Below are 142,889 nucleotides of genomic sequence, written 5' to 3' on the forward strand. Positions count from 1 at the left end.
GCTTCCTAATTAGAGGCAAACTCACTTTATCCCAGTACCTTGTGGAATCCTGTTTGATGAGCCCAGGTTAGCCTGGATTTGACTGTCGCAAACCAAACCCTGTCCCCATCTTTCCCTTTCTCCTGCCCTTACCCCCAAGTGGCCTCAGTAGAAAGCAGAGGCGTGGCACGTGTGGCCTCCTAGTGCAGAGTCGGAGCAGGTGAATTCATGAGGGAGGGTGTGCTGGGTGGGGATAGGGGGTGCTGCCGGATTGGACTGTCTGGGTGGGCTGGTGTTCGCTCACCCTGTCCCCGGATTTTAGGTATAAATCCTAGAATGGCAGTTGGACTGCTTGCTCTCAGAATGGCTTTGCACTTGTAAACTTCACCTAGAACCCAAAGAGCTTTTGCTTATGTGATTCTATTGACTGATGCTCACTTACCATGTTAGAAATTAAGACTGGGAAATTTTATTTTATTTTATTTTTTAGGGCCACACCCGTGGCACATGGAGATTCCCAGGCTAGGGGTTGAATCAGAGCTGCAGCTGCCGGCCTACACCAGAGCCACAGCCACGCCAGATCTGAGCCCTGTCTGTGACACCACAACTTATGGCAATGCCGGATCCTTAACCCACTGAGCGAGACCAGGGATCAAACCTGAGTCCTCAAGGATACTAGTCAGGTTCATTACCGCTGAGCCACAATGGGAACTCCGAGACTGAAAACTTTTAACCATATTTCTCGATTCATTAAAAACGATAAACCCATTACACCTTAATATAAATCATGTCTATGAAAAAGAAACATATTTTTAAAAATTCCATTCTGTTTGAAGATGGCACTGTTTTAGGTTTTTGCACATCTCTTAAACAGTCGGCTTAAAAGCAGACTGCCAGAGTCTCCTCTCTGATTCCGAATTCGGTCTGTCGTTTGGTGAAAGCATATGAAGCAATTCTGGCCACACACAGGCCTGTATATGGAAAGGGGGACGAGTTCAGAGCCTGGAACAGATACTTGTGAATATTCTTCTTTCACGTGACACCAAAACCCGACAAGGGGTCTTTTCTTAACAGTCACTCGCCACGTGGAATCTGGAGGCAAAATGAATGCACTTTCCTTACTCTGTTACATTAACTGTTGGCGTCTCTTACGTCCAAATCAACTGACTCTCGCCTGTGCTAGATCTGAGACCACGATGCGTTACCCAGTAGGAAACTCAGCTTGTTGAATTGGGCAGATCTTCCAAATGTTGACATGGTTCATTCTACAGAATCAAAAAATCACGTGCAGTAATATCTCCACTGATAGCATCAAAAAATCTTTACATATTGGGAAGCTGTCAAGCTCATACTATTTACCCAAGTTTTCCAAACTTCTAATTTTTGCTGGAAAGCTTCAATTTCATTGCCAGTAACGTGACACTGTCCATCGTTTTTCTGGAAGCGGTGGCCTCCCTCTGTTCATTGGCAAAGAACGGTCCATAAAATGCCCAACCCCAGAAAACCATGGTTGGTAGTCATCCCTACGAATAAATGCTGTCAACCGTGTTAATCACACGATGCTTTTCTTTGAGACAAACACTCTAGCTGATGGGCAGCAGTGGGTTCACGAAGGCTTCCCACCTCGAGACACAGAGCATGTAAACGACACACATGAGTGCAACAAAGCGACAAATTAGTAGTATTTCCTGCCTCATCCATCCTCAAGTGATTTCGTTACTAAGTGAATTCACAAATTACTTCATTGAGACCAGATTTTTTGGGGGGAGGGTTCTTTTTAGGGCCGCACCCCTGGTATAAGGAGGCTCCCAGGCTAGGGGTTGAATTGGAGCTGAGCTGTGGCTGCTAGCCTACACCACAACCACGGCAACGCGGGATCCAAGCCACGTCTGCCACCTACACCATAGCTCACGGCAAGGCCGGATCCTTAACCTGCTGAGCAAGGCTGGGGATTGAACCTGTGCCCTCATGGGTGCTAGTCAGATTCATTTCCAGTGAGCCACGACGGGAACTCCGAGATCAGATTTTTTTCTTCCTCCCTCCCTCTCTCCTTCCTTCTTTTTCTTTCCTCCCTCCCTTCCTTCCCTGCACCTGCCTGGCAACACAGCGCTGGAGGGGTTGGTCCCACGGCCTCCACTGGTGCTGAGGCACCACCAGTTTTGACACCAATGTTTGGCATCATGTTAATATCACACGGCACCATAGGCAAATAGTGTCTTGGATTATTATGAACATGTTTGGTCTTGTGGCGTCTCTGATAGGGCCAGAGATGCCCACGAACCAAGCTGAAACCTGTTCCAGGGATTTTTTTTCTTTCTTAAAATTTATTTATTTATTCATTCATTCATTCTTTTTATGGCTGCATCCATGGCATATAGAATTTCCCGGGCTAGGGGTTGAACTGGAGCTGCAGCTGCAGGCCTACACCACAGCCGTGGAAACAGTGGATTCAAGCTGCAGCTTGTGGCAAAGCCACCTTAACTCACTGAGCAGGGCTGGGGATCAAATCCACGTCCTCATGGACTCTAGGTCAGGTTCTCAACCCGCCGAGCCACGCCAGGAACTCCTGCAGGGAAAATTTCAAGGTGCAGGTGGATGTTCAGAACCACAGCATCTTTTTTTTCTTCTAGATAATAGCAAATTACTGGAAATAATCTAAATGGCCATCACTAGGCGAACGATAAACTGCCCTTTATTCCTAGAGTGACGTGCTCGGTGGCAGTAAAAATGAAGGAAGTAGGATGTCAACACAGGCACACGATTAAGCTGTGCACGCGCGTGCGTGCGCGCGCGCGCACACACACACACACACACACACACACACACACACACAGTATTTTGTGTTGGTTTGACACCTGCCGGAGGGCTTACCTCTTTCTATTGCAACAGTACATGTTTCGTTATTGTTACCGTTTTTGAGAGGGGGAAATTATTGAGATAAAAATTATAAATAAATAATTCTGGAGTTCCCGTTGTGGTGCAGTGGTTAACGAATCCGACTAAGAACCATGAGGTTGCGGGTTTGGTCCCTGCCCCTGCTCAGTGGGTTAACGATCCGGCGTTGCCATGAGCTGAGGTGTAGGTTGCAGACGCGGCTCGGATCCCGTGTTGCTGTGGCTCTGGCGTAGGCCAGTGGCTACAGCTCCGATTCGACCCCTAGCCCGGGAACCTCCATATGCCACGGGAGCGGCCCAAAGAAATAGCAAAAAGACAAAAATAAAAATTAAAAAATAAAATAAATAATTCTCAGCATAAAGCATTATGTAAATATGAAGTACCAAGTTCTATTATTTTATTGATTACTGGATGATAAAGTCTAAAAATTAGGGGAAAATAAAAAAAGCAAAGAGAGCCCACGCAAATCCTACCACCAGTTAACATTTGGCGCTATGTTGCGGTGTACATATAAATACGGTTGTGCTTTTCCTGATGGGACAGTTTGAGTTCCCACTTACTGTGTTCTGCTAACGTAACTGTCCCATTTTAGAGTTTTAAGGGTCCCTTCCATTGGTAACACCGCATCAGAGTTCTCTGGTTAGTTCTCTGGTCACAGAATGGAAGTGGTGATTATGAATTGAGATGTCAAGAACAAGAAATTATGGTTATCAAAATCGAATGCAGTTCCCTTTATCCTCTTTCTAATTTTAGAAGATTGGTGTGACTTCAGGCAGTTTCTATCTGCCTACTAATTAACCTCATCTGTATTCTTAAGGTCAATGTTGTCAGGGGCTTCCAACAAGAAAACGATGCTCCTACTAACCACACAAAGGTGGGGACTGGAATTCAGTTTCTCAGGCGACCAGGTGAGAATATACTTTACTCAGAGGCTGGATTGCAATTTTGAATTTTTTTGAGCCCTGTCAATATTTGGTTGGCACAAAATACATTAGTAGGGAGACGTGGCCTTTTAGAGTCTTGAAAGACTGCGGAGAATTGCAGACGATGTTTTATGTGTACTCAGAACACGAATCTGTGGACATCGCCAATCGAGCGTGCGGAGCTGGCCCACAGATTTGCACACGATTTTCTTCTTCAGGGAATTCCAAACAGCGGACTTGTCATTTCGGGTGTATGAGCACAGGGCAGCCGAGGGGAGGCAGTCACACACCCACAGCCATTGCAAGGTTTGGCAGCCCCCAGTGAGCCTTTCTTTCCTGTAATTCTTGTGATCAATTCACTAATTGATTTTTTTTTTTCTTTTTAGGGCCCCACATGTGGCATATGGAAATTCTCAGGCTAGGGGTTGAATGGGAGCTGCAGCTCCCAGCCTATTCCACAGCCACAGCCACACCAGATCTGAGCCATATCTGTGACCTACACTACAGCCACAGCAATGCTGGATCCTTAACTCACTGAGCAAGGCCAGGGATTGAACCTGCATCCTCATGGATACGAGTTGGGTTCGTTACTGCTGAGCCACAACGGGAACTCCATAATGAATGTTTTTAAAACACATTTCCTGAATAGAAACGAACATGGCCAGAAACCAGCCATACTTATAATAAATAGGTGCTAACTGTAAAATACACACAAACGAAACCACACTTTAAGCCCTATCCGTATTCCCTTGTCTGAGAATCTCTGCCCCTGAGATCTGCGTCTCTGTCTCTGTTACGAGGGAGATGAGCAGACAAAGAGGCATCAAAGACCCAACTGCGCCAGATGGAGCCTTTCTCACCAGCGATTTCAGCATGATGGAGGCAGAGAGAGGTGCTAACGTCCTCGGGGATTTGACAACTATGGGCGTGTCTGCAGAGCAGGTGCTGGCACACGATAGGCAACGATCTTTAGTGCTGTGTCTTCATAGGCTCCGAAATCATCTCATGAGCCACATGAAAGTGTAAAATCCTTGGGTATCCCCTGCCCCACGGTTCAGAACCGACTCTGCAGTTATTACGAGATTGGGCACTAAGCACTGGAGGCTGTTGTGAGGATGAGGAAGAGAAGGCACGTCACGTGCTGTCCCCGTCCCCCAGCATGGCCAGCACCCTCCTCCTCGGGGCGGTCACTGTGAGTTCCAGGGAGAGCGCCAGGCTCTCCAGCGATGCAGGAGGTGATGGGTCGTTACCACCTTGGAGCTGGAGGAGGAAGACCCAGGACCCCTCCCCGAACTTGTGGTGAGGCAGGGCAGCTGCTCCAAGGAAAGGCCCCCATCGCCCCCTCTGATTACGCACGTCCCTTCCGGCAGGAGGCTCCCGAGGCCAGGGCGGAAGTGGTACCAGGAACACTGGTCTGGGAGTCAGGACAGCTGGGTTCTGGAACCCACCCCACCTCTACCTGAGTCTGACTTCAGGCAAATCACTTTGCTGTGTGAGTGTGAGCTGAGAAAGTCAGAATCCCCTCTGGCAACAGGCTGGTTAATTCCAGCCCCCAGGCCTGCTGTGGCCCATATAGAGGCTTAAAAAAAAATTATTATTTAGGAGTTCCCGACATGGCTCAGTGGTTAATGAATCCGACTAGGAACCATGAGCTTGCGGGTTCCATCCCTGGCCTTGCTCAGTGGGTTGAGGATCCGGTGTTGCCGTGAGCTGTGGTGTAGGTTGCAGATGTGGCTCGGATCCTGCGTTGCTGTGGCTCTGGCATAGGCTGGTGGCTACAGCTCCGATTAGATCCCTAGCCTGGGAACCTCCATGTGCCACAGGAGCGGCCCAAGAAATGGAAAAAAAAAAAAAAAAGACAAAAAAAGTTATTATTTAAAAATAATAATAAGAGGATGGTTACCAGAGGCTGAGGTGGGGAAAAATGGAGAGAAAATAAGATAAGATAAAGTGAAACAGTGGTTGCCAGGGGCTGGAGGGGATAGGGGGTCATGGGGAGTTACTGTTTAATGGGTATGAGTTTCAGTTCTGCAAGATGGCAGTTTTGCAGACGGGTGGTGTTGACAGTTGCAGAACAATATGAATGCACTTCACATCACTGAATTGTGCACTTAAAAATGGTTAAGATAGTAAATTTTATGTTACATGTATGGTACCATGACTTTTAAAATTGGGGAAAAATAGGGTGATTATATTAAATATTCTGCACTTCTAGAGGCTTTTTAAGCATTGGAAAATCTGACTACATGGAATGTACATTCCCACATAGTAATAAGTAGTTGGGGCTTGAGTCACCCGGATGTCACAGTCCCCACCAGGCCCTATTGTCTCCAGGTCACAGTCCCCACCAGGCCCTATTGTCTCCAGGTCACAGTCCCTGCCACGCCCTGTGGTCTCCATGTCACAGTCCCCACCACGCCCTATGGTCTCCATGTCACATTCCCCGCCATGCCCTGTTGTCTCTGTCACAGTCCCCACCAGGCCCTATTGTCTCCCTCACTCTGAGGTTGAGTATCAGCTGATGTGCCAAAGATGTCCCACGGTGATGTTGCCAGGATTTTAACACTTGGCCCATGTATTTCATTTCCACCACCTTCTTGAACTTCATGGGTCTTTGAGTTACATACTAAGTCACCTACAGCACTGCCATCCTCTGATTCATAGAAAAAAAGTTTAAATAGTTCATATTTTTGCAGTGTTTACAATAACAGTACATACCTACTGGAAAAACTCATCTACAGACAGTTTTCAAGGCTCAGCAGTTAATGATAAACATTCTCAAGCGTCAGGGGCTTCAGTGGGTTCGCACTCCAGGCATCCCACATCCTCACAAACGCGCTATCCTTTTTTGTTCCTCATCTGTACAGTGGGGTCAACGATAGAGCCTACATATAGGGTTGCTTTAAAGATGAAGCAGGTGAGGGCAAACAAGACGTACATAAGCTCCTTGCAAATGTCAGCTGTATGACCTCACCCTTCTTTCCCTGGAGGAATCATCACTGTTGACAGATTGGTATGTGTCCTTTCAGAGCCTCCTCTATGGATTTACTAATATGAATCTGTACTAGCAAAGTGGGGTCAGATGTGGGTATTACTCAGGTTGCCTTTTCTGTTTTACAACATGTCACGCCTCTCATTGTGGGTCAGGGCAGGTACACTCTGAAAATTGCAGAGCCCTATGCCCTGTGAGGGCTGCACCATTACATGACTCTTCCATAGGGGTGGATACTTATGTTTTTCCAATGTTTCACTATTACAAACCCAACTGCTGCCTGTTCCTTATTCCTGTATCTTTACATATCTGCTTATTTCTTCAGGACAGATTCTCAGATCTGTAATTGCTGGGTATGGTTCTTTAAAAACGCATTTGACTCTTAGCCTAGCTACTTGCTATGCACAGTGGTTTATTTTCACCCTCTTTTTCCCGTCATTTTTCTCCTTCTGGCTGTTCAACAATATGTCTGATACACGACATTAATGTATTTAATCAGTGGACCTGGTGTGGATGGATACCCAGAGATTGGTTCTTTCCTTTTTTTTAAAAGATTTTTATTTTTTCTATTATAATTGATTTATAATGTTCTGTCAATTTCTACTGTACAGAAAATTGACCCATTCATATATATGTATATGTATATATATTTTTTCTTTTTTCCACATGATCCTCCATCATGTTCCACCACAAGTGACTGGAGCTAGTTCCCTGTGCTGTACAGAAGGATCACATTGCTTATCCACTCCAAATGCAATAGTTTGCGTCTACTAACCCCAGACTCCCAGTCTATCCCACTCCCTTCCCATTCTCCTTGGCAACCACAAGTCTGTTCTCCAAGTCCATGAGTTTCTTTTTTTGTGGAAAGGTTCATTTGTGCCATATATTAGATTCCAGATATAGGTCAAATCATATGGTGTTTTTCTTTCTCTTTCTGACTTACTTCACTTAGTATGGGAATCTCTAGTTCCATCCACGTTGCTGCAAATTTTGTTCTTTTTTATGGCTGAGTAGTATTCCATTGTGTATACATACCACATTCTAATCCAATCATCCGTTGATGGACATTTAGGTTGTTTCCATGTCTTGGCTATTGTGAATAGTGCTGCAATGAACATGCAGGTGCATGTGTCTTTTTCAAGGAAAGTTTTGTCCAGATATACACCCAAGAGTGGGATTGCTGGGTCATATGGTAGTTCTATATATAGTTTTCTAAGTTACCTCCATACTGTTTTCCATAGTGGTGGTACAAAATTACATTCCCACCAACAGTGCCAGAGGGTTCCCTTTTCTCCATACCCCCTCCAGCATTTGTTTGTTGATTTGTTATTGATGGCCATTCTGACAGGTGTGAGGTGGTACCTCATTGTAGTTTTGATTTGCATTTCTCTAGTAATTAGTGATGTTGAGCATTTTCTCATATGCCTGTTGGCCATCTGTATATTTTCTTTGGAGAAATGTCTATTCAGGTCTTCTACCCATTTTTCAATTGGGTTGTTGGTTTTTTTGCTGTTGAGTTGTATAAAGTTTTTTGTATAGAGATTAACCCCTTGTCAGTTGCATCATTTGAAACTATTTTCTCCCATTCCATAGGGTTTCTCTCTTTTTTTTTTTTTTAACAGTTTCCTTTGCTGTGCAAAACTTGTAAGTTTGATTAGGTCCCATTGGTTTATTTGTTTTTATTTGGTTTGTTTTCTATGGAAGATCATGAGAGTAGAAAAATACACATTCACCACCCTGTCGATTGAGAGAAAACACCATCTTTTATGGTGCCTAAAATTTGCTACATTCTAAGCTGGAGTCTACTGTAAAGATCTTGCAGGAATATTATATTCCATAAGCATTATTAAAGAGGACTGTGTACCAGCTTCTGGGAGATGGACATCCTATACACTGTGGCTTTAGAAGTGTGCCTGGAACACAGAGCATAATTTTTTATCATCTTTTTTGGAGACTTTGGCTTGGTAATCATTTTTGCAATCTATGAGCTGCTATAGATCTTTCTTCTAATGACCAGTGTGCTGGAATGATCAGGGTATCTTGAAAGCATTTAGCTAGAGACGTACAGAATGTTTATAAAACGGGCTGGTTTTGTTTTTGATGAGTCATCATTGAAATCTATGGAGAGAAGCTACCAACAGCCTCTGTGGGTTGTGTCATAAGTGGTGGAGGAGGAATTGCAGCCCTGGTGATGGTTTCTTATTGTGAGTCTAGGTGTTCCTTAGGATTTTATCACCCCAGGACCATGGTCTGCCAGGAAGCTGAAATTCAAATTCTAAACTGCAAAGGAAATTAGAAAGAAAAATGCCCCAGACCACATGGCAGTATCTCATGCTACCAACTGAAGCTTACAGGGGTTCTTAGGAAGTTGCTGGCCTTTGCCCTGGCTCACCTCCTGCTGGAAACCGGGTGTGGTTCTCAGGCCTCCTTGTCTAGAGGTTGTCTCCTTCAGGAGAAAATGTTCTTTTTTTTTTAAGATTTTTTTTATTATAGTTGATTTACAATGTCTGTCAATTTCTGCTGTACAGCAAAGTGACCCAGTCATCCATAAATATATCCACATTATTTTTCTCACCCTATCCTCCATTAAGCTCCATCACAAGTGACTAGACTCAGTTCCCTGTGCTATACAATAAGGTCTCATCACTCAACCACTCCCAATGCAGCAGTCTGGATCCACTAACCCCAAACTCCCAGTCCATCCCACTCCCTCTCCCTCCCCCTTGGCCACCACACGTCTTCTTAACATTAACATCGGAAAGAAGTACTTCCTGTAGCTTTTTTTCCAGGGACTCAAAATATTTATACACACAGTGAACTGCAGACCCTTAACCCACTGATGGGTTTGGTCTCTCTAATTTTTAATAGGCAGAAATTCTCCCAAACTCCAAAAGACCTGCAAAGATGACTGTCCAGGCTCTCTCTCCATATAAACCCTCACCCCCTCTCCACAAAATGTGCAGGGTTTTGTTACAAAGAAGAGACACAGAGTGTTCACAAGGGGGACCTGGGGCAACGGTCTCAATCATTAGTGTGCAAACCAATCACCTGGGAATCTGGTTAAAATGCAGGTTCTGTGTCAGTAGGAGGGGCAGGGCCTGCATCCCTGAATCTCTCACTCATCACCATCCCGCTGGCTTGCAGGAGGTGGTGAGCTGGTCCACAGGCCTCTGCAGGTGGACCACGGATGACCCAGAACACAGAGGTTAACAGGCTAAAAGGCAAGACCTGTGCGAGGATGAAACAGAACATGCAGTGCCTGGGGCTTTTTTTTTTTTTTTTTGGTGGTGGTTTGATTGCTTTTAACATCTTTAATAACGTATTAAAGCTGGCATCCACAATGTTTAATCTGAGGCTTTGTGCCTGGGAGCTGATAATGCTGAAGCCATATCCCTAAGAATGTTTTCTGAAACTTGAGGTCAAGATGGAACAGCTCGGCTGGTCACAGATAGGTCCAGGGACCATTTAGGGTCCTGGAAAAACATGTGGGGGAAATAAATGCATCCTGTTGTGTCAGGATCCAAGGCCCTGTGCTTGGAACGCCTGGGCTGGATCGAATCCATGTTCCTACGCCCAAAGCATTCTCACAGTTATCCCGTTACCCGGATTTCTGCAATTACTTACCACTTGGTCCCCTCTGACTGTAAACTTCCATGAAGGAAGGTTCCAGGTGGGGATTCCGGGGCCTGCCCTCAGCGACACCCGCCCCGGGATCTCTGTCCTATCACCTGCTTTACTTTCTCCTTTCATTACCTGAAATGCATACCTTTATGTCTGATGCTCTACTGGTGGCCAATCTCCCAATTAGAATGGAAGTTCTAAGAGGGGAGAGACCCTGCCTTTTCACTGTTCTCACCACAGAGTCGAGAATAGGCCCCTGCACATAGTAGGCTCTCAATTAATTATGTTGGATGAATGAATGAGAACAGCAGAATACAGGGTCTGGCTGGCAGGGTTACACCGTGTCTTCCAAAAAAGACCTGCTCAGCTCCTAACCCCCGGCACCTGAGACTGTGACCTTATTCGGGTACAGAGTCTTTGCAGGTGTGACCAGTTAAGATGAGGTTATGCAGGATGCGAGGGTGGGGCTTAGTCCAGTGACAGCATCCATGTAAGGGGAGGGAAGTTTGGACACAGAGAAAGACACAGAAGAGGGCTTGTGAAGCTGGACACAGAGATCGAGTGATGGGTCCACAAGCCAAGAAACCTCAGGGACGGCTGACACCCCCAGAAGGAGGGAGAGGGGCCTGGACCAGACCCTCCCCCAGAAGGACTCAGCCCTGCAGACACCTTGACTTTGGTCCCGGCCTCCAGAGCTGCAAGAGAATACATTCCTTTGTTTGTTTGTTTGGCCATGCCATGGCATGTGGAAGTTCCCAGGCCAGGGATCAAACCCAAGCCGCAGCCGTGACAATACCGAATCCTTAACCACTAGGCTACCAGGGAACTCTAAGAGAATGCATTTCTGTTGTAGGCATCCAGTTTGTTGCAGCCGTCACAGGCAACTAACTCACAGGGATTAACACACTAGTTAGAAGATGTGAAACAGGCCGATGGGCCTTACCAGCCATGAAAAGTGCGAGAAGCTAAGTGTCACAGGCCCGCTGCCCACACCCAGCGTTCTAGTGCAGCCGTCTAGTTCTGTAAGGATGCTCATTATTGCCATGTGGCTGTCCATAAGGACAGGATGTTATTCAAAAGTAATATATTGGCAAAAAGACATGTCCACTAGCACGTTTCACTCTTGAAGAGTCACTACAACTGGCTACAACATTTAAAAACGTGTATTCAGTAGGTGGCAGGGGTCAGAGGAGCTAAGTTTCTTGTGAATCCTCTCGACCTCCAAGAAAGCAGTCACACAGGCTGAGAACTGCTATAAGACTTAAGGCAGATTTGGAGAGGGAAACTCTTTTTTCCGTGTAGGAATCCTATCTATCTATGTCAAAATATGCTTGATTTCCTAGGATACAAAACCATCTTTTTACATTCCTTGTAACAGCTATTTAGTGATCTTCATCCCAACAGTCATCTTTGCTTACTTAGAACCTAAGCATCGAAGTGCTCTCGCATCGCATTGTGTGTGGTTGGCATTTAAGATGTTTCCATATGCTCATTTGTGTCTGAGCGTACAGCTCTTGTGCATGTAATTTCAAATAGCCATATGCCCATCCATCACGTCAATTCACTGCGGTGTGTCTATCTAAGGATATAAATCTCAAGGCTGCAACAAAAGGCTGAAAACCCTCCTCACGTGCAGAAAATATCCGTGACATTTCCTCTCTCTATTGTGACTCTCAGGCCCCCGGAAGTTCTTAGCATCTTTCCAAAGAGTAAATAGCACTCATGCCTCTCAGGCATCTTACACAACTAAAGGTCTCAGATGTAGCTTTTAGGATAATAAATGGAATATACAATAATAAACATAAAGCAAACATGTGGTTCTTGTTTTTAAGTGGAAGGACTACAGTTGGCACTGTTTTAGAGCCAGAAGTCGGGGTGATTAAGGAGCAGAGCGTTGCCAACACAGTCATAAATTATGGAGAAGCATGGAGAAACAGTGCTGGAGAAAACCAATTTGCTTGCACAAAAATTTAAAAATGCATGTTGGAGTCCCTGAGGCAGATGAGTTGAGTGCTGGTAGCCTTGCAGCATCTTTGTCTTGCAGGGAGAGAGGGGAGGGCAGAAATGGGTCCACCTGGGGCCCAGGCCAGCATCTTGTGATGCAGGTGCAGCCTCCATGGCGGATGCTGATGAGCGAGCAGTGAATCTGCTGTGAAAGAGAGCCAAGGGGGAAGCAGCGGAGACCATGTGGGCTCGGAGGAAAAGGGGGACAGGGGTGGCTGCCTGGAGCTGTTAAGACCCTAAGACCAGCTGTCTGGTGAAGCAGCCTGCTCTGGACTCGGTGGCCACAGAGGGGAGAGATGAGGAGCTGGCTGGGGGCAAGGTCAAGGCTGTAGCCCCCTGGACTTGAATCTGGGTTCCTCTGCCTCCAGGAGGAGAGCCTGACAGCCAGGGGGCCTCTCAAACGCTACAGAGCAGACAGGGGGCTTCCTCCAGGATTTGTGAAAGAAGAAAGGAGGTGACGAGCGCAAGGGTTCCGCCGCTACCACTGAGTCCTCCCTGGGCCTCGCTGAAGCTTCTCCGTGAATAAACCTGCGCTTGCTCAGCATCCCTGAGCAGCTCTGTGCCTGGCAACCGGAGGCCCCTTGAGACCAAATTCCCACCGTAGGGCCCCTGAGAGCTGCTCTCCGTAATATTTCATTCTTTCCCCTCTCCTTTCTCCTGCAGCTCTGAATTCTGCCTCTCTGCTGACTGCCCGCAACCTTTTCAGCCTTCAGTAAATAAAGTCACTGTTTCTCCTAAAGCAGTGAGAGACTCAGTAGCAAGTCCAGGTGACTCAAGTATACACAGTTGGTCCCACTTTATTTTACCTCTTTTGGCCATGTCCACGGCATGCAGAAGTTACTAGGTCAGGAACCGAACCTGTGCCACAGCAGCAACCCTGAGCCACTGCAGTAACGATGCCAGATCCTTAACCTGCTGCACCACAAGGGAACTCCTATTTCACCCTTTAAAAAAAATTAGTAGATTTTATTCCTTAGAGCCATTTTACAGTTGCAGAAAATAGGCTGGCAAGTTCAGAGTCCCTTCACACACCCCCTCACTTTCCCACTCATCCGTTTCCTCTGTTATTAACTTCCGGCCTTACTATAGCACTAAAATCGATGAGCCGATCGCATACATTTTTATGATCTAAAGCCCATAGTTTACATGAGGACTCACTCTCTGTGCTGCATGGGTCTTGACGATCTGTAGTGAGATGTAGCCTCCCTCCTCGGGTCAGAGTTTCACTGCCCCGAAGTTGGCCTGTGCTCCATCTCTTCATCCTCGCCTGCCCTCTGAGCCCTTGGCAACCACCGATGCTTCTGCTGTCTGCAGAGTTTTGCCTTTTACAGAATGTCACACGGCTGGAACCTCAGACTGTAGGCTGTTCAAGATTGTCCTCTCACTTAGCGGTGGACATTGAGGGTCCCTCTGTGTCTTCTCATTGGTAAGTACTTTTCCACTGTGGAATAGCATGGATGTGCCATCGTAGGGTCACCCATTCATCGACTGAAGGGCATCTTGGCTGCTTCCAAGGTCTTTTTTTTTGTTTTTTGTTTTTGTTTTTTTTTTTTTTTTACTTTTTAGGGCCGCACCCGTGGCATATGGAGGTTCCCAGGCTAGGGGTTGAATCGGAGCTACAGCTGCCAGCCTGCACCACAGCCACAGCAACACAGGATCCGAGCTGCATCTGCAACCTACACCACAGCTCACGGCAACACCAGATCCTTAACCCAATGAGCAAGGCAAGGGATCGAACCTGCGTCCTCATGGATGCCAGTCAGATTTGGTAACTGCTGAGCCACGGCGGGAACTGCATCAAGTTCTGATGATGGTGATTAAGGCTGCTTTAAGCGTCTGTGTGCAAGGTTTTGTGTGGACGTAAATTTTCAACTTCTTTGCATAAATGCCATGGAGCACGACTGTTGTTGGACCATCTGGTAAAGAGTATGTTCAGTTTTGTGAGAAACTGCCAAACTGTCTTCCAAAGTGGCCACACCACTTTGCTTTCCCACTAGTGATGAAGGAGAATTCCTGTTGCCTATCTAACGTTTTAGATGTAAAATTAATAAAAGCTTCTTTCAGAATTTTAAACAAAACAAGCTCTATGAAATAGTCATTAAAAAACCTCTTTGGACTCCCCGCTGTGGTGCAATGGGATCAACAGCGTCTCTGCAGCCCCAGGACACAGGTTCGATCCCAGGCCTGGCACTGTGGGTTAAAGGATCCACTGTTGCCGCAGCTGTGGTCCGGGCCTCAGCTGCAGCTTGGACCTGATCCCTGGCCTGCGAACTCCATGTGCCCCGGGGACAGCCAAAAAAGAAAAAACAAACTAACAAAAAACCTCTTCCTCACCCCTCAATTTCCCCTCTGGTCTGATTTCACAGGGGTGACCACCTGACACATACGTCCCTCCAAGCATTTTTGCTATGTTTCCAAAATTCATAGGCTCGACGTTTATTCTAATTTTATGAACATTAAGTATTCAAGGTAAACATTCTGACTCGTGCAGGAATGACATTTCTCTGCACAGACAGACTGTCAACTTCCCTCTGTGCCACCATGCCCGGTGCATTTGTGATGCTGGTGAACCGCTCGGTCCTGGAGGGGCAGGGCCATTTTCAGTTCCCCAATGTGGTCACTGAGTGATTTCGCTGTTTCTTCTTCTCTAAAAGTAAGTGACTAAGACAATGGTGCTTCTTCCCTTAAAACTCCGGTCTTGAGGAGCCAATCGCTGGCGCTGACGCAATCTCATGGGAACGTCCCGCCACTGGGAGAAGGTGCTCTCTGAATACATTCAGAAGTAGACTTATGACGGTTGCCTTTGCTTTACATTTTTACATCTCATATTTTGTGTGTCCTTACAGCTTCAGGTATCATTTGCAAAAAGATATGGTAATAACGACGTAGAGTTGGCTTTCAAGGAGACAAAATGTCCCGAAGTTTCCCATTAGCATCCCAGCTTTCATTGTACACACGCACACACGCTGGTTTTAGCGTCTGCTCCGTGCAGAATGATCTATGCAGCAGGGATCACGTGAGAAACACTTGTTCTCTCAAGATGCTTCATTTGGTGTGGCTGCATCTTCAGCAGTTCCAGAGAACGCCCTCTTTCCTGCCGGCAGTCGTTAGTCAGTGCTAGGCGGTATTGTTATGCGCGAGAAACAGAATCAAAATTTTTGTGGTGGTCCAGGCATACTTTTTGTTTGTTTTCACATGTAATAGCTGTTTTGTATAAGCAGTTGATAATGCAGTTCCTGAGTCTCTTAGAGGCATGTTCTGGCTGAAGCGCAATGACGGATAAGGCACGGGATCTTGCTGCTTTGGGCAGTCACTCTGTGATGGTGCTCGAGAGAGGGACGTCAAGCCTCATGGGATCATTTTCCTGTCAGTGGAGCCATCACCATGTTGGTTCCTTTGTCATTGGCAAATGTGTGGCTTACTTCCTTCTTGCTTTTTCACTCCACAAATACTTCTTCAATCTGATCCACTATGAGGTAAGTTTTGCAAGACTCCAAATCTCCCAGAAGGCAGAAACTTTTACACCATCACACTGCCAGACTTGCAAAGACTTCGGGTTATTGCCTCACACCCAAGCCTCGGATGCATAAAAAAGCATCACACATTTATTTATATTACCAAGCATTTTGTGTAAGAATAATATAATTCAGGAGTTCCTGTCGTGGCACAGTGGTTAACGAATCCGACTAGGAACCATGAGGTCTCAGGTTCGATCCCTTGCCTCGCTTAGTGGGTTAAGGATCCAGCATTGCCGTGAGCTATGGTGGAGGTTGCAGACGCGGCTCGGATCCCTCATTGCTGTGGCTCTGACATAGGCCGGTGGCTACAGTTCCGATTAGACCCCTAGCCTGGGAATCTCCATATGCCATGGGAGTGGCACTAGAAAAGGCAAAAAAAAAAAAAAAAAAAAAAAAAAGACAAAAAAAGAATAATATAATTCAGGCAAAAAAGTTTTGGTAACATGTTTTCAACAAGGAACTTGAGACCTAAAAGTCATAGCTTGGGCAAATCTCAAAAATCCCTTATTACCAAATACAAAAATGGTTGGGTATCTGTAAATAATTATTTCACAAGCTTTAATTGACCTGTTAGCCTCTATAGAATGAAAACATGCATATATGATATAGAATTCGTCATATATGATACACTGATGTTTGAATGATGAGAGGAGAATGCATTTTGTTTTATTGTGTTTTCCATTCCATTCACTTAAAAATATCTTCTGATTTCCCTTATGATTTCTTCTTTGACCCATGAGTTATCTAGAAATGTTTTAACTTCCAACATTCGGAGTTGTGATTTATCTTTTTTTTTCTTTTTTTAAATTGAAGCTTGGTTAATTTACAATGTTGCATTAGTTTTAGGTGTACAGCAAAGTGATTCAGTCATATATACATATGTATCTATTTTTTTCAGATCCTTTTCCCTTATGGGTTACTGCAGAATATTAAGTATAGTTCTCCATGCTATACAGTAGGTCCTTGTTAATTTTATATATATATATACATATATACATATATATATATATATATATATATATACATATTTTTTTTTTTCCCTTTTTGCCATATGGAAGTTCCTAGGTGAGGGGTCAAATTGGAGCCACAGCTGCCAGCCTATACCACAGCCACAGCAACTTGGGATCCGAGCTGTGTCTGTGACCTACACCACAGCTCACAGCAATGCCAGATCCTGGACCCTCTAAGCAAGGCCAGGGATCGAACCCAAAGCCTCAAGGATACTAGTCGGATTTGTTTCTGCTGTGTCACAATATATAGTACTGTGTATGTGTTAATCCCAAACTCCTACTTTACCCCGCCCCCATTAATTATCTTTATTAATGGTTTCTAGCTTAACATATTCCATATGATTGTAATTTTTTGAAATTTGTCAAAACTTGCTTTATATCCTAGCATATGATCAATTTTGGTAAAAGGTCAATGTACATACCACAGTGTTGGGTACACTGTTCTATTTATAGAAATAATCACTTCAAATCAGTTAGTTATGTTGTTTAAATATTTGATATTCTTACTGATTACCTGTTTTTTAAAAAAAATCTGCTTGTTCTATCAGTTTCTGAGAGAAATGTGTTAAAATCCCTGCTTCCCATTTTAGTTTTGCTAGTCTCAGATTTGCGTATCTTGAGGCTGTGTTATCAGGTAAATATGCAAATTTAGAGTTTCTATATCATATTTCCCTCGTAGATGGAGCCTTTTCTGATTTTTAAATGTCCCCATTTATGACTAATAAGACCTCTTGCCTTAAAGTTTGGTATTTGTAGCCAAATAACTAGATGAACTTTTTTGGTTGGTTAGTCTTTGGAAATCTATCTCTCTATCTTCAAAGACTAACTGAAAAATATAGAGAAGATCATATATAGAGGGGAGATATACATGATATACATATATATCCTTTTACTTTCAACCTTTTCATATTCTTATATTTAAGGTGAACTTTCCTATAAACAGCACATAGCTATGTTTTGTCTAATTTGGTTTTTTAATTAGAACATTTAGTGTTTTCCATTTACTGTATTAAGCTACAGAATAGTTCCATCACCCCAAATATTTCCTTATGCTTTTCCTTTATAGTCAAATCCTCCCCTAGCCTTTAACCCTGGAAGCCACTGGTCTGTTCTCTGTCCCTGCATTTTTACCATGTTTAGAATGTCATATAAATGGAAGCACATGGAATGCCACTTTTTAAGTCTAGATTTCTCACTTAGCATAATGCATCTGATATCCAGGCATGTTGTTGCATATGCAGCAATAGTCTTTGTTGTTGTCATTGTTGAGTAGTGTTCCATTTTACAGATGTATCACAACTTACTGACTTTTGGCAACCACGAAGCTGCTGAAGTCATACTCATTTTTATGTAAACATAAACTTTTATTTATTTTGAGTAAATATCTGGGAGTGGGCTGATTGGGTCATAGGAAATGCATGTGTGAACTTTATCAGAAACTCCTATTTTTCATAGTGACTGAATTTTGCATTCTCATTAGCCCTATATAAGAATTACATGTACTCTCCATCTTTGTCAGGTTTTTTTTATTTTAACAATTCTAATAGGCATGTAGAAGTATCTCATTAGGGTCTTAAATCTAAATAATGCATTATTTGCCATTTGGAAAAGGGTCTCTTCAAGTCTTTTGCTTATTTTTAACATTGGAAAATCAATTTTAGCAAGGCCACAAAAAGTAAAGTTACTATATAAAATTAATTGTAGTTCTATATATTAGCCATGAATAATTGGAAATCAATATTTTAAAAACAAGTGTCACTCACAATGTCATCAAGCAAATGAAGTGTTTAAGTATAAATTTAAAATATTTAGATAAAAATCTAAAATATACACAGAATGTGTTTGAAAACTTTTATAAAATATCAATGAAAGACATCAAAGGCAACTTAACTGAATGGAAAGATGTACTACCGTCTTTGTGGATTGCAAGGTTGAATATTAAGATGACAATTCTTCCCAAATTTATCTATAAATCCAGTGCAAGCCTATTCAACAGATTAGCAGAATTTTTAGATATGAATAAGCTGATTCCAAAATTTATATGGGAAGGCAATCCACCTTTTGCTTTCATTGGTCTTACTATTTTTACTGTTTTCAGTTTTATCGATATATACTTTTATCTTTGTTACTTCCTGTTTTCTGTTTGCAATTAATTTGCTCCTTTTAAAAAGGTTCCTTAAGAAACTAGTAATAGAATCTTAAATTATTGAGTTGAGATCTTTTGAAAGACTTTTCACCTGCATGTGTGAGATGAACTGACCTTCCTTACTCAAATACACAAGTTAGAGAAGTGACCGTCTAAGAACCGCCCCCAACTCAACAGCTGTCCTCATTTTAAATGTTCACGCTCCCACAACCTTTTGAGCATCTGGTCTACATCCCGTTCCTCAGTATTCACGCGTTGTGTTCGTTTCTCATCACAGCGGAAAGGGTGAAGGAACTGAGGCTCCCAACAGCTTTGCCTGTGTTGATGTGGGTGGAGAGACAGAGCTGAACCCAATAAGAAAGCATGAACTATTATTTCAAGCCAGCGCACTGATGTGTTCTACAGATGCTTGCTGAGCACCCGGTCTGTGCCAGCACTGTGCTCAACCCCTGGGGTCCAGGGTGAGCGAGAGCACAGGCCCGCAGGAAATTTCAGTCTGCGGAGGAGACGGGGACAGAACACACAGTCACACTGACAGTTGTTGGATTAACGTCACCAAATAAATGGTTCTGTGACATTAATACAGTTCTCTGCTTCCGAGGTTTACTTTTTTTTAAATTATTATTATTTTTTAAATGACTTTTACTTTTTTCATTGTAGGTGGTTTACAGTGGTTCCCTAGGTTTACCTGCATGTTGTGAATTGCTTAAAAGGAAAAATCACGGATAAATCCTTGATTTTTCGATACCAGGATCCGTGATGTGAACGATCTCGCACCCCCGTGCCCTGAGGAGGCGTTTAACACCAGTGCGAAGGAAAACCACGCTGCAGGTGTGCACGGCGGGGCCACGGGCTTCCTGTCCTCTCTGTTCTGTGAAGGTTTTCCTGCTTCCCTATTGACGGGGCCCTTGGTCCTAGCTGTCTTTGGGGAGACAGTTCGCTGTTCAGAAAGGTTGCAGGCCCTGGGTTAGAGCAACATGCCTTGAGGTCTGCAAGCCTCCTTTTTCGTCCTGGCAATGATATGATGTGCCATTTTCAGTTGGAAGAGCTGATACGTAAATATCAATCTAAGAGAAAGTCAAATGAACGAGGGAAGTAACAGAAGCAGGTGATGGGATCCTGAATATCTCTGTGGATTTCTCATCTGTAAAATGCCAGCAAGACGACATCTAAAGTTTCTGACCTAGGATTCCGTGAGTTTTTCAATCCAAACCACCCTTACTGAAATGTGCATCTATTTTATTTTATTATTTTTTATGACCACACCTGTGGCATATGGAAGTTCCCAGGCTAGGGACTGAATCTGAGCTGTAGCTGCAAAACCTGCACCGGCAGCTGTGGCAATGCTGGACCCACAGCACCAGGCTGGGGATTGAACCTATGCCTCCACAGCCACCTGAGCCATTAAGGTCAGACTCTTAACCCAATGCCCTACAGCGGGACCTCCAGGAGCTCTGTGCATCTATTTTAACAACAGAAAAGCCTTATTTATTTTGCAAGACAGTTTGTAGGAAATTTGGAAAATTCCAAGAAACAAAAAGACTGAAATAGAAAGCATCTTTAATACTACCAATTAGAGATAAATCTCACTAATGCTTTAGCTGATACTCGATATTTTTCTTTGCATTTTATATGCATGTGTGTATGTATATACACATTATGTTATATTTACATATGTATGTATTCACAGATTTATATACATAATCACAAATGCATATTTGTATATCTACATTTTTGCCATTATCATAGTATAAAACATATATATGCATATATTATTTATAAATATATGGGTATGCTTTTTTATATGTGCATATTTATGAATTTTCTCTTTAAAAATGTAATTTTACTGTTTATAACCTAACGGTGTTTTCCCGCAGCATCCTGTTGTGTCATATTTTATTTTATGGATGAGCTTTAAGATTTTTAACCAATCTCCTTGTGCTGGACATTGATGTTTCATCGCCACTTCTTGTTATTCTTCTGCAACATGCTTCAGTGAACATATCTGAGTTAAATGTGTGCCCCATTCAAGCATGATTTACTTAGCACAAATGCAGACAGGTAGAATTGTTCCCTCAAACTGCACACACAATTTAAGTGTTGCAATTCATTCGTCTCCCAGCAACACAAAAGAAGGTGTGGTGTACTGTTCATCTCTGATTATTAAATGCTTGAACCTGCAATAGCTTTCTTGGCCACTTCTATTTCTTTTATCCTTTGTTTGTTCTTTTCTTTGTCCATTTCTGTTAGCGTGATTGTCATTTTCTCTCTGATTTTAACCTCCTCTCTCAAGAATGTCTCTCACTTTGCTGTCCACCTCAAACACTGTAAATCAACTAGACTTCAATTTTTTAAGAATTGCAGAGTCCAAAAAATAAAATAAAGTGAGTCTGTTGTAGAAAAAACAAAAGTCCATGTCTCTGCCTGCCAATATGTATTTCAAATACGTGTTCCTGGTTTATCATTTTCTTTTAAATTTTGTTTATGGTGTTTTTTTTTTTTTGCTACACATTTAAAAAATCTGTCTAATCTTTTTTTCCAACATTTGCAATCATGATTAGAAAGTTCCTCTATTGAAATATCCCTCCTTATTTTGTCTAGTATGCCTATAGCTTGACTTCACATTGAAACACTTAATCGGTTCTGGCGTATGCCCCAATGCCATTTAGCCAAGAATCACCCTCCTACTGGTTTGATAGGCTGCCTTTGGCCAATAATAACAAATAGAAAAATTCTTTCTAGGTCAACCTGTTTTTCAGATGTTAACAGTGGATTTGGACCAAGAAAATACTCCAAATTTTCAAGTCCTTTACTTCTTTGTTTCTCAAACACTGTGGCTGAGAGAAAGTGGCTTCCAGACTCACCGTTTAGTGGGGAAATACGCCTGTCAGGATGCTTGGATTATGAGGTTATGTGCCCTTTATTATTTCAACAAAATGAAATGGGTTCTCTCTCTCTCTGAGCTCCAAACTAAGCGTTCATGTTTGCGGCGAGACAGCCTCTGTGGCCGGATTGGCCACTGAAAGTGCTCAAGTGGGACAATTCTGTATTAATCTTTCCCTTTCGTGTGCTCGAAGGGCCTGACTTTCCTTTTCCTGTCCGCAGAGACGGCTCCTCGGTTCCCACTGCTCGTGGGGCGCGGGACTCTGGAGAGCCACGGTCCTGCATGGCCACGGTTCACATGCACCTGCCCAACCACCTGTCCGCCTTCACCAGGACAGGGGAAGACACCTGCGTGGCCTCAGACTCCACGTCCCCAGGCAGATGGCCTCCACGCCCCAGGCTCGGTTCTGCGGAGGGAATTCGCTGTGTCACCCAGGACACGTGCGAGCCTCCAAAGTAACGTCAACCCTGTGGGCAGAGAATGAGTTAATCACAGTCACGAGAGCTGACCATCTCTGCTTCTTGGTGCCAGAAACTGCTCAGAGCGGTTACACGTGTCCTTTGGTTTTGAATAGCTGAGCTGCCGCGAGGACACAGGCCCCGTGACGGTAGAGGAGCCCTGCTCCGTCCGTGTCCGGGTTTCTCTGTCTCCACACTGCTGGCACTTGGGGAGGGAGGAAGCGTGTGGGGTGGGGTGGGGGAGGCTGCCCAGGGAGCTGTAGGATGATGACAGCACCCCTGACCTCTACCCACCAGATGTCAGGGTGCCCCCAGCTGTGACAGCAAACAGGTCTGCAGACCGTGCAGACTCAGCCCCAGGGGAGAAGCCTGAGCTTCATAGGGTGTTCAGGGCTCTGGAACAGGAAAGAGGAGCCGGCCGGCTCTGGCCAGGCCTTTCCCGGCTCACCTTTCGGGGTGGATTTATGTTTCGGGGTTCTACCCAGGGTTTCACAGGCTGCTGGGTCTCCAGGCTTAAAGAAGGTGCTGGCATATCCACTGTTCCCATCAGTTTGGAAACATCAAACCTCTTAAAACGTGAAAGGTTTGCTAAGAAGATAAAACCACCCAGGATCTGCTTTCGATTTCTTCATTCACTGTCATTCTTCCAGGTACACTTCTAAAAGGAAAATGCCCAAGTATTTCTTCCTCTCAAGGAGGCTTTTCCCATTGACCTGGTTAAATCCCCAAAGGGATCCCCCAACACAGACACACTCAGTCCTTGGCCCCCTGGGGATGGGATTGTTGCTGCCTTGTTCCCAGCACCTCAACCAGAATCTAATACATAGTCGCCTTTGTTGAATAAGTAAATGCTTCAAACAATTATTTTTTTAAAGTGTCATTTAAAAAGATTAATTGTATAGATCAAAGTTGACGTGTTTTCAATGAAAGCATCTCTCTGAACAGTATATAATAACTGAAGCGTATTTATTATGTTTGAGCCTTGTTTCAAAATCCCTCTCTGGCTTTTGGTAAAAAGCTGTGCTCTCAAAAGTAGGGCTGTAAAAAAAATACACGCTCTTATTTTGATGTGCTCATCTAGAGAAATTATCTTGTCACCAGAAGTATTGGATAAGAAGCTATTTTAAAAATCTATACTTGTTAGAAAAGTGATTGCCTTAATTGAAATAACCATAAGAGCTCTATTTTAGGAGAGGAATTAGATTTTGTTAGGCAGCATAAACTGTGTATTATTATTTTAAAAATTCTTTAAAAAACAGTGCCTCGCATTGGATTGAAGAATACTTTTAAAGCTATTCAGCGTTTCAATTATTCAAGCACCAAGTAGCAGGGGGACAGGACAAGATGTTTGTTATTGAGGCTTGTTCTGCTGTAACAGGCAGTTTCAGATCCTTAGCGGTCAAGTTCAATCACAGAAGACATGTCCAGGTTGTTACGCCAAAGACCTACATTTGCTCTCTCCCTTTTCTTTTCTTTTGCAATTGCGCTTTTCTCTGCAACATGGAAATAACGACTGCCTCTCTCAGTGTACCATTCAGATTTCAGAAGGCTGAGCCACCCAGAGCGGGTCACGTTTCCGGGTCCGAGACAGTGATTCGCCACTTTCGACGTCGTGGGGAGTGAAATTCGACACATCCAGTGGGAACGACTGATCCGGAGACCAAGGAAGCATCTGAAAGGTCACAGGGTAAAGCCATAGTGGGATCCACACCAGCCAGGTGCTGTGGGCATTGGGGCCCTTCCTGGAGGGTTCCTGGCGGTGAAATAGGAGCCGGGGGCGGCGATGGTTGGTGTGTTCTGAGCAGGTCACATGCTGTGTCACGAACCCCCATGGCCCATGAGGAAAGCCGGGCTGACTTGTGACTTCTGCTGCGGACCCTCGGCCCTGCCCCTGCGGCTCCCCCCCCCGCCAGATCATACATGTCAGTATTAAAGAGTCTTTTTGATGTGACTTTCAATGTGTCAACATTAAAATTTTTTTCTTAGACAAAATGTAATAGATTCACATAGTCCTTAACATGTTCTTCTCTGATGTGATAAAAATATTTAAAGTTTTCTCCCACCCTATGAGTTCATTGTTTTCCTTCCTGGTTTGAAAGAAATTAGAATATTTTCATGGAGCTGTAAAAATATTGTGGGGCCCTGGCACTCTGCCTGCTATGCCTAGTGGAGAGGGGGCCCGGCAGTGAGGTGTTGTTATCTCATTTACTGACGAGGAAACCAAAGCCCAGGGAGGCTGGGTCATTTTCACAGAGTCACACAGCTGGAGTAGGGGGTCTGACTAGGGGGGTCTGACGGCCGTGCCTTTAGTTTTCATTCTTCTCTGTAGACCCTGGAATGATGCGTCAGCTGGGGATCCAGTTTAAAGGCGGACTTGGCTTGGGAGGCTTGGGGTGGGGCCCGAGCTTCTGCCTATCAGTGTAACGAGCTCCCAGATGACGTCGCTGGACCACAGCCACACTGAAGAGCGAGGCGAGGCCCGGGGACCCTCTAAACCAGATGCCTGGGGCTGAATTTCCCAACTACTCTTAGGCTTTCAACCCTTTTAAATCACTGACCACTTTGTGCCTTGAATGACTATGACCATTAATGTCTGTATTTCCCTAAGCTCCCTGATCTTTTTTGCAGTCGCGTTGTCACATTAATGTTTCATTAGGTTATGGTTTTTGTTGCATTTTTCATTACCCTCTGATGGATGGTGGCTCTTTTCAACCAGGAGAGGGGGAAGGAAAAAAAAGAACTCCATAATGATTTGAAAATGGGCCGACGACTGTCTTTTGATCGCTATCAAAGACGAGGTAAATAATAAATGAAGCCGGAGGCCCCGCTCTGGGTGTGCCGTGTGACAGTGCTGAATGGGCTTCCTCCGGCCAGGAGCCTCGGGTGCGCCTCCCCTTCTCCTGAGGCCGCTGCCTTTGGACGGGGAGACTCAGACAGTGTGGAGCCTGGTCAGGGCCCTGAAGAATGAGGGACCGCTCTTTGCCTGCGAGGGGGGGTGGCTGCAGGGGTCAGCGCCACTGTGAGTGTGCGGGCGTCCCACGCCAAGGACCCGCCGGCCTTCCACCCTGGGATCTTTATCATCAGTGAAGTTGATGGTGCCAGGCCTGGAATTTGGCTGGGAATTCTTTTTTTTTTTTTAATTACTCAATGAATTTATTACATTTATAGTTGTACAATGATCATCACAATCCAATTTTATAGGATTTCCAACCCACAACCCCAGCGCATCCCCCTACCCCCCAAACTCTCTCCTTTGGTTGGCTGGGAATTCTTAATGCTACGGATCCAGACAGGACTGCTGGCCAGATAAGGTGGGGAGACAGGAGCGGGCAGGGTGGTGGTTTATTTGGAATGAGCCACATGCCTGAGACGCTCCTTGGTGGAAGCTACTCCTTGCATGTGCTCATGAGGGCGACGCTGTCCCAGTTATGAAAATACCAGAAGCTGCCCCCAGAACCCCTTGCCCAGGTCCAGCACCTTCTCTGTCATGTTCTCTGACCCCGCGGGTGGATCTCACTTGTTCATTTCCTTTGCGCTTAGCACATCATTCTTTTAGAGCCTTGCATTACAGTAATTTGTTATGAATTTCTATTTCTTCTTTACCAAAGGTTGTAAACAGGCAGCCCTCTGGCTTCTAGACAACGAAAGTGTTTTCTTTTTTAATCGTAGGAAAACATACCGCTATGACCATTTTCAAGTGCATCGTTCAGGGCATCAATGCATTCACGTTGTACTTCACCACCGAAATTAAAACGAATTAAAACTAATTTCATCTTCCCAAACTGAAATTCTGCACCTAGTAACCAGTAACCTCCGTCCTCCCCGACCCCAGGGCCTGGCACCACCATGCTACTTTGTCTCTTTGAATGGGACTGTTCTTGGTACTTCACATAAATGGGGTCCTACAGGATTTGCCCTTTTTATGACTGGTGTATTTCACTTAGCATAATGTCCTCAAGTTTCATCCATGCTGTATCATGTGCAAGAGTTCCCCGCCCCCCTTTTTTTAAACGGCTGTACCTGCATATGGAAGTTCTGGGGCCAGGGACTGGATCTAGGCAGCACCTGCCGCAACACCAGATCCTTTAACCAACCGAGCCAGGCTGGGGATTGAACCTACAACTTCACAGTGACACAAGCCACTGCGGTCTGTTTCTTAACCCACTGCGCCAGAGCAGGAACTCCCAGAATATCCTTCCTTTTAAAGGTGAATAATATTCCATTGACGTATATACCACATTTTGGTTATTTATTCATCTGTTGGTGAACTCTTGGGTTCCTTAGTGTTTTGTTTTTAAAGACAAAGTTGCCCAGAAGATGACAGAGTGAGAAGCATCAGGAATCTGTCTCCCTGTCTGGGCAGCAACTGCACTGGCAGAATCCAGAGTACCTATTTTGGAACTCAGGAATCTGTAGACAGCACCTCCAAAAAATTAAAAAAATAATTGCTATATAATCCAGAAATTCCAATTCTGGGTATATACTCAAAAGAACTGAAAACAGAGTCTCTAAAAGGTATTTGTACACTCCTGTTCATGGCAGCTTTATTCACGACAGCTAAAATGTGGAAGCAATCCAAGTGTCCATTGATGGGGGAATGGATAAGCAAAATGTGGTCTATCCATGCAATGGAATATTATTCAGCCTTAAAAAGGAAGGGGATTCTGCCATGTGCAAAAAAATAAATAAATAAGTAAATAAACTTTGAAGACAGCATGCTAAGTGAAATACACCACCGGTCACAGAAAGACAAATTCTGTATGATTCCACTTATAGGAGTACTTAGAGTAGTCAAAAATCATAAAGACAGAAAATAAAATGGTGATTATTAGGGAGGGGAACAGGAGTTATTTATTAGGTATGGACCTCAGTTTTACAAGATGAAAGAGCTCTGGGGATGGATGGTGGTGATGGGTGCTCAGCAATGTAGAGTATTTAATACCACTGCACTGCACGCTTAGAAATGGTGAAGGGGCATATTTGACTGCAACAAACAAGAAAATATAATGAAGCTGCCAACATTTAAAAGTCAAGAGATTATGCTAACAACCAGAATTATCTGGATGTTCTTGAAAAACAGGAAGATTCACTGGGTCTCTGTCCCATGGAGCCATGACCAGCTGGGGCAGCGGGAGGGTCTTACATCTGTGTCCCTTTGGCCTCTTGCTCAGCAGTTGGCCCAGCCCCATCCAGCTGGCTTCGCTCATTTCCCACATCTGCTTGGAAATCCTCCCCCATCCCCCGCCTCTGCAGGCACATGAGTTTGAGATCCTTCCTTAAGAAATGCCTCTCAACAATCGACGAGGACTAACCAGATTTTGCTTCTTTTAATTTCCAGCTCACTGTGGAGTAGTAATTTTATAAGACACTAAAAAAAAATTACAAAAGGCAATTATGTGTTGGGGGGGTGTCAGAGTAATGGCATTGATGATAAAATTTTCCCAAGACTTGCTCTCAGTTTGTACTATTATCTCACTGGGGGAAGCTAACCAAGCCTTCCAGACCTGGCAGGTCCACGCAGGTGCACGTGGAGTTTAAAAGGCCCCTAGGCAGTGGCTGTCAGACAATAGCCTGGATCGGGATTGCCTGCAGGGCATGGTAAAATGCCCTTTGCTGGGCTTCACCCTAGAGGTTTTTGACTTGAGGGCTGGGGTGGGGACTGAGATTTGCATCACTAAGCATTTCCAAGGTGATGCTGATGGTCGCTGGACCTGGCTTTGAGGATACCCATGTAGAGCTGTCTCTGACTCATTGCTGTTTTCCTATCCCCAGAGTGTGGCTGGGTCCCTTTAAAAACCATGACCTGTCAAATACCAGTCACTGGCCTTTCCCAAAGCCTTTACACACAAGGATGGGAAGGCGTGGGAACTCCCTTCCTCCGGCCTTTGGGGGCTGTGCCTGGCGCCCCAGCTTGGCGCTGCTGGCTCTTGGGGAATCCGGAAGGCTTGGCGTGCCCACCTATTAAAATGGCATCAGGTGTGCACAGGTGAGGACATGGAGCCCATGCTGACTGGCTGGATTACCCACGTTTGAGTCCTCTGGGCTCCCAGGGCAATCGAGACCTCAGCTTCTGTTGCAGAAACTGGCTGGCTTGTCACATTAAGCCTGGACCAGCACCTGTAGACCACGGAAGACTGGCTCTTTTTCGGGATGACACATTCTCCCTAGGGTGGACAGAGTCACCTGCGGCCTGACAAGGACAGGGCACTTGGGGTTCAGTGACGATCGATCTGACACTCTCGCCATGTCTTCAGATCCCCGGGCCTTCATCAAATCAGGAACACTCCTAACTCACCGATCTTACAATTCCTCACATTGCTTGCACGGGGACTGTGTCTGCTGGGCTATAGGTGGATGTGTCTTTTGATGTAACCTTTTAATTTAAAAAATTGCATGTGTTGTTCTGCAAGATACAACGTTGAGGACCCGGCAGACGGGGTCAGCGTAGAGGAGTGCTCGGGGCGGTTATCAGCAGGAAGTTGACCGCAAGTCCCCTCATGTAAATGACAGTTTTTACATGGTCATCACCCACGCTGTTGATGATGCTAAGCGGTCACCCCAAATTGGGGGCGAAATGAGTTTTCTTGCTTCCGGAGGGAAAATAACACTGGTGAGAGTCTTTCAGCATCACTGGGAAAAATCTAAAATGAACCTTTTTATCACCGTGCAGCCATACTGGCAATTATTTCTGATAAGTCTTGAAATGGCAGACGAGGCGTTGTGCCACGGAGGGAGGGCAGTGTTCACTCAGAAGAGGCGCTCGACTGATCAGGGAGCGGCGTCCACCCACGTCTTTTCATAACACAGCCCTTCAGCTCTCTGTCAGAGCCGACTGCGCGTGATAAACGTTTAGCACAGTTTTCCTGTACTTGGAATGGCTTATAAGCTCAGATAAATGTGACCATGTGGGACAAATGTGTCATAAACCAGGATCTGTGGGGGTTTTTTTTGGTTGTCATTTGTTTTTTTTAGGGCCGCATCATATGGAGGTTCCCAGGCTAGGGGTCTAATCAGAGCTACAGCTACCAGACTACACCACAACCACAGTAACGCCAGATGGGAGCCGCATCTGCGACCCACACCACAGCTCACGGCAATGCCAGATCCTTAACCCCCTGAGCGACGCCAGGGATCAAACCCGCAACCTCATGGTTCCCAGTCGGATTCGTTTCCGCTGCGCCCTGGTGGGAGCTCCCAGGATCTGTGTTTTATGAGCACTCCTTACCACTTTCCTCTATAATCGCCCAGGCTGAATTTTTAAACCTACCCAAACATAAAGTTAAATAAATAACAATTTTCCTTTTCTAAATATCATGGTGACACCCATGGCATGTGGAAGTTCCGAGGCCAAGAACTGGATCTGAGCCATAGCTGTGACCCAGGCGGCAGCTTCTGCAACACGGGATCCTTTAATCCAGGGCACGGAACCGGGGACTGAACCCACAGCTCCAAAACGACCTAAGCCGCTGCAGTCAGATTCTGTTGTTTTTTTTTCAGGGCCACACCCATGACACATGGAGTTTCCCAGGCTAGGGGTCAAATCAGAGCTGGAGCCACTGGCCTACACCACAGCCACAGCAATGAGGGATCCAAGACATATCTGTGACCTACGCTACAGCTCACAGCAACACCAGATCCCTAACCCACTGAACGGTCAGGGATCGAACCTGTGTCCTCATGGATACTCGTCAGGTTCGTTAACCACTGGGCCACCACAGGAACTCCCATTGCAGACAGAAGGAACTCCTGAATAAGTAAAACATTTCAAATAACTTTAGTGACTATATTTAAGAAACAGTCTCTGTCCCTAATCAGTCTTAAGTGAAGAGGGTTCCATGATTCTGTTACAGATGCTTTCATGGTTGACACTTCCTGGAAAATGAAACTTTTGGAGTTGCCATCATGGCTTAAGGATTTGGCATTGCTGTGCTGTTGTGTAGTTTGTTAGCTGCAGCCCCAATTCAACCCCTAGAGCCTGGGAATTGCCACATGCTGTGGGTAGAGCCGTAAAAAGACAAAAAAAAAAAAAAATTAAACTTTTGAGATCGCTGTAGATTCACATGCATTGTAAGAAACAGTGTAACAGGCTCCCAAGTGCCCACTGCCCAGGGCCCCCCTACCAGTGATGCTCTAGTGCAGGGTCAGGACCAGGATCACAGCGTGGACCAGGCCAGATGCAGAGGTCTCCAACACCAAGTCCGCCCGTCTCCTCCCCTGTCCAGCCTCCTGCCTTGACCCTGGCATGGCTGATGTCTTCCCTTACGTGATGATTCCGCATTCTACCTCAGTCCACAAATGATTCGAGGGGGCAAGTGTGTTGTTAAATTATCCTACCCAGATATTCTGAATTGTCACAAAAGTAGAAAAACAGATAGAGAACCTGCAGGAAAGCTTATGACTTTGAGAGGAAAACGGCCTCAGTATGTCAGAGGCGGAGAGCACTCACTTCCTGGGGGGCTGGGTGTCAAGCAGCCTCTTTAATTAATAACTATCCCCACAAGGGGTCTGCCTCCCCCACCCCCGCCGCAGACTGGTACGGCGACTGTGCTGCTTTTGGTGTCAGACATCAAGGACCATGTGCCCACTGCCCACACCTGGTCTCCACACCTGAGGTCTGTGAGCCTGCAGGGGACAAGCCCCTCCTCACTGAGGTTGAAGACAGTGACCCGTTCACCTTCAAAATGGGCAACACCTGGGAAACATAGGGGACACATGGAAATTGGGGGGAAACTGGGTAGGCGCATTGGCCAGGGATAAAGGATGGAAAAGGACAGAAACTCAACTCAAACAGACTTAGGAAAAAGAGCAGTGTGTTGGCTTCTGTAACTGAAAAATAGGCCATCTACGTCTGTGTCCCAGCAGAGCTGGGTGCTCAGAGGACTTCCTGGAGGAGGTGGCTCCAGACCTTGGCTCTGCTTTTTTCTGGGTCTCTTCATCTTCAGAAAGGCTCTCCTCTGTGGGTGGCAGGGTGGCAGCATGGAGTCCTTGGAACTCATCTTAGCACCTGGCGAGAAGGTCTACACAGTCAATGTTGCCCTGCTCAACATTGTGGGTGGGGGTTGGGAGGGCAGATGTGCTGATGGGCTGGATCTGAGCCCACGCCTAGACTTGGTTGGGATCTGGGCTTAGCCTTTCCTGATCCACATGGGCTGAGAGTTCAGGCAAAGGAAAATTGGGATGCTGTTACCAGGAGGAGGAGCCAGTGGCATCCATTGTGTCTTCTCCTTTGTGCTTCCATTAATGGGTCTGTAGGATGTGACATGTCTTTTAGGTGAAACTGCCCAAGAGTGTGCAGCAAGGTATCAATGTTTACCCCCAAAGAGGTCTGCCTTTGCTGTGGCTTCTGGGAGGCCATCTACAAGCCTGTGGACTGCCCTGACTGATAAAAGTGCCCTTGTTTACCTAGGAGAGGGGGTCTTGTGCCCACTCATGGGAACAACGTGATTTAGGGTGTGGTCTTTCAGTCATGGGAGCATGTGGGTATCTGTTAATCAACCATGTGGGAGGCCAACCAGATTTACAAGACCAAGTTCTGATAAGACCCTGGGCACAGGGCTCGGTGAGCCTCCCTGTTTGGCAATATTCCATGTGCTTTGTCATTCACTGATGCTGGGAAATTGTGGATTCCATGGGCAGAGTGGGAAATTCTGCCTTTGGTACTTTTCTAAACTCTGCCCCATGTGCTTCTTCCCTTGGCTGCTTTTAATTCATATCCTTTCAGTGTAATAAACCACAACCATGAGCATAGAGTTTCCAGTGAGTTCTGAGTCCTTCTAGAAAATCATCACACCTTGCAAGACGGTGGTCTTGCAAATCCCTGCATTTTCAGCTGGTATCTGAATTGAGGGTGGCCTTGGTAAATGTTCCCTCCACCTTCATACTGAGCCTTGGCACATGAGAGGCATTTAGTGTTGAGCAGCTGAGCAAGTGAACAAGTCAATGAAAGTCAGCTTCCTCTCCCTCCACAGGTTGGTCAGTAGAACTTTTAACACTGAGAAGCCTCCAACATGGTAACAACTCAGTGCTGCTTCTCACTGGAGACAGACAGGGACTTTCCCAGAAGCAGATTGTTCATGTGAAGGTCTGTTCCTGTCCTGGTGGATTGATGTGTGTGGAGCCCTCCATGACAGAAGCTGGGCTCCTCCAGGGGGCCCTGGCCCCTCTCTGTGCAGCATTCGTGGCTCTTGTGGGAACATGGCTCCTCTCTCTAGGCTCTAAGCCAGGAGGATGGAGTCCTCAGGGGTGGGGGAGCAGATGATGGCCGCAATCAATGGGGTGTCACTGGAAATGACCCCTAGGCTCATCAGAGTCCCAGACTCAAATCAGAATTTGCCACCCTGGTCATATGTACTGCCTGTCTGGCAAAGGCAGCTTCTATGCAGTAAGCCACAACTTATAGCAATGGAACCCAGAGATGGACACTATCTAAGGATGACCCGATGATTGTTAATAGCCTAGGGCAACGATGCACACATGTCTAAGCTTCTGGGCTTGGCAAAAGCCAGATTTTCAAGGAAACAATAGACTATTACTCATCACATAGTATCAATCAGTTCAACAAATAGTTATCTTGCACCTACTGGTGCCTGAGCTGTGCCAAATGCTGTAGCTGCAAAGATGACTAGGGCACAACTTGCCCTTGTGAGTTCATGGCTGACTTACAAGTCAGCAGCACAGGATCCTGCTGAAAACCTGATATAGATGAACTTGCCCACTTGTTCCCCTGTCTACTCACAGCCACTCTGCTTTTCCTGCTGCTGCGCTACTTTGTGTCTGAGCCAAGAAGCAGGCCTGATCACGTGTAACCAAGAGCATGGAGCTGCTCCTGCCCAGGTAGTGGAGCCGTGCCTTGTGTTTTCATGATGGAGATGCATATAGGCATGGCTGAACCGTCTCCACTCACTGCTGCTCCCATGTCACCATTTCATTCTTATTTGAGTAGAAAATTGGAAAGAAATTCCTATGAAAATTGTCCAGGTCGACGATATTGATTTACGGTTTCAGGGCAGTGGCTCTCAACTGGGGGTGGTTCTGCCCCGACCCCTAAGCCACCTCCACCCCAGGGGACATCAGCAGTGTCAGCCACCCCCACCCCAGGGGACATCGGCATTGTCTGGAGGCACTTTTGGTGGTCGCACCTCAGTGGGAGTTGGGAAGTGATGCTGGCATCTGTTGGGTAGAGGCTGGAGAGGCTGCCACACATCCTGCGGTGCATAGGACCGGCCCCACACAGAGAACTGGCCTGAAGTATCTACAGTGCTGAGGCTGGGAAAGCTGGTTTAGAGGAGAAGTGGTTTTTGCCAGGTGGAGTTTCTCTGAATGAAAAACATTTTTCACTCCCTAATTAAATGCGCCCAAGCTGGCTTCTTAGCTGTGGTGTGGGGTGAAGTGAGGCAGAACCTACTGCTCCAGCATCACCAGCAGAGGTGGAACAGAGAGCTCACTGACCCTGCGGGGACAGCCTGGTTCTTCATGACAGTAGGAATGTCATTTATGCCACATCTTCAATGTGATAAGAAAACCAGCCTCGCACATGGGTGGGGGGGTCAAGGAAGACGACTCCTGCGAAGGCACCTCACACACCCCAAGCACACGCAGAGTCAGGCCACATGGCGACTGTGGGGTTTTCATGCCTGCTGCCTCTGACCCCGCCCCTGCCATGGCTCAGTTGCCCTGCAGCCACCTGGGCTGAGCTGGACCATGAGATGCAAGCACTGTGAGCAGTTCTGACTTCACATGGAACTAAGGCTGGTGGATCTAGAAAGGCCACAAGGGAACTCCACCTTCCACACTCAGAGGATTCACGCTACCCCATCTACTCTTGACTGAGACCCTACCTGTGGTTTTTCTCCTGGAAGGAAGAGACTCTGTGCCAAGTGAGATGTTTTGGGGAAAAGACGGTCCAGTTAACTTTGGCTCCTCGCCTGAATGAATAGGGAGATGTTATAAAGCCTGACAGTGGTTGGAGAAGCTGGTGGTTGACTGAGACTCTAGGATGCCTCCCACATTTTCTCTCCCTGGCTGGCACAAAGGATGGAGAAGAGCGAGCCTTGGGCCACGTTGCAGATGCACAGGCCTGTTAGTCCATGTCCGGCCCTTCCTGATGTGGGGGCGAGAAGGCCCAGGTGTGGTAGAAATCTCTAGATAATGGGATCCCAGAAGGATCCCCTGCCCTCAGCAATGAGAATCGCAGTTAACTGTTTTATTTGTGTAGTTTAAAGACAGAAACCATTCTGGGAAGCAGTGCTTTGTGGAACAGATAGAGTCCCCTGCCTATGGCAGTTCCACTCTGGGGCTCAACCATCCAGGAAAATGGCTCTGAGCCAGAAGCTAGAGGGTGGAGCTGGGGCTGCCCAACTGGGGGGAGACCAGTGGGGAGGCGTCTCCCCAGCACTGGCTGTGGCACAGCCAAAGTGGATAGGTGCTGGTGATGCCTCAGGGGCAGTTCTTATTGCCCAGCTTCCTGGTTGTCTCCTAGGAAGGAGGCAGCAGCTGCAGAAGCACAGCCCTTGAAGGGCTAAGGCCTGGTGCCTGGGCAGGGATCTGGCAGCAAGACAGCTCTGGGCCAGGACGAGCTGTCAGAGGGACAAAAGCGCCCCAGCCAGGACAAGGGGTCTCTGGCCTCCTCTTGTCCCAAGATGATGTCCTTCCTCTGTCTCCTACTCACAGCTCAGGACACACCCCCCTTCCCGCCACAAGGCCTTCAGGGCTCTGAGAACCGGGATCCAGCAAACCTGGGTTTGGATTCCGAAACCGTGTCTTTTCAGACACATGATCTAACTGATCCGTGGCTTTCACGTGTAAAGCAAGGTTAATACCGTTCTCTTCCTCTCTCTCAGGTTTATTACAAAATTTAATCAAATAACACACATACGGTCTTCAGCACAAGCTAGGGCATTGGTGGGCACACCAAGAACAGCGTCTGCCCTACTGGGACTGAGAGTAATTACTTTTTTTTTATTTTAATTTTTTTATTTTCCCACTGTACAGCAAGGGGATCAAGTTATCCTTACATGTATACATTACAATTACATTTTTCCTCACCCTTTGTTCTTTTGCAACATGAATATCTAGACATAGTTCTCAATGCTACTCAGCAGGATTTCCTTGTAAATCTATTCTAAGTTGTGTCTGATAAGCCCAAGCTCCCGATCCCTCCCACTCCCTCCCCCTCCCATCAGGTAGCCACAAGTCTTTTCTCCAAGTCCATGATTTTCTTTTTTAAGGAGATGTTCATTTGTGCTGGATATTAGATTCCAGTTATAAGTGATATCATATGGTATTTGTCTTTGTCTTTCTGGCTCATTTCACTCAGGATGAGATTCTCTAGTTCCATCCATGTTGCTGCAAATGGCATTATGTCTTTCTTTTTTATGGCTGAGTAGTATTCCATTGTGTATATATACCACATCTTCCGAATCCAATCATCTGTCGATGGACATTTGGGTTGTTTCCATGTCCTGGCTATTGTGAATAGTGCTGCAATGAACATGCGGGTGCACGTGTCTCTTTTAAGTAGAGTTTTGTCTGGATATATGCCCAAGAGTGGGATTGTGGGGTCATATGGAAGTTCTATGTATAGATTTCTAAGGTATCTCCAAACTGTTCTCCATAGTGGCTGTACTAGTTTACATCACCAATAGTGCAGGAGGGTTCCCTTTTCTCCACAGCCCCTCCAGCACTTGTTATTTGTGGATTTATTAATGATGGCCATTCTGACTGGTGTGAGGTGGTATCTCATGGTAGTTTTGATTTGCATTTCTCTTATAATTAGCAATGGTGAGCATTTTTTCATGTGTTTGCTGGCCATCTGTATATCTTCTTTGGAGAAATGTCTATTCAGGTCTTTTGCCCATTTTTCCATTGACTGATTGGCTTTTTTGCTGTTGAGTTGTATAAGTTGTTTATATATTCTAGAGGTTAAGCCCTTGTCGGTTGCATCATTTGAAACTATTTTCTCCCATTCTGAAAGTTGTCTTTTTGTTTTCTTTTGGGTTTCCTTTGCTGTGCAAAAGCTTTTCAGTTTGATGAGGTCCCATGGGTTTATTTTTGCTCTAATATCTATTGCTTTAGGAGACTGCCCTGAGAAAATATTCATGATGTTGATGTCAGAGAGTGTTTTGCCTATGTTTTCTTCTAGGAGTTTGATGGTGTCCTGTCGTATATTTAAGTCTTTCAGCCATTTGGAGTTTATTTTTGTGCATGGTGTGAGGGTGTGTTCTAGTTTCATTGCTTTGCATGCAGCTGTCCAGGTTTCCCAGCAATGCTTGCTGAATAGACTTTCTTTTTCCCATTTTATGTTCTTGCCTCCCTTGTCAAAGATTAATTGACCATAGGCGTCAGGGTTTATTTCCGGGTTCTCTATTCTGTTCCATTGGTCTGTCTGTCTGTTTTGACACCAGTCCCACACTGTTTTGATGACTGTGGCTTTGTAGTATTTCTTGAAGTCTGGGAGAGTTATGCCTCCTGCTTGGTTTTTGTTTCTCAGGATTGCTTTGGCGATTCTGGGTCTTTTGTGGTTCCATATAAATGTTTGGATTGTTTGTTGTAGTTCTGTGAAAAATGTCATGGTTAATCTGATAGGGATTGCATTGTATCTGGAGATTGCTTTGGGTAGTATGGCCATTGTTACAATATTGATTTTCCCAATCCAGGAACATGGACTATCTTTCCATTTCTTTACATCTTCTTTGATTTCTTTGATTAAAGTTTTATAGTTCTCAGCATATAGGTCCTTTACCTCCTTGGTCAGGTGTATTCCGAGGTATTTGATTTTGTGAGGTGCAATTTTAAAAGGTATCGTATTTTTGTATTCCTTTTCTAATATTTCATTGCTGGTGTACAGAAATGCAACTGACTTCTGAATGTTAATCTTATATCCTGCTACTTTGCTGAATTTATTAATCAGTTCAAGTAGTTTTTGGGTTGAGTCCTTAGGGTTTTCTATGCATAGTATCATGTCATCTGCATACAGTGACAGTTTGATCTCTTCTCTTCCTATATGGATGCCTTTTATTTCTTTGGTTTGTCTAATTGCTGTGGCTAGGACTTCCAAAACGATGGAAGAACTATGAAGAACAGTGGTGAGAGTGGGCATCCCTGTCTTGTTCCAGATTTGAGTGAGAAGGCTTTCAGTTTTTCCCCATTGAGGATTATATTTGCTGTGGGTTTATCATAAATGGCTTTGATTATGTTCAGGGATGTTCCCTCCATACCCACTTTGGCGAGGGTTTTGATCATGAATGGATGTTGAACTTTGTCAAATGCTTTTTCTGTGTCTATTGAGATGATCATATGATTTTTGACTTTTTTTTTTGTTAATGTGGTGTATGATGTTGATTGATTTGTGTATGTTGAACCATCCTTGTGAACCTGGGATGAACCCTACCTGGTCATGGTGTATAATTTTTTTGATATGTTGTTGGATTCGGTTGGCTAAGATTTTGTTGAGAATTTTTGCATCTATATTCACCAAAGATATTGGCCGATGGTTTTCTTTTTTGGTGTTATCTCTGTCTGGTTTTGGAATGAGGGTGATGGTGGCCTCATAGAATGTCTTTGGGAGTATTCCTTCTTCTTCAGCCTTTTGAAAGAGTTTAAGGAGGATGGGCACCAATTCCTCTTTATATGTTTGATAGAATTCACCTGTGAAGCCATCTGGTCCTGGACTTTTATTTGTAGGGAGTGATTTTATGACCTCTTCAATTTCATTTCTAGTGATCGGTCTGTTCAGTTGGTCTGTTTCTTCTTGATTCAGTTTTGGCTGGCTGTAAGATTCTAGAAAATTGTCCATTTCTTCCAGATTGTCAAACTTGTTGCCGTATAGTTGTTCATAGTATTCTCTTATGGTTTTTTGTATTTCTGCTGTATCCGTTGTGATTTCTCCTTTTTCATTTATAATTTTGGTTATTTGGGTTCTTTCTCTCCTCTTTTTGGTGAGTCTGGCCAGGGGTTTGTCAATTTTGTTTACCTTTTCAAAGAACCAGCTCTTGGTTTTATTAATTTTCTCTATTGTTTTTTGAATCTCTATTTTATTGATTTCTTCTTTGATCTTTATAATTTCCTTCCTTCTGCTGACTTTAGGTCTTTTTTGTTCTTCTTTTTCTAATTCATTTAGGTGGAGGGTTAAGTTGTCAATTTGGGATCTTTCTTCTTTTTTGAGAAAGGCCTGTATTGCTATAAATTTCCCTCTGAGCACTGCTTTCGCAGCATCCCATAGATTTTGAGAGGTTGTGTCTTCATTATCATTTGTTTCAAGGTAGTTTTTAATTTCCTTTTTGATTTCCTCATTCGACCCATTGGTTTTTTAGTAGCATGTTGTTTAGTCTCCATGGAGTAGGTTTTTTCTCTTTCCTTTTCCCATGGTTGATTTCTAATTTCATGGCATTGTGGTCAGAGAAGACACTTGAGATAATTTCTATGCTCCTAAATTTATTGAGGTTAGCTTTGTGGTCGATTCTTGAGAATGTTCCATGAGCATTTGAGAAGAATGTGTATTCTGCTTTTTTTGGATGTAGTGTCCTGAAGATATCAATTAAGTCTAACTTTTCTATTGTTTCCTTTAGGATCTCTGTTGCTTTATTGGTTTTCTGTCTAGAGGATCTGTCCATTGATGTGAGGGGCGTATTAAGGTCTCCTACTATGATTGTATTCCCATCAATATCTCCCTTTATGTCTGTTAATATTTGTTGTATGGGAGTAACTACTAATTACGTCTTTGCAACCCCTGGCAATGAAGGCCATCTGTAAGTGCACACACTTCTCAGTTATCCGTCTTACGTGAATACACCGGGCTACGCTCACACATCGGGGGCACTACGTCTTCAGGGAGATGCCCTTCACCGCAGAAGCCAGCACTGAGTCCACGCAGCTTGTCTTATTCTGATCAAGAGGATCTGCAGCAGGGCGCAGAGGCCTCCCTGCCTGCACAGGAGCTGCTGAGCTCTTAGAAGAGGAATCCAGCCCCGTCAGCATTTGAGTCCCTCCACTGATATTTTTTGAATGAGGAACAGAAAAGACTGCAGACAGCACCACCCTGCCAAGGGACCCTGAGAGCCATAGGTCTTAGCCTTTGAAGAGGAGGAGGGCGGCCACTTAGTTACAGAGGCCATTTTTTTTTCTTTTCTTTTTAGGGCCACATGTGCCACACATGGAGGTTCCCAGGCTATGGGTCGAATCAGAGCTGCAGCTGCCGGCCTGCACCACAGCCACAGCAAGGCCAGATCCCAGCCGCATCTGCAACCTACACAGCAGCTCATGGCCATGCCAGATCCCCGACCCACTGAGTGAGGCAAGGGATCAAACCCACGTCCTCATGGATGCTAGTCAGGCTCATTACTGCTGAGCTACAATGGGAACTCCCTGAGGCCCCACTGAAACAAGTTTTTTGGTTTTACCACCACTTTACATGAAACATTAAACAAGAAAGGACACCTCCTGACCAGCAATTACAAAAGCATACCCCCCCACACACACACCAAATAAGTCCCCTTGCTTTATAGCTAGGGGTGTTTTCTGGAGTCTGGAAGCTTCCGTGATGGCAGAGAACAACGTGTTTGGGGCAGATGCTATTCTTTGCCCTTTGCTTTTATTTCTGCCATCTGTTACTTCAGCCTCAGCTGTATTTCTTTTCCCATGTCCCACAGGGAAGGTCAGATGTCAGGGCTCGGATGCCAGCCCTGGCCATCTACACAGCCGAGGCGGGCGCCAAGCTGGGAGCTAAGGGAAGTGTCCCATTTGCTGCTGAGGTGGAAGCAGAGTGGTGGTTTGCTGATGGCCACCCTGTGGGGGACACCCTGGCCGCTCTGCCCCCTCCCCCATATCCTATGATGACCCCCTGTGTGCCCGCTTGACACCTGCCTCCGCCCCAGCCTCATCGGCACAAGCCCTGTGACTCCGCTCAACCTCACACGCCTTTGCCTCTCAGCTCAGGTGCCAGTTGACTCTGTGCCCCAGTTCCAGTCTGTCCAGTGCCTCCATGACTGTGTCACAAGCACATGAAAAGTTTTTTCTTTAAATGGACTTGCATCCAAATGAAGTAAACGTCTTTAAATAGGAACTTTTAACTTGACTGGAAATGAAAAACCAGTTTTACCTGTAGAAAGAACAGGAGTGGGAAACAGATGCAATAAAACCAGAACCCAGTCCTTGCAGGCGGAAAAAGCTGCCTCCCAAAGGCTCAGGTGTCTCTGTGGGGAAAGAGCGAGAGTGCCAGGCCAGCCTGGCACCTGCACCAGGCTGACAGAGACTTTCTCCTTGATGTCATCAGCCGCATGGACTCAGAAAGGGACGAATTTTCTCACCCTGCAATCCTAGGTCAACTAAAACCCTGTTCCCAAACCAGCAAAAACTCCCCTCCTCTAAGTGGTTGATGATTTCAGCTAAGGAAGCAATGAGTTGACCCAGGGCTGCCATCAGTTATTGAGCAGGTGCCTGGCTGGGGTGAGCAGCGCCAAGTCCAGCAGGTATCTGTCCACCAATCCACGCTCCCGGGGGAAGGGAGCATGGAGAGAGACTCTGGGGGATTGGCGGCGGATGGGGGCTTCCCTCCCTCCTTAACTGGTCTGTAAGCTTCCCGAGGCCAGAGCATTGCTCCTGAACAGCACGGGAAGAGCTCTGATCCACTGACCATGCCCTGGGGTTTAAACACCGCAAGCACAGTCCCAGTGAACTGTCCCCAAACCATGCAGGAAGGTGTCTTGCTGCCCCATTTACAGGGAGGACACCAGGCCTGCAGCTCCTACTTCTTGGCGTGTCTCTGGGTTCCCTTCATGGGTCCTGCAAATAGTAAGTGCACCTGTGGTGACCAGTTAAGTGAACGGCCATTCACATACCTTCCCTAAGTTGTAATTTAGGGCTTACTGGGTAACCTGGTATTTTGAAATCTATGGCAAGGCATCAGCTGTCTCAAAACCTTTGCTAAAGTCCATTGCCTGCCTTATGCCTTTTGAATTTTTATTTCATTATTGAAGGACTTATATCAAAATAATAGAAACCCAGAGCAAAAACTGGCCACAGCCCCTTCCCTAAATCCAAACAGTTTCACTGGTCTGTGTCGCCTTCTAGATCTTGTCCCTATACGAGGCCAAAGTCCAGGTACCTATGGTGTCCTCGACAGAAGGTTAGAATCCACAGCCTCCTGTCACACTGGGTCACAAGGCTCCAGGGCGCCCTTCTCTCCACCTTTCCTTTCCTAACCCCCTTCCTCGCATCATAATGCTAATTTTTAATTTGCATATGAGTGAGTGTGTGTGTGGGGGGAATGTGTTATGTGTTCCAGCTTTGTTTTCTACTGGAGGGAAACTGCCCCGGAAGAAATCAGCATTTCCCCCTAGAAGATAAATGACACGCTACCTTCTCCGCAGACTGCTTCGGACCAAGCACACTTTGTCCTGGGAGCTCGGTGAGGTACGGAGAAGTTCACCCCCTGCTGGGACTGCACTGATGATTGACAGCTGCTTCCCTTGAGAGGCAGCCCTTCTAGAAGGTTCTGTGATCCTGGCAGAACAAACACGTAATCAGTGAAAATCTTCTCATCTAACTGATTGTTAATGAGTTGACAGCCCTCATCGAAGATGACGCTTTTTAGAACCTTCACAAAGAAGCCTCCTTGTGTCCATCTCAGGCACCAGAAGTGATTTGTAAGATCAAGAGCACGTGGCTTCGACCCTGACCCTGACCAAATTCCAGCCCTGCTGCCAAATTGTGCCCTGACACCCCTGCATCCTTCACAAAGAAACCTCCTTGTGTCCATCTCAGGCACCAGAAGTGATTTGTTAAGATCAAGAGCATATGGCTTTGACCCTGACCCTGACCAAATTCCAGCCCAGTGAAGCCACACCTGCTGCCAAATTGTGCCCTGACATCCCTGCACCATGTCCTTAAATATTCCATTATAAATCCTGGAACTACTGCTTTGTTTTTTTTTTGTTTTTTTTTTGGTCTTTTTAGGGCCACACCCTTGGCATATGGAGGTTCTTAGGCTAGGGATTGAATTGGAACTCTAGCCACTGGCCTATACCACAGCCACTTCAATGCCAGATCTGAGCTGCATCTGCGACCTACACCACAGCTCACAGCAATGCTGGATCCTTGACCCACAGAGTGAGGCCAGGGATCGAACCTATGTCGTTATGGATCCCAGTCAGATTCGTTTCTGCTGCCCATTGTTGTGCTTTTTTTTTTTTTTTTTTTTTTTTTTTTGTCTTTTTGCCATTTCTTGGGCCGCTCCAGAGGCATATGGAGGTTCCCAGGCTAGGGGTCTAATCAGAGCTGTAGCTGCTGGCCTACGCCAGGGCCACAGCAACTCGGGATCCGAGCTGCGTCTGCGACCTACACCACAGCTCACGGCAACGCCAGATCCTTAACCCACTGAGCAAGGCCAGGGATGGAACCCGCAACCTCATGGTTCCTAGTCAGATTCGTTAACCACTGCGCCACGACAGGAACTCCTTAACATGACTTTTCTGAAACCATTTCAGACTCACAGGAAATTGTAAAACCCAGAGAGTTTCTGTGCACCCTTCACAGTTTCCCCAAGGATAGCACTTTACATAACTGCGGTTTGTTATTGAAACCAGAAAACTGACTTCGGCCCAACACCGTTAACATGGGTCTCAAATATCTTATGTGGATTTCACTAGTGTAACTTGCTCCGATTTTAACCCAAACATTACTTTTCTGACAAGAACAAAAAGAGGTATTCAAGATCCAAAGACAATTTGTACGATGGAAGGTTTCTAAAACAGAATTCAGGGTCTCTCTCATTCATTCTCTTTCCTCAGCCTGCACTGAAGTTAAGAGAAAGGCTTGGGTGTAGATAGGTGTGTCCCTGGGGTTGTGAGGGCCAGCTCCACGGGCAGGGAACCTGGTCAGTCCCCAGGGCCCACACTCAGAAAGGCCCTGTGCTTGGCTGATGCTCGGTCAATGTGTCTCCATCCTGGAATTTGGACAAGGGGCTCACACTTTCATTTTGCACTGGGTCCTGCATATTATGGGGCCAGTCCTGGGTCCTAGGGGTGGCTGTGCCTTATTCACCAACATTGAGCCCTGCTCATGGCACAAAGTGAGTCTTCCTGGGGTTTTGTGGGCCGAAAATGGGGCTTGAAAATCTTATATTCTCATGCTCCATTTCCACAAAGCTAACCTAAAACTCACTCATGGATTTCCGCTATGCATATAGCTATACCAGCATCACTAGAATTATCATACGTTTCATGCAAAAACCCAAAAGCAATACAATTGCAAGAACTTCTAGTCATGCATTTGCATCCTTGGGTAATTTATATAAAACCAATAAATGCTTCATGCTTTTTACTTTAATTAATTAGCTTTTCTTTCTTTCTTTTTTAATTTAAGGGTTGCAGCGTGCTTTTTGAGCCAAGAGGTATGAGAAACAAATACTCCGCTCCTGAAAGTACAAATGCAAATGTTACCATAAAAACAATAGCTGTGGAAAACCCTGAAAATGGGAAACTGGGAAGGGAAGAGGTGGTAAAAATATACCCAACCAACATCCAAATAAACTCAAAGAAGTGAATGTGGAAAACAGATGGGAAGAAAATAAAATACCTCCATCTAGACTTGAGAGAATCAGACTTTTTCAGTCCCTGGCAAACTTCTTTTGCTGCTGAGAAGCTAAGAATTTGGTCAAGGCCTAAATATTCTTTTGCTTTTGTTCCTTTAGATTTATAGATGCTTTGAGCGAAGGGGGCCATGGAGGCCATCTAAGTCCATTTTTTTCCCCTAAGCCTTTTTAGCAGCAGAATCCTTCATTTCAAATGAGATCTTACGAAAAAATGTCATTATAAATAAAACAGCTGAGTTGGTTTTTATTAGCATCTACCCATTTTAAGTGCGTGGACGTTTATAACACACACCTATCACCAAAACAACAAGTACAAATAGGGATTCTGATGAAAACAACAATAAAAAAGCAGTTGGCTGTTGCAGAGGAAGTCTGCAAGATTCTGTTATCTTAGCACCTAATTTCTTGATGTTGGTTGTTAATGTATCAAGAAAATTCCAATTCATGCCAATAAACAGTTTCAAATATTAAGCTTTTCGGGAGCTCCATTTATCATATCAGGTCCTTTGTGATTCAGCAAAGGAGACGCAAGTCTTCGTTCACGTTTCATAAAAGCAAATTATAAACTTCTTGCTTTTATCAACATGTTGGGAGACTCAAAAAGATATAAACCCTTCTCCTTTGTAGTATAAAAATCACATTAAGCATTATTATTAAAATAATTCTACCTAAATGAAATGAAATCCAAATTCCCTTGTCGAAGTACTTTTGAGGAGTCATAGGGAACACACGGGGCCCAGCCGGGCCCGTGTCTCAGCGCAGAGGCTGGGCGAGGGGAGGTGGTGCTCTCAGCCACGGTGGAGGCATGGGCGGCAAAATGCTGCAAAATGCGGCAAAATGAAGCCTGCAAAAGTTGGCTTGAGGCAAAATCAGCCTGAGTTTCCCTGGAGACTGGCCGGCATCTTCCACCGGCCCCGGCAGGATGTTGGAAAGACCTGTGTCTCCAAGGGTCGCCCTCTGAGAAGCCACGGGAGCCAGAGGACGGCTGACTCCGGACACAGCCTCTCCAGACAGCGGGTCTTTCCAGGGCTGTTTGCAGGGGTCACACCTTGCTCTCTGTGTGGCTAAGTGTGTTTTGTTCAGTTCACAGTGGTGTCATGGGATTGTTTCTCTGTACAGATATGTGTACAGATAAGTGTGTGTGTGTGTGTGTGTGTGTGTGTCCTCATGGGCATGCAAATTACCCCAACTTGACAATTTTCTACACACATCTTCTGGAGCAGTAAGTACCCCTAAACCCAGGGGTGATCAGTCACTTCAGCGGTAAAAGCCGCCAGTGTTAGAAACACAAGGCCCGTCTCGTCGCCCGCGTCCCACTTAACCCTTCCCGAGGCTCACCGCTGCACTTGCGACGGTCTGCCGCCCTGTGGTCTGAGGCCATCTGGCCTCTGCTCCCCTCCGGCCTCCCGCTGTGCTGTCCGCTGCCTGTGGGCCTGGGCTCCCTCCTCTGAGGGCCCCCTGCTCCCGTCTCCCGTTCCTCCTCTTCCCGAGAGGCTCCAGGCGCAGGCCTGGTGAGGTCTTTTTACCTTCCACGCTCCTCACCTGTGTTTCTCTCACCTGGGATGCTGGCCGCGCACCTGTGTGAGCCCGAGAGTGAGGCTGCCTTGCCTTGAGCCCTGGTGCCTCGCTCGCCTCACCCCGTGCGGCCCGACCTACATGATGCCGCTGGGGAATCCGTGGGCTCCTGGGCAGCCCCTCATGCTGCACGCTGAGTCCATTTCCACACTGCTCCCCCCAACTCCTCAGCCAGTACCTGGAGACGCAGGTCCACGAGCACTTGCCAGCGAATGCGTGAAGGGCAGCACGCCTGCCACCACACACCAGGTGTGGCTATTAGCACCCAGGAAGAGCCATGTGGTCTGGGGAGTGTGTGAGTGTGTGTGTGTGTGTGTGTGTGTGTGTGTGTGTGATGAGGCTGCCGGTGGGAATCAACCATTTGCTAAACCACGTTTGTGGAATAGTCCCAAATCCTGCTGGCCAGGCCCGTTCAGCTTCCTTCTTCCCTAGAAGCCAAGGTGTTGCAGGGTCTATCCCTGCCCTCTCTCCCACCACATATGTAGGTGACATCTGATCAAACTGCCCTTGGCCCTCTGTCCTTCCAGGAGAGCTGTGACAGCCCTCTATCTGCCGGTGGCCCCGTCTGGTGCAGCAGAGGCCGTGGCCTTGGGGTAGCCTCTTGCAGCCCCTGGTGTGTTAGGGCCCTGCTCCTTTGCTTGTTAGGTCTGCCTGGGTACCATGGCACCCAGAGGACCTCTGGAGATGAGGGCAGCAGCGATGCCAAAAGTGCTGAATCGGGGGGGAGGGTTTCCCCTTGGCAGTGGGTGGGTCTGCCTCCCCTGTCCCAGGCCAAGCCTGGGGACACTTTCTCCTAATCACTGCATCTGTCAGCTTGGCTGCATAACAAAAGACCTCAAACTGGGCAGCTCAAACAGCAGACTATTTTTCTTGTAGTCTTGGAGGCCGGAGGTCTAAGATCAGGGTGCCGTCATGGCAGGTTCTGGTGGAAGCCTTTCTCCTGGTTCACATATGGCTGCTTTCTTGCTACGTCCTCGTGGCAGGTTCTGGTGGAAGCCTTTCTCCTGGTTCACATATGGCTGCTTTCTTGCTACGTCCTCGTGGCAGGTTCTGGTGGAAGCCTTTCTCCTGGTTCACATATGGCTGCTTTCTTGCTACGTCCTCGTGGCGGAAAGAGACCACGTTCTCCAGTGTCTCTCCTATAAGGGCCCTGATATCATCACAAGGCCCCACCCTCACGACCTCATGGAACCCCAATTTCCTCCCAAAGGTTGCACCTCCAAATACCATCACAGTGGGGCCTAAGGCTTCCACACAGGAGTTTGGGGGGCGCAGTTTAGCCAATAGCAGGGGCTTCCATGCGAATCCTCCTTCAGGGGGTGTTTCTGCAGAACACGGCCTCAGACAGGAGCCAGGGGTCTTTTTCTGCGGAATCATGAAAGAGGTGGGTTGACGAGCTGGAGGGATTTACCGGATGGTAACATTAGGATTATATCTCCTGGGAGGTTCCTCAGTGCAGCCACCCTCTAGGACGAGTCAGACAGCTGATGTGGGAATTGGGGCAAACGCGGGGGTCATGAAATGGAAGGACCCGGAGCAGGTGCTGTGGAGGGACAGGCTCGCAGGGAGGGACACACAAAGAGGCCACAGAGGCTGTTTCTGACTCTAAGGAGCGCCGTATGATGCAGGAAAACTGGGGCTCAGACCTGTGAAATAATATGCGCAAAGGAAAGACCAATGCTTGGGGGGCACCATTCGCCAAGAGTTACTTTACATGGCGACACATGTATAAGAATCTCTGCATACCAGACCCGGTCCTAAGGACGGAAAGGCAGTAATTCAGTTCTCAAATCAACCCACCTGGGCAGGTTCTGTTATCTTCCTCATTATAAAATGAGGAAACTCAGGGACAGAGAAATTAAGTCATTCATTCAAGGCCACAGCCGTGGCAAGTGCTCAAGCTGGGGTTCAAACACAGGCAGTCAGGCTCCAAGTTCCGGGCACTTGGAGACCCCAGCTTTACACGGGAACTTGTTCAAAACATTGATTCCCTGGCCCCAGCTCTGCAGATCCTGCATTCGTAGGTCTGGGTGCTCAGGGGTGCCTCCCGGGGCCCTGTTTGTGAAACCTGTCACCATACCTGGGGACCCCTTCCTTGGCTGTTAGCGTGGACAAAGACAGGGCCATGGGAAGTGAGAACCAGGCAGGCGGGGTCCAGAGTCCCTGCCTGGGGTCTCCCCTGTGTCAGCCCTGTGCTTCCCATCACTGTCCCCAGGGTGTCGCTGTCCCCAAGATGGGAGCCCCCGTCTCTGTGAGGCCCTGAGGCCATGGGGGCCTTGGACCCTCCTGCATGATGGATGATGCCAGGTGGCTCCCTCTGCTGCTGCAATAAAACCTCCAGATGTTTTCCCCAAGGCTAGACGCTCCCCTAAAGCCAAACAACCCAGGCTCCTACAGGAAGGGGCCATGCACCCCGCTCTCCTGCGGGAAGCTTCGTCAGGCTCAACAGCCTGTGAGGAAACATGGAATGAACCAGGCTGTGTCTGCCTGTCTGTCCCTGAGCAGACAGACAGTGGCTTCCTTGAGGACTGGGCTGAGCCATGCCTGACACTTGGTGGCAGGAGAGTGAGTGGACAAACCATTCTTCATTCCAGCCAGACAAGCGAGACAGAGCGGCGCAGAAGCGGAGCCCTGGGGAAGCTGCTGCGAGGATGCAGAGCCGGGGTTGGACACAACCAGTCGCCGGCGGACCTGCCTGCCTGGTGTCTGAGCGGTGTCCCGGGAGTCCCTTCTCGTCCCTGGGCCACAGCTTCCTGTGTGTAAAGGAGTGTGGGAACAGCCCCACTTGTATCAGGGGTGACGCTGGGCATGGGCGGAGCGGCTGCGTGGATACAGGACATGGTTCCTTCACACAGCACTTGCTTACCTGCGCTCACACCTGTGCACCTGCCCCCCCGCCCCACAGCTCTGCTGAGTGGATGGGGAGCAGGTCCCCGTCACGCTGGGCTGGAGGAGGCTGCCTTCCTGCCAAGGACCATCCTCCTTGTCCCCCAGGCAGGCAGGGAGCATTCATTAGTGCAAGCTTGGAGCTGCGCTGATGGCGTGAGAGGAGAAAAAGGCAGATTAGAAGGCTTCTCTTTCCCGCCAGAGCCTTCTAACTTAGTTGGGGGTTTGTGATGAATTATTGATCTTGTGGGGCCTCTAAGACTGCGCGATCAGGGTACAGAAGAAGCTGCTCTGTCATCTGCCTCAGGAATTTTGAGCACAGACGCCCCTGCAGATTCTCGTCGGCTCTGAGCTCACCAGATCCATCACTAGCTGTCTACTCAGCTGCCTGAAGGGACATGGCAGGCCTGGCCACATCCCGGCCAGAGCCCCTGGGTCATCTGTTGGCTGCGTTCCTCCCCAACCTTGTGCCCCGAGGCATATGGCCACACAGCAACCAGAGTCCCTGTGTGAGTGGCCCAGGCCACCTGCAGATGTCAGGATGGGGTTCCACTGCTGTCACCAGTGGGCCCTAAGTCTGAGGCACCCATAGACACCGGGCCGAGAGACTGTGTTTCTGCTAAACAGAGAGCCTGGCGGGGGTCCTATGAGCCAGAGCAACGTGGGGACAGCTGGCTTCCACAGTCGAGGAGAGGGCACAGCTGAGAGTTTGGGGCCGGGGGTGGCCTTCCCTACCTTCCGCCTCCTCGGGCTGTGAGTCATTTGATTCGGAACATCTTCCCGCCCTAGATGAGTGCGTCCTCTCAGGAACCCCCACCAATGACGGCTTCGCAGAGTCGTCTTCAACCTCATCCAACCGTCGTCCGTCCGTCCGTCCGTCCGTCCGTCCATCCATCCATCCAAAATGTAGGGAGCTCCTCAGACTGGAAAAAGCCAGAGAGCTTCTCAAAGAGTGGACTTGGGCCCTGGAGGGTGAAGTGGAGTTTGCTGAGTGGAGGCGGCAGGTGGGGAGGGTCACTCAAGAAGAGGACAGTGGGGACAAGGGCCAGGAGGGGACGCGTCGGGGCCCAGGTGGTGGAGGGGTTACCCCTAAGCAGTGAGTCCACATGAGGCCAGGAGGGGGTGGGAGTCTTCCTCAGGGGTTCCTGTCACCCCACTAGGCCAAGGCTGCCATAATTGTCACAGCTCCTCCCTGGAAAACAGCGGGAAAGTATGGGGGTGTCACTCCCCTCAGTTTGCCGCCCTCCCTGCGTCTGTAGGAGCCTCTGGGCAGCGGAGACGGGCCCACCTGCGGGCACTTACCCTCTGTCCCTGGCCTGCCTGCAGCGGCCCTGGGGCACGAGGTGCCAGAGGAGGAGCCTGGTCACCTGCCTCACGTCTACGCAGGGGAGGCGCGTGTGAGCTGCAGAGAGCCTGGGCTGGCTCGCCTTCTCGGGACAGGAGCTGCCACACGACCTGCTGGACTCTCTGGGCCAAAGGCTGCTCTGCGTGAGGAAATACCTCCTGAGCCAGGCGCTCCTTCCTAAAAAACGAATAATTCATGACGGGACAATCACTATTCTAGAATGTATTTTCCTTACCTTCTTTTAAAAAAATTACCCTCTAGCCCTAGAATGAGGTCAAACTGAGTCTGGATCAAATACTTTGACTTTCTTGGACCAGACATGTTAAACCAAAGCAAAAGATCAGGTTCTTCTTTTTGTTTGTTTACTGTGTCTTTGCTTTTTAGGGCCACACCCGCGGCCTATGGAGGTTCCCAGGCTAGGAGTCGAATCGCAGCTGTTGCCGCTGGCCTACACCACAGCCACAGCCACGCAGGATCTGAGCCACATCTTCGACTTACACCACAGCTCTCGGCAATGCCGGATCCTTAACCCACTGAGCGAGGCCAGGGATGGAACCAGTTCCTCAAGGATGCTAGTCGAGTTTGTTACTGCTGAGCCACAACAGGAACTCCAGCAGGTTATTCTTAGGAATTTTATTTGTCAAACAGATTTTCTAGAGACACTTGAATTTAATTGTTTCATTCCTTGCTCCCATGAGCAGCCCAACTCTGGGGGTAAATGAAACGCAATCCATGGAGGACCCCAGCTATTTTTGGACCAGTAGGTAATGCTGGGGAAAACAGATTTTTTTAAGTGATTATTTACATTTCTATAATTATGAGTCTGCTTCAGTTTAAGTGAAAAATACATAAATAGGGGAATGTTTTCTAGAACATTTGTGATTGGTATTTTTAGTGATTTTTTTTAAAAAGTCACTTTGCTGTACAGTAGAAAATTGACAGAACACTGCAAACCAACTATAATAGAAAAAAATAAAAATCATTACATAAAAAAGTAAATGTCAATCCCTTTTACCTTTTTAAGTAGATAAATACATAAAATATGTTATCATGAAACAAAGGATGATACTTAAAACTTTATGAGCAGTACATACTAAAAAACAGACACAATTTAACTTGCATGTGTTATGTAACTAAATTAGGAGCCTATGAATGACAAAATTCTGATTAGATGTTATCTTTACACAAAACCACAAACTCTGATCTTTCCTTGTCCACTTACTGCCTGTAAATTGTGGGGGAGAGGATGGTCTCCTTTAAAAATCTACAAAAAGTGAAACAAAGTAAATAGTGGGACACGTGCCCTATCAATACTCGGTCTCTTCGTCTGCTTGACATATAATAGACTGGTTAAGCAAAATTTCACTGCTACCGGGACACTTTAATGTAGATGTTAGATATCCAACGGCCTATGGCAAATTCTAAAAAATTTCTATAATTAACGAACATTATCTTTTGTAAGTGCCCTCTCAAACCTCAGGGCTAAATCAGGAGAAACACATGTGCATCGCATCAGGAAATGCTACCTTAAACCTAAGTTTTAGCTGATGCAGGGTTAAAACGTGCCCTTTCTTTCTAAAGAGGCTGTGCAAATATTTACTTGAAAGAGATCTTAAGAATTTGTATTCAGTTACTTCATGCATCACCTAGTGCTTTGGGTAACTGAAAAAGGAAAAAAAAACTATCTCTAAAGCACTGGAACATCTAAAGCCGACTCATAGGCATACAGAACAATGGTACTGATGCTGGATGATTCCCGGAGAGTCTAGGACATTTTCTGGGTAATTCAGAGAAGAGGAATTGTTTAGAACCGTATACTTTTTGAGTCTGAATAGTCGGCAGTGATCAGTAGGTGGTCATTGGACCTTCCTGGATTTGAGGCAAGGGAAAGAAAACTATGGCCGTGGGACAGATCTGGCCCGCCATCTGCTTTATAAATAAAGTTTTATTGGCACCCAGATGTGCTCATATGTTGTTTAAGGGCTGTCCAGGACTGCTTTGTGCTGCCGTAGTAGCCCTAAGCAGTCGAGTCAGAGACCTATGGCTCACAAAGCCTGACACATTTACTTCCTGGCCTTTTAAAGAAAAAAAGCATGCTGACCCCCTTGGTTAAGGCATTCTTTTTGGAAACTCCACATTACATCAAATGCATTCAGACGTATCCACACCCTGTGTTAAAAATAAACACGTTGCCATACAATTTTGAAAGGTTTTAAATAAATTTGCTTTTGACTGTGGTTCATTTACTGGTGGTGAAATCCTGGCAGTTGTTGTGTGTATTTGTGAATTCTTGCATAACAAGGCTCTAAGTGTTTTTGAAAGTAATAAAACACTCATGAAAAATTCATGAATGCCAAATCTAAAAATTAGCGAGAACAAAATGTTAAATTTTGTAGATACTCAGACATTTATTAATTTTGGTTTTGCTGTTTCCTTTGTATATTTTGAAGCATGTGTACATGTATATACATGCTTTCATAGGTGTCAGGCCCTGGGGATTAGTGTCCAGGGGAGAGGCTGGCCCTGCGGGCGTGGTTATGGAGCATACCTGGTGTAGGACACTTTGGCCAGTCTGCATTATACCTTATCACCTGCCCCAACTGACTGCTGCAGGGAACAGCCATGGATGTTGGCTTGTTCCCCCCACAAATTCATTCTCAAGTCTATCTGCATGCTTAAAAACATTTCCATAAGAAACATCAGCACCAGAAGGTTTTAGAAAAAATGTCAGCCTCCAGTGGAATTTATGTACACTTGTGAACTAAATCAAGTCTTATTAATGGCAACGAAGAAGGCAATAAAACAGAAATAGTAAATATTTTCCTAGAAAATGTGATTTTATTAAGAACATTAGCCTCCAAATTACTTAGCAATCCGAAGATAGCTGCCGTCTCGTAAGTTAAATATTTATTTTGCATGTCATCAATTTTGGTTTTCCATTTGCATTAACAGTCTCATTGGCTTTATGGACTTTTTCATCAGAGGAGTTTATTTTGCTTACTTTTATGATTTACTGAACACAGAAGCTGACTTTCCCAAGAAAACCCTAACCTGGGAAGCCTTATTCTATGTTCCCGTGAAGCAGGCAGAGTAGGAGCCCCTCCAAAGATGGGCGTGGGCAGAAGACTGCAAACCTGTGTGGTCCCTGTCGCCTCGGAAACGTGTGTCTCAGAGGCCAAACAAATCTGCCGTCGGGAAGAAGAAGAAGGGACATGGACGCTGGAGCTATAAAAACAGTACAGACTTTGTCCTTTCACCTTTCCCAGCACAAGGACACTGGTCCCGGCAGGTGACATGCATGCAGGCTGCAGTGACTGCTGATGGCTACAATATCTAGTCCCTCTCCTTCCTCAGCAAAAGACCCCTGAATGTGGGGCCACTCAGAACAGGAGTGGCATTTCCCAACCTCGGCTGCAGCCGGCCGTGGCCATGGGACTCAGTGGCCTGTGGAAGGCAACTTCCAGGACGTGTGCTGGGAGGAGGAGAAGTAGCCTCACCTCTCCCCCCCTTCCCTTTGCAGGGGCTGGAATGAGAATGTGATGGCTGGCATGGGCACAGCCATCCTGGCCATGGCCATTAGAGCTGACGCGTGGTGCCCCCACAGGATAGGAGGGGTGAAGGTCACCAGGGAGCCCTACTGGACCCATCCCGGGACCACTTTACTCTGGACTGAAAAGGAGAATTAAATATGTCTTGTTCAAGACACTGCTATTTGGGATTCTCTGTCACTCGCAGCAAAGTGTAATCTTGACTGATTCGAAAGATAGGACCAAGGGACGGGAGCTGCAAGGAGCAGGCCTGAAACTTGGGGCACCAGCTTATGGTGCAGTGGGGAAGGGCTCAGGTAGTACGGCCTCGCAGCCAGGTGACCTCATATTGTGCAGAAACACAGCGACTGCTAACAACCACTGTTTGCTGTTTTTTGAACAGCAGCCCTTGTTCTGAAGGAGGACATGGTAGGAGAAATCCGTAAGGTGGAACTGCATTAGCTACCTCTCACTGCTTTTAGCAAAGCTCCACAAAAGAGCTGGACATAGGCAGCTACTGGCAGGGATGGAGCAGAATGAAAGGTAAGGCAGCTGTGCTAACGGAGACGGTCTCTGCCTGCGGTCTGCAGTCTAAGGTGACCGGGAGCTGGGTAATCTGGAGCCTTGCGGGGTTGAAAAAAGCAGCTGCGGTGCCCTCCAATGCCATCAGTCACTGGAAGGGCGGTGTGCAGAGCGGAGCACTTGGTGGGAAATCAAGCCAGCGCCCGCCTTCCCGAGAGGCGAACGCCACTTAAAGGGCCCTGCCTGCCTTCCCAGGCCTGGTGCCTCGGGTGCTCAAGGTGGGCGGGTGCCCTGGTCCTGAGAGACGGGAGGCACAGGCTGGTGCAGAGGCCAGTTAGGGATGGCCAGATGCTCCAGGGCTATAAACTGTCCTGACAGAGAGCGTGGACTGCAAACAGACCAGACACCTTGACGTTTGGGGAAAAATGGTCTGCCAAACTAACCACAGTCTGAAAAAGCCCGAGCTTGTTCAAGCCCAGAGGAAGCCCTGGAAAAGAAGGAGCAAAGTGTGGAAACCACGCAGGCCACGTGGAAGCACATGTCAGGGAGCCTCCTCCCTCAGCCCGGAGACCAGGAGAGCCCCACTCACCACTCTCTCCCAAGGGAGAAAAATATGCTTGTCTCTACTTACTGGGGGTTTGTGTTCTGTCATTCTCAGCCAAACTTAGTACTAATTATCCCAGGTTATCACCTAAAAAACAAGCCAATGAATAGAAAAACATTGACACAACAAAAAAATGTTATGCTTCAGAGTAATTACCTTGTTTAGTTCATTTTATTCACTGAACAGATTTTTTTCCATTCCGTTCAAATATTTGCACAGAGACTGGTCCCTTCCTGTGCTGTGGGATGGCTTAATAAAGTTCTAAATTCCTTTCCAAAACAGCCATCACTCCCCTGAGGCAGATCCTTTTAAATAGCCTCTTCTCTGGCCACACAGTATCCTTTGGAGTTTGGAAACTGGCAAAAGTCATTCAGGGCCTTGCTGGGTGAGCAGGTGAGGGATCAGCCTGGGCGACAGCGGTGTGGGCTGGGGAGAGGGTGAGGGTGGAGCGATGGGGCTGGGAACCTGCAAGACACCTGCATCGCAGCGCGGCTGGCTCAGGTGGGCCGGCAGCAATCACGGGCCTTCTGCCTTCCCAGCATGTCTATTTGAAAACAATCGACTTCATTCTTTGGTTGCTGCCTTGTGGCTTCACAGGAAGGCCCCAGGGTTCTGGGGCTGAGTGGGTTCACATTCCAGGGGAGGTGATGTTCCCGGGATGTTTATTTTAACCCAGAGGTAACTGCCCCAGGATGCCGTGTCTGGCAGCCGGGAAAGGCCACACGTAAATCAACCCGGGAAGGAGCCTCCACCCGGGAGAGGACGGGGAGCCCTTCCCGGGTTTTAGGAAGAACGTCACCCGAGTCCGCTGTTCGCGGTCTCCAGGCACGGCAGTTTCCGCTTTAATCGTTTACAAAACTAACTGGGAAAAAGAAGAATGATTTTGTTGTGACTCTTGTTCACATCGTCCTAAGGAACCACTGGTGACCGTTCCAATTACTATGCATTTTCCGGTCTCTGTGGGGCGAAGGCCAGCGAAATGAAGTCAGCAGCTGCCAGGAGCTCGAGGAGGCTGAGTTTGAAAGGCTCATTCCACGGGCCAGTGGTTTCCACCCGGGGGACTTTGCTCCCAGGGACCCTGGGCGATGTCGGGAGACACTTTCCCTCCTGGCACATCCCACAGGGCACAGGATGGTCCCTGCAACAGCGAATGACCCGGTCCAGAGGGCCCACAGTGCCGAGGTTGAGAAACCTCGCTTGAGACCCGCCCCGACATACGGCTCAGATGGCAAGGAGCCCTGGACCTCTGTTTGAAAAGAAGTGCCTCTCTCAGATGGGCTGAGAAATACACTATCAAGCAGTGAAGTAAAATGTGCACCTCTGGGCCAGGGCTCCGGCCTCCCACCACTCACCCTGGGTGGACGCTGTCCTGTCTTCAAAGCGCTCTTGAGCCGCTGCGTGCAGGGACTGAAACTAGAATAAAGAGAATTAATCAGGAGTCTCTTGCCCCTGACCAAAATGAACCTGGAACAGACAGAACGAAGATGTCAAATGCTTTCAACCCAGCAAAATGAACTCATCGTGCCAAACACTATGTTCAGCAGGAAGTCTGCATGGAATCTGTAGTGTCTGCAGAGCCCAGAGCCAGGCACGGGCTCCCAGGGGAACATGTGGTCTGAAAAAGGGGCCAGCTCATGGCGACGCGCGGCTCTGCCACCCTCTTCCTGGGGACGTCCCCAGACGGGGCATCAGCACCCATTCGTAAAACTGAGGGTTCCTTCTAATGGATGACTTTCCTACCTGAGGTCCCTAGAGCTTCAGCATTTCAGGGACCTCAGTGTGACCCGGAATCAATTATGGCAGAGGAACTTCAGTCTGTTAGTAGGATAGGTATCGTTTGTCTGTCTTTCCACCAGCGTCTCTTCACCTTTCTTCTGGGAAAGCACATACGGGAATTCCCTTGGGCAGCTCCTCACCTTCACCTCTTGCTCACACGGGCTTAGGTGCTAATCACGAAAGACCTCAACTTTTAGCACCGCTACTGGAACTGGCTCGGGGATGCGCGTGTCATCCAATCTGAGCCAGGGAGAGTCAGTCCCAGAAGTTATACTCAAGTCTTTGCGGAGTGTTGGAACCTGAGTGGGTATAAGTGCAGGGGCAGTTGCAGCCACGCTGCAACCATGAGGGGGACCGGTGGTTCTGCAAGGGTAGAGGGCACCACATTGGGTGGTTCTGCAAGGGTAGAGGGCACCACATTGGGTGGTTCTGCAAGGGTAGAGGGCACCACATCGGGCAGCATGAGAGAATGGAGCCTGGCTCCTAATGACACGGCTTTGGTCCTGCACAAGCTGCAATGCCACAGCTCCCCTTGGACGGTTACCTGTGTGGATATGTTTGCTTGTGTGCTGGATTCAGGTTTTTAGAAACCAGCTTGAGGAAGAAAAAAAAAATCCCTTTCATGAAATAACTTGCTTCAAAAGTTTTACCCAGGGGTCAAACTCTCCCAGAAACCCCTCCAGGTGAGCTGCTTCCCCTGCCCTGGGTGGCTTAACGGGACCACATCGCTGAGACAGGCCACAGCTGGACAGGGACTGCAGCAGAATACTTATGAGGAAATGATGAAACCAAGACTAGAAGAGCCGGTGAAATGAAAACATCAGGCTTTGACCCAAACGCCTCCTTCCAAAAAATGTCTTTATTGTCATCAAGGTTTGAGTCTCTCTATTTGTGTATGTAATAGATTTCTCCTCCTTAAAAAGACTCAGTTATGGATATAAGCTTGAGTGTTAATTAACTGTAAAAACTTCCTGTTTCTTTAGATGAAAGGAGAGTAATATACAGGAAATTCTGTTTGCAATTTCCACATAGTTGATACTCTTCTCTTGCATTTTGGGGCAGCATGGTGAGATATGATGGGAGGTTCTTCAGAAGAAAAGCTGAGGGAGCAGGGAGGGGCGAGGTGAGGAGGCTGCTTATTCCTGCCCTCGGCTTCTCTGGGTGCTTATCATGGGGCCGAGGGCAAGCACTGTCTTTGTATCTTCACTTCTTCAATTGCTTTTTGTTGTTTTTTTTTGTTTTTGTTTTTTTTGAAGCGTTGACCCTCCCACTCCTACTTGGGAAGCATATTAACTTAATCTGTCATGTCATCTGTAAATCAAGAGCAACAGGCAGCGGTCTGCTTCTCTTAGTTTTATTCTCACTGAATATAAGATTTGACTCATTCTATTAGGTCAGTATTTAATATGGAACCAATACCGAGTTGTTCCTCAGAAGCCAAATAGGCTAAGAATAATTTTAAAATAGTGTACCAAAAACAAACAAACAACAAAAAAAAAGGCGTTCCCATCATGGCTCAGTGGTTAACAAACCCAACTAGCATCCATGAGGATGCAGCTTCGCTCAGTGGATTAAGGATCTGGTGTTCCGTGAGCTGTGGTGTAGGTCGCAGACACGGCTCAGATCTGGTGTTGCTGTGGCTGCAGCATAGGCCGGCGCCTATAGCTCTGATTGGACCCCTAGCCTGGGAACCTCCATATGCTGTGGGTATCGCCCTAAAAGCCAAAAAGCCAAAAATGAAATAAAATAGTGTAGCAGTATTACAATTTAATAACTACAATTATTCAAGTGCCACCATCTATGGCCTGAGCTTTGCAATGAATGGGAGAAGCTAGAATGAGAAAGCAACCCTGGAAATTAATCTCTATGTTATCCAGAGAAGTTAATGCAGGTGGCTTTAAGAGGTAAATCCATAAATTGCCTTAACCCAACAAAGATTTCTTTCTCACGCAGGCAGGGGGCCAGTACCTGCACAATTTGGACCTCCAAGTTGGTGGCAGGGAAAAGATGAAGAAGTCACAGGGGCTCTTAAATTCTGTGGCCGGAAGTGGTCCTGCGATGACGGTCTGTCTCCAAGGGAGGCTGGAAGATGCGAAGGAACACCTGCATATGCAAAGTGCACACCTCACCACCCCCACGAGATGGATTTCTGTTCTCGTGCTTGTTAGAAACCGAACTGGAGCCTCCAAGTTAGATGGTGGAATTGCAGAGAACGTGACTTAGCTCTAACATAAGAACCATGTTCCCAGCCCTGGTGTCCCACAGAGGGTCAAAGCACTGGGGACCGCAGCCCTACTGTAGGTGATTAGAAGGCTGCTGTGGTTTGGGAGAAAGCCAGGGCTTGACATCAGCGCTATCATTCACCTCCTGTGTGATTAAGTTTATTTAACATACTGAGCCTCTGTTGTGTGGTCTGTAAATCGAGGGAAAAAATAATCCCTCAGAGGATTTCAGGTCTGGGAGCGTGTATTTTGCTTTTTTGTTTGTCTGTCTTTTTCCCATTTCTGGGGCTGCTCCCTCGGCGTAGGGAGGTTCCCAGGCTAGGGGTCCAATCGGAGCTGTAGCTGCCGGCCTACGCCACAGCCGCAGCAACGCGGGATCCGAGCTGCGTCTGCAACCTACACCACTTGCTCAATGCCGGATCCTTCACCCACTGAGCAAGGCCAGGGATCGAACCTGCAACCTCATGGTTCCTAGTCAGATTCATTAACCACTGAGCCGTGACGGGAACTCCGGGGAGCATGTATTTTGAATGAGGCTGTTACTGGCTTACTGCTTAAGTTGTGGATTACTGCCGAAGTCCTGTCTGTCTGCAGACGGCCTCCACTCCCGCACTTGACTAGTGCGTGCTGAGCACGGATGACGTGCCAGCCCACGTCAAACACGGGCCTCCGCTACCTCACACCTTCTGGTACCACCCCTGGCTCGAGGCCGCGGGAGGAAGGCCTGGAAAACATGAATGAGCCGCTTCCCAAGGCCACACAACTGGGAGTGAACAAGCCGGGATTTTGAGTCAACTCACACTTACCCAAAAGGGGTCTGTTTTCAGCAGCCGACTGAGCACGGTAGGCAGTGAAATAGTCAGCCGCCTCGGCGCTAAGGAGGACGTCAGCAGAGAGCATGTCTGCTCTCGGAGGTTAGGGCCGTGGAAGTGGCTTCCCGGAGGAGGCATTGATAGTCCAGGTGGGCAAGAAGAGTGTGTGTGCGTGTGTGTGTGTGTGTGTGTGTGCGTGTGCGTGTGTGTACTGGGGGGGGGCAGAAGAAACGACGTGTGCAAAGGCCTGGCCATTACTGCTTTTTCCTGCATAGAGCGTGAGGACAGCAGTAAAGTGATGTTTCTGGAGTGTGCCCTGCTCTCCGCTGGTTTCATTCCTGCTCATCAAAGGCACACAGAAGAGCTTCCTTTTCTCCTTCTGCAGATTTTAATGAAGCTCCTATTAGAAAAAAGAGTAGCCAGCATATGCCAAACCCATGACATTACGTATGGTAGTTCTTAGGATGCAGCTAAAGTTAACACGCAGGTTAGGAAAGTGCATCGCTATAAACAGCATCACAGAGTCACGAGGGCGCGGAAACGGGTGACGGCGGGAATTGGGGGAGGGGCGAGATTCAGGGACCCGGGCCGAGGGCATCTCTGTCTGTCCCAGCCTAGAAGCTCTTGTCTTGAAGCTCGTCTGCATGTGAACGGCTCCATTTGCCAGTGAGGCCACATTCTTCCAAGTGGGGCCAAGAGCGTCCCTCTGCTGCTAGTAACAGTTGAGCGATGATGTGTTACAGATTTCAGGACCGATGGGCTGAATTCTGTCCTCGGACTGGTCAGGAAGAGTTTGCCCTCTGGGGGACGGGCCAGAGGGGAGCCATGCAGGTTCTAAAGTAGCCATGGGGACCAGCCCCCCCCCAAGCAGGGACCCCATTTCAAGAATGTCCTCTGGTCACACCCTGATCACAGCCTCTGAGCGTGGCCACCATGAGAGTAGATACATATATGACGGGCCGAGGGCTTACATTTAGAAACTTGCTCTCTGGAGGCAGCCCCGGGAGAGCTGATGTAACTCAGCCACAGGCAGGCAGCCCGGTGCAAATGTCAGCCAGCCCGGGACGCTCACAGCTCCAGCTTCTGCCAGGACGGCCTGAGCGATCAAGCTTCAGTGAAATGCCACTTGCAGCTCCTTTGCTTAAGAGATTTTCAGAGCCCTGCCGCCAAGCTCCCTTTGTTCTGCAATCTTGACAGCAAGATTAGGCTGGGTCATTTAGCAAATGAACACCTCAAATGGAAGAAGCAGGGGTTTAAGCCAACGGCACTTCACAGCTGCTCCAGCCCTGTCTCTGAGCAGCGGCATGAAAATCACTGCTAGTCACTAGTGGAACTCACAGCAACTCGGGTGCCAGCATCAGGCTTTCATGACAGCTTCCGAAGGGGGACAGATGTGGGCAGAAATGAATCACTGCCCTCGGGGAGGGGCTGTGGGCAGGACTTTGGTCCAACTCTTCCTTCTGCCCAGCCTGGTGCTAGGGGCAGGGGGCAGGGGAGCTGATGAATGCCAAAACTCGGAACAAGGAAGACACTCGACTGAGAAAGCACACGGACACACAGGACTGTAATGTAGCTGATCTCCGAGCACATTCCTGGCTCTTCAAGCAGCACAAGGCGTGTCTGGGGCAGAACCTGGTGGAGTGGCTCTTTAAAAGTATTATTCTCAGCAGCTGCTTTAATTGGGCGCTGAGGATGTGCCAAGCACACAGGGCTTCTCCATGTACCACTGTGATAATCCTCCTGGCAAATCACCTGGCTGGACCATCACTGTCTCTGCTCTGCTCACCGGGACCCCAGGGGCTGCTTATGCTGACCTGCTGGTCGGGGGGTGGGGGGGCATAGGGATTTGGTCTGGGGTCCTCTGAGGCTCTGCTGACCTTCCTAGGCTGATGCTCCCCAAGCTGGGCAGGCAGGGAGCCCTTGCTCAGGGCACAGAGTGATCTCATTGGCACCAGTTTCTCATGATCCTCAGGTTGGTTATTTTTGAGGCTGAAATAGAAGCCGCACTTTTGATCCCCTGTTGGGTGTTATCCAGGGCTTCTGGTAACCTTTGTCCTGGATCAGAAGCCTCTGACTCAGACTGGAGCAGTGGCTCTCAAAGTGGTGTGCCTCAGCCCAGCAGCATCGCCCAGGAGTTTAAGTGCACGTCCTCAGATCGACAGACTCAGCAACAGGGGTGGGCCAGTACTCTGTGTATCAGGGAGCGCTCCTGAGGGTCTGAGGCTCGGGATTCTGAGAACTGTGGCCCAGGGAGAAGACAGGCCCCTCACCGCCTTGTCCCTCGTCCCTAAGAACTGCTATGTTGACAGGGTTGAGGTGGGTCCAGGTGAGGGCTCAGATGCTGAGTTGTCCCTCATGTGAAAGGCTGGGCTGGAGGCTGATGTGAGTTCCCTGGGTGCTGGCCCGGCCAGGCCGGTGTTTCAGGATAGGGACCCAGCGAAGGGAAACGGGGTTCCAGTCCCTGAAAGCACAGGGAAACCCCAGCTCAAGGCTAAATGTTAGCCTCCGCTCTGGGCTTTGTTTCCGCTCTGAAGACACACTGTCCAAATAATGCACATTTCAGCTTTGGATGAAATACCCAGCAATTCAGAATCTGCGTTCGTTTGCAAAGTTTACTTGCCCAATAAATCATTCTTTTGCAGAGATGCCATTAACTAATAATTCAGAGCTGGTAACCTTCAATCAACCGTGATTAAAGAACGTTTGCTGAATGGCAGGGGGATAACACGTCTTTCTGAATGCCAGCAGCAAAATCTGCTTACGCCATCCATCTTTACTTTGATAAACTGCCCTTAATAATTCCAGATGGAAGGATTTTAAATCAAGCACGGGGGTTGGCAGGATCAGGGCAAACTCTCAATAACGGTAAAGACTATTTTATTGCAAACTGTCTTCAGATGGGTGATATTCATTTCGATTCTGAGGAGCGGGCGATACTCTGGGCTTCCCAGGCACCCTATGGGATGTGGCGATTCAACTCCCTGTGTAGGAGTGGGTGGCGGGCGCAGCTTTCACAGGCTGTGCTCCTGGATGGCAGACGTGCCCCTCCCGCCTGTCCCTCCCACGCCCTGCCTGGAATCCTATATCCCAGTCACACTGAGATTTGCCTGCCCCCACCCCTCCCCCCTGGGCAGCAGGTGCTAACATCATGGTCCAGGTCAAGTTTCTCCCGGGCCCCCGCGGCTCCTGCCAGCGCCCCCTCAGGTGGCGCTGCGGAAGTGCACCCCCTCGCCGCCTGTTTGCCTTCTGCCTGCTGCAGGCGGGCCTTCTGAGGGTGCGTCTGTGTGGACCCTCCTCTGCGGGTTTTTTTCTCTCTGCTGCGCCTGTCACGAGGTGGCCGCCTCATCACTGCGAGCTGAAGTGACAGATAAGTGGCCAGAGCCCCTTGCTGGTTCACGCTGAGGACGGATGGCTGCAGGATGGGCAGTAACAGTGCCTGAAAGCTCAGCTGCCCTGTGCCAGAATCCCTTGGGGAACTTGTAGCAACACAGATGCGGGGTCCCACCTCCAGAGACTCATTAGGCAGGTCTAGGCTGGGGCCCTGGGAACCTGGATCTGTAACAGGCCTGCCCAAACCCGCATCTGTAACAGGCCTGCCCAAACCCGCATCTGTAACAGGCCTGCCCAAACCCACATCTGTAACAGGCCTGCCCAAACCCGCATCTGTAACGGGCCTGCCCAAACCCGCATCTGTAACGGGCCTGCCCAGACCCGCATCTGTAACAGGCCTGCCCTTGCCTTTCTTTTTTGCCCCTGAAAGTCATGCCTGCAGCCTTTGAGTCACAGGCTCATTTTTCTCCCTAGACTGTGGTGAGGATCCTGGGTCTCTGGTCTCTGAACCCCCACGAGTGAACGACGGGAGCTGTAATGGGGAGCTGGGGGTGCAGATGGCTAAGGGAGGTCAACTCAGGATGAGCTGCTATGAAAACTGCCAGATTACTTGTCCAGTCAGCAAATATTTATCAAGCAGCGGCTCTGAGTATTAGGCAGTGCCTCTCACGACGTATGTGGGAAAGTTTAGGCAAACTATTCAGACTATTGGGCAAACCTTTGTGGGCTTCTCCTCATGTGGGGTTCATGAACCTCTGACACCTGGCTGCTCAAAGTGTGATCTGTGGCCCAGCAGTACCGGCATCACCTGGGAGCTTGTTCGGACTGTAGCATCCTGGCCCCCGCCCCAGACCTGCTGCACCTGTGTCCGCGCTTCAGTGAGACCAGGATCCCAGGTGACACGTGTGCACATGAAAGCCTGAGCCTCACTGGCCCATACCCAGCAACGGGCTAAACACTTTATATTCAGGGACATGCCTGTGACAGAGCCCACGGCTTTCATGCCACTCTCAGGTGGACCTGAGTCCCTAGAGTTTAATCTCAGCCTTGGGAACACCTAGTGGACTGGGTTGATAAGCAGTTGTGCTCCCTTGATGAAGCCCTTTGAGGGATGTGGGATGAGATTTACCGTGGGGCTGGGCCTCCGGCGGGGATGGCGGGGTGGCAGGCGGTGAGCAAGTCTCCAGAAGGCTGATGCCTTCCCATTGGTGGTTGGCCTGAAGTTCCCAGGGGCCAGCCAGGCAGGACCCAAAGCAGGAGGGAGGGGGGAGAAACTAGAGCGAAAGGAATGGACTGGCCTGGAACCTGCCTGTCTCGGACTACCTCTGAACTGGAGACCCATGTGACCTGCAGAAGGAGGCACCCTCACACATCGCTGGTCACCCACCTGGGCCAGGACTCACAGAGCTGGAGGAGCTTCTGGTCCCCTTCCTGCCCCATGACAACCAGGCGCAGTGCCATCAGCAGCAACAAGCAGGAGCTTCCCCAGGGCCCGCCCGTCAGGGCTCACTGCACAGCGTGTCATGTCTGCCTTCCAGACAGCCACAGACTTCTCTCCTGACCACTCCTGACCTGGAACACACAGCAAAGAGAACATGGGGTGTGGTTCTCGCTCAGATGCTCGCGGCAGGGCAAGGCTCTCACGTTCCGCAGTCTCCACGGCCAGGCGGTGCCGGGATAGGCAAAGAGGGGCTGGGTGTGAAGGCCTCCAGAGCTCCCGCCCTCACCAACTGCTGCCCAGAGGGACTGGGCCGGGGGATGCCAGATCTCATTTTTCAGAAGAAATGAGAATTTCGAGATTTTAGGTCATATTTCCTTTTTTAAAATATTAGAAATAAATTTGGCTTTTGAAAACAGTTAACCAAAGAAAAGGCTAGAATTTGATCCTTCTGACTGAGCCCATTTCTCTCATTTTATGGCTGTAGAAACCGTGGCTCTCAGAGGGGATGCAATTGCTCAGCCTCAGAGCAGCAGGTGTGAGCCCGGCTGGGATCCGGGCACACAGCCTCCAGCGAGAGTCTGTGCGGGACCTCCATCTCCTTCCCCAGGTGGAGCATACAGAAGAGGAATAAGAAGTTGCTTCCTTCAGCAGTGCTTCTCAAACTTCAGTGTTCACAGGAATCGCTGGTGAGTTTATTAAAACACAGGCTCTAACACAGCAGGTCGGGTTGGGATTTGGAGATGCTGAATTTCTAACGGCACCCAGGTGCTGCGGATGCTGCAGGTCACAGATCATCTTTGCGGCAGCACCGTCTTTGGGTGTTAACAGTCCTGCGGGGGGGGGGGGAGCTTCCCCAGACAGCGCTGGGCCGCTGAATCACCCAGAGAGATGTAGGGATCTCCTTACCCAGGCTGCACCTTGGCTGGCTGAAATCAGAATACTGGGGGAAGCGGGGGACCCCAGCAGCAGAATGGTTTAAAGGTGATTCCACGGCACAGCCAGCACTGGATTAGAGAAAAGCTGGTCACACGGAGGTCCTGGGGGAAGTGGTTCAGAGCAGGAGGGGGACAGGGAGGGCTTTCTGCAAGAGCAGCATCTGACTTTTCAAAGGGGGTCCTAGAGAGATGGGATTAAGACGGCAGAATAGAAGGACTAGAGCTCAACTTCTCTCTTAAAAACAACAAAATTCACAACTAAAGGCTGAACAATCTTCAACCAAATGGACCAGAAACCTTAAAAAAGCTATCCTACTCCAGAAGACAAAGAGGAAACCACATCAAGAGGTAGGAGGGGCGATTATGCAATATAAACAACCCCATACCTCCCCGGTGGGAAGCCCCACAGACTGGAAACTAACGGGTCCACAGAGACTCACCTACAGGAGTGAGAGTTCTGAGCCCCACATCAAACCCTCACATGCAGGGATCTGGCACTGGGAGAAAGAACCCCTGGAGCATCTGGCATTGAAGGCCAGTGGGGCTTGTGTGCAAGAGCTCCATGGGACTGGGGGAAACGGAGACCCCATTCTTAAAAGGTGCACACAGACTTTCATGTACATTGGGTCCCAGGGCAGAGCGAGGTCTCCATAGGAATCTAGGTCAAACCTGACTGCAGTTCTTGGAGGACATCCTGGGAAAACAAGGGGTGACTGTGGTTCATTGCACAGGAAGGACACTGCAGGCAAAACTCGGAATATTCAGCAGCGTGCCTTTCTATGGAGGTGGCCATTTTGGGAAAATCTGGCCCCACCCATCAGTCAGCCCAGAGAAGCCCCAGGACAAACAACAATCCAGGTGGGGTCACAGCCCCACCCCTCAATAAACAGGCTACCTAAAGACCCCTCAGGCACACAGCTGCCTCTAGTCCCATCCAGAGACTAAGCCCCACCCACCAGAGGGATTAGAATCAGCTCCACCTACCAGAGGGCAGGCATCAGCCCCTCCCATCAGGAAGCCTACAGCAAGCCCCCATACTGACTTCAGCCACAAGGGGAGCAGATGCCAGAAGTAAGACAGGCTACAGCTCTATTATCTGTAAAAAAGGTCACTACACCAAAGACCTATAAAAATGAAAAGAAAGAGGACTATAACTCAGATGAGGGAGAAAGGAAAAACCCCCAGAAAATCAGCTAAGTGATCAGGAGATTCTCAGCCTCCAGGAAAAAGACTTTAGATTGTTGATGCTGAAGATGATGCAAGACATTGGAAATAAACTGGAGGCAAAGATGGATAACTTACAGGAAACACTGAGCAAAGAGATACAAGATATAAAACTTAAACAAGAGAGATGCCAAATATAATAACTGAAATAAAAAACACACTGGAAGCAGCTAACAGCAGAATACAGGAGGCAGAAGAATGAATAAGTGAGGTGGAGGACAGATTAATGAAAATTACGGATGTGGAACAGAAAATAGAAAAAAGATTGAGATGAAGAGAGTCTCAGAGAACTCTGGGACAACGTAAAACGCACCAACATCCATATTATAGGGGTGCCAGAAGGAGAAGAGAGAGAGAAGGGGACAGAAAAAAATATTCCAAGAGATAATAGCCAAAAACTTTCCTAACATGGGAAAGGAACCACTCACTCAAATCCAGGAAGCACACTGAGTACCACATAAAATAAAGCCAAGGAGGATTATGCTGAGACACATATTAATCAAACTGAGCAAAATTAAAGACAAAGAGAAAATATTGAAAGCAGCTAGGGAAAAGAAATAAATAACATACAAGGGAACCCCAATAAGTTTATTGGCAGATTTTTCAGCAGAAACTCTTCAGGCCAGAAGGGAGTGGCATGATATACTTAATGTGATGAAAGGAGAAAACCTCCAACCAAGCTTACTTTACCCAGCAAGTCTCTCATTCAGATTTGAAGGAGAAATCAAAAGCTTCACAGATAAGCAAAAGCTGAGAGAATTCAGCAACACTAAACCAGCCTTACAACAAATAAATACTAAAGGAACTTCTCTAGGCAGAAAAGAAAAGGCAGCAACAGGAAACAAAAATACCACAAATGACAAGGCTCACCAGTAAATACATATATACAGTAAAGATACGAAATCATCTATGCACAATTATACCACCAAATTCAGAAAGCATGAGAAGAGGTGGGTACAAATGCAGGACACTGGAGATGAACTTCCAATTAAGAGAACAACAACTTAAAACAATCTCATATACATATAGACTCATATCAAAACCTCAGAATAACTGCAAACCCAAAATCTACAATTGATACACAAACAAAGAAAAATAAACTCAAATACAACACTAAAGATAGTCATCAAACCAGAAGAGGAGAGAACAAGAGAAGAAGGAAAGAATAAAGAGCAACAAAAACAAATCCAAAGCAATTCATAAAATGGCAATAAGAACATACATATGAGCAATTACTTTAAATGTTAATGGACTAAATGCCCTAACCAAAAGACACAGACTGGCTGAATTAATACAAAAACAAGATCCATATATATGGTGTCTTCAAGAGACCCACTTCACTTCTAGGACACATGCAAATTTAAAGTGAGAGGATGGAACAAAATATTTCATGCAAACAGAGATCAAAAGAAAGCTGGAGTAGCAATACTCATATCAGACAAAATAGACTTTAAAATGAATAATATTTTAAGGGACAAAGAAGGTCATTACATAATGATCAAAGGATCAATCCGAGAAGATACAACAATTTTAAATATCTACGCACCCAACACAGCTTCACCACAATATATAAGGCAACTGCTAACAACCTTAAAAGGAGAAATCGACAATAACACAATAATAGTGGGGGACTTTAACACCCCACTTACAGCAATGGACAGATCATCCAGACAGAAAATCCATAAGGAAACACAGGTCCTGAATGAAGCATTAGACCAGATGGATATTTATAGGACATTCCATCCAAAAGCAATAGAATACACATTCTTTTCACGTGCACATGGAACATTCTCTAAGATTGATCACATCCTGGGCTACAAATCCAACCTCAGTAACTTTAAGAAAATTTAAATCATATCTAGCATCTTTTCCGACCACAACACTATACGACTAGAAATCAACAACAAGAAAAAAATTGCAAAAAACACAAACACGTGGAGACACAACAACATGCTACTAAACAACCAATGAATCACTGAAGAAATCAAAGAGGAAATTAAAAAATACCTAGAAGCAAATGACAACAAAGATACAACACTGCAAAACCTATGGGATGCAGCAAAAGCCATTCTAAGAGGAAAGTTTATGGCAATACAAGCCCACCTCAGGAAACAAGAAAAAGCTCAAATAAACAAGCTAACTTTACATCTAAATCAGCTCGAGAGAGAAGAACAGACAAGACCTGAAACACAAACACGTGGAACAAAAACAAATCCAAAGCAATTCATAAAATGGCAATAAGAACATACATATGAGCAATTACCTTAAATGTTAATGGACTAAATGCCCTAACCAAAAGACATAGACTGGCTGAATTAATACAAAAACAAGATCCAGTTGAAGGAAAGTAGAAGGAAAGAAATCATAACGATAAGAGCAGAAATCAATGAAATAGAAACAAAGAAAACCATAGAAAAAATCAATGAAATGAAAAGCTGGTTCTTTGAAAAGATCAACAAAATTGATAAATCCTTAGCCAGACTTATCACGAAAAAAAGAGAGACAGAGTTGCTGTTGTTGCACAGTGGTTAATGAATCTGACTAGGAACTATGAGGTTGCAGGTTCAATCCCTGGCCTTGCTCAGTGGGCTAAGGATCCGGTGTTGCCGTGAGCTATGGTGTAGGTCGCAGACACGGCTTGGATCTCACATTGCTGTGGCTCTGGTGTAAGCCGATGGCTATAGCTCTGATTAGACCCCTAGCCTGGGAACCTCCATATGCCCCAGGAGCAGCCCTAGAAAAGACAAAAATACAAAAAAAAAAAAGAAGAGGACTCAAATCAATAAAATTAGAAATGAAAAAGAAGTGACAATGGACATCACAGAAATACAAAGGATCATAAGAGACTACTATATGCAACTAAACACTAATAAAATGGAAAACTTGGATGAAATGGACAAATTCTTATAAAAGTACAATCTTCCAAGACTAAACCAAGATGAAATAGAAAAGATGAACTCACCAATCACAAGAACTGAAATTGAAACTGTAATTAAAAAACTTCCAACAAACAAAAGTCCAGGACCAGATGGCTTCACAGGCAAATTCTATCAAACATTTAGAGAAGAGCTAAGACCTCTCCTTCTGAAGCTATTCCAAAAAATTGCAGAGGAAGGGATACTCCCAAACTCATTCAATGAGGCCACCATCACCCTGATACCAAAACCAGACAAAGATACCACAAAAAAAGAAAACTACAGGCCAATTTCACTAATGAACATTGATGCAAAAATCTTCAACAAAATACTAGCAAACCACATCCAACAATACATTAAAAGGATTGTACATCATGATCAAGTGGGATTTATCCCAGGGATGCAAGGGTTCTTCAATATCCACAAATCCATCAGTGTGATACACCACATTAACAAACTGAAGAATAAAAACCATATGATCCTCTCAATATATGTGGAAAAAGCCTTTGACAAAATCCAACACCCATTTCTGATAAAAACCCTTCAGAAAGTGGGCATAGTGGGACCCTACCTCAACATAATAAAGGCCATCTATGAAAACCCACAGAAAACATCATTCTCAATGGTGAAAAGCTGAAAGAATCCCCACTGAGATCAGGAACAAGACAAGGATGTCTGTTCTCACCACTACTCTACAGCAATCAGAGAAGTAAAAGAAATAAAAGGAATCCAAATTGGAAAGGAAGAAGTAAAACTATCGCTATTTGCAGATGACATGATACTACACCTAGAGAATCCTAAAGACTCTACCAAAAAACTGTTAGAGCTCATCCTTGAATTTGGCAAAGTCACAGGATACAAAATTAATACACAGAAATCGACAGCATTTCCATACACTAACAATGAAAGACCAGAAAGAGAAATTAGGGAAGCAATCCCATTTACCACCACGTCCAAAGAATAAAATACCTAGGAGTAAACCTACCTAAAGAGACAAAAGACCTGTACTCTGAAAACTATAAGCCACTGATGAAAGAAATCAAAGATGATACAAATAGATGGAAAGGTATACCATGCTCGTGGATTGGAAGAGTTAATATTATCAAAATGACTATACTACCTAAGGCAATATACAGATGCAATGCAATCCCTATCAAATTATCAAGGACATTTTTCACACCAACTCAAACAAAATATTTTAAAGTTTGTTTGGAAGCACAAAAGACCCAGAATAGCCAAAGACATCATGAAAAAGAAAAATAGAGCTGGAGGAATCAGGCGCCCAGACTTTAGACTATACTACAAAGAAACAATCATCAAAACCATATGGTACTGGCACAAAGGCAGAAATATAGATCGGTGGAACAGGATAGTAAGCCCAGAATTAAACCCATGCACCTACACCCAACTAATCTATGACAAAGGAGGCAAGAATATACAATGGAAAAAGGACAGCTTTTTCAATAAGTGGTGCTGGGAAAACTGGACAGCCACATGGAAAAGAATGAAATTAGAACACTCCCTAACACCATACACAAAAATAAACTCAAAATGGATTAAAGACATATATAAGACTAGACACTATAAAACTCTTAGAGGAAAACATAGGCCAAACACTCTCTGACATAAACGATAGCAACATCTTCTCAGATCCACCTCTTAGAGTAATGACAGTAAAAACAAAAGTAAATGAAGGGGACCTAATCAAACTTAAAAGTTTCTGCACAGCAAAGGAAACCCTAAACAACACAAAAAGACAACCCACAGAATGGGAGAAAATCTTTGCAAATGAATCGACTGACAAGGGATTAATCTCCAAAATTTATAAACACCTCCTACTGCTCAATATCAAAAAAACAAACAACCCCAACCAAAAATGGGCAGAAGATCTAAACAGACAGTTCTCCAAAGAAGACATACAGATGGCCAAAAAACACATGAAAAGATGTTCAACATCACTCATTATTAGAGAAATGCAAATCAAAACCACTCTGAGGTACCACCTCACACCAGCCAGAATGGCCATCATCCAAAAGTCTACAAACAGTAAGTGCTGGAGAGGGTGTGGAGAAAAAGGTACCCTATTACACTGCTGGTGGGAATGTAAATTTGTGCAACCACTGTGGAAAACAGTATGGAGATTCCTCAGGAAACTAAACATAGAACTACCATTTGATCCAGCAATCCCACTCCTGGGCATCTATCCAGAGAAAACCATGACTCGCAAAGACGCACGTACTCCAATGTGTGTCTTTGCAGTACTATTTCCAATAGCCAAGACATGGAAACAACCTCAATGTCCATTGACAGAGGAGTGCATCAAGAAGATGTGGTACATACATACAATGGAGTGTTACTCAGCCATTAAAATGAATGAAATACTGGCATTTTTAGCATCACGGATGGACCTAGAAATTATCATGCTACGTGAAGTCAGCCATACAATGAGACACCAACATCAAATGCTTTCACTGACATGTGGAATCTGAAAAAAGGACAGACTGAACTTCTTTGCAGAACAGGTACTGACTCACAGACATTGAAAAACTTATGGTCTCTGGAGGAGACGGTTTGGGGGGAGGGGGGATGAACTTGGGCTGTGGGATGGAAATCCTGTGAAATCAGATTGTGATGATCATTATACAACTACAGATATGATAAATTCATTTGAGTAATAAACAAACAAACAAACAAAGGGGGTCCTAGAACCACAGAAACCTAGCCACTAGATGTAGGTGGTTTCTGAGCACCGGACGGGAGAGGAGCCGACGAAGCCGCACTGCTGTCAAAACACACGCTTGATTTGAAGACTTAGTGTCAAAGCAGGGAAAAGATTTCACGAGCAGCTTTGTACTGGTCACATGTTAAAATGATATGTTGGAGCTCCATCCCCGGGGACACGGGGGTAAATCGAGCATATCGTAAAATGACTGGGACCATGACCGTTTACATTGTTAAAATGTGGCTTAGAAAACATTTTTGAATTGTAGTAAAATACACAGCTATTAGAAAAGTTTTAATCATGGGGCTCAAATTATATTTCTTAAAATCTAAGAGCTACCGAGCTAGTTCAGAACTGCCGACATGGCTTGCTGTCCATGGCCCCTGGACCAGCAGCATCAGTGTGATCTGAGACACTGTTAGTGATGCAAATTCCAAGGCCCCATCCCCATCCCCACTGAATCGGGAACTCCGGGAGCGGCGCCCAGCAATGAGAACGGTCCCAAGCCCTCCTAGAGGTTCTGATGCATCTGGAAGATGGGGACCTGGGCCGGCAGGTTTCCTGACTCCTCATGGGCGGGGGAAGAGGAGCTTCTAGAGCAGAGGCCCCAGCAACCTGCCACCAGCCTGGGAGGGGTATAGGCGAGCTGTGATTTCCTTAGGAAAATGAAAACTGGAAAGGAACAGGATCGAATCTTCAGAAGCCAAGTCGCTGGAAATGCTGACAGTGACTGCAAAGCTAAGACACCCGACTGACTTGAGTGAGGAAGGGGTTCAGGCAGCACAGTTACAGTTGTCAGAGAGCACCACCATTTCATTTCAGTAATTAAACGAGTAAGGACTCCCCAGGAAGCAGGCTGTTCCCCCATCAGAGGCAGAGCCCAGACCGAGGATGTCTGATTTTAGTCCCCGGATGTACAATGTCTGCAGCCACCCAGAAGGTGACTTTGTGGGATGGGGGGGCGGCGCAGGGGAGGGGACATGGCCTCCGCTCTGGGGAACCTTCTCCTCCAAGGCAGGGGCAGGACAGCCTACTGTTTAATCCCCAGAGTTACTGTCTTTAGCGCTCTCTCTTCTTATGGTAGTGATGTGGTTATGTCAAGGTTATCACCTGATTGGACAAGGACCCACAACTCCCCAGCCACATTTTTCTGGACCCAAAAGCATAACACACACTTGAGTTGTCTCTCTCCTTTGCAGATAGACTTCAAAGTCTTGTTGGAATAGCAGAAGAGAGAGGAAACAAACTACCTCTACTGGTGTCTGAAGAGCTTCTACCAAACCCACAAGGTACTGGAAACCAAAGGGAAAGTGGTTTTAAATCTGAGTTCTTTTTTTTTTTTTTTTTGTCCTTTTAGGACTGCTCCCATGGTGTTTGGAGGTTCCCAGGCTAGGAGTGGAATCAGAGCTACAGCTGCTGGCCTACACCACAGCCACAGCAATGCAGGATCTGAGTCAGGTCTGTGACCTAGACCACAGCTCATGGCAACGCTGGATCCTTAACCCGCTGAGCGAGGCCAGGGATCGAACCTGAATCCTCATGGATACTAGTCGGGTTCATTAACCGCTGAGCCACGACGGGAACTTCCTGAGCACATTTGAATATCTGCCAAGATGGACAATCCAGAAGAGGATGGATTTGTCACCAAGATCAAGGGCATTAGCAGCTGCGTGAATAGCCAACCGACCAAAAAAAAATAAAAGACTGGCCCGAGGATATCCAAAAAGCAGAAAGCCAGGGTGATTTACTCTGAAAGAGAGTAACAGAACTACAAGAAGGACCTGCTTAGAAACTGCACGTAGTCCAAGCTCATTGCAGTGGGAAGTGGAAGGAAAATTCACTGCCTGAGAAAGCTCTTTCCTGGGTTTATTTGTTGCGAGAGGCCAAGTACAGGGTGTTGCCTGGAATGGGGACACCTTGGCCAAGAAAGCCACGCTCTTCTGCATAATAAGATACACATGAGTCCCGCATGTTCCAGTTAGAAGTGGTTTTCACTCTCTGGGACGCAGTGCTCCCCACGGTGGCTTCCACTTCTGGGTCCTCTGAGCAGTGAAGGACCTTCCCTGAGCAGTGGCTCCTTAATGCGATCTTTGGGGCAGGGCACAGGGCACCTGGGAGGGAGGGACCTGGGAAAACGGCCCCTGCGTGGGTGCGGGAGGGCAGAGAGCACTTGGGGGCTCCTGTGATGGGGTGAGCCTGGCTGACCATGCCGGTTTTCTGGCGTCTGGTATTCAGCTGTTTCCTGTTCTGCAGTATCACTTGCCTTTACCGTACTCTTCCCACTCCAAACCATTGTGCAATTTTACACTAACTCTGCATGAGCCTTGGTGAGGTGCTTCACTGAAAGAACAAGAGGCCATGCTCAAGTTGGGGCCCCAGCCAGAACAAAGACAAGACCTGCGGGGTCTGGAACAAAAGCAAGAGGAAAAGTCAGGTGACCATCAAAAAGTATAAGCCCTCCTCCCCAATTCCACAGACCCCTCAGAGAACTCTGGGGAGGTCAGAACTCACCAGAGACATGCGTGATGTTGGGGCTTGGATGATTTAATCTGGATAGTGAAGGACAGGGGGTTCTAGGGCTGGGGGTTGCTGCCCAGGTATCCAGGAAACGTGTGTCTTGCAGTCAGGAAATAGTTCCACCCTAGAAAGCTAAAGCCATAACAAAGAACACCCCCCCAACCTCCACGTTTTGTTCTCAAAAAGATGAGTCCCTAGCTATCCAAAAATTTTGACTTCCTGGATTAACTAAATTTCTGGAGGGTCCCCACAGTTAAAACCTCCTCAAATTTGCCTCTTTAAGTATTTTTACAAATCTTTATTTTCCAACATTCCAAACTGCCCGCCTTTCCCTGAGGGCTGGGGCTGTCTCTTTCTTATCCGTGGATCTCCAGCACCCAGCACAGTGCCTGGCACACATTAGGGCTCAGAGGTATCTTTGCAGGATGAGAGTGAGTGAGTGATTACTTAGGAACAAAGGTCCTTTGAGGATTCCAAGGGCTGCATTTGAGTCCAGGATGCTGCCTGCCTGCCTGGCCAGCAGCCCAGGTGGGCCCATGAACAGGACCACTCCTGGGTAGTATGATGGAGGCCAGGGCTTCACCAATCCATCCACAACTGCCCCATCTGAGCACCTGATAATATCTGCAAAACCGAAGGCTGCAAAGTTGGACACTAATGTTCCTATCAATAAACTGGGGCCACGATGCCTCCCTGGTGGGGTTAAGAAGAGGATTAGGTTGGGAAAGAAAGCTATTTCAAGGTACTTACTGTGCTTCACTGGGAGTAAGTGTCCAAGAAATCTGAATCTCCCCCTCTCCCCTTCTGTCTTCTCTGTCTGCCAAACACCTTTCACTCTGGGAACTTCCCTCCTCTTCTCTCCAGATTTCCGGGGAGGGGACTGTTAATCTGGTTGGCTCCAACCTGGCCAGTTAGAGTACCCCACTGTTCTGGGACCTAGTGATGGGTCCATGCAGGGGTGAGCCTCTGACCCAGGCAAGCCAATGGGAGTCTTCTGAAAGGGTTGATAGAGATGCTGGGTTTTTCTCTTCCCCTGGGTCCCTGGGAAGTGGGGTGATGGAGCTATGGGGTGGGTGGTGGCCAGCCTTGCCCATGGTGCCTACTGGAAATGTGGCAGATTAGAGAGATGGAGAGAGGCTGGGGGCAGACACACTGTTTGGACTCCTGCATCAAGCTTTGCCAGCAGCCAGTACATCTTCTGATTTCTCCATTCCATGAGTCAGCATCCCCCTTCACTTCTTGCTAATCCAATTCTGTCACTTCTAATTAAAAGGATCCTGTTAACACCTTATCTTGTTCTTTCTTTGCTTTTCTCTTCCCTTCTCCCCCTTCCTCTACCCTCCCCCTATGCCTTCTTTTCTCTCACCCAGAGTCTCCGTTTTTTCAGTACATAGCCAGGGCCCCAGTTTTGTCCTTATCTTTCTGTCCATTTATCACACCAATGGTGTCCTCATATAACTGAGATACTGACTCCTGGACATTTAAAACAATCACGACTCACAGCGCACAGCCTCTTTGGAGCTGGGTGGGGGCTGTCATTAGGGATCAGGGGATGGCTATCCTGCAGCCCCCTCCAAGCCACATTTCACACTGCTGGCTGCTACCTCGCTCATTTTTGCTTTCATGTAAATAAAGCCAGTTTGTTTTCATGTATCCCAAGAACCAGCCTGTGTTGATCTCCTATCCAGGTATGTTTTGAATGCTGTCTCTAGCGCCTGCTGGTGGCTCACGTGACACAGGGCTTAGCTGGCAGGGACTGAGCCTGTCAGGTGGGAAGCACCTCCCTGGAGGTGGGCTTGTGCATGAGTGAGCCGTGCTCTCCCATCTCTGGGCCAGGCACCCAGGACTCCACTGGACAATCACAGGCAGAGGATGTCATCTGCCTCCCAGGGTCTCTTGAGAAGTGAGTGGCTTCATCTGCAGTGGGGAGTTTGTGGCTGCTGACGTATTGTTTTTGGACAAGGGGCATGAATTAGCCCGTTAATGAGCCTGTGGGCTAAACCCCAAGGACCATCTGCTTGAGCCCTAAGGGGCACATTTTTGTGGCTGGAGGGAACCCAAGTGGAGAGGTTTGATGACAGCCGCCAGCAGGGGTTGTGTGGAAGCATCACAGAGAGAAGACAATGGACCACCAGGCACAGTGGCCCCAGCCCCCTGTGAAGTTGTCCCCACTGCCCCCCGAGCCAGTCGCTTTTTCCAAAAGATGATGGATGGAACTGGGTTACCACAAGCCGGCTCCTTTGCTCCCACTGGGCCAGCTAACCAGGACTAATGATCATAACAACAACAGCTCTGATTTACAGCGCGCCGACTGTGTCCCTGCTGTGTTACATCCTTTATCTCTGGCCTCCACAACTTCTGCTGTTCAAATACCCCCTTCAAGACCTTTGCTGTCTGTGTAACACGGGTCCAGTTATTTACCTCACTAAAAAAACAAAAACCAAAAACACATCATTTTCCCCTTAAAATAAATATACTTTAACATTAAATTTCCCAAAAGGAAAAATGTCTTCTAAATGGTAAATTAGTAACACTTGCCATGAATGGGAGAAAACCGTAAAAAAATACAATGTAAAAAATATAATTAGAGCCTTCTGGTTTCTAATCCAGCATGGCAGAGGCTGGAAGACACTACTCCATCCTAAGAACAGGTAAAAGGCTTAGCAAACAGAAGAACAACCAGCTCTTCTTCAATATGTCCGAGAAGTAGGGTCACAGGGCAAACTGCTGTCCCCCAAATTGGAGATACAGACAGGCAAGTGCAGAGACACACAACTTACTGGAGCAGAAACTTCTGCAGTGGCCAGTCCTGGGGTCAGGAAACCTGAACCCTGTTGATTTGCTGAAGGATCAGTGTGGACAGGTGTGGAGAGAAAAACTCTAGGAGGACCCAGGCATCAGGGCCCTTTACCTAACAGAGAGTGACCAAGGTTTCATAGTGAACATCAGGAAAAAAAAAAAAAATCCATTCCTGCTTCCGGCAGAGAAGAGGGAAAAGAACCACTTTGAAGTATACCAGAGGGGTTCCTGTTGTGGTGCAGTGGAATCCGACTAGTATCCATGAGGATGAGAGTTTGATCTCTGGCCTCGCTCAGTGGTTGGGGATCCTGTGTTGCCATGAGCTGTGGTGTAGGTTGCAGACGCAGCTCAGATCTGGCATTGCTGCAGCTGTGGCTGAGCTGAAACTCCGATTCAACCCCTAGCTTGGGAACTTCCATATGCTTTAGGTGCGGCCCTAAAAAGCAAACAAAACAAACAAACACCAGAGAGCTCTGTTCCCCTTGATAAGGTCTGCCCTCAGGAGAAGTGAGTTAACCAGAGTCCCACCTCTTGGGGATCTGTCAAACCCTAACTGACAGATCAGTTAGAGAAGGGGAGGTGAAATACCCAACACCAGCTCACAATAGCCATTCTTTAGTGCAGATAAAGGGGGAGGGAAAAAAAAAAAACCAACAGAAAAACATGTGAAGTTCACAGCCCAGAGGCATAGGCTCACTAAAAGCCTGCAACCTAATCACAGGCTATAGAGCCCTTCCCATCCCCCCACTCCTTACCACCACGTTTCTAAAGCCCTACTTACAGTAGTCCTTTAAGCCAGTACATCATGTCTGGCTATCATGAAAAATTATGAGCCACTCTAAAAGGCAAAAACACAATTTGAAAAGATAAGGTATCAGAACCAGATTCAGACATGGCAGGGATACTGGAATTACCAAACCAGGACTTTAAATCAACTATGATTAAGATGCTAAGGGCTCTAATGGATAAAGTAAACAAACAGCATGTAAGATGAAATGGGCAATGTAAGCAGAGAGAGAGAAATTCTAAGAACCAAAGGGAATGCTAGAGATAAAAAACAAGAGGAACACAGACCACCTTTGATGGGCTTATTAGTAGATTGGATATGGCTGAGAAAAGAATCTCAGCTTGATGATGTCTTAACAGAAACCAGCCAAACTTAAAAGCAAAGAGAACAAAAGATTAGAAAAAACAGAACAGAATATCCGAGAACTGTGGGGCAACTACCAAAGATGTAATTCACACATAAGGGAAATTCTAGAAGGAGGCTAAATAGAGAAAAAAAAAAAAAAAACAGAAGAAATATTTAAAACAATGACTGAGAGTTTGTCCCAGTTAATGTCAGACACCAAACTGCAGAAGCAGGAAGCTCAGCAAACACTGAACACATTAAAATGCCCCCAAAACCACACTGAGGCTTCTCATTTTCAAACTATAGAAAAATCAAAGACAAAGACAAAAATCCTGTTAGAAGCCAAAGGAAAAAAACGTAATACCCATAGAGGAGCAAAGATAAGGATTATATCCAACTTCTCAAAAACTATGCAGGCAAGAGAGGGAAGAGAAATGTGTGAAGGGTTGAAAGAAAAAACCCCACCAATCTACAATTCCGTAGCCTGTGAAACTATCTTTCAAAAGTGAAGAGGAAATAAAGACTTCCTCAGTCAAACAAAAATTGAGGCAATTTGTTCCCAGTAGCCCTACCTTCCAAGAAATGTTCAAAGAATTTCTTCAGAGAAAAGGAAAATAATGTAGGTCAGAAACTCAGATCTACATAAAGAAGAGCATCAAAGAAGGCATAGGTGAAGGTAAAATGAAAGCTTTTATTTTTGTTATTCTGTTGATCTAGAAGATAGCAATTTACTTAAAACTAATCTATATATATGGAAGATTACTAATGGGGACCTACTGTACAGCACAGGGAGGTCTACTCAATGCCTGTAATGATCCACATGGGAACAAAGAATAGACATGTGTACATGTCTACCTGATTCGCTTTGCGGTAAATCCAAAGCTAACACAACATTGTAAACCAGCTATACCCCAATAAGGACTTAAAAAATAAAACTAAAAAAATCATATATTCAAGCGCATTTCTCTCTCTCTCTCTCTCTCTCTCTCTATATATATATATATATATATATATATATATATAGTATGCTTATGTATAAGTGAAATGAATGGCAGTGATGATACAAGGGCCAAGAAGAGGAATTAGGATTACTTTGTAATTACAACATACTCACACTACCCATGAAACAGAATAGCGTTATTGGAAAGTGGACTTGAATTAGTTGTAATTGTATACTGCAAACTCTAGGGTAGCTACTGAAAAAAGGTAGAAAAAGGAAGCATAGTTGATATATTAAGAAAAAAGAGAAAACGAGATTACATAAAGCTGCTCAGTTAAAATCACAAAAGGCAGAAAAGAGTGGAAGACAACAACGGACACAAGAACAAGCGCAGCAACAGAAAAGAGTAACAAACACGGTAGGCATCACTTTGACTGTGTCGATAATCACTTGACATGTCGATGCTCTAACTATACCAATTACAAGGCAAAGACTGTTCGAATAGATCAAGAAACACACCCCGACTATATATTGTCTTTAAGACACGACTACACACCTATTAGACTGGCCAAAATCTGGAACACTGAAAACACCAAATGCTGGTGGGGAAGAAACGCATTCATTGCTGGGGGAGGAATGCAAAATGGTACAGCCACTTTGGAAACCTGTTTGGCGGTTTCTTATAAAACTGAACATACTCTCACCATATGATCTAGCAACTGTGATCCTTGGTATTTATCTGAAGGTGCTGAAAACTTATGTGCACATAAAAACCTGAACACGGATGCTTATAGCAGGAATATTCATAGTTGCCAAAACTTGGAAGCAACCAAGATGTCTTTCAGTACATGACTGAAAAAACTGTGGTGCATCCAGACAATGGAATATTATTTAGCACAAAAAGAAATGAACCACCAAACCATGAAAACACATGGACTCATCAACACATATTACTTAGTGGAAGGAGTCAATCTGAAAGGTTTCCAGCCTATGATTCCAACTACATGACATTCTGCAAAAAAAGCAAACCTATGAAGACAATACAAAGATCAGTGGTTGCTAGAGATGAATGGGAAGGCAAGGTGAGTAGATGGAGCACAGAGGATCTTTAGGGCAGTGAAACGACTCTGTACGACACTGTCGTGGTGGGTAGACGTCATCACACATTTGCCAAAATCTGCCGAGAGTGAACCCTGATGTCAGCTGTGGACTCTGAGTGATGACATGTCAATGTACCTTCATCACCTGTAACAAACGTACCGTCTTGTGGGGAAAGTGGATAATGGGGGGGCCGTGTATGGGTTGGGTTCCATTCAATGTTGCTGTGAACTTAAAACTGTTCTAAAAAAACAAAGTCTAAACTATAAATTATATATCTCTCTCTCAATGATATTTATACCATTTTGTAACTATGGTGGTGACGGATGTTAACTGGACTTATCATGGTGGTCATTTTGTAAGGTATACAAACACGAATCACCCTGGTATACACATGAAACCAATATAACCTGATGTCATTACGCTCAATCTTAAAAAGCACAAAATTTATATTGTAATTCTTAGAGAAACTACTTTAGAAATACACAGAGGTAAAACTAAAAGGGTAATAGAGGAATATTGAATACCAAAAACAGAATTCAGAAAAATAGTCAATGACTCCAAAGAAAGCTGGAAAGGAGGGTCAAATAAATAATTAAAAAAAATCCAGATGTGACAAATGGAAAATAAGTTAAAAACCATACTATATATAATTATAGAACTGTAGTTTTATATATGCATATAAAACATAACATATATACATGGTGGTGATGGTGCCTGCCAAGGACTCTGAGTTCCGCCACACTCCCTCTATCTTAGGGGCACCTGGGCAGGCTGGGGGATGTGTAGGCACTGATGGGGCCTTTCTCGCTCCTTGTCCCCAGAGGCACAGGAGGGCCATTCTCCCTGGGCGGCTCTAGCTCACCTCAGTCACCTCCAGTGCTCAGGGGTGTGACCCACGCATCTGGGGGCTGATCTGTCTCACCTGTGCTGGTGCCTCAGCCTCAAGTGCACACTACTGTCTACACTGCAGAGCCGGAGGAGAGGCTTCCCACCGAGGCTGTCCAGGAGTGGGGATTCCGACCCTGGGCCATTGTGATCTGACATCTCGCGGAGTTGGGGAGCCCTGAGGCCCCGTGAGCTTCAGAGACTTGCGGAGCTCACCTGGTGGGAGCGCGTGTCCTCGGGGCACACACATTGCCCTTCGCCATCGTCCATTCGTCGCTCCAGCAGTCAGCCCTGAGCCTCTGCATCATGGGGTGGCAGGCAGCAGACAGGACTCTGAGGAGTGGGGCTGAAAGGGGCTTCACGGGAGGGGCGTGGCTGGGAGCAGGGATTCGGAAAGGAAGCTGCGGAGACAGGATGAGGGAAGCGGACGTGGGAGCCTGAGCCAGGAGCCCTGCACGAATGGGCGGCCACCTGGCCTTTTCTTCCCTCCTGGAGTCTGTCTGTTCCAGGTTGGGCACCTTGAACAAGAGGGTCCTGCTCAGGTCACGTGCCCCCCGGTCAGGGTGGGTCCTTGTTCAGATGGCCCACAGGACTTCACACAATAGAGGGGTTATTCCCCTCCCAGGTGATTAGGGTGCTGTCATCAAAGATGGGAGGCTAACACTAGCCACCTACAGCACCTACTGGGCGCCAGCTTGATGCCAGGAGGGCTGCCCGCCATGCCACCCACGTAACAAGAAGTCCCAGCCTCCAAGAGGTAGATGGCAGTCTGGGCCGGTCCTCTCTGTACCTCAGGCTCCCGGGGAGATGCCTGGGTTGGCTGTATCATTTCTGAGCAGGAAGGGATCTTCCTGAGTGTTTAGCTCAGCTTCCTGAGCCCTTGGTCAGGAGCAGACGGTCTTGGCACCCCTCCCAACGTGACACTGACTTACCCACACACCCTCCATGACCCCAAGCCCACTGCAGCCTCCAAACTGCCATCCATTTCAGCCCATTCACTTCACAGAGGGACCAAGCCTAATTCAAACACCACACAAGGGCAGCCTTATTCCCATCATTTAAGAAACTAGTATCTTGGTATATCTTTCCCAATAATAGGTTTCATTAAATTAAACCCAAGGCATTTACAGTCCTTGGAAACAGCAGACTGATTAACTACGGCAGAAACGTGCTGGAATTTCTTTTAAATCATCATGTTGGCTCCTGAGGTCTGGCCGGTGATCAAGGGCACTGGCTATGGAGTCAGGCTGCTGGGGTTTCCATCGAGGCTCTGCCACCTGCGGCTGTGTGACCATGAGCAAGTCACAGCACATCTCTGGTCTCAGTGCTCCCGTCTGCAGGAAGAGCAGTCCCCACCTCTCAGGCTCATTGTGAGGATGAGATCAATTCACATGAGAATCCACAAGGCTGGCTGTAAACACGTCCACACAGACTCACAAGGTGGTTCTGGTAGGAAAAGGGATGCGGCCAGGAAGCTCACTGAAGGGACACTGGACGGTTTCCGGTGAGCCCCGGAAGATGTGACTGGGAGGAGGAAACCGGAGCAGGAGCGCGCGGAAGTGCTCAGTTCTGTAAGACTGAGAGCAGGAGGAAGCTGCCCTGGACCTCCTCCCCTGCTTGCTCTGTTTTGGCCTCGGAGTAGAGGCGGTGCCTCCTTTCCACTGTTTCTTAATTGAGCAGACTCCGTGACCCTAAACGCAAACACACCCCGGCAGCACAAGCAGGCGGCGCTCTGCGCGCACGGATTCCAAAGGGCGGGATGAGCGGCGGGTCAGCGCACCGAGACACCTCAATGGCTTGGAGCAGCTGCCGAGTTTGGCCACAAGGCCCTGTGGGGTCGGCCCATCTGCTCATCCTTGTCAGATTGCTCGTTCCTTTATTCATTCGTTCATTTAGTGACTCTTTCACTCATGCATTCATTCAAATATTTGGGTTCCTGTCTCATGGGTTCCTTTCTCTCCTGGATTTTGGCTCCACATTGTCTTGCCATCCTGTTAACTCCCTGATACCTTCAAACAGCTATATTATTTTTTTGTCTGGATTTTGTTATTTAAGTGAGAGGATTGGTTCTGAGACCCTAGCCTGCCATTGTCAGAAGTCTCCCCAAATGACATACATGACAACTTGGAAGCACCTTATACCTAAGAATAGGGGTCCATGAAGGTACATCCAGATGAATGGGATAATGCACTATCATTAAAAGTGCCTAAAACTGGGAGTTCCTATTGTGGCTCAGTGGGCCAAGAACCCGACAGTATTCGTGAGGATTTGGGTTTGATCCCTGGCCTCACTCAGTGGGTTAAGGATCCAGCTTTGGCGCAAGTTGTGGCTTGGAACCTGCATGGCTGTGGCTGTGGTGTAGGCCGGCAGCTGCAGCTCAGATTCAACCCCCGGCCTGGGAACTTCCATATGCTGCAGGTACAGCCACAAAAAGAAAAAAAATAAAAATAAAAGTGCTAAAAATTTTATTACGGTGATAAAATACTAATGATAGTTCGAGGGAAAATCTGAATACAATTCTTTTATATTACCCCCATTTTTTGAAAAAACCAAGTATCCATCTGAGCGTAGACAGACGATTAGGAAGAGCATACCCTACAATGGTCGCTGCTCACTGTCCGGGTTTATTCTCTACATGCATCTGTAACTCCTAAGTTTCATGCCTATAGACTATATGACCTCTACAGTCAGGAAAATGAGGACGGAATCTGTAATTTGCTTCAGGCATGGAGAGGCACTGGGTTACTTCTTCCGTTCATGCCCGGTTCCCCTGGGCACACACGTCCACAGGGAGGCCAATGACGCTCCGTGAGGGGCCTCAGCCACCTGATTTTCTCTGAGTTTGGGAGGCGGGCAAGGAGGGCCTTAGATGTGTCTCCTGGATGTTTTGTTTGCTGTCTTACCCCATCTCTGTCTCAGCAATACCTCTTGGTGAACATTTACTGAGTCACTGCACGCTAATCACCAGGCTACATGGACCCAATCAGGAAATATTTGTGCTGGGAGGGAGCTTAGAGATCTTTGAACTAAATGAAGCATTAGGCCTACAAGACACACACCTGCCCCAGGTGGGCTTCTCTAGATGGGTGTGTATGCATGTGCATGTGTGTGTATGTATGTGTACATGCACATGTATATATATATATGCGTAGCTGTGTGCATGTGTGTATTATATGTTTATGTGTATGTGTGCCCATGTGGGTACATGTGCATGTGTGTTCATGTGTGCACGCACAATGTGTTATGCACATGTGCATGTAAGTGTGTGTATGTGTGCACGCATGTGTACGCATGTACGTTAGTGTGCATTCATGTGTATGTATGTGTTGTGCATGTATGTGTGCCCATGTGAGTACGTGTGTGCATGTGGGTTCAGGTGTGCATGCATGTATGTGTGCACCTGTGTGCGCACATGTATATGAGTGTGCGTGTGTTTATGCATGTGCATGCATGCATATGTTTGTGTGTGTGCGTGCATGTGTATATGTGTGTATGCACGTGTGTGCGTGTGTGTTTGGGAGGGATCTCCACCCTCTCCCTGGCAGATGGCTTTGGGGCAGCTTGTGGAGCCCCCATTCTATAAAACACCCTGCAAACACGGATGCCTTGGCCTCTCCCCTGGAGGTGGCGCTCTCACTCCAGCACCGACCAGGCGAGGCCACCATGTTCTCCTGAAAGCATCTGTTTCACAACCCTCCCTGATGTGGCCCCACCACCTCCTCAGCCTGGCACAGGCCACCCTGCCCATGGCCCTGCCCTCTGGGCCTGGTCACTCTGTCTTCAGACACACCCTCCTTTCCAGGCACAGGGCAGCCCTTGTCACAACTTCTTTCCCCCAGGACACCCCTCCCTTTATCTGCTCCGGATACCTGCCCATGAGATGCCGCACTCAGCAAAGTCACCCGTTCCTCCCCAGACCAGCTTGCAAAAGGGCAGCATGACTCACCCGCACAAGTCCTGCCTCCCCTGGCCGGGCTCCTTGTAGCATCCTCTGGGCCTCGTCCTCAGTGCGACGTTGGAAAGTTCCTGGCCTCTCCCTGTCCTGTCCTTCCTTTGTGAAACGGGACAATCCTAACGGGGCACCTCCCAGGGATCTCAGGAGAAGAGTTACTCTGGAAAGTGCTCAGAGGGCTGGCTGGTGGGCTAAAGTGCGTGCAGGTCACCACGGCCTGTCCTGGCTACTGGCGTGGCATCGTCTGCATCCAGGCCTTGTCACTGCTGCTAAAGGCTCAGGCTTCTGGTTCAAGGGCATCACTGCCCTGAGGAGGAGAAGCAGCGCGGTGGCCTCCGTGGCCTGGCCACTTGAACTTGTCCTCCCACTCGCTGGCTCTGCAGACATGCCTCAGATGCCCACTCACTTCCGTTTCTTGACTCCGACCCTGGTCAGAGAGGCTGCTCACCGGTTTCTCCATCCGTTCCTGGGGTGTTGCCTCAGCAGGAAGGAGTGGTTTTCTGTTGGCATCCTGTGTGCTGGGCCTTGTGAAATCCCTGTAGTCAGCACCGCCCAGCCAGGCTGCATATGCCCCAGGGCCGCGCGGTCCAAGTCACCTGTCCTGAGAACAAGACACTCTGAGAAAGGGGTCACCCCGGTGGGTCAGGCCAAACCAGCAGTTGTCACAGCCCCAGAGTCCACTTTGCAGCCATTTGGCTGACGGTAAACTTTCACGACACAGTGCCAAAGCCATTTAGCACCTTTAAAGAAATTGGAAATGGGTGTTTCCTGTGTGGTGGTGCTGAAAATTGAGAATAATGACAGAATTATTAACAACAGGCTTCCCGGGCTTGGACTCTTAATTGCCTGTGGTCCATAACACTGACAATGCGCATTGCAGAATCCAAATGTGAAATATTTCATCTTGGGAGCCTGGAGAATGGCTCCTGGTTCTTTTGTTCATTGGCTATGGGAACTGCTTTGGGATACAGAGAAGTGGTGAAAGCAAGAAAGAGTACAGAGCTCAGAGCACAGAGCTCCTGCTCTGATTCTACTCTTGGTGGGAATTGAGGCCCTCGTCGCTCTGGGAAGCGGTTTAAACCAATGAGGGCAAACGGATTCTGTGGGACAATGGATCTCACAGGGCTCTGCGGTGGTGCTGTAGGCAGCTAGGATAGGGAGAGGCTGAGCTGAAATTGAGCAGGGTACTTCCTGCAGGACTTCTCAGAGCCTTTAATGTCATTATAACAACTGGCGATATTTATTAAGCACTTTCTCTGAGCATCACAGCGCAAAAAGCTTTGCACTTGACCTCATTTTATCTTCCTCAAGAGCGAGGCTTGGAGATCACAACACCTTCCCTCCTATTCACAGAGTTATAGTGGGGGGAAGTGTCTGGTCTTTACCTTGGCTGGGTCTCTCTGCCCAAAGAGCCTGTGCTGACCTCTGTACCTCTGTCCTGTCCAGAACCTGCATGGAACATGGAAAGCCTGTAGTCCAATGCTCCCGTTTTCTAGGTCTGAAGAGGAAGGCTCCAAATACGGAGGCTCCTCTAGACCTCTGAGAGCATGGGCTGCAGGGCTCCTCTCCTCCATCCTCCACTCTGTACACATCCAGCTTTTCTCAGCGCTCCAGTGGGGCCCTGGAGCGGGGGGACCTGGGCCGTGATGGTTGTTGATAGAATGTGCCCTCAGATGCCTTACTGCTTGGCTCCACCGCCTGTGCTATGCAACTCTGAGCAGTTCACGTGACCTCTCTGCGCCTTCACGCCCTCTCTGTAAAAAATGTCCTTGCTCAGTAGGTTTGATCCTGAGTGTTAACAGAGTTACTGTATGTAAAAATGAGGGAAAGTCACAGGATGCAGGGCCAGGTGACTTTCTCCAGCCCACCTGGGGCCTAGAGTCTGCCCTACTCAAGGGATGGGTCATCTAGGCAGCTCCTGCCGAGGGGGTGGGGTGGGGAATAAAATTGGCAAGGAGATCGATCATCCCAGAAGGAAGCAGAAGTATGCAAGAGACTGGACAATAAACCCCCTTTCAATGCATTTCAATGCATGGCCAGCAGATGGCAGAAGCAAGCCAAGAAAGGGAGCCTGCGCCCCGCCCGCCTGGTGGCAGCAGCCTTGGAAAAACCTGTGGTGTTTGCTTGTTGTATTAAGAGATCTCCAGCTTAAGAGTCGTCCTTCATTCTGAGCGCGATTCTAAACAAACCCAGCACTGGCTTTGTGGCCGGCACCAAGGACCCCCAGGCTCCCTCTTGCTCCTACAAGCCGGCCCTTGCAGAGAGGGCTGGCGGTTCCCTCTGCTCCTTGAGCGCAGAGAATGTTTCTGCAGGTGCTCCAAGGCGCGGGCTACAAGCCGTGACAGCCTGATGCTGTCATTAAATGATTCCGCGAGGCCAGTCCTGTTGATGTGGCTAATCACTCCTCATTCAACAAGCATTTATGGAGCCTGGACTGCGTGCTGGTCCTTGTCCAGGCTCTGGAAATGCCGCACGGTCAGCACACAAGAGGCACGTGACTGCCAGGAAGCTCACGTTTCAGGGAGAGAAAGAGAATAACTAGCAAGGAGCTCAAGAGGGATCATGCCAGGCGAGGGACACAAAACCGATTAGGGAAGGAGGGTGTCAGGCCGGATTTGAGGGCAGCTCAAGGGAGGTGGTCCGGGAAGGCAGGCTGGGACTGGATGACCAGGAGCTGCCAGCCAGGGGGCCGGCAGGGCTTCCCCGGCAGGGGGCAGCTGGGCTGAGCCTGGGGGCAGATGTGCCCCCGTGCTAAAGAACCAGAAAGGAGACAGTGGGAGGGGGCACAGCTGCAGAGAACCTGAGATGGCCTAAATGGCTCAACCTGACCTTTTGCAAGCTAGTCACCGAGCATGAATCTGGTGACGAATTTCCTGACCCTCTCATTCCGCCGGCCCCTCCTTCCACGTGCATCAGGGGGCCCAGGCATCTGGAACCGTCTTCAAGCTGGCTTCTGGCCACGCCTCGCTGACTTCATTTCCCCACGGTCTCCGTGGGAGGCTGCCCCGACTCTCACCTGCACATCCGCTCTGCCGCCAGCCCCACGTCTAGCGAGGCCCTGCACAGTTTCCCGGGGCCTCTCGGGATGCTCAGGCCAGGCGGAGCCCGTGCCAGAGGCCTCCACCTGCCCTTCTCCAGCTGGTCACGTCCCTCCCCCGTGGGCTTGAAAGCTGAGACGTGTCCTTCGCCTCTGAGAAAACACTACAACTGACAAGTCCTCACTGACTCAGGTTCAAATACTTATTAGGCTGTTAAGTGAGAGGGGATTTCACTTCCTTCCAAGAACCTTCGTTCCTCACACCGAGCGCCATGGCTGGAGCATCCGTTTCTAGGCCTCTGCTTAGGGCCTGGACCATCCTGTTCCCCTGCAGTCGCCTGACGTGGCCAGGGGAGCATCTGGAGGTCCCGGTGGCCTTTGCAGAAACTGGGACCTGGGCAGCAGCAGAGCTGAGGGATGGAAGCCACAGGCTGGGGCCCAGGGGAGGGTGGGAGGGAGCCTGAGAAGTGAGGCCAGCAGGCAGTAGCCAAGGGGACCTTGGAGAACGGCTTCAGGGGACACAGCCATGGAACACCTGCCTCCTGCTGCTGTGGATAGCTGACTACGGACACGAACGGGGAAGTACATATAAAGACACACCCATATACTTACGCATCTGCACACAGACCCACTCATACGCACACGTGAACACACAGGCGTGTACAGGTACATGTGTGCATATGCCTACATACACTCACAGACGCACAAACACTCGTAGTTATGTGTGCACCTATATGTGCACACAGCCATATGCACGTGTGTTCCCGCATATAAACAGCATAGACACACATGGGCATAAATCAGCCGACCTGGGTTCAAACCTGGTTCACTGAGTCCTGTGGGGAGTTGCCTGCTCGCTCTGGGCTTTGTCGGCATCTGTGATGAGACAGGGCAACGGCGTGTTCTCAGTCAGGGATCATGTGGAGTGTGGTCCCCACGGAGAGGTGGCCTCAGCACCCACAGGGGAAGGACGGCGGGTCGGATCACCTGGGCAGCACAGGTGCGCCTCCTGCAGGTGACCAGGCACTGTGACTGGGGCCCGTCGTGTCTGGGGAACACTTCTGAACACGAGACTTCCTGGTGGCACGGGTGGCACCTTTAAAAAGTGGATGCTGCTGCACAAAAAAGTAAATCCGAGGAAACACGGAAAACTTCCAAAGGAATCTGACAGGTCTGGGGCCCCACCTGTCCCGTCCATCTCAACTCAGTGTCCTACTTAGGGAAGCACAGTCCAGCCAGCAAGTCACTCAAAGTGAGTGGGTTCACATGAATTTCTAGAGCACGCTTACAAGACTCATTTATTTCTCTGCACATCCGAACCCCTCTCCTGATGTCTCCTCCCCGAGGCCCTCTCTCCCGTGACTTTCCCCGACCCTCCCTCTTTCCCAGACCCTCCGGCTGAGCTACCCGCAGGGCCCTTGTCTTGCTTTCTGCTCCACGTCTTCTTCCTGAAGGTCCGTCCTCCTGATGATGTCACACAAGCCAGGGGCTGATGTGGGATGAAGTGCACATGACAACAACACAGGTACCACTTTCTTGAGCAGGTAAGGGGAAAAAGAGGCTGGACCCCTCCCCTGGGGTCACAGTCACACCCGAGAAACTTTTGGGAGATGAGAGCACATACTAACCACCTTGCCTCACCACCCAGCTTCTACAACCTGAACACTCACATCAACGACTTGTCAAAATTTCAGAGAAATTCATTCAGAGAAAAAAAAAAAAAATTCATTCAGAGAAAAAAAAAAAAAAAAGCCCCTGTAAAGAGTCTGAGAGGCCAGCTGGGGGCTGCAGGGACACCCTGGCTCTCCTCCCACCAGGGCACACCCTGGTTGCTCTCCCTCCCTGCCCCTGGGCTGAACCCTTGCAGGTGCCCCCGCTTGCTCCTGCCAGGCGTGGGGGGCGCTCCCAACCAGGCTCTAACCTGGGCGGATCCTGCCTTGTACCTGCTCCCGCATCTGTGGGGTTGTATCTTACACAGGCCCCTTGCCGCGTAGAAGGAAAATACAACTCAAGTCTGATTCTGTGCAGTGCAATTAAATCCTGCACATAAACATTCCCCTCCACCGTTCATCTGGAGTGGACTAATGAGAAAGCAGGTACTGTACACGCTTGCATTATGCAAAAATCCTTAGCGCATTGTTATATAGGTGTTTCAGAGCGTTTTAGTGATTATTTGGGAAATTGCTCGGGGGTTTTTAGATGGTCTGGGAATGAGTTATCGCTTTTTCCCATTTCACAGAATGGGATATGAGCTTCTGATGTTTGAAAATTGGCTCTCCAAGGGTTTCCAGGAGTTGATAATATATGGATAAGGAGGGGTGCCTGCATTTCACGTGATCTCAACTGCTGGTGGGGAGTCGCTCCCACGACTGGCCAAGGCCGGAGTCCGAGAGGACAGGGCTTGACGGGATGATCCCTGCCTTTTGTCATCAACAGGAAAAGTAATAAATGCCACAAAGAGCCCTGTCACGTGAGCAGGTGGGTGACGGACATCCTCTCTCAGCCCCGCCCCAACCGCCCCACCCCCACCACAGCTGTCACGCAGCAGCGCCCCCAGGGAAGGGGGAGGCACTTTGCAGTTCAGGCCTCCACCAGGCCTCTTCTGGTGCCAGTCTGGGGTGAGTTGAGCTTGTAATTAATTAGAGCCACAGCTGATTGATTTTCTCCAGGCTGGCACTCAAGCCGGGGCCCAGGAGGCCTGGTGGGTCTGTGGTGCCAAAGTGCAGCCTGGCCTGCCTCGGAGCCAGCTGCAGCTGAAATTCCACTGCAGCCTTCCTTGCAGCAAACTGGGGATGGCCTCGGCCCCGCATGTCACATGGTGTGGTCTGTGCGTGCCCGCTGCGCCTGGCAGCTGGAGCAGCTCCGGATTCTGCCCAGATATGCTTGTGGCTCAAAAGCTCATTTTGTTGTCGCTCTACCCTGAGCTGCAGCTTTTGTGCTGGCAGGATCCGCACAAACAGAAGCTGCTCTGCCCCTGCCTGCTTGGGTCTCCCCAGGCCGCCCTGCTGCCGTCTGCCAGCGAGAGCCACTTGGTGATACCGTTAATTAAAACCACGGCACTTGGGGCACGAGACACATCTAAAACTCTGAAGTTATTTTTCCCTAATAGAAATCTTATTTTGGAGGTGTTTGTGGAGGTCAGGCCAACTAGGAACACCTGCCAGCCTCCAATGAGCCCAAATAGATTTAATTTACTCACCTGGGGGCCTGGAGGCAGCGCAGAGAGAGGGGCCTGCTGTTGGCAACGGATTGGGGCGGCCACTGTCCCCTCTAGGCCCGGACCCTGTCCTGGGACTGGGAGATGGGAGGAGAGAGCCAGACTTTGCTGGAGGAAGCAGGAACTGCTGACTGGATGCTTTGGAAATTGCTGACCCAGGCATCTGGGAGAGCAGCCTGACCAGCCATCTTTGCGTGGAGCTATCTATAGGCAGACGGCTATTGTCAACTGGAAATGCATTTTCAAGTGACGGCAGTGACTGAAGAGTGGCTCTATCTGGGGTCCATTAGTCGCACACAGAACTCCCCCTGTCCGTGTTTCCTGGCCCAAGGTGCTGCTCTGAAGGCTGACGGCTCCGTGGAGCTGGCAGCGTCTCCGGCCAGACCCAGCCGGCTCCTTGGAGAAGAGCTGGAGTGACGTGAACAGGCCCAGAGGGAGAAGGCAGCAGAAGGGTCTGGAACGTGCAGGCCTAAACCTTTGGTGGTGGAGCGAGATGCACTCCTGCTTCACAGGGGTTAACTCATTCAGGGTTCTTGGGCTAATTTGCAAAATTACCTCTTCTCACAGGGCTGGGAGAGAACGGCCTTAAAAGGAGCGATTTAACTCCTGGATCACGGTCCTTGTCCACGAAAAGCCAAGTTTTATCCTCTCGCCTTCATCTGCCCACTTAAAGCCCGAAGCGGTGGGGTCGGGAGGGCCAGGGCCTGGAGTTGCCATGGAGACGCGGGCCAGGAGGGGAGGTGGGCTCGCGGTTGAGCTGAGCGCAGACAGGGCCGCCTGCGCTGCTCTCCGCCCTTCCTCCGCCCCTCCGCCTTCGAGCTCCCCCGCCTTGGCCCTGGGGCGACTCGGAGCCCACAGAGCTGAGCCATGCAGGTACCCTGGCTTTCCCCGAAACTCACAGACCTCCTAGAGGCTCCTTCCCGAATGTTCTCCAAAACCTCTTCCAGTTCAACTCCCTTCATCTCCGCAGCAAGACCTCGTGATAAACGGTCAGAACCAAACGGGTTTTACTCCTGGCGAGTTGGGCTGCTGCCAAGGAGGTGGGAGTCTCCCTCACTGGTTCTGTTGGAGTCCAGAATCCTTGGGGACAGCATTTGTCCAGTGTAGGTGTTCCTGTGATATAATAAAGGATTTGTTTGCCTTTGTCTGGTTTCGAAAAGCTTGGAGTTTCCTGGGTGACAGGAGTACCTTCATTATTCCTGGGGGCCCTCAGACCAGACCCCGGTTTAAGCTAATGAGATGACTCAGGGTGGGGCTGGCCCTGCCGGGAAGACCAACCACGTGGTTTGAGGGCCCGGGCTTAGACCTGGGGTCAGGGGGCTGGAGGATGAGTTCAACGGTGCATCCTGCCTACTCTGAGAATTCTGGACCCCGGGTGCAGGTGAGCTTCCTGGATGGTGCCAGACATCCCTGTGCTAGAAGGGGAACCAGTCCTGACTCCTTGGGGAGACGGCCCAGGCCCGGCTCTCCACACCTCTTCACAGGCTGCTCCTCACTCTTGTCCTCTGAAACAACACTGTGATCCAAATATCACATCTCGAGTGCTGGGAGCCCTTCTGGCAAATAACGGAATCCAAGGGGTTGTGGAAGCCCACATTTGTAGCCAGGGGGCCGGAAGTGCAGGCGGCCTGGAGACCCGGGAGCACCGGGCTGGCGTCTAAAGGGAGGACTCTGCCCCAAACTGCGAAGCTGAGCAAACGTGGCTGTGCACGCCAGGCCATGCTACAAAGGACGGACCTTTGCATGTTGACATTTCAGGTCTGCGGTTTTCTTCCTTCATTCCTCTCCCTTCCTCCCTCCCTCCCTTCCTTCATTGTTTCTTTTTGTGGCTGCACCTGCAGCATTTGGAAGTTCCGGCCTAGGGGTTGAATTGGAGCTGCAACTGCTGGCCTATGCCACAGCCACAGCAATGCTGGATCCGGGCTGCATCTTCAACCCAGGTGGCAGCTCGCAGCAATACCGGATCCTTAACCCAACTGAACAAGGCCAGGGATTGAACCTGCATCCTCACGGAGACGAGTCAGGTTCTTAACCCACTAAACCACAATGGGAACTCCCAGGTCAGTGGATTTATAAACTGGCTGTCCCTTGGAGTCACCTGAGATTTTAGGAACAAGAGCTGCTGGAGCCCCTTGCTGGGCAGGTCTGATTGGGCTGGCATGTCTGGGTGCCTGGTGTCTGCATGTTTAAGAAGCTCTTGCAGGAAGTTCTGGGGCAGAATTGGATTTGAGAATCACTTTCTCATGGAGCCGAGCACAGGTCCCAGGCAGGGAACATCTGCTTAAAAGGACAGAAAATGCAAGAGGCTATTTGCCGACATTCAAACAAACGGGGACAAAGAGAGGAAGTTAAGTGCTGGGCGGCAGAGCATGTTCAGAGCTGCCCCTGGGAGGGCACAGCTTGAAAGCCATGTGCCACCAGATGTGTGCTGCGACCAGGCAGCCACTTGAGGGGCCTTCCACATGCCCTGGGCTTGAAGGACCTCTGGTTCTTCATTAGGGTCAAGACAGTGTCCTCTGATGGGACCGAGCTGGAAGCCACGAGCTGCTGCTGGCAGCAGCTGGGGACCTTGGCACCCAGGTTTGTGCAGATGGAGCTGCGAGCATCTGGACATGGGGAGCGGGGAAGAAATGTCTGAAGAATTGGTGGCACGTGACTAATTCACCTGACAGCTTTCTCAGGTCTGACCTTCCCCCCTGGCCACTGCCATCTTCCACTGGGGTGATAGCCACAGGCTCTCTCTCATGTCCCTGCTGTTCCTCTTGCCGCCGTGCAGCCTCTCCTCAAGAGGCCAGAGTCAATCGGATCACTGTCTCTCTTGCTTAGAGTCCTCCAACAGACCCCCTGGGGCTGTGAAAAACAAGAGTCCCCAGGACCTGTCCCCACCTGTGTCCTCCAGTTCATGTGGTCCACGCATGACCACTTCACAGACACACTGGCTTGTTTTCTGTTCCTCAGAATGCCTACCATCTCCTACCGCAGGGCCTTTGCACAAGCTGCTCCACTGCTGCCACACCCTGCCCTTCCTTTCACACCTGGATGGCTTGTTCCTTGAATTTCATCGTCTCACTTTACGTGTCCCTCTTCAGAGAGGCCCTCTTTCAGCAAAACAGAGAGGCTGCCCCTACTACTGTCCACAACATAATCCTGTTTGTGTTCTTCATAGAATTGAATTGATCAGGCTTCTTAAGAGATCTTCCCTTGTTTGTTTTCTTGTTTTTTCTACTATGTTGAATGTTGCATCCAGTGCCTGGCACATAGTAGCTGCTCATTTTAGTTACAGCGGCAGTACGCGTGCAGCAGACAATAACGCTGCCACCCGTGGTGGCTTATCTCAGGAGTTCTTTCTTGATCTCAGGGCTCAGCCAGGGCTGATGGGCAGGAAGCCCTCCTCTCCACGACCCAGCTAAGGGCGGTCTGCCCCCGCGCAGCCTCTTCATCTGGACTGAATGTCCTGCAACGTTTGCTAAAGAAGACTTGTCAAGAGTAGAAGGAAGTGCATGGCATTCACAGCCTGCACCCCACGTGCCACTTCTGTTCCTGTGGCCCATATGCCCCATCCAGCCACACGGCTCCAACTTACTGCAGGAGGTCTGGGAGATGGAGGAGGCAGGCGGGAGGCTGGATCAGCATGAACGGGGACCTGGGCTGGGGGAAGGTCTAGAAGCCAGGTGTCTGCAGGGGGAGGGCTCTTGGGGGTGGGGAGACCATACCCAAGGAAACAAGCCTCTCCCTGCCTGCATTCTTCTGGAGACTCACATTCACGCTCAACAGCAGGCAAGGACTAGAGACAAATCCTCCATCTCCTTTTGTGTGCGCGCTGGCCTGGGTGATGGAGCAGCTGCTCTTCTGCATGTGGGGAACATGTTAGGAGGCGGACAGAGACTCTGCAGCTGTTAACAGGCGCTGCCTGCCTAACGCCCCGTGAAGCACCCTGGAAAATAGGCCACCGTGGGAAATAAATGATCATGTGGGTATGGGTGACCTCCAGCTGGCTTCAGGGGCACTCCTGACCCCGCGTGGCTCCCAGGAAATGGGTGGCAGAAACCAGCCCAGCGATCGGCCTCCCGCCCTTCTGCGACTTCCTCCCCGCCCTGCACGTTGCGTGTTTCCTGATGAAGCTGCGGAGGGCGGGGCTGCTAATTGCGGGGCCGAGGCTGTGCTACCGCAAGTCAGCGCCCCTGTGATCTCACTCTCCTCAGGAAAGTTATACTTTTCCTGATCGCTAAAAGAATGCCAGGAAAAGGAGCCGAATCACACTTAGGAGTTTTAAACTAATTAGCTTCCGTTAAAACAAACTAAAACTCTCTATGGAGGAGACCACCATTTCTGGCATTTGGAGGGTCTCCTCAGCAGCGTTACCTGGTGGTGGTCCCGTGAGGGCCAGTGGCTTTCATGTGGGAGGGTCAGGGGTCCCGTCTTAGGCAGGCCCAGCTTTGCTCCTGGTGCAGAGACAAGAATAGGTCAGGCTGGGTTTTTTAAATACACAGAGTAAAAGCATTTCTTGGCCCCATTTCTTCTTGCCAAAAAGCAAGTGTGCATATTCCAGAGGGTGAGATGGGGAGTTTGATTCTCGGTGTGTGAATACATATAAACTAGACTAACGCTAATGACAATAACAGTAATAACCGCTCACTGAGCTCGCGTTATATGCTAGGCATGTTCCAAGCGCTTTGGCCGCACGCTGCCATTTGGTCCTCTCAGCGGTCCTGAAGCTGTCCCCACTTTGATCCCGTCACACATGCCTTTGTGTGTGCACGCAAGCACGTGTGCATGTGCGTGTGCACGCGTGCGGGTGTGGAAGGCCTGAGCTGTGTGGGGAGGGGGAATCCCAAACGGAGGAGGAGCCTGTGACGTGCGGCTGCTCCTGGAAGTGGGAGCGGGGGCCACGCTGATGAAGCTGGGAGAAACGGGTTCCAAATCCACCTTTACTTTCAGTTCTCCGTGTGACCTCAGGCAAGTCACATGACCTCCCTGAGCTTTGCTCTTTGACATTTTTTGAGAACAGTGCGTGGGCCGCTCAGCGTAAGGAACAGTCACCAGGTGAACACAGATGTGACCATGACTGGCGCTCGGATAAAAAGCAAGCACGCAGCCCTCTCGCAGAGGCCGGCTCCCTCCCCAGGCACACCCCCACCAGCGGTGGTCACTCCCTGAGTCTGTCTGCCTGTTAACTGGGAAGGATGTGTGCTGTCATTAGCGACGATAAAGTGACAAGGGGGACGTGGTGACCCCCGCTTGGTGCCCAGCGCCTCCTGTGATCTATTTCGTGGATCCCCCAGTAGCGGGATGAGAGTGGTCCTGTCACCTGCTCCACGTTGCTGGTGAGGAGAGTCGGGTTTTAGGTGGAAGTGGAGGCTGCGCACTGGCTGTGGGACCTGGACACAGTGACGAGCCTGAGGATCCCTGCGGCTCCCAGCTATTCCTGGAGTTTAGTCTTTCTCCTGCTGCCTCTCCCTCCGCCCAGGTACATTCCTCTTGTGCTCGGCAGCCGGTGGCTGGGACTGTTGGGTTGTAGGGGGTCAAAGGGTCAGGCTGCTGGGTAACTTGTCCAGTATTTGATTATTTCCATTTCGATTTTCCCAAGAATCATGCGGCCCCATGAAAAAGCCAGCTTAAGTGGTCAATTATTCAACAGAAGGGCAGAAAGCTCTGTTTGCACTGAACCTAAGAAGGTGGGGCAAAGGTAACTTATTAATAAAAGGAATTCCACCACTTTCCTCATCCTGCGCTTGGAGAGTCACGGAATCTACTCTGAGAGAAGCCATCAAGTTTAAGCCCCTATTTACTTCCTAATCATGCAGAATAAAAGCTACATCCCTTAAAATACACGAGACAGCTAAACATAATCTTTGCTTTCCCCGGTATCGTCTAAGGGATCCAGATGTTACTGTAATAACCACTCCGTAAACACACCAAACACCCAGCTGTAGGACAGACTTCTCAGCATTCTTAGGCTCCTCCCGGGCTTGGGTCCTGATTGCTGCTCAGTGTCTCCATAGACCCTGTGGGTAGGCAGGCAGGGGGCTGTGGGCACAGCCACACATCAGAAGAGAGACCGGAGGGAAATACCAACCAAATGCAAGTGGGATTAAAGCCGGGACCCTCCTGAAGCTCGTCTGTGGTCAAGGTCAAACCTGAGGGGTGTGGCTGTAGAAGAGGATGAGTCTAGCAGATTGAAAAGCGTTCAATGCAAACTTCCTTAGGTGCCACAATGTCATTAGCTCCATGAACGCCAGTGAGAGTGACAGCAGCTGGAATTCACCAGGGGCTGACTACACCGTGTTGAACCCTCTGCTCTGTGAGGTGGCTCATGTCACAGAGTGTTTTGTCTTTTTTTTTTTTTGCCATTTCTAGGGCCACTTCTATGGCATATGGAGGTTCCCAGGCTAGGGGTTGAATAGGAGCCGCAGCTGGTGGCCTACACCACAGCCACGGCAATGCTAGATCCAAGCCACATCTGCGACCTATACCACAGCTCACGGCAACGCCGGATCCTTAACCCACTGAGCGAGGCCAGGGGTGGAACCCACATCCTCGGGTATGCTAGTCGGATTCATTTCCACTGTGCCATGACGGGACCTCCCAGACTGAGATTTAAAAAGTGAAGTGGGAGTTCCTGCCTGTTGTGGCTCAGCAGTAATGAACTTGACTAGCACCCATGAGAATGTGGGTTCGATCCCCGGCCTCACCCAGTGGGTTAAGGATCTGGCATTGCTCTGAGCTATGGTGTAGTTCGCAGACGCGGCTCGGATCCCGAGTTGCTGTGGCTGTGGCATAGGTCATTAGCTACAGCTCTGATTCGACCCTTAGCCTGGGCACCTCCATATGCTGGGCGTGCGGCCCTAAAAAGACAAAATAAATAAATAAAAAAGAGGTGAAGTAATTGCCCCTTATACTTGTCCTTGTATAAGTAGGTGGGAAGGTGGAATTTGAGGAAAGCCTGGTTCTACTATTTCACGTGTTTCCATCTGCTTCAAGCTGGCCTTTCATCTTCCAAAACAGGTTCAGCAGAGCTCCTAATTTTGTAAAATAGAGTTGGTTTTAGAGTTCAACAAATGATTGCATTGTAATGTTTATTCTTTTTGTTGTGCGGATCGCTGCGTGTGGACAAAATGATACCTGCTCACCGGCTGTAAACATTTGGGACAACATAGGGCGCAAAGTCAGATTGCTACCGCCCCATCCCAATCCCTTCCGGACCTGCCCCATTCCATCCCCCAACGGGTCCCCTGACGCAGGATACTCCAAAGTGCTCCGAGCCGAAGGGGCTCCGCTGCCATCCCAGCTGGAAGCTCTCGGAGGCTCACGATGTGCGCGCTCACAGGAAAGGATCTGAGATGTCCTGTGGTAGACGCACCTTTTGTCTTGATGCCATCTCATGCTCCGGATCCAGCTTGTCCACGGAATGCCTTATCCCGTAATGAGGGTTCGCGTGCCTTCCAGAGAGCAAATGCTGGCAAGGCTGCGGCACATGCTGTCCTCACGAGACCTGCGCCCAGCCGACAGGTATTGATCAGGTAGAGACTCTGGGCCGGGCGCCGCTGGGCTCTGCAGGCTCAGGGCTGAAGGAGGCAAAGCCCTGATCCCACAGTGCCCACTTTTTATGCTGAGCTTCTCCAACAACACAGCCTTGTTTTCTACAAATTATGATCGTTTTTGTCTCCCAGTGTCCATGACTGTTTTCATCTTCTTGTCTAATTGCTTGATCACTTTTGGAACTATGTTACACAAGAGCAGGGATAAAAGACACTCCTAACTCTGTGGCTCTAATGGAATGCTTGTGGCATTTTTACAATAAATTCTGATGGTAATTTTTGGATTGAAATGTGTGTTGTCTTTATAAGGAGGTGTCCACCACTTCCATTTCAAGGATCAGAAGTGGATACTAAATTTCATGAAATATCTTTATGGCTTGTAAGAAATGGCTGCATGATGTTTTCCCTTGTCCTATTAATTTGGCTGAAGTATTTTTAAAAGTTTCCCAAAAGGAACAGTTCCTGGATTGTGCAGATTATCATGGTATGTTGTTTGCTTTATTTGCTATCTCTTGGTTCAAACTTTGGCAGAGACCTTGAAGTACCTTTCCTGCGATAATCTATGCCAGCTGTGGCTTCCAGGTTATGCAGGGCTTCATAAAATAGTCAAGTGATTTCTGTCTTTCTTGATGCCCTGGAATTGCTGAAATAGTGTAGGGATAATCAGTTCCTTGAAGATCTGAGAAAATAAGACTCTGGCAAGCAGCAATGTATGCCCTGCTAATGACGCTGTAAACTGTTTCAGCCACTTTGGAAAGTGATTTGTTAATATCTAGTTAAGTTGAAAACATTGATAGCGTAGAATCCCACACCACCACACCTCTATCTGCACCCCTGGAGAAGCTCTCTCACACAAGGAGAGAGATGCCAGCATGTTCACTGCAGCACTATTTTGGTTAACGAATTGAAAATGACCTAAATGGTCTAACAGGGGACTGGATAAGGTAACTTATGCGATAGATCAATCTGTGGCAGCTGAAGCGATAAGAGTAAGATCTCCCCTGTCAACCTGGAAAGTTCTCAGAAACAAAATATGAGGGGGAGGGAGAAGAAACAGAATAAGAACATGCCTATTTTAATACAATTGGCATATAAATAACACAGGAAACAATACTATATATGATTTTTGGATGCCCATATATTATCAACAGTACAAAAGAGAAGGATATTCACACTTTTAAGAATCTGGCTTTCAGAGTTCCCTTGCGGCACAGCAGGTTAAAGATCTGGCCTTGTTACTGCTGTGGCTCGGGTGGCTGCTCTGGCTTGGGTTTGATCCCTGGCCCAGGAACTTCCACATGCTGTGGATATAGAAAAAAAATCAGTTTCCGCTGGGGAGGGAAGGAGAGGAACAGAAATGGTACTTGAAATGTCTTGGTATTATTTTAGTCACTAAATCTAAAAGGTCTGCTGTAAATACAGAACCACCATGCCACCTCCTAAAGCTGAGCAGTAAGACATGGGTGTTTGTTATACTAACCACACTTCATTTAAGGCCTTACCTCATCCTGTGGCCTTTATTAATTTTGACCTGGTTTCTCCATTAAGGGCTAAGGGGAGGGGGTCTTTCAAAGTCACCTGTTATGTCTCTTTGCAGTTCTCCCATTTATGCTTTTTTCGAAACTGGAGACGGGGGCCGGGCATGATGACTGTTACTCTCTGGGGACCTTGACCTGGATAACCCAGTGCCCACAGCAGGTGTGCCATAAGCGACGGACCAGGGCCTCCTCCTCAGCATCGCCACCGCAGCTCTAGAGCTTCTCCCAGCTTCTCTGCACCACCTGCCCGGGATGAAGCCCTTGGCCTGTGGTCAGGTCCAGGCTTAGGCGGAAGCAGCACCCTGTGAGGAGTCATACGCAGACCCCTGCACTTGCTGGCACCCTGTACGCCACTTGCTGCTCTGCCGACTTGCAATGCTGATTCCCAGGTTACTCGTCGGGGCTGTCCCACCGGGTTACCGGCAATAAGGGCGAGCACCTTTGCCCCCTCGTCCGTTCTGCCTGTGGAACCAGCCCACACAGCGTTTCTCCTTCTCCTGGGCAGCCCGCGGCCCACGCCCCGGCCTTCCCAGCTTCTCTGTGAGCTGACGTGACGTGTGTCCCTGGCAGCCTCTCACTGTGCTCCAGTTCTGACTGCAGCGAGTGGACTTCTGTCAGCAGGTACGGCATGGAGGGTGTTCCTGTCCGCTGATTTCAGGGGAGGCCAAGCTCACTTGTCTATTCGTGGATTCCTCAGGTCAGAGGCTTCAACCGAGAGTGATGGTACTCGCCTCCCAGGGACATTTGGCCATGTCTGGGGACATTTTTGGTTGTCACGCCTGTCTTGGGGGGTGAGGACTGTGCCCCGGCATCTGGCGGGGAGGGACCTGGATGCTGCTAAACACCCCACAAAGTATAGAGAGGACAGCTCCCACCCCAACAAAGAATTATCCTGTTCCCACTGTGACCGGTAACGAGGCTAAGGCACCTTGCTTTAGGTCAGTGAGCCCTTTACCCAGGTCTGCCCCATTTTACCTGATGGCCTTAGCTGTGAAGAAACGACATGTGTTTCAACCTCAAGTCCATATGGTTTCATTCAACATGCACTGGGCACCCACTGCTGTACTGGCTGACCTTCCATCTATCCTACAACTTTGCATATGGAGGTTCCCCAGCTAGGGGTCAAATTGGAAGTGCAGCTGGCGGCCTACACCACAGCCACATCAGCACCAGATTCAAGCCGCATCTGCAATCTACACCACAGCTCACAGCAACACCAGATCCTTAACCCACAGAGCGAGGCCAGGGATCGAACCTACATCTTCACGCATACTAGTCAGGTCATAACCCACTGAGCCACCACGGGAATGCCAATCCTATAACTTTGTTGGTGTGCACAGTACAAAACACAAAATATTGACCTGAAGGCAGAAAATGGGTGTGAATCTCTTATGTCATCTTCTTCTGGGCATTCGCTTACCAAAACTTTGCTAAGCGCCTACAAGGCACCAGATCCAGAGCCCGGCTGTGCCCTCCCAGTGCTCACAGTCCAGTGGGAACACAGGCCGCACACAAGTACGCAGGGAGTAATGACGGCATGGTTTAGGATGGCGGTGCTGCACCGGAAGGAAGGAAGGTTCACAGGCAGGCGGCCTGAGAGTCCCAGGGCTGCAACAGGTCAGCACAGACACCAGACACCGACTCCCGCATGGTCTGGAGGCTGGCTCTCTGAACCGGGTGCGGGCGGCGCAGGGCTCTTCCGCAGGCTGTACGGGAGGGGCTCTGCTCACCTCTCCGGCCTCCCCGGCATGCCTGGGCTGTGGCTGCCTCCCCGGGTCAGGGGCTCAGCATCACGGGGCTCCTCTGTGTCTGTCTCTCCTCTTCTGTCTCTTATAAGGACACTTGGCATTGGACTGGGAGCCAGCCTGGAACACCCAGAGTGATCTCATCTCAAGATCACTAACTTGATTACATCTGCAGAGACAAGAGCCTTTTCTTCCCAAACAGGGTCACACTTACAGGTTCTGGGGGTTGGGATGTGAACATCTCTCTCTAAAGGCCACCATTCAACCCACTACAAATCCGCATAATTTCCCCCAGAAGCCCCAGCTGATTTCCTGTTTAGATCCCTAACCAGCAACAGGAGACACTGGATGAGTTCAGGCAGGATGCACTCACCACCCCCTCAGCACACTGGTGCTCAAACAGGAACGGAATTCTAACCCCAAGAGAAGGCAGGCGACAGCTGGACAGACAATCAGCAGGCTCTGCCACTGTAACCTGCACCCACCTCTCCAGTCCCAGACCTGCCAAACGTCACCCTCTCCCCGGCTCTTTATTTCCCCTAACACAGAGGAGGCTCTGAAGCTGAGTGTGCGGCAGAACCACCTGCACCGCTTGGGTCTTGGGTCCACAGACTGCATTTCTGACAAGCTCCAGGTGACGGGATGCTGCTGGTCCCAGCACCACACCTGAGAGTCACTGGCTGAAACATGCTTCCTGATGCCGACTTCTCGGCCTCTCACCCTCCAATGCCCGCCCCCCCGCCAGCCCCCAGCTGAGCCTCCCCCCAGAGCCTCCTGGTCCTGCCTCCCCCCTCTTCCTACTCCTGGAGTCTCCCCTCTGGCCTCACTCGGATGCTGGGTCTTGCAGCCAAGGGCAGTGTCACCTCCCTTGCCCGCATCTGGCACACGCCCCCACGCGGATGGCACTCCTCCCAGGTCTTCCTCCTTGGGGCAGCTCCTCAGCACTGGGGCAGCTCCTGCATCCGTGGACTCTGAGCTCGAGGCCGCCTGCACTCAACTGGTGCTCGGCAGGGGGACCCCAGCGAGGCCGTTCAACCGCCACGGGCCTCAGTTTTCTCATCTGCAAAAGGGGCACAATGCCACGCGCCCTGCCCTCGGGAGCATCAGCTGAGATAAAGGCAGGTGGGGTGCTCGTGGCATGTAGAAGTGGACGGGGAATGGGCACTCTTGTTAGGAAAGTGTCCTCTCCTGGGACAAGGCGCGTCAGACGTGTGTCGTCCCCACCCCCGGCCCCCGGCCCCCGGCCCCCAGCTGAGGCTGGCTTTCACCATCAGGCAGAGCTTCTGCAGCTGGGGTGTTCATCCCGGGGTGCGGGGCTGAGGCAGGCCAAGCCAAGCCATGGCACGAGCCTGCTGTGCTGCCTGGGAGCACAGGTCTCCTCCAGGGCAGGGGGCCAGTTCACTTTTGGAAACCAGAAGGCAGATGCAGTCGCATTACACAGCAGAGAGAAAAATGTTCCTAAGGTTTAAGGTACAATGGGCAGGTTTTTCATGATCCTGGGGCGGGGGCCCTGCCCCCACAGGGGCTGTTCCTCTGCTGCCAGTGGCCCCGGGGCACCTCCCAGGCACCCTGTGCAGAGCTGCACCCAGGCCCGGGGCTCAGGCCTGGGAGAGGGGGACAGACTCGTGAAGCTGCTTTCCAAGCCCTTCTCTCACCCGAACACAGATGCCTTTGCAAGCCCTGCACCCCCAGGCCTTCTTTCCCAGGGTTCGGGCCCTGGGGGCAGGGCAGCAGGCGCCAGGCAGCTGACCCTGGCGGCAAAGGCCTTGTGCTGTTCCAGGCCAGAATGACCCAGCCTCTGCCTCCTGGCCTTTGGCCCTGGGACCAGGCCAGTCAGTCCTGTCTGCTCCTGCTGGGGGTGACTGGGTTTAATCAAACAACCGCATGTCTGGGAGAGCTCCCTGGCTCCCTGGCTCCCATAGGCCTCACCCCTGCCCTGCCTTGTACTCACTCCGGGGCTACATTCATCCAACTTCAGTCCATTTCGGATGAGCTGCACTGAGGGCTCTGGTCCAATCACGCAGCCCCATGTCTTGGAGAATGTCTGGTCCGCGCACAGCAGCTCTGCTGGCTCCACGTGGCCATGGCCTTGCTGCACTGAGCGGTTTCGGGTCCCGTGTGGCGGGAGGGCCGGGCTGGCTCCCTTCTCCTCGCACTGCTCTGTCCATTCACAGCTGGCAACAATCTCCTGGCCCCGTCCACGTCACTGCCCCTGACCTGTGGGGTGGCTGGCGGCGCGGGGGAAGGGCTGGCTCCCCAGGCACTGTTTTCAGAAACAGTATCTTTCAGCACTTGAAGGGCCAGCATCGTAGGTTTAAGAACTGCCACCAAAGTCTCCAAGGCAGGACTTGTCAACCCTCTGCTGTTCATGGGGGGCTGGGTCATTTCTTTTGGGGGGCTGCCCCATGCACTCTAGGGTGTTCAGCAGCATCTGCTGATTCTGCTAGACGCAGCAGTAGCTCCCCCTCCGTGTGAGAACCCAGAATGCCTGCAGACATCGCCATGTGTCCCTGGAAGTCCAAACTTCCCCAGTTGAGACTCACTCAGAGACAGTGAAGTGCCAGACAGCGAAGCTGGGCCAGACCTTTCAGTGGGCCAAGATTCCATGGTCATCCCAAGAGCTGCCTTCGGATCTTGGGTAGAGGAAGAAGGCTTTTCAAATCCCTGCTGACCCCCAAACACCTCAGACACAGGCTGCATCCACCCCAGGCCCACCCTTGGCTGCCCAGAGGCCACTGGGCAGAATAGGCCTCTCCTGACCTCCGAGTCTCTGCGTGGAGCCTCTCTTGGCATGATTCCCATTGCGGGGTCCAGAGACGGCCCCCCCGTCCCTCATTCCCACGCTCCCACCGCCACGTCTCATAGCTCCTCTGCGAGCTCAGAGGCCCTTGGCTGCAGGGTCAAAGCGTTCACTTAAAAGCGGGTGATGGATCTCCGCAAATGCTCCTCTCTTCTGTTGGCTGGAAGCGCTGATATTACTGTCCTCCTTTTACTGGTGTTTATTTTTCAAGTTATTCAAATAATAGGATCAAAAATATGTAAAATCGGGTAAAAACTGGCACTCACCCTTTAGGAGGCACTCACCTATTCAGGTGAGGGGCTTTGATGAGGAAGCTCTAAGGGCCAGGGTTTCTCCCGAATGTATCATTTACAGACAATTTAATCTGGCCCCATTTATTCATCCTGCCTTCTCCCTGCACAGGCAGAGTATCTTCGCCTGATATACAAGACCAGGAACAAGAAAGGCTGACCCTTACGGATGGTGTGAGGACGTGGCCCAGACGTTCGCCTGTGAAAGTGGCCATTCATTATGCAGTTCCCCACGAGCAGCACAAGTATAATTGGCACATTGGGCTGCATATTGCACGGTCCTTTAAATATCTCTTCTGATGTGTTAAAATTAGCCTTTTCCTAAACCGCTAAAAGAGAAAGGAATGTCCCTTTTAAGCAAATGTGCAGAGAAAGCGCCCATCTGTCTGGAGCAGTTGAAAGTGGTCCTATCTAAAGTCGAGGGCGTACACCAGGTGACCTTTCAAGGTGGCACCCAGACTGAAGATGTTACACTCTCCCCTTTTGATTAAGAAGAAAGGTCTTTCTTGAGACTTCAGAGTGATTGTATCACAATGAGGATTGGCGAGAAGAGGGATGGGGTCTAGGTTTTGAGTTGGGGGCCAGGAACGGGAGGGACGAGTAAATGGTTTACTGCACAGAAAACGATGCTGTTTGATTTAAGCCCCTCCTCACGCCCACCCCCAGACCAGAGGCATGGGAGGGCACGCAGCCGCCCTGGGTCCCTCGGTGCAAGGGAAGGAGCAGTGATTTGAATCCACATCCGTATGACTCTGAGGGCCACGCTGGTGAGATTGTGCTGCTACCGAGGTCCAGGGAAAACTGATTCTGGCTGTTTCCTTCCCTAGTTAAACACAATTCCCCCAATGGCCTAGAAACCACATGTGAGGCTATTAAAGCAAATTCCAGGGAAGCCCTTTGGGAATGCTTCTGGCCTTGAACCTGGTGTTATTGGCCGTGGAGGTGTCCTCAGCTTCCCCTGCAGATACCAGGTCTGACCTTGACAGCCTGACTGCAGTGAGCTCTGACCTAGAAGCTGCAGGCGGCCGTGGCCTCCAGGGCAGGGTGGGCAGGGTGTGTAGAGGCAGGGGTGAGGCTGCTGTCCTTGGGATCCATGTCTGGAGGGAGATATTGCAACAGATTGCAAAGCACACTTTTTTTTTTTGCTTCATTGATATTTCAAAGGTAGGTGCTACATTTACATCAGAAAACAGAGACATGGGAGTTCCTCCTGTAGCTCAGCAGAAACAAATCTGACTAGCATCCATGAGGACGCAGGTTCAATCCCTGGCCTTGCTTAGTGGGTTAAGGATCTGGCATTGCCGTGCTGTGAGCTGTGGTGTGGGTCGCAGACGCGGCTTGGATCTGGTGTTGCTGCTGCTGTGGTGTAGGCCAGCAGCTACAGCTCTGATTGGACCCCTAGCCTGGGACCCTCCATATGCTGCGGGTGCGGCCCTAAAAAGACAGAAAAAAAAAAGGAAACAGAGTCATGAAGCAACAAGTACAAATTTTTGATCATCTGTTATGGGACAAGAGTAGAAGCAGCAAATATCCACGGATCTTAATTAGACAGTTAATTAGACTAGGGTCCAGGGCCAGATTTGTCAGTTCTTGCTTGTGACCCTCATGCAAGTTACTGTAACTTTCTAGGCCTCAGTTTACCCACCTCTGTGGGGCGACTGTAAGAGCATCAGGTCCCCAGCGTACTGTGCTAGATTGCTGGTAAACCGGTAATTAGCAGAGCTGGCCCTGGGGAACCTGGTTCTGTCTAACCCTGGTTTGTCCCTTCCTTGCTATCGAATCCTGGTTGTTCCTTACGTGCTGTGACTTTTGTGTGGTCACTTCACTTGCACGGACTCAGTGTGTTTATCTGGAAAAAGTTAAAAGGGAAATTAAAAAGTTGGAGCAGTGGGAGAATCGCCTCCCAGGTTAGGCTTGGAGATGCACAGACGGCTGAATGGAAGCTTCTCTACAAACTGTAAAGGGGTGTGGAACTGGCAGGACTGCCAATGAGATATGACTGAATATTTTCAGACCTCTTCCTCCTCCTGGACCCGCCATCCACTAAAGATGACCCTGCTTTTGCTAGTCCGAATTCTTCCCTCCCTGCAATCCGGGGATGGGGTTGAGGCGCCAGGATCATCCCGTGTGTGACAACGAAGGGATTCTGGCTCGCTGGGAAAGCCCCCGAGTTCTTTGCTGCGCAGCGGCTGGAGAATGTCCACAATGGCAGGGAGGCAGGAGAGGCAGAGAGGCTTACAGGGTTGGGGGAGTAGGCGGTGGGCCTCCAGAGATTCACTTTGGGATTTGGCAGCTGAGAGATCTGGAGGGGATGAGGTGACTGGGGAGGAAAGAAAATTCTGGAGAAGGGAAGCTTTGGGTCACTGATAGGATCCCATTAATGTTTGTGGAAAGAAGCGAGAAAAGACTACAATTCATTTCCAATCATTTTTAGTCATAGAGTTTGCTTATTTGAATGTGATTTCATGCAAAGGCTGGGCCATATGGGGCCCTGGATTTGGAACATCCTCTGTGGAATGGCTTTTTCACACGGGAGTAGTTCACTGGGCGCTTTACAAGCACTCTCTCCTTTAGTTTCTGCAGAGCACTCTGAAAACGGCCCCGTGTGGATTTTCACATGTGTGGATCCTTAGGGCTGAGCCGTAGCTGACCACCGTTAGAGTGGGTTCTGGGTCCCATCATGCATTAAGCTCTGGCCAGTCACTCAGTGTTGTTTTACTATTGCATTAATCATTTCCTTTATTCATCTGATTAGGGAATGTACATAAACATTTACTCTGTGCCACAGGCTATGCTGGGCAAACAAATATGGTCAGGCATGGCTCCTGGAGTAAGCAACACTGTAGACTCGGGAAGGGTGGAGAGGGATTAGTTCTGATGGACGTGACCAGAGGAGTGAGTACAAGGCAGGGCAGGGGTGAGGCCTATGGGAGCCAGGGAGCCAGGGAGCTCTCCCAGACATGCGGTTGTTTGATTAAACCCAGTCACCCCCAGCAGGAGCAGACAGGACTGACTGGCCTGGTCCCAGGGCCAAAGGCCAGGAGGCAGAGGCTGGGTCATTCTGGCCTGGAACAGCACAAGGCCTTTGCCGCCAGGGTCAGCTGCCTGGCGCCTGCTGCCCTGCCCCCAGGGCCCGAACCCTGGGAAAGAAGGCCTGGGGGTGCAGGGCTTGCAAAGGCATCTGTGTTCGGGTGAGAGAAGGGCTTGGAAAGCAGCTTCACGAGTCTGTCCCCCTCTCCCAGGCCTGAGCCCCGGGCCTGGGTGCAGCTCTGCACAGGGTGCCTGGGAGGTGCCCCGGGGCCACTGGCAGCAGAGGAACAGCCCCTGTGGGGGCAGGGCCCCCGCCCCAGGATCATGAAAAACCTGCCCATTGTACCTTAAACCTTAGGAACATTTTTCTCTCTGCTGTGTAATGCGACTGCATCTGCCTTCTGGTTTCCAAAAGTGAACTGGCCCCCTGCCCTGGAGGAGACCTGTGCTCCCAGGCAGCACAGCAGGCTCTTGCCGTGGCTTGGCTTGGCCTGCCTCAGCCCCACACCCCGGGATGAACACCCCAGCTCAGAAGCTCTGCCTGATGGTGAAAGCCAGCCTCAGCTGGGGGCCGGGGGCCGGGGGCCGGGGGTGGGGACGACACACGTCTGACGCGCCTTGTCCCAGGAGAGGACACTTTCCTAACAAGAGTGCCCATTCCCCGTCCACTTCTACATGCCACGAGCACCCCACCTGCCTTTATCTCAGCTGATGCTCCCGAGGGCAGGGCGCGTGGCATTGTGCCCCTTTTGCAGATGAGAAAACTGAGGCCCGTGGCGGTTGAACGGCCTCGCTGGGGTCCCCCTGCCGAGCACCAGTTGAGTGCAGGCGGCCTCGAGCTCAGAGTCCACGGATGCAGGAGCTGCCCCAGTGCTGAGGAGCTGCCCCGAGGAGGAAGACCTGGGAGGAGTGCCATCCACGTGGGCACGTGTGCCAGATGCGGGCAAGGGAGGTGATACTGCCCTTGGCTGCAAGACCCAGGATTCGAGTGAGGCCAGAGGGGAGACTCCAGGAGTAGGAAGAGGGGGGAGGCAGGACCAGGAGGCTCTGGGGGGAGGCTCAGCCGGGGGCTGGAGGCGGGGGGAATTGGAGGGTGAGAGGCCGAGAAGTCGGCATCAGGAAGCATGTTTCAGCCAGTGACTCTCAGGTGTGGTGCTGGGACCAGCAGCATCCCGTCACCTGGAGCTTGTCAGAAATGCAGTCTGTGGACCCAAGACCCAAGCGGTGCAGGTGGTTCTGCCGCACACTCAGCTTCAGAGCCTCCTCTGTGTTAGGGGAAATAAAGAGCCGGGGAGAGGGTGACATTTGGCAGGTCTGAGGAGGAGGGGGAGGAAGTAGGCGAAGTGGCGAAGCACCTGGGGTGTCAATGCCTGACTGGGGGATACACAGGTCTGCAGGGATGGGTCATTCAGGTGGGCTTATCATTGTTCCAGTCTATGTTCTGGATCTCAAACTGGACTTTGGTGGCATAGAGCCCAGCCTGTCTGTAATAAACTGCAAAGAATTATATCTTATAAGTACAATTTGCCAAAAGGCAACAAGAAGTTGTTTTAATTTATTCATCATTTTAACCTAATTTTCCCAATGTGTCAATGATTTTTAAATTTTGAATTTTTTTGGTCTTTTGTCTTTTTAGGGCCACATCTGCAGCATATGGAGCTTCCCAGGCTAGGGGTTGAATCAGAGCTGTAGTCCCAGCCTACACCACCGCCAGAGCAACACAGGATCGGAGCTGCATCTGCGACCTACACCACAGTTCAAGGCAACACCGGATCCTTAGCCCATTGAGGAGGAGCAGGGGTTGAACCAGCATCCTCATGGATACTAGCTGGGTTTGATAACCACTGAGCCACAATGGGAACTCCTCGAATTTTAATATTTTATTTATAGTCCATGTCAGATATACCAGAGCCCAGCAATTCTGTGTTGTTCTATTTTTCTAAAGGTCATCAATTCTTTAAATAAAAAGGTGGCTAATAGGTAACTTGACAAAATAATTTATTTAACTGTCTCCTGGGGTCAAATCGGAGCTACAGCTGCCAGCCTACGCCACAGCCACAACAACGCAGTCTCTGAGCCACGTCTGTGAGCCACAGCTCACGGCAATGCTGGGTCCATAACCCATTGATCGAGAGCAGGGATTGAACCTGCGTCCTCATGGATACTAGTCGGATTAATTTCTGTTGTGTCACAACGGGAACGTCCCTTAATTTTATTCTTTCAACAGTAACCTTTCATCCAACATCTAGATTCTTTTAGAATTCCTCAGGGTTATTTCTGTGTTAATTTGTTTTTCCTTTTTACAGCTCTACCTGTGGCATGTGGAAGTTCCCAGGCTAGGGGATGAATCAGAGATGCAGCAGAGGCCCACTCGACAGCCACAGCCACACCGGATCTGAGCCACATCTGCAACCTACACCACAGCCACGGCGATGCCGGATTCTTACTTTACCCCCTGAGCCGCGGAGCAAGGCCAGGGATGGAACGCACATCTCAGAGACACTGCGTCAGCTTCGTAACCTGCTGAGCCACAACAGGAAGTCCTATTTCTATTTTAAAGCTGAGAAAATGGAGGCGCAGGCTGCATAAATGACTTGGGGTCAAACTGGGATGAGAAACCAGCTTTCCTGATGGAGGCTTATGCCTGTGAGGTCACGCACAAGCACCGTGGTAGAGGATTCTCACGTCCCACGGGCTGTCTTTTCTTTCGAGTCGAAGGCCTGCCTGGTTCCTGGCGTTCCCGTTGGGAGGGGTGTTTGTGCAGGGCCCCTCGGAGAGCTGCTCCATTATGCAAACTTGATTATCCTGTCTGACGTTATTGATGTCAGCAGCCATCGTGAAATGAAGTTTGGGAGATGGAGTGTGGAAGATGGCACTTGTAATTTTTAATAATCCTCCTCTTTCCCTTCGTGTGGGGAGGCGGTGGGAGAAGCAAAGCGTCGGGGCCGCGGGCGCTTTAATGGAATCTGTCTGTCATGATAGGGACGTGGCCAAAGGGTCCGGGCACTCCACGGGCAAGCTCAGGAAGTGGCCAAAGGGTCCGGGCACTCCACGGGCAAGCTCAGGAAGTGGCCAAAGGGTCCGGGCACTCCACGGGCAAGCTCAGGAAGTGGCCAAAGGGTCCGGGCACTCCACGGGCAAGCTCAGGCCTTTGGCCAACTCGTTTCAGTTCCTCAAGAACCTCCAATGTTCTGCACTGTCCAGGCAGACTGGGAAAGACTGGGGGGCCAGGGAGACTGTCACCCCTGCTGTTTACTCACCTCTGGAACCCTGGGGCCCTCGCGAGGGCTTGGCACCCGCAGGTGCTGGCTCGGTGCTGGCTGATTCCAAACGTAAAGCATCGTTCCACCTAGAGTTTCAACAACTCTGCGTCATGTCATCGGCTCCTTCAGGCTCTCCACGTCCAGCTGCCCAGTCAGTCCCTCCTCCCTCTGGTTGTCTGATGACCAGGACAGGACATGCCCTTCAAGGACGTTTCATGTGAAACCCAACGAACGGCACCACCACCTGCCCCGTCTCCCAGGCGGCGGGACGTCTTGGCGGCACCTCTTCTCCTCTGTGCCACAGACCCCGCCACTCACTGCGCCCTCTCCTATCGCCTCACTGTCCCTTGAACCCGCACGCTTCTCTCCATCTCCACCGTCGGCTGTCTGGACCATGCCGCCATCCTATCTTGCACTGACAGCTGCAACAGTCTCTGAACTGGTTCCCTGTCCATCCATTCTCCATGCAGTAGCCAGAAGGACAGCTAGTTAACTCCTACTTAAAACCCCCCATGGCCCCTCGGGTCAAAGTCCAAGGTCCTCACGTGACCCAAGGCCCTGCGAGGTGTGGTCCTCATCTCCATCGCCCACCGTGCCCCCCACTTCCCTAATCTACCACCTCCAACATGCCCTGCCTCCTTGAACCCCAGCCTTCACCCAGCTCAGAGCATCCTTCCCTACTCCTTGCCTGGCCAACTTCTGTCATCTGCCAGGTCACAGCTTGGCAATCCAGTCTTCAGGGAGGACTTCCCTGAGTGACAGCAAAGGCAGACACTTGTGAAGCCCTTGCTGTGTTCCAGGGACCCGCCAAAGCACTGTATACAGGCTGACTTGTTTAATCCCTGCAACAATTCTATGGCGTTGCTGACAACTTACAGGGTATAGATGGGGAAACCGAGCCATCAAGAGCTAAGCCAACTTGTCATGGTCACATGTTTAACGGAAGAGCCAGGTTTCAAATGCACACATCTTGGCTCCCCAGCCTGTGCTCTGATCACCCCACCACAGTCTCTTGGCCCTGACTGCAAGCAATGGCTGGAGATGCCGTTACTTGTACCGCACATATGCTGGAATTCACTTCTGCTGCCGGTACCGCTCACCCGGCGTTAGCCTCGCCACCACGTCCAAAGCAGCACATGGGAAGGACTAGGTCCTCAGGGCAGTCGCTGCTCTTGAAGACGCTCTTGACTCAGTGTGTAAATGATCACAAACCCTCCCTCAGCATGCTTGCTGTTGGAGCCGCTGTTGCTGCTCCAAAGCATTCTGGGTTCACTCCGGGGCAGACGCATGGGCTGTTCGTGAATCTCCTTAGCTGATCAAAGGTGCCCAAACACGGACGGGAGTCGTCCACCCACCAGGGTCTTGGATGAGGTTCTGGCATCGCAGAGGGATTTACCTCTTCGTTGGTATTTCTTCCCTTCCAGTCCACGAAGGAGCCATGCTTTCATTTGGGAACTCTAAGCCTCATCTCTCTAGAAGGAGTTTCAGTGACTTCTCTTGTCAAGAGGAAAAATTGCCAGACACCTGAAGGAGCACTGCCCTGACTCCTGTGGCAAGAGAGAGGTAAACTGTAGCCACTCAACCAAGGGACGGTGGAGTGCCCTCTCCCGGGGCCTGGCCGGGGTCCCTGTGCCACACTCAGCAGCAGCAAATAGATGGAGATTGGCGCCCGCATGGAGAGCCGCCGGGAGGGTCCTGTGGGTCAGTCTGCACTGGAGTGGACGATGGTGAGGGGCGGCTGCCTTCCCCTGAAGTTCAACCACAGCCCAGGGTTAGAGGACGTGCCACATCTAGGAGCCAAAGGGCCACCTGGGGCTGAGGTTCTGTCCCTGGGGTCCCCCTTTGCTGGAGTCTGGTAACTATGAGCTCAGGTCCTTAAAGCTACTACCCCCGGGGGCAGGGGGAGCAATTATACCTGGAGCTGAACGTGCTGTCCCAGGGCCAAGTGGGGGTTACTGTCAGCTAAAGTTGACTCAAGAATGTGGCGTGTCTTTCTCCCTAGTGTCGTCAGCACACCTGAAAGCCTGTCACAGGGCTTGGGACCCTGTCCTAGGTGCTGAGCACACAAAGCAGGCTGGATGGGGGCGGGTGGGGGCAGAGCCTGGGGCACAAGGATGTCAGCCTGCAGGACAAGTGGGGGTGAAGGGCTGCCCTTGGTGCTCTGGGATGGCCTCCAACAGGAAAATGTGGAGATGCAGCCCCATGCTCTCTGCACTGCTCTGAGGCTCCCCCCACCTGCCTCCTGCACCCAGGACCTGGTACCGTCTGCTTGGGGAACTTGCTCTGCTGGAGGCCTCCGGACGTTTGCCTCTGGGGCTCAGACCGGAAGTCGTCCTAGCGGAGCAGGTGAGCCGCTTCTGGGGCAGGGAGGACCTTGATGGTGCAGAGGGGCCCGGAAGCCCTTTCAGGGAGGCCCACCTGCACTTCACAGTGTCATCCTGGTGCAATGACCCCGTTCAGCGTGTTTATTCAGTTACGCTCGCCTTCCCTCCTGCCCGGGACTCCGTCCCCCCACCCCCGTCCAAGGGGGAGGCCTCCCCAGCGGAGCTTCAAGGGAGCCCATCCTCAGGGACACACGAGGGCCCAGCGTGCCGGGTGAGAGTGGGACAGGAAGGAACGGTGGCTGGTGGGTGAGGTAGGCCAGGCAAAGCCAGCTTCACAGGAGAGTTTTAGTCCATAATTAATAGCAGTGGGCCAAGCAGATGTGACATTAGGAAGATTTAATTAGAACATGCAACTTATTTATATGTGTAATTGGATGCCTGGGGGTAGTAATAATGCACTTTCACAATACTTCTAACCGAGGAGAAAAAAGAGCTTGTTTCGAGTCATGAAATGGGATTAACGGTGAACAGCTGCTGCAGATGCTGGGCTGTCATTTTTGCATCCTGAAGGCCACTTCTGTCGTGAAGGTGCCTGGCAGGTATTTATGATATTTGCTATTATGGACTTTTCTGATGAGATTAAATGTTAGGGCTTTCAAGACTTCACTGGATGGTTGCACATTCAATCCCAGAACGAGGCTACTCAGATTGAAAGTGGCTCTTCCAGGGAGTTCCCACTGTGGCTCAGTGGTTAACGAATCTGACTAGGAACCATGAAGTTGTGGGTTCGGTCCCTGGCCTCGCTCAGTGGGTTGAGGCTCCGGCGTTGCCGTGAGCTGTGGTGTAGGTTGCAGACGCGGCTCGGATCCCGTGTTGCTGTGGCTCTGGCATAGGCCAGTGGCTACAACTCTGATTCGACCCCTAGCCTGGGAACCTCCATATGCCGCGGGAGTGGTCCTAGAAAAGGCAAAAAAGACATAAAGGGGGGGGCTTCCTAATTAATGGCCTCTCTGTGGCAGCACCGAGCTGAGGGCTCAGGATGATGGCATGGGGTGCTCCTCCAACAGCACGGCCAGCCTTCTCCTCCAGTTTACAGCCCAGAAAGCTGAGGCCCAAAGCTGTCTCCACGCTTGTCCAAGTTCACCTGGCTGGAAGTGAGGGAGCCGAGACTGGCGCCAAGTCTTGGGGCTCCAGAGCCCTTGCTCTGAACTAAGGAAGTACCTTCTCCCGGGCGACCCCTCAGCCCTGTGTGTGTTTGGCTGCCGGGAAAGGGCGGCATAAAGCACGGGGGGTGCAGCTGGCTGGGGTTTTCAGAAAGGGCAGCTGCCGGATTCGCTGCTTTTCTGACTCGAGCTTGCCTGGTGAGCAGGGGCTCAGAGGAGAAAGGGAGGCTGTCAGCCCTCTGTCTGGGGAGGTGGTGCTGGGAGGCTGGAGCGCGTGGGGCCAGATTCCGGCTATGTGTCTGCTGGCTGTGGGATGTGGGATTTGGGATTGTGGTCATTTCCATGGGGCTGATTCCTGATAGGTGGGAGTGAGGCCCAGGTGGCCGCGGAGTCATTCCATTTGCCCTGCAGCAGGCTGGATCTTGTGCTCTCAACTACCCCCTGGAACCCGCCATGGTCCCTGAAGTGTCCCTGTGCCTAGAACTAGCTCCTAACAGGTATTGAGTGAATCCGTGTGGCATGATGAGAGACAGCCTGAGTGAGTGAGTGCAAAGTACTGTGTGGTAAGAGCGGAATCAATAGTGGTTCCTAATGGTTTGTTTTTCATTATCAGCTGGTTTATAATTATTGCACAGAATTTTGCTGTTAATGAAGTCATAAAGAATTCTGAAACTGTCTACCAAACTGGCATGTGTTTACAACTTTCCTAAAGTTAAAATGGTACTTTTAATGGAAAATTTAGAAATTACATAATAAAAAAAAATCACCTGTAATATTTTTTTACATTCACTCCATCTCATTGAAGCTTGGGTAAATGCTTACAATTCTGGCTTTGCATTTTTTGTTTTTGTTTTAACTATGGTAAAATGTACAAATTGCTGCCATCTTAACCTTTTTAGGTGTACAGGTCCGTGGCAGTGAGTACCCCCACGCGGCTGTGCAGCAGCTATTGCTTCAAGCCCACACGACCCGCTTGTCTTTTCATCCCTGTCAGAACAGAGAGCAGCCTCCATGGGAGGAGAGCCTGGTTCCGGACTCGTGTGCACCAGGCTCGATCAGGAGGAGGCCTGGCAGGTGGGCCTTCCTGAGTCTCTGCTGGGAGCCCGCCGCCCTTTCCTCTCTTTGGCTTCCAGGGGCTTGTCCAGTCTGGTCTCTGCCTGCCCTCCCGTGGCGCCCCCCGGACAGGAGCCGTCCCCTCCGTGGCCGTGATGACTGAAGGCCGAGTGTGGAGGTCTGGTTTAGCTGCTTTCAAGTGGGGCCCGTGCCCCCCACCTGCCCCAGTCACCAGGTCAACTCCTCTGGGAGGCGGGAGGCGACTGCTGCTCACCTTCCATTTCAAGGAAAAGCAAAAGAAAGCCTTCACATCTTAGGAGAGGCTGCAAATAATTAATTTCACACTGCGGGAGGCTCACAGGGAGAAGAGACAGCATCTGACTTTCCTGGCAGGTCAGGGAGGGCCTCTCTGAGGAAGCGACGTTTACACTGGCCCCTGATGACCAGTGGGGACAGCAGGTGCAAGGCCCTGGGAGGCACACCTGTGAATTTGGTACCGGAGTGAGCAGGGGGGAGGCGGCACTCAGGAGTGGGGGTCAGAGTCCTGCCCGCTGGCAGCAGAATTCCACTCGGTAGCAGGAGAGCCACGCAAAGTCACATGGCCAGAGGAGGAGGGGCTGGAAGCACGATGGACCCAAAGGCGACCTGCTGGCGAGGTGCTGGGGTCACGCAGCAGGGGCAACGGAGGGCAGGGCTTGGCGCCCCACTCCCCAGGCAGGCAGCAGCGACCGAGTGGCAACGCAGACAGGGAGCGAGTGGTGCCATCACCCGACTCGGGAGCCCTCGGCCTCCCCTGCTCTGCAGGAACACGGGGCACGGGCAACCCCCAGCCAGCTGGGCAAACAGCAGCGGCCAGGAGTCCAGACAGTCTAGTCGTGGAGACCACGACATCGAAGGCCCAGCACATTCAATGTTCTGGGAGCCACGCTAAGGCTGTTTTCTCTCCTTTCTGTATCATCCAGGGCCCAACGGAGGCCCTGGCCACGGTGGAGAGGAGGCCAGGGATGTGTGTGTGTGTACGTGTACACACAAGCGTAACGAAAGGGTTACTGCAGCTCCCTCTCTAAATCTGGCCACCCCACCAGCCTGCGTGAGTCTGGACACACTGGCCAAGGCCACCTGCCCAACTGAAGTGATGAGGCTGTTCCTTTATACAAATTCTATTTCTTCTCAATTATTTTCCTAAAATGCCAACATTGCCACTCCCTCTGCTTCACTGATTGTTCATTTTCTTTCTGGATCCACAACAGGGTCTTCACTATGATCAGCTCGTGCCATGTTTATTTCCAGCTCTCCCTCTCTCTCTCTCCCCCTCCCTCTCTCTCTCTCTCTTTCTATATATATATATATTTGTCTTTTGTCCTTTTAGGGCCGCTCCCACGGCATATGGAAGTTCCCAGGCCAGGGGTCGAATCGGAGCTGTAGCCACTGGCCTACGCCAGAGCCACAGCAACGCAGGATCCAAGCCGCATCTGCAACCTACACCACAGCGCACGGCAACGCCGGATCCTTCACCCACTGAGCGAGGCCAGGGATCGAATCCGAAACCTCACGGTTCCTGGTCAGGTTCGTTTCCACTGTGCCACGATGGGAACTCCAAGCTCTCTCGATATTCTTCTGAGATTTTTGTCTCAGAGACCTTGCAGGTGGCCACTTGGGACATCTTCCCAGAAGGCTTAGGATGCCCTGTCCACACGCCTGGGCTTCCACAGTTAGGGGGCTTCAGAGCGCGGTGTCAGGGAAACAGTCTTTCTGATGAGGACTAGGGTCCGAGGCCGGTTTGCGGGTGTGTGTCACCCAGATCACCAACTACATCTCTGGGGTCTGGACCAGAACGGGATTCCCCAGGAGCTGCTCGTGGCCCTTGCAGTTGGGAGCAGACAGTGCCAGGGAACCCAGGGCGTCCCCAGGGTTTCTGAGCCTCTCCGGATGTGATGTGGCCCCTTGTTAATGATGGAGACCACTGCAAGCACACTGCCGTGGGCTCCAAGGCTCACCCTCCAAGGCTCCAAGACGTCCACCCCTGCCTGGCCTGAGGCTCTGAGGGGCCTGGGCCTGGGCCGTGGCCATGGCCAGGGACAAGGAGTTGCTCGGTGGTTCTTCCCACGTCATGCGTCTCCACACCAGCAGCTAAGTGTTATTTATGGGGCAGTGTGCTGTTTCACCCACAAGATTTATCACTGAATCTGAGAACCTCTTTGCTACGATTCTTTCAATTATCTCAGGCAAGGAGATGAGAGCGGAGCTGCAGAACCCTACTGGGACAAGCACAAAGTCATGGCAAGGGCTGACGGGGCTGACTGTGCGTTGCGGGGTGGGGCTCGAGCCACTTCCCTCCCAAATGGTGCTTTAGGAGTGCCTTTCCGCAGAAAACTCTCCATTCCGGACAAACACTGCCAGTTTCACCGGTACTGGTTCTCGACTGGGATGTGCTAAGATCTCATTACCTGCATGTTGGGCACTAGCTTTGGAAGTGCTTCAGTACCTTCTGACACTGAGGGGGAACCAGGCTCCATGCTCCCAGCCTCCACTCACCCAGGCCGGGCCCCCAGGTTTCTCTGGGGAGCCCCCTACCCCCCACCCCGTCTGCGGGGCTCTCCATTTGCCGCCTGCTCTTAGATCCGCCCCCTCCCCTCCCTGCTCTCACCTGCATCCAAAGAACTACATTTCCCAGCAAACTGACCTCAGCCAATTGGACGCACAGGTACAAGAGGAAGGAGGGAGGGAGAGAGAAGTACCAGCTTCCCTGCTCTCTCGCAAGCCTTGGGAGGGCTCACACTGGCCCTAGCTCCCACTGGGCAGCCACTTGCCTTGTTTCCAGCTCCAGCCAGCACACCCTGGCCATGATTCAACCTCAGCAGGGAGCCCCTGGCATCTGTGTTCTGGCAATGCCCCCTCCGCCCTCCATTTCTTCTTTGTCTTGGGGGTCATTTCACCAGGGATGGAAAAGCCGAGAAGCCAAGGGGATGGGGAGGCAACTCAGAGATGAGAAACACAGGAAGCCTCTCGCTGAACCTGCCGGAGGCCAGAACACAAGGAAGATCTGGGCTGCATTCTATTTCCTCGAAAGAACCCTGATTAACCACTCATATGGTGTGTATGCGACCCAGGCCTGTCAGTCAAAGAGCCACATCCCTCTTAGCAATGACGACTGGTTCAGGAAAGGACACATGACCTAATGAAGCCAATCAGAAGCGGTAAGACTCAATTCTGCGTCTTTGGCCTGCATTAAGGGGAGGTGCCGTCTCTGCCTCACCTCAAGGGACCAGGAGCTGCTGCAGACCACATCCCAACATCATCGGATGAGCACGGCCAGTTCTGAAGACAACCCTCCTACACTTTGCTGAATGCAAGCCAGTAACTTCCTCTTTCAAATGCAAGGCAGTTTGGTTGGATTTTATCATTTGCAACAGAAAGAGTCTTTTAACAGCCTCCCCTCCACAAAGTGGGAGTCACCCCGGCAACAGGACAAGGCGGGAAGGCCATGAGCTGGCATCAGATCAGTCCTGTGCCCACATCTTCCGCTTCCTCCTGGGGCCCTCAGCTCCATTTCCTGCAAACTGAGAGGCGAGTTGTGCTTCCAGCCCTAGAGTCAGCTGCCCGTATGTAAGGAATGTGTGGGAGACGCTGCAGTCACGGTGCTGGATGTCCCAGCGCCTGTTCTGCTTGGCCTCCCCCTTTGAGATGAGGCGCGTGTCTTTCAAGGAGCTGATTCTTTGAGGGCTGCTTTCCTCAGGGTTAGGGTAATGAGTGTGTACAGCAGGCCTGGATTTCAGGGAAGGGGAAAGGTGCAAAACGTTGCCAAAAGCGCTGCTAGATTTGACCGGCATCACAATGTGATGAAAAGCAGGTTCCAAACAGAGGAAATGCCCACTGCCTGCTAAGTGGCATGGGGCTGTTACAATTAATAAGAATGCATTCACTTACCACAAATAGTTACTGCACAATTATTAATTCCCATTTACTGTGTTAAGCATTTTATGTACATTTTTATTGACTCTGCATAACATCCAACAAGCTTTCCTTGTTCTCCGTTCATAGGCAGTCTAAGAACGCAGTCTCGGCTGGGTAAACTTCTCACGGCCAGAGGGGTGGGCTGAGGGAGCTGGCGCACAAATCTGGACGCTGGGGCCTGTGTTCTCAAACTTTCTGCTCTCGGGGATTTTTATTGACTTGAAAAAATTCTCCCCTGCTCCTGGTTGCAACCTGAGAAGCCTCAGAGTCCAGGGGAGCACAAGGGAGTGGAAAGAGTGCGGGGCTGGAGGCAGGGTCTACTCCTGGTCCTGTCCCCAGTGGTTACCAGATGTGGCTGAGGAAAAGTGCCAGCTGCGCCTTCCATGCACTTTTAAAAGGGAACCCAAAAGTGGGGCTCTGCTAACCCCTGCAGGTTCTGGACGTGGGAACACACACCAGTTCTGAGCACAGACTCCAGAGCCAGGCAGCGCCAAATTCAACTGCTGTTTCCCGGAAGGAACCTCAGTGGATCTCACTCAGATTCTTCCACAGCAAACTGGTCTCACAGGACCAACGGAGTCATGTACCTGTGGCCCCAGCACGGGAACCACAACTGGCAAGTGACCATGAATAGCCGTGGTGATTCTTGCTGTGGTTCCTGATACTATTATTACTATTATTGTGAGTTTGCGTTTTTGCAAATAGTTCCCTTTCTCTCATTCCCTTAGCAGCAGGTGGCTTTGGTCTGCCAGCCTCCCTCCCTTCCCTCCCAGGGTTCCTGAAGTTGTGGGCAGCCCTCATTCTCCTCGGTTCACTTTCAATTGCCTTTTAATGGGAGAGAAATAAAGTGAAATTACAGCCTTGGGTAGCAGCTTGCTTGGGAGGCCGGGGGCAGCCCAGCCCTTTGCCTCATATACTATAGCTGCATTTACAGTCCCAAGAGCAAAGGGACAGATCGCAAATCAGATCATTTATTGCTGCTGCTGGCTCAGCGAGGAGAAAATTCCCCAGGGAAAGAGGTGGGGGCTCTGGCTGTGAGTGTAACACTTCGGTCCCAGGGCTCCTGAGGACCAGACCGGGCACACCAGCGATACTGGCCTGGGAGAGCAATAAATGAGCGCCAACACACTGTGTGCATGTGTGTGTGTGTGTGAGATCCATATATATTCTGCTCATCAATCTATCTGTGATTCTGTGTGTGACATGGGGAGGCTCTATGACCCATAGTCTGCAAAAATGAAACACAGTTGGCGAAACAAACATAAAGATTGAAAGTCTATTAAGAGCCCCAGGCTTCCTGCTTTATCTATGACCTTCGGGGCTCTGCTAGTTTGCTTTTAGGGGAAGATGCTAGTAGAAGCTGAGACGCAAGACCTGTTTCTCTCCAAACCCCAGGGGGCCAGCATCAGGAGGCACCTGGCTTTATACAAACCTCCGGGTAGAACAGGTCACTGAGTCACAGATGGCTCTCAGAGTCTGCACCCGGCAGCGTGGGGGGTGGCACAACACACAGGTGCTTGCAGTAGGTGTGTTCACCTCATCAGTTGTGTGAGGCCCTGTTGGCCACATGATGGGTTCAGAATTCAGAAATCTGCGTCATGCCTTTACTCCCCGCCGCATCCAGCCACGCGGTCTTCTATACTACACGTGCCCTCGCTGAGAACCCATCCAAAGCTGTGAAGGTTCTTTCCAAATCGTAAACATACTTTTTCAAAACTCAAGGCAAGAACAGTCTGTTCATTTGCTCAGACGGTTTCCATTTCTGTCGCTTTTCTTTCCTTCCTGATGCCTCGGGTTTTCTTCTGTTGGAAGAACTTCCCTAATATTTCTTGTAGGGAAGGTCTGCTCACAAGACATTCTCTCGGTTTTCCGTTATCTGAGAACATCTTTATTTTGCCTTCATCCTTACCGGATCTTTTTTCTGGATTATAATTCTGTGTTGACAGTTCTTTCTCTCAGCTCTTGAAGAATCTGCCACTTCCTTCTGGCCTCCACGGTTTCTGATGAGAAAACCGAAGCCATTCAGACGTCTGTTCCCCTATGGATCACAGACTGTTTTCTTCCTGGCTTTTTCAAGATTTTTTTCTTTGGACTTCAGTGTTCATTGATTACAATGTGCCTGGATGTGGATTTCTTTGGGTTTATCTCTTTTGGAGTTTGCTAAGCTTCTTAAATTTGCAGGTTTATATATTTGGACAAATTTGGAATTTTCAGCTGCTCCTTATCAAATAATTCTCTAGCCCTGTGCTCTTTCTCTTTTACTCCTGGTACTCCCATCGCATGACAACCAGAAATTTTGCTATTTGTCCTTGGGAGCTCTTTTCATTTTTATTATTCATTTTTTTTCTCTCTAGCACCTAGGTAGCGTTGGATAATCTTCATTGATTTTCACAGTATTTACTTTTTTTATGATTGCTTTCTATTCATGGCAAGTTTCCCTTCCAAGTGTATTTACGTTTGAAAAGTAAGACTATCAGAAGAAAAGCAGGAAACAGTACGGCGGTGGCGTAGGTTGTGTGTGGAGTTGGTGTAATTCATGGAGGGGGTTCCTAAATGCTTTAAGTTTGGGAAACACTGAACTCAGGGCTTTCCCGAAGAGCAAGCTCGGAAGAGGGAAGGGAAGACGACGGGCAAATGAGCCAAAACGCGGTCCAGAGTAAAGCAGGAAACCCCACTAGATTTACATATTTGCTGAGGCCCGGCGCTTCCTCGGGGCCCCAGGCTGCCTGCTGAGGGGAGGCAAGAGGAAGGAAGAGAGCAGCACAAGACAGGCGGTGAGCCCAGCCTGCTGGCTGCCCTCTTCTGCTGAGCGCCAGCTTCCCGGGGAGCGGCGGGGGGATGGCCTCCTCTCTGCAGACAAGGCCTTTGGCAGCAGGCGTCTGCTGTCTGATCGCCTGTGCTCCTTTCCTGCTTCTGGAAGGCCAGGCTCCATTTTATCTTGGGGCACATCTCTTTTCTACTCCTGCCCACATGTGAGCACAGGACCCAGCCCTGGCATCTTCTAAACTTCTGGCTTCAGTGACTGGTTCAAGGCTGGGCTTGTTACGCTACAAGCAGGGTGAATCTGGAGGCTGTCTTCCCTCCAGGTTGGGGTTGCTAAGTTGATGGGGGCAAGCAGGGAGCTCTCTCTGTGAACAGAGGGTCCTGAGTCTGAAGCCACCACCCAGCAGAGCTGAGAGAAGGAGGAAGGCCTGGTCCCATTGTCCCCATTTGAGCATCTGCCTCTATCCGGGACTAGACTTTTCATTTGTGAGCCACCTATGTCCCTCTCTTCCCATTTTATTTGCTGAAACCCGTCTGAGTGGGATTTTTGTTATGAGCAACTCTGAGAGTCCTAACACACTTCTTTGGTACCTGAAAAAACGCATGGCTCTGGATCATTGTCATCATAGCAAAGTAGTCATGGAAACAGGCACTGGAGCTGGCACCTGGGCTGACATCCCAGCTGAGCCACGGAAGAGCTGCTTGAGTCTCAGCAAGCCCTTGCAGGGGCTGTTGTGGGAGTGAGGTGCAAGGACCCTGCAGAGCTCACGGTGAGACGCAGGCAAAGTTCTGCATCAGCGTGACGGCTGATGCCAATACCAGCGTTTAAAAAGCAGCCTGAATGACAATGAAGTACCCACTGCCTCCAATGCTGACTGCTGTGTCACCCCGTCTACCATGAGGGGCACGTGCTGGGGGGAGTGGGCTTGGGGGGAGTGGGCTTCCAAACACTCCAGGGTGAGTTCTGACAAGCCTAAGACTGCAGCCACGGTTCAAGGGTAGAAAGATGCCTCTAGTTGGTCCTGCCTGAGTGAGTGACACCCAGGGCTGTCGTGGGCCTCTGGGCAGACCAAAGTTCTGCCACTCTCCAGACGGTGTGCTGTGTTCAGGAAGAACCCGATCCTACAATGACTCTCGTTGCTCACAGACGCCCCGCTGCAGGCTGGACAGGCTAGAGGAGCCGGGAGACAGGCAGAGGGCAGAGCAATCACAAAGCAGCCTCGCATCCTGGTTACACGGTGCCGGAGCCTTCCCCACACTGCTCTGTGTATCAGCAGGTCGACTTCTGGGAGGAATTCACCCCGACTGCTTTTCTCCTCAAGTGTTCCCCAGCCTGGCAGCCTTGCCGTAAAGCATCCGTGAATCTTGCATTTGTCAGAAGTGCTCCCTGGGCTGCTTGTCAAGAGTAGTTCCAGGTGAATAACAAAGGCAGCAGACAGAGTGGCTAATCAAATATCCTGTGCTGTCACCAGGCAGGATGCCACTCACAGTCAAGTCAAGCCAAGCCACACGGGGCTCCCATGTGCTGCCCCAAGGACTCTGACACTCCAGGGAGCCCTGGTGCTCAGATTCCTCACCGGGTCATCTTCAGCCCTGGACTTGTGGCCCTGGTGGGCTGTCTGTGGAACCTGGAGTGACGCATCTGATTAAACGTACCGTTAACTTCTGCTAAGAAATGAATTATCTATCTGTCAGCTCTGACACCAGCTGTTGCCATCTCCTGTGTTCACCTTGGAGAGGATTCGGGGTGAAGCGGGGACCGCAGGGCCTTTAGTAGCTGCCGGACATCGAGCGGCTTGTCAGCCGGCTCAGGAGCCGTGTCCAGGTGCTACCGCGTTCAGAAAAGCCCACTGGCCGCAAGGACCAAGTTCGCGCTGCACTTCATCACGGCAGCTTGACCTCTTGGGGAAGGTGGAGGGAAAGGGACCCGCAGCTCCTGGCTGCTCCAGTTTCCCGAAGTTCCGCCACGCAGAGTCACCGCTGCTGGCTCAAGGACGTGGCGTACAAGGGCCCAGACCACACGGCAAGGAAGTCCCTCTGCTCAGCAATTCTCGGACCTGGCGGATGTCACATAAGCCTCGGCAGCTTCCGAGTGAGCACCTCACACCCCTTCCTGCTCCTTTCTGACACAGAGCGGGCCTCGAGGTGGTGGCTTCTGCAGGTGACTGGGCCGAAAATGTAGCAACAGTGCTTAGCTGTGTTCCGTTAATTTTTAAGGTTGTGTCTACTTAAGGAAGGCGGTACGACTTTTCCATTTTTAGGAGTGGATGTTCTTTGGAACTTACAGCTTACTTGCATTGAATATATCATGTATTTGTTTACTTTGGCACAGTAGTAGACTCTCCTGGCTCGAAATGAATGTGTATGAGGAGGTGTGAAGTTGTGCCTTCCCAGGCCTGTCTCCTCTCCCTCAGCGCCGCCCATGTTCCATCACCGCTCTCACGTCTCTGCAGCTTTCCCAAGAGCGGATGCAAATACGACCTCGTAGGCACAGACGTTGTCCCCCAGCACAGGTCTCCACACAGTGGCAGTGACCTCTGCGCACAGGCCAGCTCCTGCCTCCCTCCTGGCGTAACAATGAACCCTAGCCATCTCTCTCTACAGTCTATTTCCTCACTCTGCTCTGCTGCACAGACTTCGCTTGTAGAGATGTGCCCCTGTCTACCAACTGTTCTCTGCCGATGGACATTTCAGCTGCTTCTCATCTTTTGATACTAGACACCAAGCAACTGGAAGTAGCTTATACTTACCTCGGCCCACAAGGGTGAGAGTCTGTCCGGGAAGAGGCTTTGCTCGGCACTGCCAGGTCAAAGAGAACACTGACTTGTAGTTTTGATGGGCTGCCAAATTGGAGGGTCTGGTTTTGTTCTTCATATTGCTTTTATTAATTACAGATTTACAGAGAAGAAACGGCAGGGGAGCAAAACTTGCCAGCCCAAAATGTGTCTCTTTGGTACAAGGACTTTTTAGGCTGATTCCTTTTAAGAAATGGAAGACTCAGAAAGTTTTTCTTTTACCTCTCCTTAACTGCAAAGAAGAATTTGCCAGAGGGCCTGGTCCAGGAAGACAGCTGTGACCAGGGATGATTACAGAGAATATGAGGTTGGTTTGGTGAGCGGGGCGAGCAGGGCCTGGCCATCAGCTTTGGCGCCGTGTCCCGTCTCTGGCTGGTAGGTGAAGGCCAACTCCTGTTTACGGAACTGTCCTGTGGACTGTCTTCCGTCCCTTCTGAAGCCACCCCCCTCCCCCGCCCCGCCCCGCCCCGCCCCAGCTCAGAATTGCCCATAAGCCTGGACTGCCTGACTGCGTGTAGGTCTCCTGTTCTGGTGGGAACGCCATACATCTGTAATTTATTTGTTTGTCTCCTATTAATCTGTGCTATGCTAATTTGATTACTAGACCAGTGAAAGAACCAAGAAGAGTAGAGGAAAAATGTGTCCTGCCCTGTAGCCTGAAGCCAAGGATGGTGCAGATGGGGTGCAGCCTATCATGCTGACAGGTGACTGCGTCGGGGAGGACTAACAGACACTCTCTTTAGCCCCAGAATTACTCAGGGTGGAACAGTGGGGCGGCGGAGGGGAGAGCTTTGGGCACTGCATTTTGTTCCTCTCAGTGGAGCCCTGACCGGACAGAAGGGTTCCAAGTGCCCAGGCGGTGCTGCCCAAGGTCCCAGGGGACGCCTGTTTCCTTGTTCCTGGATTCCGTAAGATCCCTCAGGATAAGCCCCCCCAAGCCCGTTTGACTAGGCTTCTTCTAAATCAATCCATCCTGAGACACTTCTCTCTGGCCCCGGGGGAAGCAATCTGATTGGGTGATATTAGATATTCCTGTCACATCTACTTTTCTGGTCATATTAAAAAAAAATAAATTAAATCCAAAGTTTGTCTTTGTTTTCTTTTGGGAAAGAATCCAGCTTGGCAGTTTCTGCTTTCAGTGCCTGCTTTTGTGGCCGGCCCCTGATGGTGACTATTATGAGTTTCTTCTTAGAGTCCACGGGGCAAAAGGAACTTTTCATTCAACAATCACAAAACAGATTTATGTTGAAAATAATGAGAACATCGTTGCTGTCCTGGAAAAACATGTGAGAGGAGCAGAGAGGGGTCTCTTTTTTTAATTTATTTTTTATTTTTTATTTTTATTTTTTTTAATTTTCCCGCTGTACAGCAAGGGGGTCAGGTTATCCTTACATGCATACATTACAATTACATTTTTTCCCCCACCCTTTGTTCTGTTGCAACATGAGTATCTAGACATAGTTCTCAATGCTACTCAGCAGGATCTCCTTGTAAATCTATTCCAAGTTGTGTCTGATAAGCCCAAGCTCCCGATCCCTCCCACTCCCTCCCCCTCCCACCAGGCAGCCACAAGTCTTTTCTCCAAGTCCATGATTTTCTTTTCTGAGGAGATGTTCATTTGTGCTGGATATTAGATTCCAGTTATAAGTGATATCATATGGTATTTGTCTTTGTCTTTCTGGCTCATTTCCCTCAGGATGAGATTCGCAGGTTCCATCCATGTTGCTACAAATGGCATTATGTCATTCTTTTTTATGGCTGAGTAGTGTTCCATTGTGTATATATATCACATCTTCCGAATCCAATCATCTGTCGATGGACATTTGGGTTGTTTCCATGTCCTGGCTATTGTGAATAGTGCTGCGATGAACATGCGGGTGCATGTGTCTCTTTTAAGTAGAGTTTTGTCCGGATGGATGCCCAAGAGTGGGATTGTGGGGTCATATGGAAGTTCTATGTATAGATTTCTAAGGTATCTCCAAACTGTTCTCCATAGTGGCTGCACCAGCTTACATTCCCACCAACATTGCAGGAGGGTTCCCTTTTCTCCACACCCCCTCCAGCACTTGTTATTTGTGGACTTATTTATTTATTTATTTATTTTTGTCTTTTTTTTCTATTTCTTTGGGCCGCTCCCGCGGCATATGGAGGTTCCCAGGCTAGGGGTCAAATTGGAGCTGTAGCCACTGGCCTAAGCTAGAGCCACAGCAACGCGGGATCCGAGCCGCGTCTGCAACCTACACCATAGCTCACGGCAACGCCAGATCATTAACCAACTGAGCAAGGGCAGGGACTGAACCCGCAACCTCATGGTTCCTAGTCGGATTCGTTAACCACTGCGCCACGACGGGAACTCCTGTGGACTTATTAATGATGGCCATTCTGACTGGTGTGAGGTGGTATCTCATGGTAGTTTTGATTTGCATTTCTCTTATAATCAGCGATGTCGAGCATTTTTTCATGTGTTTGCTGGCCATCTGTATATCTTCTTTGGAGAAATGTCTATTCAGGTCTTTTGCCCATTTTTCCACTGATTGATTGGCTTTTTTGCTGTTGGGTTGTATAAGTTGTTTATATATTCTAGAGGTTAAGCCCTTGTCGGTTGCATCATTTGAAACTATTTTCTCCCATTCTGAAAGTTGTCTTTTTGTTTTCTTTTGGGTTTCCTTTGCTGTGCAAAAGCTTTTCAGTTTGATGAGGTCCCATGGGTTTATTTTTGCTCTAATTTCTATTGCTTTGGGAGACTGACCTGAGAAAATATTCATGATGTTGATGTCAGAGAGTGTTTTGCCTATGTTTTCTTCTAGGAGTTTGATGGTGTCCTGTGGTATATTTAAGTCTTTCAGCCATTTGGAGTTTATTTTTGTGCATGGTGTGAGGGTGTGTTCTAGTTTCATTGCTTTGCATGCAGCTGTCCAGGTTTCCCAGCAATGCTTGCTGAATAGACTTTCTTTTTCCCATTTTATGTTCTTGCCTCCCTTGTCAAAGATTAATTGACCATAGGTGTCAGGGTTTATTTCTGGATTCTCTATTCTGTTCCATTGGTCTGTCTGTCTGTTTTGATACCAGTCCCACACTGTCTTGATGACTGTGGCTTTGTAGTATTTCTTGAAGTCTGGGAGAGTTATGCCTCCTGCTTGGTTTTTGTTTCTCAGGATTGCTTTGGTGATTCTGGGTCTTTTGTTGTTCCATATAAATGTTTGGATTGTTTGTTCTAGTTCTGTGAAAAATGTCATGGGTAATTTGATAGGGATTGCATTGAATCTGTAGATTGCTTTGGGTAGTATGGCCATTGTTACAATATTGATTTTCCCAATCCAGGAACATGGACTATCTTTCCATTTCTTTACATCTTCTTTGATTTCTTTGATTAAAGTTTTATAGTTCTCGGCATATAGGTCCTTTACCTCCTTGGTCAGGTGTATTCCGAGGTATTTGATTTTGTGAGGTGCAATTTTAAAAGGTATCGTATTTTTGTATTCCTTTTCTAATATTTCATTGCTGGTGTACAGAAATGCAACTGACTTCTGAATGTTAATCTTATATCCTGCTACTTTGCTGAATTTATTAATCAGTTGAAGTAGTTTTTGGGTTGAGTCCTTAGGGTTTTCTATGTATAGTATCATGTCATCTGCATACAGTGACAGTTTGATCTCTTCTCTTCCTATATAGATGCCTTTTATTTCTTTTGTTTGTCTAATTGCTGTGGCTAGGACTTCCAAAGCTATGTTGAAGAGCAGTGGTGAGAGTGGGCATCCCTGTCTTGTTCCAGATTTGAGTGAGAAGGCTTTCAGTTTTTCCCCATTGAGGATTATATTTGCTGTGGGTTTATCATAAATGGCTTTGATTATGTTCAGGGATGTTCCCTCTATACCCACTTTGGCGAGGGTCTTGATCATGAATGGATGTTGAACTTTGTCAAATGCTTTTTCTGTGTCTATTGAGATGATCATATGATTTTTGACCTTTTTTTTTGTTAATGTGGTGTATGATGCTGATTGATTTGTGTATGTTGAACCATCCTTGTGAACCTGGGATGAACCCTACCTGGTCATTGTGTATAATTTTTTGATATGTTGTTGGATTCGGTTGGTTAAGATTTTGTTGAGAATTTTTGCATCTATATTCATCAATGATATTGGGCGATAGTTTTCTTTTTTGGTGTTATCTCTGCCTGGTTTTGGAATGAGGGTGATGGTGGCCTCATAGAATGTCTTTGGGAGTATTCCTTCTTCTTCAACCTTTTGAAAGAGTTTAAGGAGGATGGGCACCAATTCCTCTTTATATGTTTGATAGAATTCACCTGTGAAGCCATCTGGTCCTGGACTTTTATTTGTAGGGAGTGATTTTATGACCTCTTCAATTTCATTTCTAGTGATCGGTCTGTTCAGTTGGTCTGTTTCTTCTTGATTCAGTTTTGGCAGGCTGTAAGATTCTAGAAAATTGTCCATTTCTTCCAGATTGTCAAACTTGTTGCCGTATAGTTGTTCACAGTATTCTCTTATGGTTTTTTGTATTTCTGCTGTATCCGTTGTGATTTCTCCTTTTTCATTTATAATTTTGGTTATTTGGGTTCTTTCTCTCCTCTTTTTGGTGAGTCTGGCCAGGGGTTTGTCAATTTTGTTTACCTTTTCAAAGAACCAGCTCTTGGTTTTATTAATTTTCTCTATTGTTTTTTGAATCTCTGTTTTATTGATTTCTTCTTTGATCTTTATATTTTCCTTCCTTCTGCTGACTTTAGGTCTTTTTTGTTCTTCTTTTTCTAATTCATTTAGGTGGAGTGTTAAGTTGTCAACTTGGGATCTTTCTTCTTTTTTGAGAAAGGCCTGTATTGCTATAAATTTCCCTCTGAGCACTGCTTTTGCAGCATCCCATCGATTTTGAGAGGTTGTGTCTTCATTAGCATTTGTTTCAAGGTAGTTTTTAATTTCCTTCTTGATTTCCTCATTGACCCATTGGTTTTTTAGTAGCATGTTGTTTAGTCTCCATGTAGTAGGTTTTTTCTCTTTCCTTTTCCCATGGTTGATTTCTAATTTCATGGCATTGTGGTCAGAGAAGACACTTGAGATAATTTCTATGCTCCTAAATTTATTGAGGTTAGCTTTGTGTCCCAATATGTGGTCGATTCTTGAGAATGTTCCATGAGCATTTGAGAAGAATGTGTATTCTGCTTCTTTTGGATGTAGTGTCCTGAAGATATCAATTAAGTCTAACTTTTCTATTATTTCCTTTAGGATCTCTGTTGCTTTATTGGTTTTCTGTCTAGAGGATCTGTCCATTGATGTGAGGGGCGTATTAAGGTCTCCTACTATGATTGTATTCTCATCAATATCTCCCTTTATGTCTGTTAATATTTGAGGTATGTATCTGGGTGCTCCTATATTTGGGGCATATATGTTGATGATAGTAACATCCTCTCCTTGGATGGATCCCTTAATCATTAAGTAGTGTCCTTCTTTGTCTTTCTTTATGTCCTTTGTTTTAAAGTCTATTTTGTCTGATATGAGTGTTGCAACTCCTGCTTTTCTGTCACATCTATTGGTGTGAAATATTTTTCCCCACCCTTTCACTTTCAATCTATATGTATCTTTTGTCCTCAAGTGAGTTTCTTGTAGGCAGCATATTTGAAGGTTTTTGCCTTTTTATCCACTCAGCCACTCTGTGTCTTTTGATTGGGGCATTCAGTCCATTGACATTTAAGGTGATAAGTGATAGATGATTATTTATTGCCATTTTGAACCTCGTGTTCCAGTTGATTCTATGGTTCTCCATTCTTCCTTTTTTTTTTTTGGTTGGATGGTCTCCTGTTATTATCTGCTTGAGTGTATTTTTTTTTATTTTTTGCATTTGCAATATTTGGTTTTGGCTTGTGGTTACCCTGTTTTTTAAGTATGCTAACCCCTTCCCGTAATTGTGTTTTAGCCTGTTTTAGCCAAACACTTCACTAGAGGGGTCTCTTTTATGCAACTGGATTGTGGAAGTTGATGCACTGGCCTCAAGGGGAGGAGCGGTCTTTTCCTCACCTTGGCAGTTTGTTCTTGACAAAAGATTCAGAGTACCTTTTCTTCCTTTTTTTTCATTTTCTTTTTTTTAATAAAGGAAGGATATAGTTAGTTGACCAGGGATTAGCTAGGGATTAAGGGCTGGTTGACTTTGCAATATTTCCACCTGCCTGTGATGCATATACTTGAATTAACAATGGTAAATAATCAAAAGGGTATTAAAATGTGAGCGAGGCCACAGAGGGAGAGCCGGAGTCTGTCTCTCTGTTGTACAGAGCCCTGGGGCCTCACTTTACCTATCTGGAATTCTAAGGTCTTGAATTTATAACGTCCAGGGGTCTGGGGGCTTCCGCAAGCTACATTGCCAACAGCCCTGATTTGGTGCTTTTCTTTAATGGCAAAGTCAATTGAGAAACCAGGTTCTATTTAATCTTTAGGCCGGTTTATTGCCAGTGTGCAGTTATCAGCAGAGACACACTGAAATGACACAAAGGGAGGTACAAGTGGCAGCGGCAGAGCCGGGGGAAGGCCAGTGCCTCATCATGACCGTCACGACCTCCAGGACAAAAGGCATAACCCGCAGGGAAAGATTCCCGCCACAACTGCTTTCCACCTGCTTAGTTAAATTTAACTCAAAAGGCTGGGAAGACGATTTTATTAATTCTGTATCTCAGCGGAAATCGGAGCCTTAGAAGATCAAGGCTTTAGAATTCTCCTGGGGGAAGACATCAGCTACATGGCACAAAGAACACCTCCTTTCTGTTTGTCAGAGGAAGACATAATTGTGCCGCTTCCTCACTGAAGAAGTTTACAAACATTTGCAAGTTGTCAAAAATAATTAGTCTAAAATTGGTTCATAAACCATGGAATGAAACAGTACGTGCCTTGTTGAGATCAAAGGGCTTCATTACCTTCTTGTAAACCCAAATAAATTCTTTTGAAAGTCAACTCCTGGAATTAGTGGTGGTTTCTGCTGAGTGTTGGTGGCAGGGGGAGGAAGCTGCACAGAGGCGATGGGGGGCAACGGGGGAGTGGGGGGGCGGGAGGGGAGGGTCCTGAACGCGACAGAGCACGTCCACCCTGACAGCTCAAGCCCTGCCTTCCTGCCAGGACTGTGGGTGAGGCTGGCCTCCTGACCCCGCCTCCAAGGTGGGAGAGGGCGCCTCCACCTGCACTTGTGCAGGTAAAGTAAGTGAGGGCTGGTGACTTATCTGTCTCCCTGCTGCATACGCTCTCACAGAAGCAGGCCTGGACAGGGCTTCATCCTCTGGCCTCTCCGGTCCATGTGTGCTCCAGTCCACTGGCCTCTACACTGTGGGTCAGTGGTGAGGGAGATGCTGCAGCAGAAGGCTCAGCCCAGCACCCGCCCAGATAAGCTGTGGGTAATGGCAGCTCTGTCCGCTTCTTATTGTTATTCATTATTAGCCACAGAAACCAGCAGACCTTCACTGAGGGTTCTGTCCATGCCAGGCGCTGGAGTGGGGGAAATGCTGGGAATGACCTCAGAGCCCCAAGGTCTGGCTCCTTTTCTTAAGGGGAGGTCAGCTAACAGGCCCCCTCACTGCAAATCTGTGTCCTGTGTGAATGGAGCCCCTAGAGGTAGGCCATGTAGCTGCCTGATAAACAACTCCAATGACCCCTGGGAGAGGCACACAGAGGTCACGGAGGGACTGGGGAAGCCTTTGGGGAGCCCTGTTTGAAATCAGTGGGAGGAAGAGGATGATAAAGATTTGATGGTTGGGAGGAAGCAATTTAACAGAGCGTTTTCTCTCTTTCCGTATATCTGTGTGTAAACACACACACACACACACACACACACACACGCATCTGTGCTCGGTGATCCATCTGTGCTTTTTGGTGATGGCTCTTTGTTGCTCTGACGATCAGAAGGAAGATGTCTGAAGACTCACACCCTCTCCTTGCAATCACCGTCTCCCACCAACATTCTCCGGATTCTTCCAGAGAGTGGACCCTCTGCACACACCTCTTTGCAGTCCCCCTCACCCCGGGCTTGTCTCTTGCCTCCTTGCTGGCAGGCGGGCAGCCTCGAGACTCAGGGACAGCCGCCCAGACAGAGCTGAGGCCTGGCAGCAGCACGAGCACCGGGTGAGGGCCCAGCTCTTGTCTATGTAACAAAGCAACCATGCGGCCAAAAAGCACACTTGAAAACAAACCAGGGTGATGGGTTAAAAAGGTCTGGGCCAGATCACTCAAAACCTATGGAACCCTGTAACCAGAGCACTCACGGAAGAGCAACAGCTGCAGTAAAACACTCACCCCGTTGGAGCTGGGATCACGGTCCGAGAATCCTCCAGCCTTAGAGCTCCCGCCTGCCTGGGCCTCCTTGTGTGACATGTAGGCCCTGGAGAGGATTCAGGAGACAGAGATGACGTGAAATGTGGACATGAGAAGCAAAGGCAGGGTGCGCCTTTATACCCGAATCCACTGTTTTACACGCGAAACGGCGGCCACCCCAGTGCGTGGACACGGGAATTCTCCCGGGAGCTCTGCCGGCAGAGAGTGGAGGGGCTCCTGAAGCAACTAGAGCAGCCACTGCTTTGTTAAAGGAAGCCATTTCTAGAGCTTTTAAGCATTTTTCTTTTTCTTTTTTTTTTTTTAATTGATGAGGCTCACTTTTCGAGTGGAAGAAAGCCTGCCTGGCCCGCCTCGGACCATCACGTGTGAGGAAGCCATGTGCGTGGACCAGAGGCCAGCCTCGCACCCCACACTCTTCCCACAATCCTCGTGAGTCAGTTCTCGCCAAATTACCCGCCCGGTTGCAGAATCCACCTGCTACTTAACCTCTGTAGTGAACCAGGGTGGCCCTTCTGCATGTGTGCTCAGAGGGGCCCAGCTTGAGGCTCTCAGAGCCTTTTGAACAAGGGCCCACATTTTCACTTTGTGCCAGCACGGCCAGGGTCTGCACTGACCCTGCCTCTGACCTGTCCCGCTGTCCCCTGCTGGAGGCGGGTGGGGGATCCCTCGGCACCTTCGGTGCAAAGTTGACAATACCCGTAAAAGGTGGGGCACCGTGAAGACTGTCCATCTTCAGGGACAACAGAGAAAGAGGGGAGCCGGGCTGAGACTGGCTCCCCCTGCCTGTCTCCCCATCAGCCCAAACCAGTCCACTGCCAAGCTGGGCTGATTCTCCCACCCAGAACGCCACCCTCGGCCTCCTCCACCCTTGCCTGGACCAACTCATTCCCTCGACTACCTCTCCTATCAGCCCAAGGGGCCCTTCATGGTGCGAAGATAATGGCAAACTCCTGGCCTAAAAATCCTAGTGGCTTTGCATTTTCTATTTTCTCTAAGAGAAATGACAAGATGTTTGAGGCAGTGGGTAAAGGCCCATCAGCTGTGCTCCCGTCCAGGCTCAGGCCTTTTCCTAACTCCCCAGGCTCGGGTAAGAAGGCCCTTCTAGATTCTTCAGATCCGGTTCCTTCTTTTATGATCTTCCTTCTCTCATGTGGGGGTCCCTCTGCTAGGGGGACCTGTATCCCTGAAGACTCTAATCCCATCTCAGGCTCTGCCTGGAACCACACCCCTCCCAGAAGTCTCCCTGGTCCCCAGGGCTGCATCAGCCCCCTACACGTGGCCACAGGCTCTGCGTCTCCAATGCCCCCGACATGGGTCCTCCCACTGGGCTCTGGACCGTAATAGTAAATCATGTCATTAATTACCTACACCTTCACTGCGAAATGAGGGCTTGGATGTCAGTGAGGCAGAGGGCCCTCTGTGTCTCGGAAACATTCAATTCTCAGACAAAAGGCACATCGAATATATACTGCGGTGATCACGTGAAAACAGGCAACGCAGGTCGTACCCTGGCTCACCAGAGAGCCCGAGACAGGAGATCGCCTCTCTGGGCTGTCAGCGTCAGCAGGGAGTGTGACTCCTTGGTGTCCGGGATGGTCGCCACCTGCATTCTGGAACATTCTGGAGCCAGGCCTCACTCTGTGGAGAATCTGCACAAGGAGAAACCGACAAAGGTCTTCGGTGTTTATTTAACGCTGGCGTCACAGAGTTGCTGAGGCCAAATACTTCAAGACAAATTATGCACCCTGGAATTGAAAATGCCTTTCCTTTTCAGTATAAAAGCAATACATCCTCATTAGGTTTCTGCAGCATTTGAATGTTTCTGTTCTGTAAAGTGTCATCCCTCCATTTACTCCCCATTCTCCAGCGTCCTTCTTCCCTGTCGGGATGCGGCAGTGAGTACTTCATCGTGATTTTACAAAATTGAGAGCAAAAACCGGTGTCCTACAGCTTGCTTCTTTCACGTAATGTATTGCGGGTACCTTTCTAGGGAAGTTAATGTCAACTTCATTCTTTTCAACTTTATTGTTTGGGAAAATGAAACAATCATCATTTATTTAATTAGTTCTGTGTTGATGGAGATACGGGTGTTCTCAATTTTTCATAATTACAAACCAAGTTGCAAAGACCATTAAAAAATGTGTCCTTCCACAACTGGGTGACAGTTTCTTTAGGATAAATTCCTGCCCAGAAATAGAATTCATGGGCCAAATGGCACGAACATTTTAAATATTAATTGACATTGCCAAATTGCCTTCCACAAAAAGGATGTGAAAAATGTACGCTCTTAACAGGCTATGGGAGCTCATACAGAGAAGCTGCTCTTGGGTAGAAGTGACAGAAATCCCAACTCAGAATGGTTTAAACAAATGAAAACATGTTGGCTTATATAAAGGGAAGTTTGCTGTAAGGGCTTACCACGTATTATCAGAGCCAGGTTGTTTTAGGGTCCTAGCTCAGCTCTGCGGCCTGCTGAGTGTTTGCCTAAATGTCAGATAGGTCACTCCTCATGGTCACAGGAAGGCTGCCAGCAGCGCCTGGGCCACATGGTCCTGGGTCCACATCAGAGGAACAGCACTTCCAGGAAACACTCTGATCGGGCTGCTACTGTGATGGGCTCTTGGACGACTCGGTGCCATCACGGCAATGTGACCTGACGCAGGGGCTGATTTAGCTCAGGGTCACATGTTGTAGCCCTAGGGCTGGGTGTGGCTGGGTGTGCTGCTCACACCAGATGGAATGAGCGTGCCTGGCCCAGCCTCAGAAGTGCCCTGGGCTTGCTTGACTGCTGCTGTCATCTTGAAGTTCTTAATAAATGTTAAACATTTTGCACCGGGACCTACAAATCATGTTGCCAATCACAGATGAAAATTCGGGCTGCTTTTAGAAAACAGAGGCAATATAGCTGGGTTGACAAAACACAAATGTCTACTGCAATGGTTACGTGCTAAGTAATATGATTTAAACAATTCCTCCTTGAACGGTTTTATTGCTTGCTGTCTCTAATCCTCTGCTCGATACCAAAAATGACAGGGCTGGGTGGGGTGGTCCCCGCAAGTGGTCTAGCTCTGCTTTTCCCCAACAAATGTCTGCCTCCCTTGGGCTGTGGAAATTAATCTGTACCTGCACCAAGTTTATGGACAGGGTGATGTTCTTGAAGTTAAGCTGCTTCAACTGTACTGGTATTAAAAAGTGGCCACCAATTAAAACGGGGAGAAAATCAACCATGTTACAGGAATGAGAAAACTAAATGGATGGGCCCCAGCTTTACTCAGCTCCTAGCAACCACCAGTGTTATGGAAAATTTCCAATATGAAAATCCCAAGGTTTAGGGCAATGCTTTTTGAAGATTCTTGTAAATTGGTAACAGCTTGGTGTGGTGGATTAGACATATTTTTTCAGTCTGCTTTCTTTTCACACGTAACCCAATTATTTTCCTCTAATTGAGGAGCAAAGCAGACACTTAAATGGCATCTAAGTATTTCTGATGTGCTTCTTTCATCCTCATAAATGGTCCCATCCATATATTTCAGTGAAAATTATATTGTATGGCCATCTTTCAAAAAAGTGATTTATTTTTTACTTCAGCTATCAATATGTGACTATATTCTCTTGTAAAAAGAAAAAAAAAAAGGAAGAAAATGGAGCATTTCAGGTGAGGTTAAAGTCCTTTCTGACCACCTCTCCCCACCTCACTCTATCACTCATTCTCCATCCTTGTCCCTTCTCAGAGGTAATTGCCCTAATCAGGTCTTAGCTTTTTCTAGAATGTTCTAAGCTTTTAGATACCTATATATCTCCCTAGAAAATGGCTACAATTGTTTTGTTCTGTTTTGACATAAAAGGCATCATCATGCAGCTCTCTCTTTAAAAAAAAAAAAACAAAAAAACCTCAACATAGCTTGGCGAGCTTTCCACACAATATGCAGTCTTTTTTTTTTTTTTTTTTTTTTTTTTGTCTTTTTGCCATTTCTTGGGCCTCTCCCGCGGCATATGGAGGTTCCCAGGCTAGGGGTCGAATCGGAGCTGTAGCTGCCAGCCTACGCCAGAGCCACAGCAACACAGGATCCGAGCCGCTTCTGCAACCTACACCACAGCTCATGGCAACGCCAGATCCTTAACCCACTGAGCGAGGGCAGGGATCCAACCTGCAACCTCATGGTTCCTAGTCAGATTCGTTAACCACTTCGCCACGACGGGAACTCCCTACATGCAGCATTTTTAACTGCAGGAAAGTTTGTGCTGTAGAAATATTCCACATTAGATAAAGCCTCGATGGGCATTTAGGGTGATTTGTGGTTTCCACTCTTTCGTGCAAGAATGCTGCAGTGACCATCTCCGCGTGGGCCTTTGAGGGCAGCATGTCTGCTCAGCATGGTCTTTGCGATGGCTGACGGGCTAGCCCCAGAACCCACACGTCTGGGGAAGCAGAGGCAGTGAGCCTGGGCAGAGGGGGCCTGGGCTGTGATGAAGCTGCAGCAAGGCCTTAGTCACCTCCATGGTGGGAGGTGCGCTCTGGAGCAGGGCTATTGGGAGCTATTCCGAGCTGGAGCCACAGGACAGGTGTCTTGCACCCCACATCCACTGGTCACTGGTCATGGACTGCCCTGGGGGAGGGACGTGACTTGAAGGTCTTCAGCAATCCCCTGGGATGGGAAGGGCAGAGGTGTCGCGCTGGGGCCTTGGCTGTGGCTGTCAGCCAGGAACAGAGGGGACAGTGTGAGAAGAAGGAGGTTGGGTTCTGTGGATGCGGTGGGGGCAGGGACCCACAGACTCACGGCGTTCCCACATTTAAAGACTGAGGTGAGATTGCCTTTAGTGGGCTGTGGACTTGTCGGGCGGGTGTGGTCTGGAGAGGATGCTTGATTTCAAAGGGAAAAGACACTGTCAGATAACCCGAGACAAAACCTGAGGCCTCCGGGACATGTGCCACCATCCTGCAGCTTTGCAGACATTTCCAAAACCAGCCTGATCTGCAGCGGCTTAGCCTGTCTCATTCTAAAACCCACCAAGGTAACTTAGCCTTATCACTTCCCTTCAAGCCAAGTGGCCTTGAAGGTCATGTCCAGGCTCTGATCCCTTGTCAAATGTTTCTGGTCAGTGCCCTACTTCAGAGCCGGCAGGACTGAATGCAATGCATCTCAACGTGGGCTGCCCTCCCGTGGCCACATCATTTGGAGGAACTTGAATAAACTGGGGCTTGATAACTTGTTTTTATACAATAAATTTTATTAAACATAAATGGGAATCATTAGCTGAAACACTTAATTAAAACCATGGCCAAATTAGATAAATGCTAAGGAGAGGTCTCTAAATTTATTGCCCGATGATCTATAGGCTTGCTCAGTAATATACTCCCGGAAACCTCCTTAATGAAGCTATTAAGCACATAAATATCATACGTGCCAAATGTCGAAATTTAGTGATGATATATCCCAGTTTACTTGCTAAGTAAATATACCCCCTTGAAAGAAGCCACTAATTTATGCTGCTGAGGACCAGAGCACGAAACTCCTCACCTGCCTGAAAACAGACCTTTAGAAAGAGGCAATTTCTGGCACCCCGAGGCCAGGAAGCAAGGAGCTGCTCCCCATCAGTAAGCCAGGGGCTTCCGGTCTTGTGCTCTGTTTCTTAAACTTTCCTTCTTACAAAGGCAGAGCAGGTGCCACTGGCCACAGACGGGTCTAGACTTGTTCCTCTGTGCTAACCGACTTGGAGTCTGGGGGAAGCTTCTCGACGTGCAGAGGGGGGTGAGTTCAGGGCTCCTCTGGCACCTGGGAGGCCCAGGAGGGCTGCAGGTGTGTGAGGTCTGGAGGTGTGGCCTCGAAGGACCCAGACTCCTCAGCCCTCTCACCCTTAGGATCTTGCTCATCTGAGCTGCCAAACCTCCCCTGCTAATAGCAACGCGGTCTCCTGCGCCTCATTCAGGTGCCCAGGCAGGGGGCCTGGGAGGTAGTCTGCTTTGATGGCCATCTTGGCCCAGAATGGGCGCTTTGGGAATTGGCCCGCCTTCCCTGTTCTCTTAACTGACCTTGCCTACTGCTCTTGTCCTGCCCTGCTCCCTGCTGCAGCTGCATCAGCACCTTGACACCTGCCTTCCCCCTATCCGGAGTGCCCTACACTCCCCCAAAGCTCCCCAATAACCACACGGCTGCTTCCCCCACCCCACCCCGATGCCCAGGCTGCCAGGAACCTCTCCTCATCCCGTCCGAACAGGACGTGTTTTTCCGTTGTCCCTCGCTCTGCCTTTTGCTTGTTCCACAGTGCTTGTCACCACCTGACATATTTCATATTCATCCATTCATAGTCTGTCTTCCCTCCCATGAATGTAAACGCCACTGGAGCCGGGGGAGGAAACAGTCACTATTTGTTCACGGTGAATCCCTAGCACCTAATTCAAGGCCTGGCACACAGCTGATGCTCACCAGTCTTTCAAAAATGAATGAATGAATGAATGAATAAATGAATGACTAATAAGCAGCAGCCACTGGGAGCCACACTGTGCAGGAACGAGAGCTACACCTGCTCCCAGAACAGTTCCCAGCTAGCAGGGAGCTGAGATGAAGTAAAGAGGAGATGACAAAAAAGCAGGCAGAGTTCTCCCATTCAGGGGGGTAGAGTGGGGACCAGCAAGGCTCCCCAGAGAAATGAAGGGGAAGACGAGTCTCTAAGGGAGCCCCAGGTGAACGGGGCTCAATGAGGCTGGAGCCATGAGCGCCAGGGCTGGAAGCTTGGTCCTGGAAGTGTGTGCCTGGAGAAGGGGGAGGCAGCCTTGGAGTGGTGCCATCACCCTGAGAGTGTGCATGGTGAGAGGGGAGAGGCCAAGGACAGACCAGCAACATGCAGGGGCCCTGAATGAGACAAGCAGCAGTTCCCAGGGGCTGAGCTGAGCCATAGCCATGGGGCCCAGCAGCTAGGAGCCAGCCAGCCAAGGGCACCATCAAACCATCAGCTGTTCCTCTGCAGCCAGAAGGCTCAGGTTGGGAGAAGGATATTCTGGTCTGAGCACGGGGCTCCAAGGTGACTGGTGGGTCCAGACTAACCGGCAGTGGAGAGAGGCGAGCACAGAAGGGTGCGTGGAGACGAATGGGACAGACGCTCTTTCCAGAGGTTGGACTGTGGGATCCGTAACAGTAAATCCCATTTACTGAGGAGAAAACGAAGCTCACAGTGTCTCAAGTGGGCGCAGGTCCATCTGCTTTCACCGTGTGCTGGAGGTCATTCTGAGAGTGGGTCCCACGTGCAGGTGTGTTTGGGAGATGCTTTCAGCTGGCCCAGGGACATGGCACCAAGTGACCAGGCATCTGTAGATCAGTCCCGACCTTTACCTCTCTGTCCACCCTGGGTACCCAAGCAGAAAGCCTCCTTCCTGGTGGTGCTGGCCAGTCTCCCACCTGCCCATCTGCCTTTCTCACCAGGACAGGAGCCTCTGCGGATGTAGCATCTGCTGACTGCATACCATGGACTTTCTTTGAACTGATTTCTAAAATCATTTTATATTGCAGGCAAGTGGGTTTTGTTTTGTTTCCTTCAAGATGGTAATACCAAGTTTCTTGCAAAAATGCATTCGGTAAGAAAGTGAGTCAGTTTAAAACAAATTAAAAGTTGAGTAAATTAGGTAATGTTAACTAATAGGTAATATGAAGAGATGCCAGGCCAGGGGAGGAGGCGCTGGTTGGGACCTCCTGGGCCCCATCATGCCATGAAGATGGTCTGACGTCACTGTGCTCCAGTGACAATGGGTGGGGTAATCTAGTTACTCTGGTACTGGGTTGAACAGTGTCCCCTAGAAATGCATGTCCATGGGGGACCTCAGAATGTGACCAATTTGGAAATAGGGGCTTTGCAGATGTAATTAGTTAAATGAGGTTATACTGGACCAGGGTGGATCCTAAGACAATGACTTTTGTCCTTATTAGAGGAAAATCTGGACACAGAGACAGACATACAGGAAAGAGGCCCTGCGATGACAGAGGCAGAGACTGGAGTGACACAGCCACTTGCCCAGAAATGCCACACGTTGCCAGCAGCTGCCAGACACGGGGGAGGCACAGGGGGACTCTTCAGATACTCTGGAAGAAGCACAGTATGACTGCCAACACTTTGACCTCAGACTTCCAGCCTCAGGGTTCTCTTGTGGCACAACGGGTTAAGGATCTGGCATTGTCACTTCAGCAGCTTGGGTCACTACTCTGGCGTGAGTTCAATCCCCAGCCTGGGGAACTTTCACAAGGCCCAGGCAAGGCCAGAAAGAAAACAAACAAAGAAAGAAAACTAAATAGACTTCCAGCCTTCAGAACTGTGAGAGGACATACTTCTGCTGTTTTAAGCCACCTGGTTTATGGTCATTTGTGACAGCAGCCACAGGAGACCTTATACAACCAATTTCTGAAAATTGATCATTAGATGATCCATTAGTAATTAAGAAAAATGGCCTTATTTGGTATATTGATGAGCACTTTGATATTCATAAAATTTCTTTCTTGTAGTTGTTATCCTGGGTGAATCCCTCTGGAGCCATTAGGTGGAAACATATTCTGACCCAAACCATGGGGTCTTCACAATATTAAGTGTGTTTTATCTTAAAAAAAATAGAAAACTACCAACCTTTGCATGAAAAATTGGTTTTTGTTGATCTATATTTTTATTTCCAACAAATCTGATGAAATCAGGTGGTGAGACAGGTGGCCTGGCTTGGAATAATGATGCTTCTGGATATATCCTTGTCTTGTTCTCATTTACAGCCTTAGAAGCATAAAAGCATATTTTCATAAAACCAACCCTTCCATGTGAAAGCAGATTTATCATTCAGATCCATCATTAATTTCCCAAAGACGTTCTCACTGGCCGTAAAAAAGACTTAGAGCTCTTTATGAAAATTTT

At 49.0% G+C, this 142,889-nt stretch overlaps 1 protein-coding gene and 4 long non-coding RNA genes across 8 annotated transcripts in view; 2 read left to right on the forward strand and 3 right to left on the reverse strand.

The window, feature by feature from the left end:
• Positions 1-1,175: 1,175 nt before the first annotated feature.
• On the forward strand, positions 1,176-40,282 carry LOC106506737 (cadherin-like protein 26). The gene is given in 25 exon segments (XM_085003183.1): positions 1,176-1,187; positions 3,692-3,748; positions 5,001-5,101; positions 6,494-6,516; positions 7,264-7,317; positions 8,473-8,558; positions 19,771-19,827; positions 19,829-19,919; positions 21,831-21,953; positions 21,956-21,996; positions 22,196-22,220; positions 22,223-22,427; positions 23,995-24,081; positions 25,336-25,433; positions 25,436-25,540; positions 25,687-25,741; positions 28,841-28,897; positions 28,899-28,982; positions 30,932-31,035; positions 31,038-31,124; positions 31,127-31,164; positions 31,398-31,482; positions 32,399-32,616; positions 33,168-33,263; positions 40,076-40,282. Coding segments are annotated over 25 exon segments (2,196 nt in total).
• Positions 40,283-43,760: 3,478 nt separating this feature from the next.
• On the reverse strand, positions 43,761-95,530 carry LOC110257422 (uncharacterized). 3 transcript variants are annotated; one of them, XR_014832655.1, is made up of 10 exons: positions 85,173-88,549; positions 81,443-81,627; positions 64,003-64,187; positions 58,220-58,333; positions 55,828-55,888; positions 54,503-54,562; positions 49,780-49,999; positions 49,565-49,669; positions 49,213-49,400; positions 43,761-46,956 (listed from the first exon to the last, which is right to left on the reverse strand). It is a non-coding gene; the product is annotated as an uncharacterized LOC110257422 (long non-coding RNA). The 3 variants fall into 3 exon arrangements; XR_014832656.1 differs by lacking the exons at positions 43,761-46,956; positions 49,213-49,400; positions 49,565-49,669; ... (2 more) ...; positions 55,828-55,888; positions 58,220-58,333 and adding exons at positions 89,025-89,091; positions 89,203-89,330; positions 91,415-95,530 and having other exon boundaries at positions 59,654-64,187; positions 85,173-85,774; XR_014832654.1 differs by lacking the exons at positions 43,761-46,956; positions 49,213-49,400; positions 49,565-49,669; ... (2 more) ...; positions 55,828-55,888; positions 58,220-58,333 and having other exon boundaries at positions 59,654-64,187; positions 85,173-88,544.
• Positions 95,531-96,454: 924 nt separating this feature from the next.
• On the forward strand, positions 96,455-99,260 carry LOC146395414 (uncharacterized). 2 transcript variants are annotated; one of them, XR_014832658.1, is made up of 2 exons: positions 96,455-96,899; positions 97,020-99,260. It is a non-coding gene; the product is annotated as an uncharacterized LOC146395414 (long non-coding RNA). The 2 variants fall into 2 exon arrangements; XR_014832659.1 differs by having other exon boundaries at positions 98,590-99,260.
• LOC110257428 (uncharacterized) lies at positions 98,494-104,712 on the reverse strand. Its single transcript, XR_014832657.1, has 2 exons — positions 104,205-104,712; positions 98,494-103,313 (listed from the first exon to the last, which is right to left on the reverse strand). It is a non-coding gene; the product is annotated as an uncharacterized LOC110257428 (long non-coding RNA).
• Positions 104,713-110,354: 5,642 nt separating this feature from the next.
• Positions 110,355-142,889, reverse strand: part of LOC146395415 (uncharacterized) — an 86,998-nt gene continuing 54,463 nt past the window's right edge. Inside the window, exons 2-4 of the long non-coding RNA XR_014832660.1 lie at positions 135,514-135,655; positions 133,968-134,052; positions 110,355-113,183 (exon numbers count right to left, since the gene is read on the reverse strand). This is a non-coding gene — a long non-coding RNA (uncharacterized LOC146395415). The remainder of the gene's footprint in view (positions 113,184-133,967; positions 134,053-135,513; positions 135,656-142,889) is intronic.

This window comes from Sus scrofa, chromosome 17, assembly GCF_054392235.1.
Source record: "Sus scrofa isolate SSC_HxYL_T2T_F1_AM1 chromosome 17, Sscrofa_HxYL_maternal_Yorkshire_Landrace_v2.0, whole genome shotgun sequence".
NCBI classification, from domain to species: domain Eukaryota; kingdom Metazoa; phylum Chordata; class Mammalia; order Artiodactyla; family Suidae; genus Sus; species Sus scrofa.